The sequence below is a fragment of the Salmo salar genome, chromosome ssa09 (genome assembly GCF_905237065.1).
Source record: "Salmo salar chromosome ssa09, Ssal_v3.1, whole genome shotgun sequence".
NCBI lineage: Eukaryota > Metazoa > Chordata > Actinopteri > Salmoniformes > Salmonidae > Salmo > Salmo salar.
In genome coordinates this window covers 21,994,286-22,138,464 of record NC_059450.1, presented here as the reverse complement: position 1 = coordinate 22,138,464, position 144,179 = coordinate 21,994,286, and the positions used below count along the sequence as shown (strand labels likewise).

The 144,179-nt window shown below is 45.0% G+C and overlaps 5 protein-coding genes across 8 annotated transcripts; 2 read left to right on the top strand and 3 right to left on the bottom strand.

The window, feature by feature from the left end:
• Positions 1-64,720: 64,720 nt before the first annotated feature.
• Positions 64,721-82,045, bottom strand: exoc5 (exocyst complex component 5). The gene is given in 18 exon segments (NM_001165325.1): positions 64,721-66,770; positions 66,927-67,142; positions 67,309-67,417; positions 67,526-67,612; positions 70,453-70,573; positions 70,730-70,838; positions 72,616-72,763; positions 73,397-73,606; positions 74,108-74,190; positions 74,283-74,423; positions 74,561-74,605; positions 74,829-74,938; positions 75,038-75,066; positions 75,331-75,395; positions 76,774-76,968; positions 77,198-77,345; positions 79,190-79,284; positions 81,929-82,045. Coding segments are annotated over 18 exon segments (2,127 nt in total). The 5' UTR covers positions 81,956-82,045; the 3' UTR covers positions 64,721-66,581.
• A 365-nt stretch (positions 82,046-82,410) lies between these two features.
• On the top strand, positions 82,411-85,867 carry ap5m1 (adaptor related protein complex 5 subunit mu 1). 2 transcript variants are annotated; one of them, XM_045723481.1, is made up of 8 exons: positions 82,411-82,767; positions 82,905-83,593; positions 83,711-83,938; positions 84,042-84,181; positions 84,373-84,458; positions 84,585-84,697; positions 84,778-84,874; positions 84,987-85,867. In XM_045723481.1, exons 2-8 carry the CDS (start codon positions 82,967-82,969, stop codon positions 85,067-85,069), a joined length of 1,374 nt encoding a protein of 457 aa, XP_045579437.1. In that variant the 5' UTR covers positions 82,411-82,767; positions 82,905-82,966; the 3' UTR covers positions 85,070-85,867. The 2 variants fall into 2 exon arrangements, with proteins under 2 accessions (XP_045579437.1, XP_014066296.1); XM_014210821.2 differs by having other exon boundaries at positions 82,424-82,767; positions 82,933-83,593.
• Positions 85,868-87,654: 1,787 nt separating this feature from the next.
• Positions 87,655-93,329, top strand: naa30 (N-alpha-acetyltransferase 30, NatC catalytic subunit). Its single transcript, XM_014210825.2, has 4 exons — positions 87,655-88,253; positions 88,680-88,800; positions 89,249-89,304; positions 92,357-93,329. The coding sequence occupies exons 1-4, from the start codon at positions 87,900-87,902 to the stop codon at positions 92,492-92,494; spliced, it is 669 nt and encodes a 222-aa protein (XP_014066300.1). The 5' UTR covers positions 87,655-87,899; the 3' UTR covers positions 92,495-93,329.
• A 246-nt stretch (positions 93,330-93,575) lies between these two features.
• LOC106611023 (uncharacterized) lies at positions 93,576-98,580 on the bottom strand. 3 transcript variants are annotated; one of them, XM_014210824.2, is made up of 7 exons: positions 98,198-98,580; positions 97,798-98,084; positions 97,585-97,661; positions 97,280-97,342; positions 97,056-97,139; positions 94,774-94,891; positions 93,576-94,614 (listed from the first exon to the last, which is right to left on the bottom strand). In XM_014210824.2, the coding sequence occupies exons 2-7, from the start codon at positions 98,021-98,023 to the stop codon at positions 94,124-94,126; spliced, it is 1,059 nt and encodes a 352-aa protein (XP_014066299.1). In that variant the 5' UTR covers positions 98,024-98,084; positions 98,198-98,580; the 3' UTR covers positions 93,576-94,123. The 3 variants fall into 3 exon arrangements, with proteins under 3 accessions (XP_014066299.1, XP_014066298.1, XP_014066297.1); XM_014210823.2 differs by having other exon boundaries at positions 97,585-97,676; positions 97,798-98,070; positions 98,198-98,559; XM_014210822.2 differs by having other exon boundaries at positions 97,585-97,676; positions 98,198-98,520.
• Positions 98,581-99,760: 1,180 nt separating this feature from the next.
• Positions 99,761-131,849, bottom strand: slc35f4 (solute carrier family 35 member F4). The gene is given in 7 exon segments (NM_001173862.1): positions 99,761-100,522; positions 101,329-101,418; positions 101,519-101,711; positions 101,824-101,949; positions 102,082-102,301; positions 102,817-103,117; positions 131,078-131,849. Coding segments are annotated over 7 exon segments (1,389 nt in total). The 5' UTR covers positions 131,301-131,849; the 3' UTR covers positions 99,761-100,286.
• Positions 131,850-144,179: the final 12,330 nt, after the last annotated feature.

The following is a 144,179-nucleotide window of genomic DNA, read 5'->3' as shown; positions in this document are numbered from 1 at the left end:
ACCAGCCAGCGGGCTCAGTCTGTGGGACATGTTGACTCTGCGCATATTATCACCAATCCATGGAGCTGCATAGTCACACAGGATAATCGGTACACGGTGGCGGCACAGCAGCAGGAAATGTAAAAGTTACCGGCTTTCAAGGGTAAACAGGGCTCGTCTTTCTGGCAAGGTGGCAACAGCTGAGCAATTTATAAACATTAGCTGGTGAACAAGGGGTACATATAAATGACTGGATCTCTAGATCTCCTTTTCAGACTGGGACCAGGACACAGGACATGTGAATGCAAGATGTTTGACTTGTTATGTCTGTAGTAAAACAGATGCAGGCTCAGAATTGCATGGATACCTCAATGCTGTCTATGAACACCATAGAATTCAGCGATCATGAGAGGCGTGCTTGTTTGGTCAACCCAAGAGGTATCCCTGAAGAATATGTGGTATAATACACATCACCCTCCTACTGTAAACTCTGTAAAGTTCTTGGCTTAAGGCCAGTTGTGTTCTTTTTTTTTTTAAAGGCCGAATGTACAGGAAGTAAATGATCAATGGATCTAAAACTTAGTGAGGAGAGGAAAGCTGCATTCATTCCGCATGTGGCAGGGACTGTGGGGAACATATGCTGGGGTCTTTATTGTCATTCTGGAGGAGACAATCAATTAGCCATGAAGCTGTGTGTCCCAGAGGGCCACCGGTTAACCAGCCTATTTAGTGGCCACACATTCACCAACACAGTGATTGACTGGGATTGACTCCTTAGTCAACTGTACACGCATTTCTTAATAGTTCTTAACGGAATTGGTTGATTAGAGACTGTTAGTAACTAATTATTATTCATTCATTATGCATTTGCCATTACTCAAAGTGACAAGGTTTTAAAATGGGAGGGGGAGAGGGATACATGGAGCAGGGAACAAGAAGCAGTGTGGAGAAAGTGAAGTCTCAGAAAGGTGTACAATGTGTTGAACCATATGGCACATGGCAACATAGAGAAATACAAGGCAGCATAGAAAAACAGGGCATTTACATTTTATTTAGCCCTTATTTTACCAGGTAAATTGATTGAGAACGCATTCTCATTTACAGCAACGACCTGGGGAATAGTTACAGGGTAGAGGATGGGGGATGAATGAGCCAATTTGAAGCTTGGGATGATTAGGTGACTGTGATGGTATGAGTGCCAGATTGGGAATTTAGCCAGGACACCAGGGTTAACACCCCTACTCTTACAATACGTGCCATGGGATCTTTAGTGACCACAGAGAGTCAGGACACCCGTTTAATGTCCCATCCAAAAGACGGCATCCTACACAGGGCAATGTCCCCTTCACTGTCCTGGGGCATTGGGCTATTTGTTTTTTACCAGAGGAAAGAGTGCCTCCTACTGGCCCTCCAACACCACTTCCAGCAGTATCTGGTCTCCCATCTAGGGACCGATCAGGACCAACCCTGCTTAGATTGAGGCAAGTCAGCAGTGGGATACATGGTCGTATACTGCTGGCTAAAGGGAAACACAGGGCAACACAGGGAAACACGGAAACACAGGTTTCTGCGGTGCTCCCCCCGACCAGTGCAGAGTTGAGAGGAACATGCAGGGCCACTGCTGATTATTCAACATGTTTCTCTAATCCCGGGGCCTTTGGGTAGGAACCTGTAAAAGAGCCTGGTCTTTGTGTCGGGGGGGTTAATCGTGTTTTGGAAACGCCGATCAGGGCTAATCTTCTGGCCTGCCTCTAATGTGGAGCAACTGATATCCTCTGCTGCAATAAATTAAGCTACTTATTAATCTAATTACGGTACATTCATCCTCACAAACTTTCATGTGACTTGGAAAGCTCCCTTCACCACTGAAATCTCTCTCGCGGTTGACTCCCCTCTCCTCTCTCTCCAGACCAGACCACATGGCCCCATTCGTCCCAATTAGGAGCCCTGTGGATACTGCCTCTAACAAGCCTCTAGGCTCCAGCTAGACTTTCCAGCCAGACAGGGGTCAGCACAGACTCCCTCAACTCAGACTCCACCTCTTCTATTCTCTGTGTATTCCTTTCATGATTTAGGTTTCCTTAACTATGCCTCTCCACAGTTTTTCTACATTTTCTTTACTCTTGGGCTTCTCTTATTGTTCCTCAACTACTTCCTTTATTGTTCCTCCTCTGATCCATCTTCTGTTTCCTCTCTTCCTTTCTCTCACTGACTCTCCATCCCCCTACTCCACATTTTTCTCCACTCAGCAATTTTTTGGGCCTTCCCCTTCAAACCATGCATGTTGAAGTCAGTGTGACTTTTCCCAAAGTGCCTCTCTCCATGGTTCCCCTGATCTCAGTCAGGGTGAATGGGGCCTCTGCCTCTCTGCGGCCTCCCAGGGCCTGTGTGATGCCGTCACACTTTGCTGCCCATAGCATAGCGCTGCTCCCTCCCAGCCCTGGGCAGAGGTTGACTGGGCGGATGGGGGGGAAATGTGGGAAGGTTGGGGAGTGGGATAGGTTGGTGTGGCAAAATGAGAGTGAGATGACAGGTTCATTCCGTCCATGGACAGTGACCCTGAAGGGAGATGAAAGAGGTTCACGTCTGCACTTTAGCAGCTCAAACTGGGCTGCAATCATTCGTGAAGTCTCCCTTCTCCAGCCTCCCACCACCCCTCTCTCCTCCTCTCCCTGTCTTTCGCCATCCCTTTGATTCTAAGTGAGGTGGAGTGTGGCAGCCTCCTCTGGCCTTCTAGAACACTCCTTTCTCAAGCTCCTCCTACTTCTTATTTTCCTTGATGCCCTCTCTGTACAGGACAATACCAGTGGGTGATGGCAATAGTTCGCAATTCTCAGCTTCTAAAAGATACTTTTTAAAATCTAGCAAAACTATATTTTTAAGAACTCGACTCAATATGTATCGCTGTTCGGTGCTAGTACAGCGCGATTGAAATGTAAAAGTAATTTCCTATTGAGCCGACATACTGTATGCAATGTTTACCGTGAATGCAGTCTCTGCCCACTGGGCACAGACGTCAATTCAATGCCTATTCCACATTGGTTCAACGTAATTTCATTGAAATGACATGGAAGTAACGTCGATTTAACCAGTGTGTGCCCATTGGGTGCGAACGTGGGAGCATTGCCTTTTAAAATTCAAGTCAAAAGTTGAGTTGCTCAAGTATTTACTTAATCTGCTTTGGGAGTTGATGTAGTTAAATAGCCTATGAGGAAAGGCAGCCACAGCGGCATAGCCTCAGGCTCAGCAGTTTGATATACTGTCATGCTCCCCGTCTCATCAGAGACAGAGTAGATCAGTGAGACGACCTTTAGCACTCCATGCTCAACGCACCTCAGCCTCCTCCAGAGGTATCATCTGTGCCGCATTAACCCTGGCCTTCTCCCTCTCTCAAGTGCGGTGCGGATGTGCTCGTTGCTCAAAGCTAACCGGAAGAGTTAAACGAAAGCAAAAGGGTCTGTGCTGCTATCAAACTCCCATTAGATACAGAGAATTGAGTGTACGCTCCGCACAGCGCTCCAAACGGCGATTTGATAACGCCGCGCAAAGGCAGGACAGGATGCTAATTGCATGCTGAATATTTATAGACCAGACAATTAGCTGCTGCCTTTTATATGCAAAATAACAACAGCAGCAGCGGCAACAGAGAGAGGGTGAGAGAGGGAGGAAGTAATTAAGATGCTCAAAACAGGACAGGGACATGCTGTCTGTTGTACTGTGATTTGTTGCTAACAAACACATTAATTAGCCTGTTATTGTGGGATAATGAAGTTGGCTGTGTCCTTTTCTGTCTGCCAAGTGGCATCCAAGACAAGGCAAGGATGTGCTTCCACCACCGCTGCTGCTGACATGGCTGTGAGAACACATGGGTGTTCAGGGGGGTCATAGAGCACAATGTGTGGTGGCATGGCTCCTGAGATAGGTGACCTATCTGGCCAACACCATTACTGTGAATGCAGTCTCTGCCCACTGGGCACAGACGTCAATTCAATGCCTATTCCACATTGGTTCAATGTAATTTCATTGAAATGACATGGAAGTAACGTCGATTTAACCAGTGTGTGCCCATTGGGTGCGAACGTGGGAGCATTGATAGTGGGCGCATAAAGCACAACACACTGAGTAACATCTATATAACCATCACCTACAGAAGAGAAACAGCTCCCATCTATTTGTATATAGGTAGGCGTGTGTGTCTGTGGGCATACAAACACGTGACGGTATGTGTATGCCTGACCACATGTTAACTGAATCAACAGCATTGTCTGTCTGTCTAGCAGGATTAGGTGCAGTGAGAGCTGATTTGATATTTGTGGCTGATAGCGCTTGTAAGTGTGCTCCCCCCCCCCTCAATTGTAGCTGAGATTCAGGCAAACCCCTCTTCATCTTCCCTCTTCATCTTCCTGCCTCAGTGTAGTAATAAGACTGATAAAGCAACACTTTGATAGAATCATCTCTGGCCTGCTCTCCTCTCCTCTGTCTCTCTCTCTCTTGCCAGCCTTGTCAGCTGTCATCGCTGTATCAGCCGCCTCTATTCTCTCCATCTCCTCTTCTCTCTCTCGTCTTTCTCTTTTTGTTCTTTAATTCCCTATATTTCTCAGTAATACCTGCCAATCAGAAGAATCTAGACTAATGAGTCTGTTTATGGTTACCGTGTCAAGTGTTTGTCGCTAATGAAGGAACATATAGTACTGTAAATGAGATGGTATTATTAGTTGTTTGTTTGCAGATGCCTATTATGTTGCATTGGACTGATAACTTTCACTATTGGCTCCTGCAGTGATTTAGATGTGGTTAATCTGGGTGGGTTTTAGAGGTTGTAACAGTCACTTGAATTTGTCTTAACTATGCAAAAGGTGTGCATGTGTAATAGTCACACTTAAAGCAATCCAACCCATTGCTCCACCAAAAAAAGGCCTTCAATGGCACAAGGGACAGCACATCAGGCTGAGGAGTGAGTTTTACAGATCCCACCATCTGCTACACATGCCCAGTTTGACCATGTCAACACTGTCAAACAGGTGAAAGCCACATTTATGGCTGAAGAGAATTTGTGTCAGTCACTTAACGCTCTGTCTTGAAGAATAAGATGAGTCATGAGGGCAGAGCAGGTAAAGAGAGGAGGAGAAGTGCACATGGAGGGACACGTCCCCTCCAGTCTCAGAAAGAGAAGTCTCCAGGTGGGCTGGCTGGGGGTCGAAGGTCATAGCTGTACCTACTTATTATTATCATCGCAACATTGAGATATAAACAGGTTCTAACAGTCAGTTACAACACAATTAAAGAGTTCATGTTGTGCCGATGTTTATTGTAACTGTTTGGCAGCCAGAGACACACACACCTTGTTGCTCCCTGCTATGGGTTGTCACATGACATCAGACACCCAAAGTCATTTATTTTATTGTGTATTTCCCCTGTCCCTCTCCCGTCCTCCATCTATCTCCCTCTCTCTCACTAATCTCTGCAGGTATTTCTCCTCGGCTGCTGTTATTAGAATTCAGCGAATGCTCTCTATTGATGCATGTCAGAGCCTCATTCTTTCATCTCCAACATTTAATTTACCATCCTGTTGTGCCACTAATCCTGTGTCGTGCCATTTCCTCTGCTCCTCAGATTGCTCTCTCAAAACCCCCTCTCCGCCAGATAAAGAGGAAGGTAATCGCCATTGTCTGCTACAGATACACCAGAGCCGGCCCCCACCCCCCCTCAGCCCAAATTAAAGGGCTGTCCTGCCCTCACGCCTCCTTAATCACTGGCCTCGCATCTATGTGCCTCTCTATGCGAGTGGACTCCAGGGTTGCTGCACTTTCATCCACAAATAGGCTTTCACCGAGAATCACCCATGGCTAGCCTCCGACGAGGAGATCCCCATACACTCCTCTGCTCTGTCTTTCTCTGTCATCCTCACTTTCTTCAGAGTCCCCCCTGTGAGCAAGCATGAAGAGTGCACTACATTCACTTCTAACATGGAGCCCGATATTGAAACTCCCCCAGCCTTGGAGGTCTATTGTACAGAGCCTATTGAGATACTTGCATGTGCAGTAGAATTGATTTGTTTATTTGGATCCACATTAGCTTTTGCAGAGGAAGCAGCTACTCTTCCTGGTGTCCACAAAAAACACAAAACATGACAAGTAACAGAACACTGGTACACTGATAGACAAGGACAGTCACACACATTTAAAATACAACAATATAAAACCAATACAATTTTGTTATTTTTTTAATAATACGAACAATACAACAAAAAAGTGTGTGTTTTTTGAGTGTGTCTGTGTGTGCGTGTATTTGTGTGTGCGTGTACCCTCACAGTTCCTGCCATTCCATTAAATGTTTTGTCATTTTTTTACAGGTCCAAATCTGGTCGGGACGTCTTCTAACCTAATCACGCCCAGATTACGTCTTTTCGACGTCATTGAAAAATACGTCTTATTTTGGTTGATATTGTTTTTGTTGTTGAAATCTGACCAGTTATCTAAATGCTACTCAATTAACAGACACCAATCTATATAAACATGTCCAAAGGGTTTGTGGTTCATGCACCCATTGTACAGTTGAAGTCAGAAGTTTACATACACCTTAGCCAAATACATTTAAACTCAGTTTTTCACAATTCCTGACATTTAATCCTAGTAAAAATTCCCTGTTTTAGGTCAGTTAGGATTTAAGAATGTGAAACGTCAGAATAATAGCAGAGAGAATGATTTATTTCAGCTTTTATTTCTTTCATCACATTCCCAGTGGGTCAGAAGTTTACATACACTCAATTAGTATTTGGAAGCATTGCTTTTAAATTGTTTAACTTGAGTCAAACGTTTAGGGCAGCCTTCCACAAGTTTCCCACAATAAGTTGGGTGAATTTTGGCCCATTCCTCCTGACAGAGCTGGTGTAACTGAGTCAGGTTTGTAGGCCTCCTTGCTCGCACACGCTTTTTCAGTTCTTCCCACAAATTTTCTACAGGATTGAGGTCAGGGCTTTGTGATGGCCACTCCAATACCTTGACTTTGTTGTCCTTAAGCGATTTTGCCACAACTTTGGAAGTATGCTTGGGGTCATTGTCCATTTGGAAGACCCATTTGCGACCAAGCTTTAACTTCCTGACTGATGTCTTGAGATGTTGATTCAATATATCCACATAATTTTTCTTCCTCATGAAGCCATCTATTTTGTGAAGTGCACCAGTCCCTCCTGCAGCAAAGCACCCCCACAACATGATGCTGCCAACCCCATGCTTCACAGTTGGGATGGTGTTCTTCAGCTTGCAAGCATCCCCCTTTTTCCTCCAAAGATAACAATGGTCATTATGGCCAGACAGTTCTATTTTTGTTTCATCAGACCAGACGACAATTCTCCAAAAAGTATGATCTTTGTCCCCATGTGCAGTTGCAAACCGTAGTCTGGCTTTTTTATGCCGGTTTTGGAACAGTGGCTTCTTCCTTGCTGAGCGGCCTTTTAGGTTATGTCGAAATAGGACTCGTTTTACTGTGGATATAGATACTTTTGTACCTGTTTCCTCCAGCATCTTCACAAGGTCCTTTGCTCTTGTTCTGGGATTGATTTGCACTTTTCGCACCAAAGTACGTTCATCTCTAGGAGACAGAATGCGTCTCCTTCCTGAGCGGTATGACGGCTGCGTGGTCCCATGGTGTTTATACTTGCGTACTATTGTTTGTACAGATGAGTGTGGTACCTTCAGGCGTTTGGAAATTGCTCCCAAGAATGAATCAGACTTGTGGAGGTCTACAATTTTTTTTTTCTGAGGTCTTGGCTGATTTCTTTTGATTTTCCCATGATGTCAAGCAAAGAGGCACTGAGCTTGAAGGTAGGCCTTGAAATACATTCACAGGTACACCTCCAATTGACTCATATTATGTCAATTAGCCTATCAGAAGCTTCTAAAGCCATGACATTTTCTGGAATTTTCCAAGCTGTTTAAAGGCACAGTCAACTTAGTGTATGTAAACTTCTGACCCACTGGAATTGTGATACAGTGAATTATAAGTGAAATTATCTGTTTGTAAACATTTGTTGGAAAAATTACTTGTGTAATAAACATAGTAGATGTCCTAACCGACTTGCCAAAACTATAGTTTGTTAACAAGAAATTTGTGGAGTGGTTGAAAAATGAGTTTTAATGACTCCAACCTAAGTGTATGTAAACTTCTGACTTCAATTGTATATAACACACTAGAACCTTTACAATTATAAACATTTGAGTAATGTTGTTTTTCAGCAGGGTTTGCATGATTCAGTAGAGCATTCTTGGCAAACAACAGCTAGCAGAGTGCACCAAAGCGGTTTAGGGTCTCGTGGCATGCTGTACCCAGTCAACACGGGGGGCTTCATGCAGGCCAAGCTTTTCCTGAGTCCGGCAGAATCATATTACTCTGGACTCCGGCTGGTGGTACTCAGGCCGAGTACACGTAAGCTTATCCGGCCCGATTAACTTTTTCAGGAATAGGGCCATTTGAGGTTTTTATTCAGCAGGGGATGAATTACCAATTTACAAAAGTATGTGAACACCCCTTCAAATTAGTAGATTCACCAATTGTTTTTGATTATTTAATTTTAATTATTACATTTGACCCCTTTTTCTCCCCAGTTTCAGGATTTCCAATTGGTAGTTACATTGTTGTCCCATCGCTGCAACTCTTGTATGGGAGAGGCGAAGGTCGAGAGCCATGCGCCCCCCGAAACATGACCCTGCCAAGCCTCACTGCTTCTTCAAATCAAATCAAAGTTTATTTGTCACGTGCGCTGAATACAACAGTTACAGTGAAATGCTTACTTACAGGCTCTATCCAATAGTGCAAAAAAGGTGTTAGGTGAACAATAGGTAAGTAAAGAAATGAAACAACAGTAAAAAGACAGGCTGTATACAGTAGCGAGGCTATAAATGTAGCGAGGCTATAAAAGTAGCGAGGGTACATACAGACACCGGTTAGTCAGGCTGATTGAGGTAGTACGTACATGTAGATATGGTTAAAGTGACTTGACACAATGCTCGCTTAACCCAGAAGCCACACGCACTAACGTGTTGGAGGAAACACCGTACAACTGGCAACCGAAGTGAGCGTGCATGCGCCCGGCCCGCCACAAGGAGTCGCTAGAGCGCGATGGGACAAGGACATCCCGGCCGGCTAAACCCTCCCGTAACCCGGACGACGCTGGGCCAATTGTGCGCTGCCTAATGGGTCTCCCGGGTTGCGGCCAGCTGTGACACAGCCCAGGATCGATCCAGGGTCTGTAGTGACGCCTCAAGCACGGCGATGCAGTGCCTTAAACCGCTGCGCCACTCAGGAGGCCCCGGATTTGGCTATTTCAGCCACATAGTTTGTCGAGATCGGTGTGGAAGAACTTGACTGTCCTGCACAGAACCCTGACTTTAACCGCATTGAAGACCTTTGGGATGAATTGGAACGCCGACTGTGAGCCAGGTCTAGTCGCCCAACATTAGTCACTAATGCTGTTGTGGCTGAATGGAAGCAAGTCCCCGCAGCAATGTTCCAACATCTAGTGGAAAACCTTCCCAGAAGAGTGGAGGCTGTTATAGCAGCAAAAGGGGGAACCAACTCCATATTAATGGTGATGATTTTAGAATGAGATGTTCAACGAGCAGTCATGTAATACTTTTGGTCATGTAATGTATTTCACCTCCAAGTCATTGAATTTGCCATGTCATTAGAAGCAGAAATTTGTGACAGTCTCTGCGGTCCTATAGCTATCAGAGATGATTCCCAATGTAGAGAATCTCCAATGCTATAAATGCTTTTGCTTTTACTACAGGCTATGGCAGTGTTTTTCGTAGTTACGAAATAGGAGAAAAATTCACTGCTGTTAAAATGCAGTAAAACTGCAGTACAATTAAATAATTGTTGTGTGATTAATGATATCTGGTAGCTTGCTGTGTGTGTTGGCTTCTAATGGGAATCTTTTGTCTGTATTAGCTAATTATTTCCATCGGTAATTAGTCAAAAATTATTGCACCTGAAGATGACCCTGAAAATATAACTATTATATTTTCCATTAAAACTTTTAAGCAATTAACATATTGCGTGACGAGTCATGTAAAGTTTCTCCCATTTCTGTCTTGCTCATTCTCCCTGTCGCTCAGTCAAACTCACACATGCTCAGTTGCAGAGAAGAGGAAGAGATTTGTCAATTACACACATTTCTACCAATGTTTGTTGCAGGATTGATATGACAGATCTTTTAATGTCTCTTTATTGCTTCTCTACACATACTTACATTTTTGCATTTACCCTTTCTTTTTTAAGACTGCCAAGTTGTCCTCAATTGGGGGAACCTTTGTCTGGGAGAATGTCCTCATGATTATGGAGCGGTGTGTTTTCAAAAAGTTGCAACATGTATAACATGTATTTGGATTAAGCAAAACATCGCCATTTAGAGATGAGTTAAAAATGGTCATTATCCAACTACTGTCTAATCCTCTTTCTTAAAATGTTTCAGATTGATGAGCAATGAATTTATGTTCCACTTCAATGTGAAGGGACTGTAGTGGTCTGAGTGTAGCTGGTGCAGAGGAGTCAGGCGCAGGACAGCAGAGATGAGTAACACAAGTAACTTTACTCAAATATTCCAATAACATGTCGTAATACCGAGCCCACAATAACGGACCGAACATACATAAAACAATCACGCACAAAAATAATTTGGAAAACAAGAGGATAAATAATGAACATGTATTTGGGGAATTGAAACCAGGTGTGTAAAACAAAGACAAAACAAATGGAAAATGAAAAGTGGATCGGCGATGGCTAGAAGGCCGGTGACGTCGACCGCCGAACGCCGCCCGAACAAGGAGAGGGACCGACTTCGGCGGAAGTCGTGACAGGGACAGAGGAGCAAACATGCCTTTGCTACCACTCATGTGGGCTCCGTTGTAGTTGGTAAGTATATGTGAGCAGTTGAGACATTTGGCATAGACAATGAGACATCTTTAGTAGATCCTGACTGTTAAAGATATTTTACTGTGCTTTACTCTTCTGTCGTGTCATGCATTTCCACATTATGTCAATTGTTAATTCATTTTCTTTTTTTTAATGTAATAGTAAGTGTCATGAAAAGCCAGACAATTCAGGATGTTGATGTGATGCGGGCCCTCTGGAAAGTCCTAAAATATGCCCCTGACCGCCGTGGTGGAGTAGGACGCAAAGTATGTATATGAGGAAATTGCATATTTAAACTTTAATTGGTGACTATGGAAACAAATAGAAATGCAATGAAATATCATCTGCAACAATGATTACACTAGGTAATAAGCTGTAGTCAGGTGTTCATTACCAGGTTATGATGAGGTCTTAACTATGGCCAGTAGGCTACGTAATATAGCACATAATAATATCATTGCATTTCTATAGTGATCAGAATTATGACCAGCTGGTCAGACAGAGGTCACAATTATGATCAACTGGTCGTATGGTGGACAGAAAAAGACGTCATATTCTGGTCTGTAAAAAAAAACAATTTTTCAAACAGTTTGCGACCAGAATAAGACGTCATAAAAAGACATCCTACTGACATCTTTTCAACCAGGTTTTGCCCACTGGCGTGGCTCTGTATAATACTGTGTGTTGCTGTGAATTCATTTTGGATTTGGGGACTGTGAAGATACCACTGGTGGCTTGTTTTGTAGGGTATGTATGGGTGTCTGAGCTGAATGTTATTTGATTATGCAGACCATCTTGAATTTTCATTACAGTAATACCTTTCATAACAAATAGAAGATAAGCAGTTAATCTCTCATCAACCCCCAACCAGGAAAGACTGGCATGCATGTTGTTGACGTTAGAAACAATACAGCTCCAACTATCATCTTATTATCCATTTATTTTAACCAGTCATCTGTCATCTGAGTCAGTGCATTACAAGTTGAGTGCCCTTCTTTATATGCATGCTGAAAGTCAGTAGTTAACTTGTTTTCTGAAAAATAATGTTTTGTCAAACACAATTCTCTCTATCAGTTTAATAAACATGGCTGCTAGAATCTTGACTAGAACCAAAATATTTGATCATATTACTCCAGTGGTAGCCTCTCTACACTGGCTTCCCGTTAAGACAAGGGCTGATTTCAAGGTTTTACTGCTAACCTACAAAGCATTACATGGGCTTGCTCCTACCTATCTTTCCAATTTGGTCCTGCCGTATGTACCTACACGTACGCTACGGTCGCAAGACGCAGGCCTCCTAACTGTCCCTAGAATTTCTAAGCAAACAGCTGGAGGCAGGGCTTTCTCCTATAGTGCTCCATTTTTATGGAATGGTCTACCTATCCATGTGAGAGACGCAGACTCGGTCTCAACTTTTAAGTCTTTATTGAAGACTCATCTCTTCAGTAGGTCCTATGATTGAGTGTAGTCTGGCCCAGGAGTGTGAAGGTGAACGGAAAGGCACTGGAGCAACGAACTGCCCTTGCTGTCTCAGCCTGGCCGGTTCCCCTCTATCCACTGGGATTCTCTGCCTCTAACCCTATTACAGGGGCTGAGTCACTGGCTTACTGGTGCTCTTCCATGCCGTCCCTAGGAGGGGTGCGTCACTTGAGTGGGTTGAGTCACTGACGTGATCTTCCTGTCTGGGTTGGCGCCCCCCCTTGGGTTGTGCCGAGGTGGAGATCTTTGTGGGCTATACTCGGCCTTGTCTCAGGATGGTAAGTTGGTGGTTGAAGATATCCCTCTAGTGGTGTGGGGGCTGTGCTTTGGCAAAGTGGGTGGGGTTTTATCTTGCTTGTTTGGCCCTGTCCGGGGGTATCGTCGGACGGGGCCACAGTGTCTCCCGACCCCTCCTGTCTCAGCCTCCAGTATTTATGCTGGAGTAGTTTGTGTAGGGGGGCTAGGGTCAGTCTGTTATATCTATATTTCTCCTGTCTTATCCGGTGTCCTGTGTGAATTTAAGTATGCTCTCTCTAATTCTTTCTTTCTTTCTCTCTCTCTCTCTGAGGATCTGAGCCCTAGGACCATGCCTCAGGACTACCTGGCCTGATGACTCCTTGCTGTCCCCAGTCCACCTGGCCGTGCTGTTGCTCCAGTTTCAACTGTTCTGCCTGCGGCTATGGAACCCTGACCTGTTCACCGGACGTGCTACCTGTCCCAGACCTGCTGTTTTCAACTCTCTAGAGACAGCAGGAGCGGTAGAGATACTCTGAATGATCGGCTATGAAAAGCCAACTGACATTTACTCCTAAGGTGCTGACCTGTTGCACCCTAGACAACCACTGTGATTATTATTATTTGACCCTGCTGGTCATCTATGAACATTTGAACATCTGGCCATGTTCTGTTATAATCTCCACCCGGCACAGCCAAAAGAGGACTGGCCACCCCTCATAGCCTGGTTCCTCTTTAGGTTTCTTCCTAGGTTCTGGCCTTTCTAGGAGTTTTTCCTAGCCACCGTGCTTCTACACCTGCTTTGCTTGCTGTTTGGGGTTTTATGCTGGGTTTCTGTACAGCACTTTGAGATATCAGCTGATGTAAGAAGGGCTTTATAAATACATTTGATTTGATATGACTAAGAGCAGGCAGCAAACTGATTGGGTGGCTGTTACAGCCAGCAAAGGGTGCTTTACTATTTTTAGGCAGTGGAATTCCTTTAGCTTCCTTCCACACCTGTGGACACACACACTCCTTTTGGCTTTGGTTAAAGATATAGCAAGTAGCGATGGAAATACAGTCTGATACCATTCTCAATAGTTTCCCATCAAGGTTGTCTATACCTGGTGGCTTATCATAACTGATGGGTAACAATAGTCTTTCCACCTCTCCCACACTAACTTGACCAAATTCAAAACAGCAGTACATTTCTTTCATTATTACATCTTTTATACAAAAATATGATGGTTCACTGTTCAATGTTGTCATTTCACTTCTGAGTTTTTCCACGTTACTAGTGAAATAGTCATTGAAATTATTGGCAATATCTAAAGGTTTTGTTATAAATTACCCATCAACTTAAATAAACAAGATTAATTGGGTTTTCTGCTCATGAGACATGTATCATTTAAGCAGTAATGTAAAGTACTTAAGTAACAATACTTTAAAGTACTACTTAAGTCATTTTTGGAGGTATCTTTACTTTACTATTTATATTTTTTGACTACTTTTACTTTTACTTCACTACATTCCTAAAGAACAATATTGTACTTTTTAATCCATACATTTTCTCTGACAACCCGAAGTACTAATAACATTTTGAATGCTTAGCAGGACAGGGAAAAGGTGAAATTGATGCACTTATCAAGAGAACACATGGTCATCCCTACTGCCTATGGTCTGGCGGACTCACTAAACACAAATGCATCTTTTGTAAATAATGTCAGTGTTGGAGTGTGCCCCTGGCTATCCGTGAATTTTAAAAACAGGAAAATGGTGCCGTCTGCTTTGCTTAAAATAAGGAATTTGAAATGATTTATACTTTTACTTCTACTTTTGATACTTAAGTATATTTTAGCAATTACATTTACCTTTGACACTTAAGTATATTTAAAACCAAATACTTTTACTCAAGTACTATTTTACTGGGTGACTTTTACTTGAGTAACTTTCTGTTAGGGTATCTATAATTATACGCAAGTATGACAATTGGGTACTTTTTCCACCACTGAATTTAAGGTACTCCAAAGTCTTTTTCCATTGTGTTTTATGTCAATTATCTTGGTTTGGTTCTGAACAGGTACCACAACACCTCCCCCATAGGCATTCCTGTCTTTTCTGTAGATGTTATATCCTTGTATTGCTACTGCAGTATCATCAAAGGAATTATCTGTGAGTTTCAGAGATGGCCAGTATATGAATGTTATCTGATGTTAGAAAGTTATTGATTTCATGAACCTTTTTCTACGACTACATATATTAATATGGGCTATTCTCAGCCCTGTTCTGGGTAGCTTATCGGAGATAGACATAATATGGAGAAAAACATTAATAGGTAAAATGAAACATTGTTTAGCTTGGTGTGATAAGAGGGTGGGAGGGTCGTGGGCATCCTTAACACAGGGAATCATTTTTCATCCACTGCTGCAATTTCTATTGCTGGTGAAATCCACATTAGACATTATACTCCAACCATGTAATGTTATGAGGAGGCATTAATATTTCATTTTACATTGTCACATATTAACATAAGATTAAAGTTATTTTATTGTGTGTATAAGTTATTCGTAAACCTATTATTCCTATTCGGAGCTGTGAGGCCTGGCCGTGAGCTTCAGTGTGTTATTTTTCTTGCAGGGTTTATTTACCAGGCACAGGTCTGCAACCTGAGGAGAGATTACTACTACAGCCCTCTTATTGGATATTGACTAGCTAGCTATTCGGTTGTGCTGCCTACATCCTCAGTGTTCCAGCATTATGGCTTGCATGAATAGCTGATGAGTCTAGCTTGCGGTATCATAAATATTATTGATAAGTCCGTATCGATAAGGGGGTGTGAGTGTCGTTCGTTCCTCTCATACACCCACAGTTGCTCAATTGCATTGGGCTAATTTCTGTTAATTGCGGCAGTTCATTTCCCCCTGATGAATTGACATAACCCAGGAGGGCTCAGAGGAATCCTCATGGCCATTATGACATTAGCCAGGGCTTATCCTAGCTAAGTGGCTGAGCCAGCCCACACTAACACTAAGGAGTTTAGGATGCTGACATGACGACACAGAGCAATATCTAGCAATGGCGACTATCAGAGTGGTGATGGACAGACATGGCTATCAGTGGTGATGGCTTACAATATAAGTTCAATGTCCTTGAAAGGGTTAAAGGGAACTATGCAATTAAGAGGATGTCTCTTAGAAAACATACACAAACGTTGGATCAACAAGTGAGGCGAGCGACAATATGAACAAATACAGGAGAACTACACCCCCCCCCATACACTAACAAGCAGGCATTTAGCTTGAGCGACCGCCACGACCTAAAGAGGTAAGACTGCTCTTTGATACGCAGTCAGTCAGTTAGCCAGTTAGCCCCTCTCTCTGCCACTGACTTATTAAGGGTCCTGTGAGGAGGAGGATTCTCTTTGACTGGGGTGAAGAGGCTATTTAATATACAAAGCAAATTAGTTGGGAAAAATGCCATTGTGCTGGACTGTGGATTGACAGAGGGGGGTACTAACTGGGCCGACAAGGGGAGTATGTGGTGGCGGGTTGGTGGTAGTGGGGAGATGATTACTTGTGATGTATCCCAGGTTGTAGTCCTTGGACAAGAGATTGTGAGTTCATTTCTAGCCAACAGAGGGGCCCTGGCCAGGGAAGGTGCTGAGCTTAATTAGACTTGTCTGGGGAGAGACAAGCTTTAGGTGTAGCTAATTAAGATCATAGCTCTGGCTGAAATGGCTTAAACTGCACAGCAATAGGAGTCAGGTCCCAGGAGAGGCAGCATAATGCCAGTTAGACTTCATCTTTCTCCAGCCCATGAATTCACACATTAGGAGATAAGAGCAGTGGCAGGCATAAGGGGGAGGGTTAAGGGTGCAGGGCGTATGATTGCATATTACTTTTCTTTGCGTTTATGGAGGGGGGTGATCATGCATTAGGAATCAATGTATGCATATTATGTTATTTTGATTACATTTTGCCCACATGGTGGCCCAGAATAGTTATTACTTTAAAAATGTGGATTTATTTAAGGTTAGGGCATCAGTAAGAAAACGATTATGTAATAATCAATGTAATGATATAATAACAGAGAAATAAGGGATTTTAATGTTTCTACAAAAAAATATTGAAATATTGAAAATTGAATATTTAAAACATGCAGTTACATATTTTGAAAAGCCGCAGTAGGTAAATGTGAATATCTGTCTGAATCCCCCAGTGAAGGTCTCATAGTGACTGCGGATGCCACAGACACTTGACGAGGAGAGTGGAAATGAATCAGACTGGAGGCATCTTGTGTCTTTTGGCTGGTGGGCAACATGGTGTGTGTGGGGACAAACAGACGTTCCCATAATCCTCAGAATCAACAGCCACTACTCTGTTCTGTTTGGTTCTCTCTGTGATCTGTCTGCTCTGTGAAGGTTGTGGAGCCCTGTTGGTGCACAGAGGTACAACATCTAAAAACAGAGCCATTACAGATCTGGGCCAGATCTGAGTATTGTCCTCGGGCATTGATGATCCCTGCTCTTATGATGAATTAATTAGTGAATTGGCCCCTACTACAAGACGTGTGCAGTTTGGATTTAGTCCCCCGGCCCACACACCAGAAAGAACATGTTTTCAACAGTCCTCAGGTTTTGGTATTGCTATTTTAGGCTGTTTTAACCTTTTGAAATGATAGAAATTGCATGTTTGAACAAGATTTCTTTTGATGCTGTATCATATATGATCCTGATAGAGATCAGAATAAAAAATAATTATATTTATATATTTATTTTCTGTTTTTCATGACTTTATCCCTCTCCCCATGGGACTAGACCTTTCTAAGCTGGGTCTTTGTTACATTCGCCATCTCCTCCTTAGTTCCATTAACCAGAGGGTGGAGGGGGGAGAGTTTTTTTTCTAAATGTAGCCACATAGCTCTGATAACAAGGGCCCCTCTCTCCCTCCCCTCTGACCACCCGTCACCTTTAAATCTGCCTTTCCATATTCCTCTCAAAGCTCCTTGTCCATGGAACAGGCCACTCACAGAACTGGATCTCTGGACAAACAAGAGCCGAGTGAGAGAGAGAAAGAGATGCAGACACTACTGGACCCAAATTATTTAGCTATTCTTAAGGGGGAAACGTGCTCTTTTTTCCCCATCTCTCTTTCCCTCTATCACCTTATCCATAGATAGTTTGATCTAGTCAGTATTTTATTTAGGAAAAAGTGGGCAGGAAGGTCTGCACTGTTTTCTGCCGTTCTTTAGTATTTATGCCCTGACCTTACTCACAGTTAGGTCTTTGAATTACAGTCTCAGTGAGATAACATCAAATTCTTAGGTTAATAAGGTTTGTATTTGCATTACACACCTCAAAATTCTCTCAGTAGTAGACACATCAATAATGTGTTGGAAAGCTATAGCTACTTACACTGTAACAGCACTGAAAAGACCTGGCATTCGCTGCAACCTGGACTCAAGGATAGACGTAACATAGTAAAAGTAAATGTGTCTCCCTCATTTAGTATATGTTACATTTTGTATGGTATGTATGGTATTAATGAAAAAAGTATATGTTACGAATTGCAATTTGTACGATATGTCACGAATTGCAATTCGTACATGTTACGAATTTGCAATACGTATGATATGTTACAAATTCCACTTTATTGTGGCTAACGTTAGCTAGGTCTCTAAGTGGCTACTGTTAGCTAAGCTAGGGTTTGGGGTTAGGGGTTAGGAGTTAGGGTCAGGGTCAGGGGTTGGAACCGTTTCAGGGAACAGAACCAAAAACCAGAAAATATATATTGTTTTTTGATGAACAGAATCAGAACCGCAAATGAAAAAGATCTATACTGTTCCGGAACAAAACCGTTATTTTAAAAGCATGGGAACCAGTTAATCTTATTTTACGTTCCGGGCATTTAAAAAAGCACATCAAAGCCCCTATACAAAGCCCTCATTCTGTCACTCAGAAACTTATTCCAGGGTCTGCCTGCCAGCTGAACATCTTTGCCAGTGTGTGTGCGTGTGTAGCCCCTCCTCTCCGAAGCATAGTCTAGTAACCTACTGACGTTACAAGCGTGACTCAGAAATTAGGGAGATACATTTTTCATTTGAAAATGACCTATTCAATAACATTTTCAATGCTAGTTAAGGATACTATAGTTATCATGTTTCACATTGAATTTATTAACTACAAAAAAGTGAGAGTTTATTTTAATTCTGGTGCTGCTCTGCACACACAAGCTTGTTAGCTATCTAGCTAGCTGGTCCAACGTTAGGGTAACTTAACTTCAATGACCTCTAAGTTCCTTTATAGAAGCCGCTCCTCCGTAGGTATAATTATGTGGGCCTAATTCAGATAATGCATATCATAACAACAAGCTGCCCAGCACTTCAAGCCAAGCCTCTTCCTCCACCCTCTCTCGCTCTCTCCCCACCTACAAAATATCTGTTACATCGCATGCGCCCTTACACTTGTCTGTCCAATGCATGTAAATAGCTTGCCCGCTCCATAGCAAGCTGCTCTATCCGCAAAGATTGGTGAAGTAATTTAATGTCAAGCTAAATCATTTTTTTATGATTTCAGAGGTTTAAAAGGGAACAAAAAGGAACGATATAAACCATAACCTTTTTTTGTTTGAATCGGTTCTGAACTTTATTTTGCTGGTCGGAACAGTGGAATGGAACAAATAAAAATAATGGTTCCGTTCAGAATGAAACAATTGGAAAATTGGGAGACCCGTGACAAAGTCCAGGGAGATGTGAGACCAGGGACAGTGAGGGACGGGCAGAGGTTGGAGGAGGCCAGCCGGAGCTTGTCAAGGGGTCTTGTTCCGTGCACAGACCGTGCAGGCGGCGACAAAGGCAGCGACGTCCGGAACCATGGTAGGCCACCAAAAGCGTTGTCGCACGAAGGCAAGGTGTCACGGTTGTCGTCGGTGAATGAGGACCAAAACGCAGCAGGTACGTGAATGCTCATCTTGATTTTTAATTATCTTCAAAAATGAACATACAAAATAACAAAACCGAAAAACGAACAACTAACAAATAGTCTGGCAAAGCAAAGCTCAACACAGAACAATCACCCACAAATCACACACACAAACACACCCTAATATATGGGACTCTCAATCAAAGGCAGATAGACAACACCTGCCTTCAACTGAGAGTCCCAACCCCAATTAACCAAACATAGAAACACACACACTAGACTAACCATAGAATACAAACACATAGACCATCAACCAAAAACCCGGAAATACTAAATCAAACACCCTTTACACAAACACACCACCCCGAACCACATAAAACAAATACCCTCTGCCACGTCCTGACCAAACTACAAAAACAATTAACCTTATACTGGCCAGGACGTGACAGTACCCCCCCCCCCCTTAAAGGTGCTACCCCAGAAGCACCTTAACAAAAAATAACCCCAAGCAACAGGTGGCTCCGGCTCAGGCCGTTCCAGGCTGTCGGGGAAGTCTGGCAGCTCGGGACAGTCTGGGCAGTCTGGCAGCTCGGGACAGTCTGGCAACTCGGGACAGTCTGGGCAGTCTGGCAACTCGGGACAGTCTGGGCAGTCTGGCAACTCGGGACAGTCTGGGCAGTCTGGCAACTCGGGACAGTCTGGGCCGTCTGGCAACTCGGGACAGTCTGGGCCGTCTGGCAACTCGGGACAGTCTGGGCCGTCTGGCAACTCGGGACAGTCTGGACCGTCTGGCAACTCGGGACAGTCTGGACCGTCTGGCCACTCGGGACAGTCTGGACCGTCTGGCCACTCGGGACAGTCTGGACCGTCTGGCCACTCCGGCAGTTCAGGGCAGTCTGGCCACTCCGGCAGTTCAGGGCAGTCTGGCCACTCCGGCAGTTCAGGGCAGTCTGGCCACTCCGGCAATTCAGGGCAGTCTGGCCACTCCGGCAGTTCAGCGCAGTCTGGCCACTCCGGCAGTTCAGCGCAGTCTGGCCACTCCGGCAGTTCAGCGCAGTCTGGCCACTCCGGCAGTTCAGCGCAGTCTGGCCACTCCGGCAGTTCAGCGCAGTCTGGCCATTCCGGAAGTTCAGCGCAGTCTGGCCACTCCGGCAGTTCAGCGCAGTCTGGCCACTCCGGCGACTGTTGACTGGCGGGCAGCTCTGATGACGACTGTTGACTGGCGGGCAGCTCTGATGACGACTATTGACTGGCGGGCAGCTCTGATGACGACTGTTGACTGGCGGGCAGCTCTGATGACGACTGTTGACTGGCGGGCAGCTCTGATGACGACTGTTGACTGGCGGGCAGCTCTGATGACGACTGTTGACTGGCGGGCAGCTCTGATGACGACTGTTGACTGGCGGGCAGCTCTGATGACGACTGTTGACTGGCGGGCAGCTCTGATGACTGTTGACTGGTGAGGCTGGGTTTACGCACTTGTAGCCTGGTGCGTGGTGCTGGTAATGGGCTTACCAGATTATTAACACGCACCTCCAGGCTAGTGCGGGGAGCGGGAACAGGACGAGTCGGACTGGGTTGACGCACTTCCGGGTCCGCACGAGAGACAGGAGCTGGAAACCCAGGGCTATGGAGGCGCACAGTCGGTCTAGATCTTACCTCCTGCACAACCCGCCTTGGCTGGATGGAACTAGTAGCCCTGTACGAGCGGGGTGCTCGTACAGGGCAGACTGGGCTGTGCAGGGGCCTGATGGTAGCCGTGCGTAGAGCGGGAGTTGGGTAGCCTGGACCTCGGAGGCGTACCGGCGACCAGATGCGCTGCGCAGGCATCCTCCTACCAGGCTGGATGCCCGCTCTAGCACGGCACCTGCGAGGGGCTGGAATAACGCGCACCGGACTGTGCGTGCGTATGGGTGAGAGAGTGCGCTCCTCAGCGAAACATAGCGCTCTCCACCCCATACGCTCCTCCATATAACCACGGGTAGCTGGCTTCCGGCTCTTCTTACGCCTAGCCAAACTACCCGTGTGCCCCCCCAAAAAAAATTATTGGGGGTGCCTCTCGTGCTTCTCCCTCAGCGCGTCCATGGCCTCGTACCTACGCCTCTCTGCCTTGGCTGCCTCAATTTCCCACTGCGGGCGGCGATACTCCCCAGCCTGGTGCCAAGGTCCGGCCCCGTCCAGAACTTCCTCCCAGGTCCACTTCTCCCGCCAGTCCAACTCAAATTCCCTCTGCTCCTTCTTCTGCTGCTTGGTCCATAGTTGGTGGGTGATTCTGTCACGGTTGTCGTCGGTGAATGAGGACCAAAACGCAGCAGGTACGTGAATGCTCATCTTGATTTTTAATTATCTTCAAAAATGAACATACAAAATAACAAAACCGAAAAACGAACAACTAACAAACAGTCTGGCAAAGCAAAGCTCAACACAGAACAATCACCCACAAATCACACACACAAACACACCCTAATATATGGGACTCTCAATCAAAGGCAGATAGACAACACCTGCCTTCAACTGAGAGTCCCAACCCCAATTAACCAAACATAGAAACACACACACTAGACTAACCATAGAATACAAACACATAGACCATCAACCAAAAACCCGGAAATACTAAATCAAACACCCTTTACACAAACACACCACCCGAACCACATAAAACAAATACCCTCTGCCACGTCCTGACCAAACTACAAAAACAATTAACCTTATACTGGCCAGGACGTGACACAAGGGTCTGCCGGGAGCCCGGGTGGCAGGCAAACCTGGAGGAATGGGCCCACTCCAGGATCGCGGAGCGGACAGCGTCAGGCACAAATATCCGATTATCTGGGAAACCCCCAGGGTTCGGCTGCGACCGCTGCACCTCCCGGACCTGTTTCCTGATACCCCAGCTGAGTGCCGTCGCCAGGCATGAGGTGGGAAGGATGGTATCGGGCTCCGGGGTGGTATCCGTGGGGTTATAGCGGCGAGACAGGGCATGCGACTTGACGTTCTTGGCCCCCGGCCAGTAGGAGATGGAAAAGTTGAACCGGGTAAACAGCAGGGCCCATCTCACCTGCCTGGAGTTGAGGCGCTTGGCGGTGCGGCGATACTCCAGGTTTTTGTGGTCGGTCCACACAATGAATGGATGTTCCGCCCCTTCGTTCCTCCAATGCCATCTTCACCGCGAGAAGCTCCTGATTCCCCACATCGTAATTCCTCTCTGTGGCGGTGAGGCGGTGGGAGAAGGCGGCACAGGGATGCAGCTTAAGGTCCATGGTGGGGCAGAACAGCCCCCACTCCGACTTCCGAATCATCGGCCTCCACCACGAACTGACGGGAAGTGTCCGGATGAACCAGGATCAGAGCCGTGGTGAAGCGGTGTGTAAGGTCCCGGAACGCCCGGTCCGGGGGGGAGGCCAGGGTGCTGTAACCCCGGATTAAGGGGCGATAAAAGTTGGCGAACCCCAGGAAGCGTTGCAGCTGCACCCTGGACTTAGGCTGAAGCCAATCCACCACCGCCTTCACCTTCTCGGGATCTATCTTGATGCTCCCAGCAGAGATGATGTAGCCCAGAAAGGGAATGGTGGAGCGATGGAACTCACACTTTTCTGCCTTAACGAACAACTCGTTCTGCAGAAGGCGCTGGAGAACCTGCCAGACATGGAGCACATGTTCTTGGGGGGAGCGGGAGAAGACGAGGATGTCATCAATGTAGACGAAGACGAACCGGTTCAGCATGTCGTGGAGAACGTCATTCACCAGAGCCTGGAACACGGCAGGGGTGTTGGTGAGGCCAAAGGGCATGACCAGATATTCGTAGTGGCCGCTGGCCATGTTGAAAGGCGGTCTTCCACTCGTCCCCCTCTCGTATCCACACCAGGTGGTAGGCATTACGTAGATCCAGCTTGGAGAACACAGTGGACCCCTGGAGTGGCTCGAAGGCAGAGGAAATGTGTAGTAGCAGATAACGGTTCTTTACAGTGATATCATTGAGTCGCCGGTAGTCAATGCACGGGCGCAGGGTCATTCTTCTCCACGAAGAAGAACCCTGCGCAGGAGTGGGAGAGGAAGAGGGATGGATAAATCCAGTAGCTAGGGAGTCCCCAATGTAGTCCTCCATAGCCTAGGTTTCAGGTCCCGACAGCGAAGACGGGGCGGCGTGGTGCTAGGGACAAGGTCAATCCCGCAGTCATAGGGGCGGTGCGGCGGAAGGGAAGTGACCCGGGACTTGCTGAACACCCCGGAGATCTTGGTACTCCGCGGGAATGGCAGAGAGATCCGGAACCACCTCCGAGGACCCAGGAAGATGTCCCGGGGCAGGTTGCGCAGACTTCAGACAATGGACGTCACAGAACGGACTCCAGCCCATGATGGCACCTGTAGACCAGTTGATGAGTGGGTTGTGTCGCTGGAGCCAGGAGAGTCCCAAAACCATGGGGATCTGGGAGGACTTGATGAGCAGGAACTGAATTGTCTCTCTGTGATTCCCTGACACACGTAGGTTGATGGGAGTGGTGTTATAGGTAACCCGACCTATAGAGTGCCCGTCGAATGCTCTAACATCCATGGGAATGGAGAGGGGCTGGGTGGGAATGTTCAATTCGGAAGCCAGGGTAGCGTCCAAAAAGCTCTCATCGGCCCCAAAGTCAATGAGGACCCAGAGAGATTTGGACTGGATTCCCCACAGCAGAATGACATGAAAAGGTGTGCGAGTAAGGGAAGCAGAAAGTTCCCCATATGGCCCTCCAGAGTACTCGCTCCTACCAGTGAGCCTGGTCTTTTACCGGGCACGAGGACACAAAATTACCAAAATTCCCACAATACAGACACACTCCTTGTGCTGATACGGTGTTGCCATTCCGCTGGCAACATCCCAGCCCTGACTAGTTGCATGGGCTCGGAAAACAGTGCCTCGGCCCTCCTCGATGACTCTTCTAGGAAGGTCGGAAAAACTGGGGTGCTCTCGGCTACGGTACCATCAGGGACTTCCGGGATGACTCGGAGGTGAGGTGGAATCCCTGGACATGCAAGTGAAATCGAATTTCCTCTCCATCCGTTGTTCCCGCAATCACCCATCGATGCGGATGGTCAAAGCGATGAGGGAGTCAAAATCTGTAGGTAACTCCCTAGCCGCAAGCTCATCCTTAACCTACTCCGAGACGCCGTGCAGGAACATGTCGAACAGTGCTTCTGGGTTCCATGCACTCTCCGCTGCCAACGTACGGAAATCCACTGCATAGTCGGCCACAGCGCGGGAATCCTGCCGGAGCTGGATTAGCCTCCTGGTAGCTTCTCTCTCAGAGAACAGGGCATCAAAGACCTTCCTCACCTCTCCCACGAACCCCTCCAGGCTCGAACATATGGCCGGCTGCTGTTCCCATATGGTGGTAGCCCAAGTGAGAGCCCTTCCAGACATCAGCATGATGTAGGCTATTTTGGAGCAATCTGACGGAAAAGAGCTATATCAAATCAAATCAAAGTTTATTTGTCACGTGCGCCGAATACAACAGGTGTAGACCTTACAGTGAAATGCTTACTTACAGGCTCTAACCAATAGTGCAAATAAAAAGGTGTGTGTGTGTGTGTGTGTGTGTGTGTGTGTGTGTGTGTGTGTGTGTGTGTGTGTGTGTGTGTGTGTGTGTGTGTGTGTGTGTGTGTGTGTGTGTGTGTGTGTGTGTGTGTGTGTGTGTGTGTGTAGGTAGGTAAGTAAAGAAATAAAACAACAGTAAAAAGACATTTGAAAATAAGAGTAGCAAGGCTATATACAGACACCAGTTAGTCAGGCTTATTGAGGTAGTATGTACATGTGGGTATGGTTAAAGTGACTATGCATATATGATGAACAGAGAGTAGCAGTAGCGTAAAAAGAGGGGTTGGCGGGTGGTGGGACACAATGCAGATAGCCCGGTTAGCCAATGTGCGGGAGCACTGGTTGGTCGGGACAATTGAGGTAGTATGTACATGAATGTATAGTTAAAGTGACTATGCATATAAGATAAACAGAGAGTAGCGGGAAGGGTACACAATGCAAATTGTGCGGGTAACCATTTGCTTACCTGTTCAGGAGTCTTATGGCTTGGGGGTAAAAACTGTTGAGAAGCCTTTTTGTCCTAGACTTGGCACTCCGGTACCGCTTCCCATTCGGTAGTAGAGAGAACAGTCTATGACTGGGGTGGCTGGGGTCTTTGACAATTTTCAGGGCCTTCCTCTGACACCGCCTGGTGTAGAGGTCCTGGATGGCAGGCAGCTTTGCCCCAGTGATGTACTGATGAAGTGCCTTGCGGTCGGAGGCCGAGCAATTGCCGTACCCAGGCAGTGATGCAACCGGTCAGGATGCTCTCGATGTTGCAGCTGTAGAACCTTTTGAGGATCTCAGGACCCATGCCAAATCTTTTTGGTTTCCTGAGGGGGAATAGGCTTTGTTGTGCCCTCTTCACGACTGTCTTGGTGTGTTTGGACCATTCTAATTTGTTGTTGATGTGGACACCAAGGAATTTGAAGCACTCAACCTGCTCCACTACAGCCCTGTCGATGAGAATGGGGACGTGCTCAGTGCTCCTTTTCCTGTAGTCCACAATCATCTCCTTAGTCTTGGTTACGTTGAGGGATAGGTTGTTGTCCTGGCACCACCTGGCCAGGTCTCTGACCTCCTCCCTATAGGCTGTCTCGTCATTGTCGGTGATCAGGCCTCCCACTGTTGTGTCGTCAGCAAACGTAACGATGGTGTTGGAGTCGTGCCTGGCCATGCAATCGTGGGTGAACAGGGAGTACAGGAGGGGACTGAGCACGCACCCCTGGGGAGCTCCAGCGTTGAGGATCAGCGTGGCAGATGTGTTGTTACCTACCCTCACCATTTGGGGGCGGCCCGTCAGGAAGTCCAGGATCCAGTTGCAGAGGGAGGTGTTAAGTCCCAGGCTCCTTAGCTTAGTGATGAGCTTTGAGGGTACTATGGTGTTGAACGCTGAGCTGTAGTCAATGAATAGCATTCTCACATAGGTGTTCCTTTTGTCCAGGTGGGAAAGGGCAGTGTGGAGTGCAATAGAGATTACATCATCTGTGGATCTGTTTGGGCGCTATGCATGCCTCAGTGTTGCTTGCCTCGAAGCAAGCATAGAAGTGATTTAGCTCGTCTGGTAGGCTCGTGTCACTGGGCAGCTCGCGGCTGTGCTTCCCTTTGTAGTCTGTAATAGTTTGCAAGCCTTGCCACATCCGACGAGCGTCGGAGCCAGTGTAGTATGATTCAATCTTAGCCCTGTATTGAAGCTTTGCCTGTTTGATGGTTCTTCGCAGGGCATAGCGGGATTTCTTGTAAGCTTCCGGGTTAGAGTCCTGCACCTTGAAAGCGGCAGCTCTACCCTTTAGCTCAGTGCGAATGTTGCCTGTAATCCATGGCTACTGGCTGGGGTATGTACGTACAGTCACTGTGGGACGACGTCCTCAATGCACTTATTGGTAAAGCCAGTGACTGATGTTGTGTATTCCTTAATGTCATCGGAAGAATCCCGGAACATGTTCCAGTCTGTGATATCAAAACAGTCCTGTAGTTTAGCATCTGCTTCATCTGACCATTTTTTTATAGAACGAGTCACTGGTGCTTCCTGCTTTAATTTTTGCTTGTAAGCAGGAATCAGGAGGATAGAGTTGTGGTTGGATTTACCAAATGGAGGGCGAGGCGCGAGGCGGAGTACAGGTGATCTAGAATTTTTTTCCCTCTGGTTGCACATTTAACATGTTGACAGAGATTTGGTAGAACTGATTTAAGTTTCCCTGCATTAAAGTCTCCGGCCACTAGGAGCGCCGCCTCTGGGTGAGTGGTTTCCTGTTTGCTTATTTCCGACAGGTGCTCGGCTCTCCATTAAAGCGTTCCGGAGGAGGTAACTGGGACTCCCGGGAAGGTGGAGTGGCAGGTGGGGCGGCAGTGCTAACCGCCAAGTTGCTGAGGGGCAGTGGGGTTACCATCGTGGCAGGCTGCCCCTCAGACAACACGCTGAATTGCTCCAGCAGTATGTCCAACGCCCGGTCATGGCACTCAGCCAACGTTTGGACACCCTCCATCAGCCCACGAAGCAATTCCTCGTGCCTACCAATGGAGGCTCCTTGGGATGAGATGGCGTTGCACAGCTGGTCCAGGTCTGCTGGGTCAGTCATGGCCAGTTTGTACTATCAGGTATGATGGTAAGACCCAGATGCAGACCACGTCAAATAAACAATAGTTTAATATTCCAACAGGGGCAGGCAATAGACAGGTCAAGGCAGGCAAGGGTCAGTAAACCAGATGTGGGGCAACGGTACTGGGCGGCAGGCAGGGTCAGGGGCAGGCAGCGTGGTCAGGCAGGCGGGCTCAGAGTCAGGACAAGCAAGGGTCAAAACCAGGAGAGCGAGAAAAGACAGACTGGAAAAGCAGGAGCTGAGACACAAAATGCTGGTTGACTTGAAAAAAACAAGACGAACTGGCAACAGACAAACAGAAAACACAGATCTAAACACACAGGGCATAATGGGGAAGATGGGCGACACCTGGAGGGGGTAGACACAATCACAAAGACAGGTGAAATAGATCAGGGTGTGACACTCACCCACACAGTTGTGAAGAGGGCACGACAGTGCCTCTTCCCCCTCGGGAGGCTGAAAAGATTTGGCGTGGGCCCTTAGATCCTCAAATGGTTCTACACCTGCACAATTGAGTACATCTTGACCAGTTGCTTCACCGATTGGTACGCGGCAACTGCAAGGCACCCGACCGCAAGGGGCTACAGAGGGTGGTGAGTATGGCTCAGTACATCACTGGGGCCAAGTTCCCTGCTATCCAGGAACTCTATACCAGGCAGTGCCAGAGGAAGGCCCAACATTTTTTCTAAGACTCCAGCCATCCAACCCATAGACTGCTCTCTCTGTTACTGTAAGGCAAGCGGTAGCAGTGCACCAAGTCTGGACCCAACAGGACCCTGAACAGCTTCTACCCCAAGCCATAAGACTGCTAAACAAGACTGCGAAATAGCTAATCAAATGGCTACCCGCTACTGTTTATTATTTATCATGTTGCCTAGTCACTTTAACCCTACCTATGTTTACATAGCCAGCTCAATTACATCGTAGCCTTGCACATCGACTCGGTACTGGTACTCCCTGTATATAGCCATGTTATTTTTACTCATTGTTATTCAGTATTCACTGTATATTTATTTCTTGTGTCCCTATTTCAATTTTTTATGTAACTTTTTATCTTTAACATTGTTGAAAAAGGACTGGTAAGTAAGCAGTACACTGTTGTATGATGACCAAACTAGCTGTGTGTATGTCGTCGTGCGCATGTTGATTTTGTCTATCCCCAACAGACGCGTTCATGACACGCAGGTTAAAATACCAAAACCAACTGTGAATTCATTTGGGGACAGGTCGAAACTCATATGAAGATAAACATTGAGATTAACACCGAGGTTGGAGCTAAACTAAAGGACAGGGCTACCCCACAAAGAGCTATAGTAGACAACCTTGAAGCTACGGCCAAGGACAAGAGTAAGTACAAGAAGCCTTGCTATGACCTTCGCTGTCATCAAACGAGCAAAAGGACAATATAGGAAAAAGGTGGAATCATATTGCACAGGCGTTGACGGCCGCTGCACGTGACAGGGTTACAGTCCATTATGGATTACAAAGGAAGACCCAACCTGTGATCTGCCCAACGATGCCTCTCTACCAGACAAACTCGATGCATTTTATGCACGCTTTGAAAACAACAACATGATCTGGGTGTGAGGGCCATCACCGACCCAGAGGATTGGGTGATCTCGCTCTCTGAGGTCGTTGTGAGAAAGGTCTTTAATCAGGTCAGCAACGCAAGGCCGTGGGACACCAATGGTATTCCAGGGTGTGTTATCAGAGCCTGCGCAGAACAGCTGGAAGGCATATTCATGGTAATTTTCAACCTCTCCTTGTCCCAGTCTGTAATCCCCATGTTTTAAGATGACCACCATCATTCTTGTTGCCAAGAACTCTAAGGCTTTATGCTACAATGACTACCGCCCTGTAGCACTCACATCTGTAATCATGAAGTGCTTTAAGAGGCTAGTTATAGCACACATTAACTCCACCATCCCAGATACCCTAGACCCACTCCAATTTGAATACCGCCCCAACAGATCCATAGATGACACAATCTCAATTGCTCTCCACACTGCCCTCACCCACCTAGATAAGAGGAATACCTATGTGAGAATGCTGTTCACTGACTACAGCTCAGCGTTCAACACCATTGTCCCCTCCAAGCTCGTCAAGCTTAGGACTCTGGGTCTGAACACCTCCTTGTGTGTGCTTTGTGCCTCCTGTATTCCTTGTTCATCAACGACTGAGTGGCCACGCACGACTCCAACACCATCATCAAGTTTGCTGATGACACGACCGTGGCAGGCCTGATCACCGGCGACGATGATTCAGCCTACAGAGAGGAGGTCAGTGATCTGGCAGTGTGGTGCCAGAACAACAGCCTATCCCTCAACGTCAATAAGACCAAGGAGCTGACCGTGGATTACAGGAAAGAGGGGGGGCCGAGCATGCCCCTATCCACATCAACGGGGCTGCAGTCGAGCAGGTCGAGAGTTTCAAGTTCCTCGGTATCCAAATCACTAAAGACTTAAAATGGTCCAAACACTCGCACAGTTGTGCGTGACAGCGGTCTACAGACCGCCCGATTCACACTTGAAATTTGGGCTTAATGGCTGTTCTGTTGAGTTTGAGAGACAAATGTTTTACAACAGTGGGAGCAGAGAGAGTGTAACCTAGCTACCTGTATGATTGTCAAGTGATGGAGTCTATAGGCTAGGGGAGGTTGAGTTGACTGAAAGGCCTGTGATGAGTGAATACATCCAGGCTGCTGATTCACAGAGAGCTGTGGGCCCAGTCGAAGGCACCAGGAAATCAATGGATCCCGCCAATCCTGAACTACATCCGTGTCGTCCGCGTGAAAAATAAATATTCAAATGGTAATCGACGAGCCGTGAATCATAAGCCCAAGGTAAGCTATGTAATGCTGGTAAGATGGTGAGTAGTGTTTTATTGGTGAGGAGCAAATCCTTTCCACCATTCAGGAGATTAATTGCCCTAGTAATACCATTAACTTGCACTCCAGATCACCAAATGCCATTTAATTGCCAATAGCAGCCTATTGTTTGGAGGGGTAAACACAGGCTTCAGGCTGGGTGTGTGTGTGTGTGTTTCTGTCTGAGGGGGTGAGGGATGGAGGGGTTTATGTTCGAGGGAGGCACAGTGTAGATGTCCGGAGAATGATGGCCCCCTCGACACACACTCATACACACGCACTCATACAAGCTCACACACGCTCACACACACAAGCGGTCCATGCCTAACTAAAGCCCCGCAGTAACTAGCTTAACTAAAGTCTTTAGGGAAAGTATATTCGGACAAACTCCTCTCTCCTTAATACCTGATTTGTTCAACAACATGATTTGGGGCGCGTCTATTCAGGGCTCTTTTGGGGCGAGTCGAGGTCTTAAGGCTCAGGGCTTGTACCTCGCGGTTATTGTGGGCTGTTTGGGGCTTGTCTCAAATCTCCTTGTGCGGGTGTGTGTGTGGACGCTCCTAATGCTGGCTAATGGGCTTCAGTGGGGTAATGGTCTCCTAGCTCCTTTTGAGGACCCCATGGAAAACAGCATAAGCCCTGTGGAAGAAAGGCTCCAGCCAGACCTTTCAGCCAGACTTTTTTTTATTATGGGGAAGAGGCCACCCTCCATCACCCCTGTTTTCACCCCAAATCTTCTCTCCATTCTCCCCCAAATCTCAGTCCCCGCTGACCCTCCCACCTTACCAAACCAGCAGCACCCCCTTTCCGACCTGCTTGCCCAAACCTGTCAACAATAGCCCCCTCTTCCAGAACCTACCTCAGTCCAGGACATCGCCCTCCATCCCCCCAACCTGGCCCGGTCTTATCCAGCCAGTGATGACCCTGACAGCCATGTCCTGGGGAGGGCTAAATTGAATGTGAAATGCATGGTGGTTCCTCACAGAGTCCATTGTGCAAAGGGGGAGTCTGGGAGGTGAGCAGCGTCACCGGCACTCAGCGTTGATCGAGTTTGACAGCGCGTCGGGAGGAGGCAAGAGAAACGTTTTATTTCTTTCATTCAAAACCGAAAGAGGGCAATTTTCAGCCCCCTCCTTTACCCCACCCCTCCTCCTTCCTGCCTCTCTTCTTTTCACCCTGAAATTAAATAGGCCCATGCTTTCCCTGGACCAGCTCCCTTGAGACTAGACTGGGGCAAAGGACCTTTACTTTCCCTCCATCTTTCTTGTTCTCCTCTCCGTATCACTCTCGCGTTCTCCTGCTCTTTCACAACTGTACATCTCTCAACATTACTCTGTCAGTCTTTCTGTCATTCTCTCTCCTTATGTCTCAGCTCAACCTCCTAAAATAATATCCCCATTTTAGTTGGGTCTCAGATTGAGTCCATCCTTGAGCAGCCAGCAGGTTTAAATGCTCTTGATATCACTCTACTAAAGCACCAAACCTGAAGCATACTCATCGTCCACTTCAGTGTTTATGACCATCTCTTTCTCTCTCTCTTCCCAACCCTCTCCATCTCCAGAGCTCACATCATGTGATTGAGTCCTGGATGATCCTCTCCTTGACCTTGAGTGATTATTATGTCATAGAACATTGGTCTCTCTTCAAAGGATTTTCGACTTCTTTACTGTGTGTTTGTAATGCCCGCTGTTGCCAATTTTTTCACATTGATAGACTGTTCCCGACTTTGATTTGAACACGGCAACATCTTGTGAGGAAAGTCATCATACATTTCTCCTGTGTTTTATCAGTATGTGCTTGTATTGTGTGTGTGTGTGTGTGTGTGTGTGTGTGTGTGTGTGTGTGTGTGTGTGTGTGTGTGTGTGTGTGTGTGTGTGTGTGTGTGTGTGTGTGTGTGTGTGTGTGTGTGTGTGTGTGTGTGTGTGTGTGTGTGTGTGTGTTCATTCTCTCAGTACAATATAAAAAGTGATATTTGGTCTGTTCCACTTGATGGCTGTCAGGCAGGCGGTCTCCCTCCCCTGGAAGTGGCAAACTCCTCATTTAATGCAAATGACAGTCATCTAGAATCCAATGCATTTCTCATCGCTGCACATTGACTAATCAATGTGAAGTGCTGTGTAAAAAAACAACAACATTGCCTCCCTGTAATAGTTGTTTTTGACCGAGTCAAGTGCAGCTCCTAGAATTAATCCTAACCTGAGATTCAATTATGGGCGCCTGGCTAAGCAGAAGGGGGATAGCATCGTATGCTGTCGAGAGAGGAGTGTGTGTGTGCGCACGCTTGTGTGTGTGTGCGTGTGTGCGTGCGTACATGAATATGAGCATTGCTGGACATGAGATGGTCTCAGTCCAGCAGATTCATTATATGAAAGCTTATGGGATGGCCATAGGGCCCTGAACCCCATCGACAGGGAGAGGGGGCAAAGGATCTCCACACTCTGTCTCTCTGCATCCTCGTGTCAATTCAGGACCCACCCATGTCAGCCTCCCTGGTCGTGCCCTGAGTATCAAAGGGAGATGTGGAAGATTGGCTGGTAGAAATTTGGAGTTATAAAACCTCATTGTCACCTTTTTCTAATGAGGTCCCTGATCATCAGATCTGTTCTCAGTTCTGATTTTGCCCCATGAAGAGGTGTAGACTTTGGGGTTGAGTGGGGAGGTGGTGGGGGTTGCAATGTGGGTATCAATGTGGGCTGACTTCATCAATGTGCATGAAGAGCCACGCTCCCCGGAAATTTGTTTCTATTGTGCTGCTAGATAAGCATGTTTCAGTTCTGTGTTTGTGTGGTTGTGTTCTGAAAATATGTGGTGTTCATTATAAGGTGTCAGAATAGGTCTTTTAATTTTAATTTACATTTACATATTTGGTGTTTTTTGGATCCATCAACACCTCAATTGTAAATAATGATACATTTGGACATATTGGATTAGTCCAACAGCCAACAAATTCATTTTTATTTACAAACTTGATTTATTTTATATTCCATAGAGAATATGATTTTATTTAAACATTTTTGCAGGGAACGCATGCACGCACACACATGCGCACACACAAACACACACAATAAAGTTGATCTTCCCATCCAGCTCAAGGACATTGGTGCTGTCTCCCCCCCCCCCCGCTCTCCTCTTCCTGAAATACAACAGTGGGCTAATGACAACATATAAACACGGAAAAGGCAATTTAGCTCCCTCTTTTAGAACTACTTTGAAAATAAAGGAATTTTAATTATGGACACAATGAAAAAGAAAAAAGGACTAAAAAGAGAGAACACTCACACACAGTAAACACAGCTGAAACATTTATCTTCTGGTGACCAGTCTGTGTTTTTAGAACACTCATTTCATATTTTATTTACTGCAGAGAGAGGGAGAGAGGGAGAGCGGGAGCGAGGGAGAGCAAGAGAAAGAGAGGAAAAGAGGGAGTGAGTGAGGGGGAAGGAGGAAGAGTGATAGGAGGGAGGGGTTGAGCAAGGGTAGGGGGAAAGAGAGAAAGATAATATGCATATATTTAAAATATCCCCACCCTCCCAATCGAAAGATGCATTTTTATTAGGGAAATGATTTAGCCACAGACTTGGGAGGAGGATGATGAGGGGATAATTTGTTGTTGGAGATTGCTCAGCGCCAACCACCAAAGACAACACTGCATTTCTCATTTCATTTATCTCTGAAAGAGAACGGAATGACATTGTGAAGTTCCTCTGGTGGGATAAAACCAACAACAACTACACAACACAGAGTGATGAGTTAGAGACCCATTAATAGTGTCGAAAGACAACCTCTACTTCCTGAAGAGCAGTAGTATATGCTGGAGTAGTGGCAGGTTGCTGCAAGCTGGCTCCGGCCTTTCAAGAGATTCTATACTTGTATTTGTGATGACGTGGTGGGGTAAAGGTGTGAGGTTGAGAGATGGGTCATTACTGAAGTTGTTACACTTATAGTCAAGCCAAGTTTGTTTGTCATATGCACACAATACACGTGGTGTACACATTGCAATGAAATGCTGACTTGCAGGTTCCCTCTCAATAATGGGACAACAATAAGAAATAATAACACACATTTTTTTTTCAATTGAATGAGGTCGCTGGTCAATAATAAGGCTAGTTAGATGGATAGTTCACCTGCTCAGTTAGGGTACAAATAACAATAACTGCTGCACAAACATCATACAGCCTCATTTACAGGGTCAGGCCTGCATTAGCACCATACACTCTTATCCAGTGGTACACTATACTGCAATGGAAACCAGAGGGCTTCTCAGATGGCTTAAACATGGTTTAAACAATGTTCTTCAAGATTAGGAGGAACACATGCATATACAGTAGTTGGTGTCTGTAGGAATAAACAAACCATTGTGTTCAAAGTGTTCTATAATGAGGATTATGAAATGATTGAACATCTATGTCCCCTTCTAAGAGGCATTACAAAAACACTTATAGGCATAAATAGGAAAAATGGTATGTGTACTGAAATGATCACAACAATGCTATTAACAAATCACACAATCCATTTCTGATGAGAACACCCACTCAGAGTCCACTGTTGATTTAACAATTACTCCTCCTCCACTGTTAGGTGAAATTGTGGGGAAGTGATGAACGTGGTGGTGCTGATATGTTGGCTGCCTGGGCCTTAAAATTGGCAGAGTGGATGTCCAGCGGGAGGCCGGTGTAAATGAAATATAATGAATCTATCACATCAATTCCAAATGAGCTACTGACACATTGCCTTTGATGCAGGCAGCGGCAGCACTGCTGTGTAGATCAGTATCAGCTCTCTGAATGAACGCTGCCTTCCACGCAGCCCCTGGGTTCCTCAGATGTAAACACTAACACTGGCCACCACTGTCATCCTCGATTGACTGACATGTTTTGTGTGGATTGGCAAAGATAGCAAGGCAAAAGCTGCAAATCTCCGTTTGCAATGAGGAGAAAATTCCATAGGATTAATTTTGTGTAAGAAGGCTGCTCATGCCCCACCCCCCACCTTGTCCACATCTTCAGCTGTGAAGCCCGGTGTTAAAAGACCCAGAGGAATACTGTCTTTGTCATCCTGCCGTTTCTGGGTGAAGAATAAGAGAAGTTTAATCCCCATTGTCCAGGAGTCTAGGGGGGTCGGCGGCTGTAAAATGATCCAACCGGCCCCACTAATCCCCCCACACCCACTCGCCTCCACATCTAAAACACCCCACCTTCCCACAATGCAGCAGGCCCCAGACTTGGACCTCAATGTGCACATTCTAAAAAGGAAAATGGAGCAAAGAAAAAGTTGCAACAACAGAGTAGAATGGACATAAAGACAGTTGTACAGAAGATAGGGAGAGCTTTGTGGCGAGGGTGAGGTGGGGGAATGGCAGGTTCTCTGGCCCCTCAACACACCCTCTCTCTCCTGCCACTCACCCCCTCAGACCAAGCCCCTGTTGCTGTTGCTCTTTTGTGGGCCTCCCTGGTAACCAAAATATTCCCCAGATCTTCTGTATCAATTTTTCTGATTTAAACCCACAAAACAGGAAAAGGGGACTGGACGGTTTCCTCTGCCAACTCTACGTCGACTGGACTGGACACAAACGTTGCCATGCCATCCTCTCACATCCTCTCACACTGTGATTAACAGATGACTGTTACATGGCTGCTTTGGTTTTCCTTTCTCATTTCAGAGACTGGATCATCTACCAAAGCTCTATGTCTAATTGAGGATACATACTTTTGTTAATCATGTAATGCACGCAAATCGAAATGTGAGGTCCCATGTATCATTTTATTACGTACTTTGATAAATTAGAACTAATTTGGCAAAAATAAAGGAATTTGAACTTTGCATAGAATACATGATGACTATAACTATAATGACGATGATGATAATGATGATGATTCCAAGCCCAACAGAGAGTAAGGCTGACTATTGAATTAAGCAATAGAGCCCAATGCGAAGCGGAGGACCTGGATACAGCCCTTAGTAGTGCTCTATTTGGCCATATACCACAACCCGCTGAGGTGCCTTATTGCTATTAGAAACAGGTTACCAACATACAAATAACAGTAAGCAAGTGTTTTTGCGTCATACCCTTGGTATATTTTCAGCATCTAGGACCCAAACTACCCAGTTTATAATTATAGTATGAACAGTAGAGGTGTTCCGCTATGCATCTAAAGAGAGGATATGGGAGGAGAGGGAAAGAGAGATAGAGTTGACAGAATGGGGATTTGGGGACTAATGGAGGTGAGAGGAGAGTGAACAGAGAAAAAAGAGGAGGTTAAGCATTGGGGCAGAGCCTTAAGACCAGAGTAATGACTCTCCACGCTGTGGCGTCCGGGGGTACGCACGCCACCGTACACTGTTATGGATATGATGAAGTCAACCTGTAATAGTGTGAGAGGAGCTAGGGTGAGACAGGGCGGGGTTGGGTTGGGTAGGGTGTAGAGGAGACATGGAAAGGGGGTGGTGCATGTGTCTGTGTGAGGGAGAGCCAGGAGACAGCCGTTTAAAATTCTGTTTCCTGCAAGTGAAGAGGCTAATCCTACCCCCATAATTCCCTGCAGCCAAACGCACCCCTCCTTCCTCAACATCACCACTCCCCCTTCTCTCTCTCGTTCTCTCCTGCTCTCTGTGTCTCTGTCTCTGTCTCAGTGCACACTCAGTGAGTGACAGCACAATGCCCAGGCCCTCGCATGCTTATCTAACGCTAGCAGATGGTCGACTTGGATCAATGCACACACGCCATGATCAATGGCTGCGATAAAGAGCGGCGGGGATGGTACTCGCTCCCTCGCTCCCTCTCTCCCTCTATCTCCCTCCCCTTACGCCCAGCCTGATGCCCCCTGCCCAATTGTTTCTCTCCTCAGCTCTGCCCGTCTGCATCTGCACTGGCACCTACCCAGACTTGGGCCCCTGTTAGAGCGGGGTCCTGCTGATGGAGGGGGTGTCCAGTGTGGTGCCTGCTGTCTCTGCCTCCCTCTGTCTAATGCTCTCTGTGAGTGCTCTGAGCCCTCTCTCTCTCTATCAGGCTTATCATGAGATCACCGCTTCAGCTCCCTCCCTTCCTCCCTCGCTCCCTCCCTCCATCCTGCCTGCTCTATCTTTCTGTCTCTCATACAGTCAGTCAGCCTGGTCTTATCTACATTGTCAATCTCCCACAGCTGTAGTCATTCTCTTTAGCCATACAGGGGGTACCCCTGTGGTTCCCCTCTTTGCTCTCCCTGAGTGCCCCTAACCATTAACCTCTTACCATGTGATTTGACCCAGTATATAAATTGTACAGTGTTACCCATTGGTTTCTATATTAACATAACTGTTCCATCCTTCGTCCATTTTGTAGACAATTACATAACATCTTTCAGGGGATTTCAGAGTGGGACAGCCTTGTGAAGTAAATATAACTGGGTCAGATCTGGAGCTGTGAGGAAGAGAAACTGGAACAGAACACTGACTGGGAGGAAGAGGTCCCACTGGGGACCATGGGAGGAATGGGACAGAACACTGACTGGGAGGAAGAGATCCCACTGGGGACCATGGGAGGAATGGGACAGAACACTGACTGGGAGGAAGAGATCCCACTGGGGACCATGGAAGGAATGGGACAGAACACTGACTGGGAGGAAGAGATCCCACTGGGGACCATGGAAGGAATGGGACAGAACACTGACTGGGAGGAAGAGGTCCCACTGGGGACCATGGAAGGAATGGGACAGAACACTGACTGGGAGAAAGAGATCCCACTGGGGACCATGGAAGGAATGGGACAGAACACTGACTGGGAGGAAGAGATCCCACTGGGGACCATGGAAGGAATGGGACAGAACACTGACTGGGAGGAAGAGATCCCACTGGGGACCATGGAAGGAATGGGACAGAACACTGACTGGGAGAAAGAGGTCCCACTGGGGACCATGGAAGGAATGGGACAGAACACTGACTGGGAGAAAGAGGTCCCACTGGGGACCATGGAAGGAATGGGACAGAACACTGACTGGGAGAAAGAGATCCCACTGGGGACCATGGAAGGAATGGGACAGAACACTGACTGGGAGGAAGAGATCCCACTGGGGACCATGGAAGGAATGGGACAGAACACTGACTGGGAGGAAGAGATCCCACTGGGGACCATGGAAGGAATGGGACAGAACACTGACTGGGAGGAAGAGATCCCACTGGGGACCATGGAAGGAATGGGACAGAACACTGACTGGGAGGAAGAGGTCCCACTGGGGACCATGGAAGGAATGGGACAGAACACTGACTGGGAGAAAGAGAAGACAGGGTGCGTGCTGCTGTAGAAATATATTGTAGACACTGAAAGCAAAGACACTACTCAGAAATATACAGTGGCATCCTATTCACCAATAACACAATGTGATAGGAAGTAACAAACCTGACCTTCTGCCTCAGACCAGGGAATGAGTATGGCCTATAGAGCAGTGCAGTATTCTCACCCTCAGACGGAGGGGTAGGTGATTTGTCAGCTGTATAAACTTTGCCCAAGTGTAAGCTTCCCCTTTTCCTTCTCCCTTAAGGAATTTTTACTTGGCCGTTGATGATGTAATGCAGTTCATAATAAGCCCATTAAATCCTTTCTCTGTGCTGATGGAAAACGCAGTGGCAATATGGACACCTCCGCTATTTATACCTCTCAAATCCTCATGCATATTCACACAGTGCAGAGACGGGGAAAGAGCAGGCAGACACCCTGACAAATAAGTGCCTGGATTTAATTTCTTTGGGAGCCTAAGCTATTTCAGCTTGCTGGGGCCCTTTCCCTCCTCACACTAAGGATGGCCGTGGCCTCATCTATTCTCTGGGCCTCACTGCTTTCATTCGCCTTCAGTTAACGTGATCAAGGAAAGTTTGTGTGCGCGTGTGCGAGTGTGACAGAATTGAGAGAGAGAGAGTCCAATGATATTATCAATGATATTATCCTTTTTACACTTTTGTTATTATACTGTGAATCCTCAATAAGAAAGGAAGGATTACCATCTTATCTCAAATAACTGGTGGGTATCAAGAAAACAGGGAATCCCCCAATAGGAAAGGTATTGAAGACCATGTGAAACCCCTAGTGGAGTGAGAGGGGAGCCCAACGTGTTGACAGAGAGAGGGCTAGGCAGCCTTTCTCTCAGGCCTGGCTGCCCCTGGATCTGCTACTGAATCTGGACACACAGTCTAGCTGGCCACACTGAGCCCCACTCAGCTATTGTCACATGAGCTGGGGCCTGGAGAGGCCACTGCTCCCCCTCTGTCCCCCCCAAGCCTTAATCCTGCTTAATTTGAGTGCAAAGAAATTCACATGTGCCAATAAGAACATTTACAGAGTACACTGCCTCCATTTCCCCCCCCAAAATAAAACACAGCTTAATCACTAAGCATTATTGATCTCTCAACTAGATAGTATGAGAGACCGTGCCTCTAAAACAGTGCACACTTACAGATACAGGCCACGCTACAGTGATTTATTTATTGGGAATCCATTAGCGTGGCTGCAGAGTCTTGGCAGGGAGTCAGTCTCCACTCCTCAGCACTCTCTGTGTTTTGATGCTGTGTGTGTGTCTGTGCATGTGTGTGCCTGTGTGTATGGTAAGCCTCTCAGTGTTGTGTTTTCCCAAGAAGTGTTTAATTGCTCATGAAAAGGATAATCTGTAAAGGTAGCACAGCGCGTTATAATGCTGCTGCTGCCGCCACCGTTAGCAGGTGTAGTGCTGGAGTGAATCAGAGCAGAGCGTACAGTATGTGTGTGTGTGTGTGTGTGCCGTGGGGCAGAGAGATGTAGAATTGCAGATTCCTCCCTATGCTGATTTGAACACCTCTGTACCGTGGGTGGGCATGAGGCAGAGACAGAGCAGTAGGACGGTTGGCCACCCAGTAGCTGTTACTTTACACTCCAGTGAAAGGTAGTCATTAGTTCAGACACAGCTCCACTGACAGAGGTAAAGCCATAGGCTGCTGTAGAGAAAGCTTTGATGAGGAAATCATTTGCATTGGTGTGACAGTGTTTATTTCTGCTTTTGTGCCTAATCAGTGTGATTCATTATGGTGTTTTTGAGTTCACATGCAAGTAAAGAATGTTTCTCACACAAACCCACAGGTTAGTAGAAATGAGAAAATGTCTTCTCAGTCCCCAGTTTGTCACAATACATTTTACCCTATGTTATGTCTCTCAGATCATGTTGGCTTGTAGTTTTGCCTTGCTTAAAGTGGAACTGAGAGTGTTTATGCAATATGAAATCTTATTCAAATCTGTTCATATACACTCCCAGGAAGAATATGACACTTTTTTTCTGATAAGCGAGCTCTTAGATACGGTCATTTTCAGGTTAATAAATTCTTAGAATGTTTGGGAACAAGGTATACTAAGGCATTTGTGAAAATTCTATAGCAATATACAGTGGGAAAGCGGCCATGCATTTGGATAATTAATAGACACGGCAGTAAATAAAACCTAATAAAAACATCTGTCTTGTCCAAGACCGGAGTCTACGCAGACCGGTGCGCTATAGCCAATCAGAGCTACAGTAGGCCTTTATGCAAATAACCCATTTGCCAGTGGGAGGCTGAGTTTGGGAAAAAAAAGATGGCGGAAGCGGATAATTAAGTGGATTCTGAATCTAATGGCGGTAGAATCAAGGAGAATTGGAATATTGTCCAAAAGAAAGGAAAACGGAGCAAAGTAGAGTACAGTGATGAGAATGTCACTTCGTATCATGTAGGAGTACGGTTTGTAAATGAGGAGCAGCTGATCGAATTACCAATCTTGAGGAATCCATTTGAGATATCCAAACTGGTGGAGAGAGTGCTGGGTAGAGTGAAGGCTGTGAGGATCACGAGAGGCAGGCTGATTTAGATTTTTTTGTGCTTCTGCGGATCAGATGAAACGTGTGTTGCGTCTCACCCGATTTGATAAGTTTGAAGTGGCGTGTGTGTCTCTTAGGAACAGGGCACCCCTCAAGGGGGTTATATCTGGAATCTCATGGGAAGTAGATGTTGAAGAGATGAAAAATATTCCTGGAGTGATTGATGCACGTTGGATGAATTGTGTGGTGAATGAAGAAAAAGTGAAGAGTCTATCTGTTCTTTAGTTTTTTGATATGGAGTTTCTCCCTACTCAAGTGCAGTTAGGGTATATTAACTACAGAGTCCGAGCATTTATTTCGATACCAATGGAGTGTGATCATTGTAAAGCTTTTGGTCATGTTTCAAGTTTTTGCAGAAGGGAGAAGACAAGATGTCCAAGTTGTGGAAAAGATCATATTATGTGTTGTGAAAGTGATGAAAATATGACATGTTGCAATTGTGGTGGGTAGCATGAAGCCACGTCTTCCTAATGCCCCACAAGGGTGAAAGGCAATGAGCTCTCTCGTCAAACAGCATCCAAACAGCAGATGTTTGTGGTACTACTGCTGGTGCTTCTGCTCCATCTGATCTCTCTTCTTCCTGTTGCCCTGGTGCCTGAGCCAGCTGACTGCTGGGGCTGTCCCTCCCTGCTGCTGAGGTTATTCTTTGAAGAGCCTAATCAATTGCTCTGGCATCACTGAAGGCTAACTTCTTAAACCTGGGGTCAAGTGCAGCGGTTTCTGATAGCACGTGATTATATTCCATTCTGTGTAACTTTTGTCCATTGATAAACATAGGGTGTCCATCAACTCTGTCACATGTCCTGTGGTTACATTTGCTTCTCTCTGGCGGCTGGCTGTGATTCGCTGCAGACCCTTACACAGGAGTATCATTTTTAAGGCTGTCACATAGCTGAAGAGAGAGAACAGTAACTTATTAGTTCAGGTTCATGTTTTGTCTACTGATACTACATTTTCATCTACTGCTCATATATATAATACTGGATTAAATAATGATGTAGTAATAACTGCTTACTGTACCTCTCTCCACTGATCTCCACAGTGACCTGCTCAAAGGGTTCCAGGACTCTGCACACCTCCTCCACCATCTCCCATTCCTCTTGGGTCAGAGCATCAACAGGTGCATTGACAATGGCCAGGGTAGAGATGATGGCATCCTTTGACTCAAGAAACCTCTTCAACATATAAAAATGTTGAATTCCACCTTGTAGTGCAGTCTTGTTTAGGCCTCAGCTCAGGCATCCCCATCTGGCGTTGTGTAGACTTCCGTTTTTCAGCGCCTACTGTGCTCCTGTGGAAGTATTCCACAGCTGCTTTCACTTTGTCCACAGTGGGCTTCATCACCTTCAGAGCATCTCTTACATCAGGTTGATTGTGTGGGCAAGACATGAATGATGGGTCCATTTTAAAACTTTCATGGCTTTGGTTATGTTAGCTGCATTGTCGCTAACACAACATACCACTTTTCCATCTACTTGCCATTCTCTGGCCACTCTCAACAGTTCCTCTGACAAGTTCTCTGAGGTGTGTCGGTCGCTGAACTCAAAGCAGTCCAGAAGACAGCTAGACTGTAAGGGCTGTCGTCGGAAGAAGACCAAGGTGCAGCGGAGTTAGTGTTCATCTTGACATTTAATTCAAACAAAGAGAACACTATACAAAAAAACAGGAAAACCGACAGCCAAACAGTACTGACAGGAAACACACTGGAACAGAAACAATTACCCACAAAACCCAAAGGAAAAACATGCTCCTTATGTGTGACACCCAATCAGCAACATCGAGCTTCAGCTGTCCCTGATTGGGAGCCACACACGGCCCAAAACAAAAAAATACAAAAAGGAACATAGAACGCCGACCCAATGTAACACCCTGGCCTAACCAAAATAAAGAACAAAAAACCTCTGTCCTCCACGATCGAAAATTGCTGGAAATCATTTTAGCCAATGCAATATCAATTTGGCCTTGTTTTAATCTGGTCCATAGAAGACTGTGTTGCTGTGGGTTGCGGAGTAGGCCTACTTGACTGTGTGGATACATCTCCACGTGTGGAGGTGCTGGCTCCACCACTATCACTAGCAGGCCCGCTAGTTTCTCGAAGCTCCGCTATAGCTAGCTTCACAGTTGGGTGCACAGTTCACATATGCCGGTGTAGGTTGTGCGTAGAACCGGCTTTATATGAGATTTTGTTTTGGCAAATTCCACACTGTGCTCTAACATTGTCTCTATTAAAATGCATCCAAATGCTACTGTGCTTCCGACTCATTTTCCAGCTGTTGTTTTCATCTGTCCTTCCTCTCTCTCCTCGGCTGCTAAGTGTGTGACTGTGAGTGAGTTGGCTCGGCCCTCCCTCACGCATCTTTGGTTCATTGGTTGACACTGCATGTCTGATTGACAGGAACAACAGGTGAGGCTGTTAGTCTGAGCAGACAGTCAGAACGAATGTGTATGCGCTTGAGCATTTAGGCCTATATTATTTTATTTATTTTTTCGTTCTTTGAATTAGTTCATTCTATTCACTTAAATCTTTTGATTATTCATATCTTAATTTTAAAAATATTTTTATAAATAGATTCGGCTCTTCTGATATGTGAGCCAGCTCTCAACGTTCACCTACAAGAGCCAGCTCTTAGAGCCGACTCGTTCGTGAAGGACCCATCACTAGTAGATAGGCCTTGACCGCAGGCTGCAGGGGTTGCCTTTCAGCAGCAGGATCCTGACATTGTAAAGGTTAGGAAGGTGAATTTGTGGCTTTTATAGCTATAGTGGAGAGAAGGTCCAGGAAGATAGAAATAATTGTGGAAATGGCAGAGCAGTTCCTGGGGCTGAAAGATTTCTCTGCCAAGGAGTTACATGGAATATTGTCACAAGCCGCACCACCCTCTCAGGCCTAGAGCCTGAGAAGGGAGATATGGAGAATTGAAAGAAGGAAGAAGTTGGAGTTTTGTTTTGTTTTGTCAATGTACTATTTTTATTTGGGTGTATTAAGTTAGTTTCCCTATCACATGGATTTTCTTTTTACATTGTTTTGGTTTCAACCCGTCCAGTTGGTGGCAGCAATACACCTTTTTGGATTGTCATAAAACCCACAGAAGAAGAAGAAGAAGAAGAAGAAGAAGAAGAAGAAGAAGAAGAAGAAGAACCTATTTGCCACACAGCCTGTCATCATTCACATTGAACTGGACTGTGTGTTTACAGGCAGTAGACCCTGCCATCATTCACTTTGAACTGGACTGTGTGTTTACAGGCAGTAAGGCCTGTCATCATTCACTATGAACTGGACTGTGTGTTTACAGGCAGTAGCAACAGCGCGGCTTTAGATCGTTAGAACACATTCGTCAAAAGCCACAAAATACACCTGAATGGATTTCTGTAAATATATAAACCCCACTAGAGTCCTCTCACATTTTTTAACTTTACAGTCCTATTGATCAAACAACCATGAAAAGGTAGGCTATCTGTCCCTCAGTTATGCGCATCAACAACAACAACAAGATCACAACTAATGCCAGAGCGAGATTAGCTCAAATCTAACGAGGGAACATTAAATAAACCCTCAAACTTTTTCAGCTAGTTGGCCGTCAAAGTTGCACTGATAAACGATGGGGAATAGTAGCCAGCTCGTCCATCTGCAGCTTGCCTGCCAATGCATCCCAACCCGTTTTGACAATGAATGGGAACTTGCCTACCTGCCCACCCATTTGATCAATGCCAAATACATTTGATTGACAACTAGCTAAGGGTACATTCATAAATTGACTCCAGTGTGTCAGAGTGCACTCTGGGTCGTTAGTAAATTCAGAGCACACACTGCATGATTGACATTGGATGCTCTGGCCAAGGAGTAGGGTTGATCCAAGCATTCCTCACAGTGGCAGTCAAGCACCCAAGCTAACTGGCTAAAGTTGGCTAGCTTGCTAGCTAGATACATCCAGACACAAATGAGAGAACATTTCACTCTGACCATTTTACTCACCCTAGCAGAGCTGGTTAGCTGGGCTGTTTACATGTTATCTAGAACATTCATGACTTACTGTTACTTTTTTGGCCTATGTTTACTGACACCAGTCATATTCAGCGGGTGTTGCGCGTTCGTAACTTCATCAGTTATTGTTCGCTCTGGCACACTCAGACGAGTGCTCTGAATCAGAGTAGATAGCCAGGGTGAATTTCTGAACACAAGAAATATGCTAACTGGATAACAGTTGTTCAAGTTCAGTATAGCTAGCAAAGCGATTACATTTTTTTTGCTAGCTAACCAAATTACACCTGCATCTAGCTATAGCCACTGAAAAACAATATGAGGGGAAAAAGTCGATCACTCACACACTCCTCCAATGACATGACATCCTCCCAGCAGCTAGCTAGCTAACGTTAGGCTCTGTGTTTTTAGCTTGCTAAATAAAGAGCTACATGAATAGAAACGCTAGCATATTAGCCACGCTATGACTGACTTGTGATCATTGCCCATGCTATTTTGATTGCATTGACATTCCCAGCCTTAGCATTTAGTTGTCTGTTTTTGTTCAAAATATTGAGTCATTAAAATTGAAACAGTGCATCCCATATGGGTGGTGGCAGCAAACAATGTACCAGGCCAGCTGTGATTTACAACCTGATAGCAATATTTTTTGGACTACCAAGAGATACATTGGTGAATTAGCCAACAAATTAGCAATTAGCAAGCTAGCCAACGTTAGCCAGATAGCTTGGGTGCTTGACTGCCGTTGTTTGGTCAGAACGCTCGGATCAACCCTACTCTTTGTCTAGTGTGCGCTCTGAGAGTGAAATGTTCTGAATTTATGAATGGATAATCTGACAACCTCTGAATTTACCAATGCCCAGAGCACACTGTGAGCGCACTCTGGCACTCCAGACTGAATTTACGAACAGACCCAAAGTTAGTTTTGTAGCATAAACTTGGAATTTGATATTTTTGACTGAATATTATGATTGTCTGTTTGTTTCATATCTGCAAAGTAGTTAAAATGCTGTCAGTTCCACTTAAAGTACTTTCCTTAATTTTTGTATTTTCATTGTGAATAGTATTTTACTGGCTAGAGCTCACATCACAGCAATGCTTCCCCTCTGAAAACACCTACTCATTCCAGAACTGATTCATTCCTGTCTAATTCAAATTCCTGGGGGATTAGGGACATCTAATTTGGTGATATCACCGTCATGCACACTTTAATGTTGTATTCAACCAACATTCCCTTCCCCCCATCACAGTGCGCACAAACACATACAGCACTCCACTAGTGAACCTTAATACCGCCCCTGATCATATTTTACATGTTGGAAGAGCAGTTCTGGTCCTCAAGACTAACACATTCTATGTGATGAAGGCATGGGTAGGGACAAAAAGACCAGGGGGCCTAAAAGCCACAACAAAACCATCAAACAAAGCGATAGCAGATTGGGAATGAATGAGGGTGAGGGACACAGTGGAGCAGCATAACAGCGCACTGATGGATCCAGATTAGAGAGAAAGGGGAATAGCAGTCCTGATAGGTTTGGACCAGGACCATAAATAGGCATTAAGCAGTGGCCCCATTTCAGGCACTGCCTCTGACTCAACCTCCCTGTCCCCCTACCTCCACTCCAGCCCCCTCCTCCTATTACTACTGGCAACATTGTTTTCCCCTCCAACCCATCAGACAAATACAGACAAATACCACAAAGCTCCTTTTCTCATTTGTTTAGAGAAGCAGTGGTGCTTCATATAATTCTCATAACTCACTAGTGTTGGTGCGATTCGCCCCAGCTCCAGGCCCTGTCGGCTGGGACATGCAGGGTGGCCTGACAGTGATGGATGGCTGTGAGCCTGGTACCAATAAGGCCCTCTGAGAGGTCCATATAGAGGTCCATATGGGGCCCTGGGAGACGGGCCTGCCGGGGCACCCGCTTTAATTTAAATCCCCAGAATCTGGCAGACAGCTATGACGCTTTCCCCCCGCCCTGCGTCCATCCCAGAACACCGCCTGCAGCCAGCCTCACTTTTGTTCCAGGGACCCACAAGTTTTTCCCCTTAATTAATTCAACAGAAAGTAATTAAACCTTTGCTTTCCACCAACGTGCCTTTTCTGCCCCCACCCCCACGCACCACAAAGGAAAGGTACGATGGAGACGGGGGCGCGAGAAATTAAGAACACTGTGCCAAATGACTGTCGGAAGCAAAACAATAATAGCCCCCTGAGTCACCGGGCTCATAATAAAGGAATAACAAGACCAGGCAGAGAGCTGGGATGAATGCACTGTGGCGGCCACCGGGTCTCATTGTTCCGTGGCGAGGTGGAGGCTGTTAAGGTGGAAGGCCCCAGCCACAAGCCCAGCTCTTAATTTGCTGAGTGGTGTAAGGCGTCAGGGATGCATGTTGTTTTGGCCGGAGGGGCAATAATGTACTTGGCAGCGTCTCCTCTCCTCTCCTCCACTCTACTCAGCACTTTGAAGCTTTCGTAAAAACGTTGAAAAAAACGTCCTTCTCTTTTCACAATATACAGTACTCTTAATAAAAATCTTTTATGTTTTTTTGTTCAAGAGAAGCATGTCCAGAGCCATTCCCCAAGGAAATTATAAATCAGATTTGATGCTAAATTAGCCAGCCTTAAATAAATAATAATTAAGATGCTGGACACAGAATGGACCTCTAACAGTGAGCATGGGTCCTCCATGAGTCCTCTTTTCATTTGTCAGTCGATATTCTTCCATGTTTGGAGCATTTTTGCCCTTCACCCTGAAGAGGCCCTGGTTCCCATGTCTGACCCCAGTGTCAGTGGGCCATATAGCTAACAGGAGGTTCAGCATGTCAGCACCTCACAGCACCTCACATGATACACTTATAACAAGCCATCTCAGCACATGCCCATATAGGCCCTGACGTTCATTTGCTCACAATGTTGTACGAGACCGTTACCAACATCTCTTCTCCCCTAAGCTTTCAAGAAAGTCAACTCTGCCTGCTAATAAGGAGAGTGAGTTTGAAGATGTTAAGGGTGGTGTCTAGGGTTGCCTGTGATGTTTGTGAAGTTAGGAGAAGTGATGGTTAAGCCCATGTCTTTGAACTACGGTGTTGGGTCAGACAGCCAAGGCAGATATTTGCACAGCAAATATTTTAATCCCTAACTAATCACTTGGTGAGTCCAGTGTGGGTGGAGGTTTTGGGGGGGGATGGAGGGGTACGGGGGGGCAGCCATGGTGGCCTAGCACATTCCTCACGTCAATGACGCCTTTGTTCCAGGGGATTGTAGGAAAAGTCAAACAGGGTGACCTCCGGAGTGGGCCACTGGATGGCCAGAGCTGTCGACTCAATGCTCCCGCTCCGCTTCCAGCTAGGCCACGTGGATGCATGCACGCGGCACCCACACACCCACAGCCATGCTAGCCAAGGCTCAGTCCATGGCCCCAAGGCCAAGCGTAGTTAGTTATCCAAGGGTCCTAGTCCATAGGATGCCTAATGTTTTCTGGATGCCAAAGGTGTGTTTTGGAAGACATTTTTCAAAGTACCTCGCACTATTTCCACCTAGTGACATCTATTGCTCTGGGTTGGACAAACTAAGCAGATGATTAATGGTCTTGAAAAGGCACGCACATCTGTAAAGGATGTAACGCTGCTTGCTTAGCACCAATTCCTCCTGATTCGGCTCACACGATGCTCGAACCCAGGAACTCTGCCTTGCTAGCACACTTGACCACCCTCCTGAAGCATCGTACCATCAGCGCCACGCGAAAGGCTAGCTATTTGATTGCGCAAGTGGGGACACTTTTTTTTCTTCTTTTCCCCAGATTCCTACCGCAAACTCTGAACATTTTGAACTGGATCTTCGCAACTAGCTAACCGCAATCCCGGGTGACTACTCCTGGCTAGCGTTTCCATCCCGGAGCAAGCACCAATTAGCCTGAAGCTAGTTCAGCCAGGGCTCCTGTGCTACCACCGAAGCCCACTCCTGGGCTACAATATCCCGACCCCTTCTATTGCCGGTACGGGGCACGGAACCCCGCTGATCCTCTACGACTGGAATACCGACATAATCTGCCTGAGGATTCCAACAGGCCCCTCAGACGCGACGTCCGCTGAGTGCCCATTCTGCTAACCTGCCTGCTAGCTATCTAGAGCTACTTGGAACCCTACTAATTCCACGACTGGTCTATCGACGTCACCGCACGAAGAGGCAAAAACAGACTTACCCCCATCGCGACGTCCCCCAAAGGCTAACTTGCTAGCCCCAGTCTGCTAACTGCTAGCTTGCATGCCCCGGTCTGCTAACTGCTAGCCCCAGTCTGCCTACTGCTTGCTTGCTAACCTGGTCTGCTAACTGCTAGCTTTCCAGCCCCGGTCTGCTAATTGCTAGCTTGTTTAGCCCCGGCCTACTAACTGTTAGCTTGTTAGCATTGTCCTGCTAATTGTCTGAATCACCGTGTCCCTAGTCAGCCTAACCAATCACTGGACCCATGTGTTCACTTGGCTATGCATGCCTCTCTCTAATATCAATATGCCTCGTTCATTACTGTCCTGGTTAGTGATTACTGTCTTATTTCACTGTAGAGCCTCTAGCCCTGCTCAATATGCCTTAACCTTTCCATGTTGTTCCACCTCCTACATATGCGATGACATCACCTGGTTTAAACGTCTCTAGAGACTATATCTCTCTCATCATTACTCAATGCCTAGGTTTACCTCCAATGTACTCACATCCTACCTTACCTTTGTCTGTACACTATGCCTTGAATCTATGCTATCGTGCCCAGAAACCTGCTCCTTTTGCTCTCTGTTCCAAACGTGCTAGACGGCCAGTTCGTATTGCCTTTAGTCGTACCCTTATACTACTTTTCCTTTGTTCCTCTGGTGATGTGGAGGTTAATCCAGGTCCTGCAGTGCCTAGCTCCACTCCCACTCCCCAGGTGCTCTCATTTGTTGACTTCTGTAACGGTAAAAGCCTTGGTTTCATGCATGTTAACATTAGAAGCCTACTCCCTAAGTTTGTTTTACTCACTGCTTTAGCACACTCTGCCAACCCGGATGTCTTAGCCGTGTCTGAATCCTGGCTTAGGAAAACCACGAAAAACCCTGAAATCTCCATCGCTAACTATAACATTTTCCGCCAAGATAGAACTGCCAAAGGGGGCGGTGTTGCAATCTATTGCAAAGATAGCCTGCAGAGTTCTGTATTACTATCCAAGTCTGTGCCCAAACAATTCGAGCTTCTACTTCTAAAAATTCACCTTTCCAGAAACAAGTCTCTCACTGTTTCCGCTTGCTATAGACCTCCCTCTGCCCCAGCTGTACCCTCGATACCATATGTGAATTGATTGCCCCCCATCTATCTTCTGAGCTCGTGCTACTAGGTGACCTAAACTGGGACATGCTTAACACTCCGGCCATCCTACAATCTAAGCTTGATGCCCTCAATCTCACACAAATCATCAATGAACCTACCAGGTACAACCCCAAATCCGTAAACACGGGCACCCTCATAGATGTCATCCTAACTAACTCGCCCTCCAAATACACTTCTGCTGTTTTCAATCAAGATCTCAGCGATCACTGCCTCATTGCCTGCATCCGTAACGGGTCTGCGACCAAACGACCACCCCTCATCACTGTCAAACGCTCCCTAAAACACTTCTGCGAGCAGGCCTTTCTAATCGACCTGGCCGGGGTATCCTGGAATGACATTGACCTCATCCCGTCAGTAGATGATGCCTGGCTATTCTTTAAAAGTGCCTTCCTCACCATCTTAAATAAGCATGCCCCACTCAAAAAATGTGGAACTAGGAATAGATATAGTCCTTGGTTCACTCCAGACCTGTCTGTCCTTGACCAGCACAAAAACATCCTGTGGCGTTTGCATTAGCATCGAATAGCCCCCGTGATATGCAACTTTTCAGGGAAGTTAGGAACAAATATACACAGGCAGTTAGAAAAGCTAAGGCTAGCTTTTTCAAACAGAAATTTGCATCCTGTAGTACTAACTCAAAAAAGTTCTGGGACACTGTAAAGTCCATGGAGAATAAGAGCACCTCCTCCCAGCTGCCCACTGCTCTGAGGTTAGGAAACACTGTTACCACCAATAAATCCACTATAATTGAGAATTTCAATATGCATTTCTCTACGGCTGGCCATGCTTTTCACCTGGCTACCACTACCCCGGTCAACTGCCTGGCACCCTCCACAGCAACCCGCCGAAGCCCCCACCATTTCTCCTTCACCCAAATCCAGATAGCTGATGTTCTGAAAGAGCTGCAAAATCTGGACCCATACAAATCAGCTGGGCTAGACAATCTGGACCCTCTCTTTCTAACATTATCTGCCAAAATTGTTGCAACCCCTATTACTAGCCTGTTCAACCTCTCTTTCGTATTGTCTGAGATTCCCAAAGATTGGAAAGCTGCCGCGGTCATCCCCCTCTTCAAAGGGTGTGACACTCTAGACCCAAACTGTTACAGACCTATATCCATCCTACCCTGCCTTTCTAAGGTCTTCGAAAGCCAAGTTAACAAACAGATTACCAACCATTTCGAATCTCACCTGCTATGCAATCAGGTTTCAGAGCTGGTCATGGGTGCACCTCAGCCACGCTCAAGGTCCTAAACGACATCATAACCGCCATCGATAAGAGACATTACTGTGCAGCCGTATTCATCGACCTGGCCAAGGCTTTCGACTCTGTCAATCACCACATTCTTATTGGCAGACTCGACAGCCTTGGTTTCTCAAATGATTGCCTCGCCTGGTTTACCAACTACTTCTCTGATAGAGTTCAGTGTGTCAAATCGGAGGGCCTGTTTTCCGGACCTCTGGCAGTCTCTATGGGTGTGCCACAGGGTTCAATTCTCGGGCCGACTCTCTTCTCTGTATACATCAATGATGTTGCTCTTGTTAACTAACCTCCACACTGTGTTAACTAACCTCCAGACGAGCTTCAATGCCATACAACTCTCCTTCCGTGGCCTCCAACTGCTCTTAAACGCAGGTAAAACTAAATGCATGCTATTCAATCGATCACTGCTCGCCCGTCCAGCATCACTACTCTGGACGGCTCTGACTTAGAATACGTGGACAACTACAAATACCTGGGTGTCTGGTTAGACTGTAAACTCTCCTTCCAGACTCACATTAAGCATCTCCAATTCAAAATTAAATCTAGAATCGGCTTCCTATATCGCAACAAAGCATCCTTCACTCATGCTGCCAAACACACCCTTGTAAAACTGACCATCCTCGATCCTCGACTTCGGTGATGTCATCTATAAAATAGCCTCCAACACTCTACTCAACAAACTGGATGCAGTCTATCACAGTGCCATCCGTTTTGTCACCAAAGCCCCATACACTACCCACCATTGTGACCTGTACGCTCTCGGTGGTTGGCCCTCGCTTCATACTCGTCGCCAAACCCACTGGCTACAGGTTATCTACAAGTCTCTGCTAGGTAAAGCCCCGCCTTATCTCAGCTCACTGGTCACCATAGCAGCACCCACTCGTAGCACGCACTCCAGCAGGTATATCTCACTTGTCACTCCCAAAGCCAATTCATCCTTTGGCCGCCTTTCCTTCCAGTTCTCTGCTGCCAATGACTGGAACGAACTGCAAAAATCTCTGAAGTTGGAGACTCATATCTCCCTCACTAGCTTTAAGCACCAGCTGTCAGAGCAGCTCACAGATCACTGCACCTGTACATAGCCCATCTGTAAACAGCCCATCTATCTACCTACCTCATCCCCATACTGTATTTATTTATTTATCTAGCTCCTTTGCACCCCAGTATCTCTACTTGCACATTCATCTTCTGCACATCTACCATTCCAGTGTTTAATTGCTATATTGTAATTACTTCGCCACCATGGCCTATTTATTGCCTTAACTTACCTCATTTGCACTCACTGTATATAGACTTTTTGTTTTCTTTTGTTCTACTGTATTATTGACTGTATGTTTTGTTTATTCCATGTGTAACTGTGTTGTTGTATGTGTCGAATTGCTACGCTTTATCTTGGCCAGGTCGCAGTTGCAAATGAGAACTTGTTCTCAACTAGCCTACCTGGTTAAATAAAGGTGAAATATATAAAAAATAAATAAAAAACTTCAGGCTGAGGAGTAATTTCACACATCCCCATGTGCTACACACAAACACACTTAATACGACACATATCAGCATCCTTCTGTCAGACGTTTGGTGAGAGAGGAAACGAGAGAGACAGCAGAAAAAAAGAGAGGAAGAGAGAACCATCTCCATATTCACCATTCAACCGTGCCTCATATTGCCGAAGCACTCCGCCAGATCACAACCCACTAACTGATAGAGAAACAAATTAAGGAAAGGCTGTTCAAATAGATATGCTTCTAAAGGAGATTTAAGGAGTGGAACTGATTGTGCATGTTTGATTCTGGCGCTTCAGAGCCCTCACCCAGGGGGCTTGGCTTTCAAAGCTGGGTGACTCGCACACAGAAACAGTCCATTAACAAAGTTCAGGTCTCCTCAGTGCCCGCCTCCCTCCTCCTTACTTACACCAACCTCCTCTCCTCTCCCTCCACACCAGCCTTCTCATAAGAGGCAGGCCATCTCTTTCTAATGACGTCCCAGGGAGCTGTGCTTTGACAAACAGGCTGGGGACCTGTTCCCTGTAGAGCAGGATCTGAGTGTGGTGAATATAGGGCCAGAGTTACAGTCCTGACTACGATGACTACTGATTCAGTAAAGCATTTGCATTGGCTTAAATAAGGTGCTTTATTACAGGGGGGGAATGTTTTCAGGTGTTGCAATCAAAACAATAGTTCCAGGGGTTGATTATAGGTTGAAAGGAGGAGAGAGACCATTGCCCATACACAGAGGGTACTGAGCAGCACAGAGCAGTAGCTCGGCCACTGTGTCCCTGGATTAGAGAGTCATGGGACCAGGCAGGACCATTACCCCTGAGTAAAGAAGCTCAAACCGAATGACTCACTCTCTCTCAGATGGAGAGGAAAAGACTGCCTGATAGAATGAAGACTGCAGCAGTTGAACAGATGACAATTACTGTAAGTGGAGCAGAATGAGGAAGATGTATTTCTGCTGGTCTGAGAGACTCATGATCGGTTTTTGAAGGGTCATTGATGAACTCTTTATAAGATGATCTCTTTTGGATTTGATGGTGAGATAAATGAACTGGTGACCAGAGAAGTGCAAGTTTAAATCCAAAATATTGCTATAGTCCCCATACATTTAGCTGGTCTTGCATCATTCTAGCCCTGGGCTTCAGATGCACACCCATGTTGTTCTTTAAAGTTGGTATTTATCATTTGAATTGTTTTAACTTTATCTTTCTGGTCTGTCCTGCGTGTCTGTGGTCTTGTGGGCCTGGAATATTTCAAGATGATATGCTTAAATGTGAGAAAGGTGCATACTACAGATTTCACATACAGTGCTCTGCTCAAGACATGGAGACTAGAGATTAGTGTGAGAGTCAGACATTGAATGAGGTGCAGAAGTGACTGCCAAGGTTTTTATTTGATGGGAAAAGAGGAGTAGAGAAGGAGAGGAAATCTCTGAGGAGGAAAGAGAGTGAACAAGAGCCAGAGAGAGCGAGAGATAGCGAGAGAGAGAGCAAGATATGGATGGCAGGCAGCAATTACTGAGGCTCCATGCACACAGAGCCATGTGTGTGTGAGAGGGAGTGAGAGGGAGAAAGAGAGGAGGGAGGATTGAGATCTCTGCCTGGGCCCCTGCTGACACTCATACAGGCAGATCACAGGCTCATCATGTCAGCTCTGTTTGTCGAAATCCTCCCTCATCAAATGACACATTTGCTCCACGTTTACCTTTATCAGATCTGGGGAGAGAAGGAGATGAGAGAGGAAAAGGAGATGAGAGAGCAGAGGGGGGTGGGTGGGGTGGGGGGGGGGGGTGGAAGTGCCTCTCTGCCACCGCCATCGTCAAGGGGCCAATTACTTGCTCCTCCGACAGAAACTCTGCCGTCCCAGCATTTCATTTAGCCACCCGCCCTCCTCCTCCCCCTCATCCTCTCTACTGCCGTTGCAACATCTGCTTCTGAATATGTAATGAGTTTGTAAAGGAAGAGAAACCCCTACATCTTGCACAAAGCTAATATTTGCAAACCTCAAACCTGTCTATTGTGGCTCCTGTGTCACCGGTGCTGCTGGGAGTCTCTCTCCTCCTGCTGTAATATTACTGGCCCTGTTACTGACTCCTCGTCTCCCTGCCCTCCTCCTCCTCCTCCTCTCCTTCTCTCCTCCCCCTTGGCCATCCTCCCCTTATCACCCACACCGTTCCATCATCTCCTAATGGAGTCTTAATTAACTGGACCAGGGCTCATCAGTGTGGTATAGCAATGTTTGGCCACTGAAAAGGAAACAGTGAAGGCTCAGGGATAACTGTGTTGTTTATGTATAGCTTCTGCAGTTGCAGTATATGATGACCTGATAGGAGGAATGATCTGGGTAGGAGGATCACAGGAGTGTGAACAGTGTCTGTAAATGAGCGAAGATCCCCTTGAATCTCCATCTTCTGACTACTACTATCATACACATCACAATGAGGGAATGAAGAGACAGAGATATCTCTGTCGCGCGAGAGAGACAGAACCCCTCTGGTTTGCTCTTGGAAATCTTTGTAACGCAATCAGCACTTAATGAGCGAGAGAGAAAGAGAGGGAAGTGTACTGACAGGAGACTCTGACAGCTTGTCTTTTCCCCAGACTGCTCTCTGCCTCTGCAGACTGATGAAGATTATAAAGTGAGAGAGATGGGAGAGACGAGGACAGGACAGGGGGGCAGAGGAAGAGATTATAGAGAGAGGGAGAAGAGATTGACTGAGAGAGGGTGTGGGAGAGAAGAGAGAGAGAGGGAGAAATGGAAAGAGAGAGAGATAGCGGGGAAAGGGAGAGAGCATTAGCATAATGTCCTCCGCCACAGCAGGTCCCTGAGGCTCCCCGTGCTGGATAACAGAGGGCCAATACTCTTAATTCAATCTCTTTATTTTTTTTATACTTCAGAAATGAATAATTCTACCCCACCCCAACCACCCCCTCTCGTCCACAAACCACCGTGAGCACTGAGCTGCCTAACTTTGTAACTTTAACCCAACCAATTGATGTGAGCAGGCCTTGAGGCAGACCTGCTAATGAAAGGATAGAGAGAGAAAGAGAAGTTAAAAGATGGTATTTTATAATGTAATTTAAGAAAATCCTGTTAGCTGGATCAAGTACAAGGGTATAATTTCTCAAAATGGGGTAAAAGAGGAGCTTTCACTCACTCACTCACTCACTCACTCACTCACTCACTCACTCACTCACTCACTCACTCACTCACTCACTCACTCACTCACTCACTCACTTAATAACAACATTAACGAGGTACAGAGATAAAGCAAAGGAATCAATTAAGCCAGTAAACAGTGTTGATTGCAGAGGGGTTGGGATGGTAGGATGGCACAAGGAGGCGGGATGGGGCACTGTGTTAAAGTACACACAGCCGTGCTGCAGGCGTGCTAATCACACTGCACCTCCCACATTGACAGGCTAGGTCAGGCTAAGGTTGAGGATGAGGTGGGGCTGGGGTTTGGGGTGAGGCTGGGGCCGGGTAGCCAGCAGGCACCAATGGTGGATACAGTAAGTAGCACTGACCAGGTCTGTCAGGTATGTTTGCTGCTGTTCACTGCAATGAGCCAGTCTATGGAAGGGAAGTTGAAAATTTAATATGGAATATTTTTAATTACTGTATGTTACTGCATTTATTTTAGTTATTTTTACAAATAAAAATAGGATAATTTTAAGCCACTTATAATACCAAGTCTGAAAAGATAAACAATATGTTCCTGTATTTGTGTGAACTGTCGTGTCCAGGTTATCTGCTGTAGTCAGTGTGTCTCACTATGTCCTGTCTTCTCCAGGCTAGTCCGAACACTGACGCTACAGTATGGAAACATGTCGACAGACAGCCTGTTAACCAGACAGACATTATACTACTGGAGATAAGAGACGATTATCACACAGTTACCATCTCAAAGGGAAGTAGTCTGTCACAAAGGCTTGGCCAGGCTCAGTCAGTCAAGAGTGTCAGGAAGTTCATTGCAAAATGTGGTGGTCTCGCAAAGGTAGATTCATTGGGGGAAGAGATACCTGAACATCTATTCACTCCTATTGAGACTTGATAACCTAGATAACTTGGTCTCTCAGGGATTGAGTCAAAGATTAATAAACCATTATGAAAGTGTGAGAATGATATGTTCAAGGTCACTTTACAGGTTTCTTTCCAAAATAAATGTATACGGTAATACAGAGGAGGCTGGTGGGAGGAGTTATAGGAGGACGGGCTTATTGTAATGCCTGCAACGGCATTCGTGGAACAGAGTCAAACATGGGTTTCCATGGGTTTGATGTGTTTTGACTTCATTTATTCAATTCCAGCCATTACAATGAGCCCATCATAATATCACTCCTACCACCAGCCTCCTCTGCTGTAATATGAGTGGCATGTGTTGAAAGATGTTTGAACTGCAGTGGAAAATGTCCCATAAGAAAAAGCTTGCCTCGTATGCACTACAAAACATCTACTAATACAATATGATAATAACATGAGTAATTATTTTAGAATATAGATATTTCTGCTGTAATTTCTCCATGTCTAAGTGTGTTATGTGTAAGTAGTTGCATGTGTAGCACTAACATCGCAAACAAATATTGCTTCCACATAGGCATATTTTATGTTAATTTATCTCCAATTACAATAATGACTATAATGGTAGAATATTGAACGCGCTCCAATGCTGTAATTACACAATTATAGATTAGGAAATAAAACAAAACAGTAGGAACACCTGCTCTTTCCATGACATAGACTGACCTGGTGAATCCAGGTGAATGCTATCATCCCTTATTGATGTCAGTTGTTTAATCCACTTCAATCAGTATATATCAAAAGCATCCTTATCCATACATCGTGAACATGTAACAACAGTCAGTGTTCCATATGAGACAGTGAGATATTCTCATTTTAATATATTTTTTTATTCCTAATCGCATCCTATACATTCACAGGATATTTAGATAAACAAACCAATTGTTGTGCAAATACTTTTGATATACATGTAGTACAGTAAGCCTAGCCATTGACCCTCAACCCCTCGATCAGGTAATCCCCCTCTGTACAACACCCTCATTGATACAGTGTGGATGACTACTCTCTGAAGGTATGCCAAACAGCGTGTGTTATTTGATGTCGAGTCCCTCTGGTATTATAACTGGAAAATAATTGTAAGTATTTGTATTTGTTTCTTTTTTGCTGTGGTGTGTTCTGGGTAATTCTTAATACCTTCCAGAGATTATACGGTAACTCCCAAACTCCCATGATTATAATTAAGCCTGACTTGGATATAAAATGAGCAAATACCAATTTAGTTTTGCAACGTGTGAGGGAGCATCACTGTGTGTTCCTCTGGGTCCCCTTGTGTCTCTATATGTCTCTATGCTCTGGTGTCTGTTTGTTTCTGTTATGTTTGTGGTGTGTCTCTCCGCGTTGTGCGTGTTTCTGTTTGCCTGTCAGAGGAACGTGTTGCTGGAGAGGAAGACGGGCAAAGGGAAGGTATTGTTAGGCATGAAGACTGCCATCATCTCCCCTTCTGGCAAAAATCACAAACATTCCCCTATCCATGCTCTCTTCTTCATTTTCTCTCTCTCTCTCTCTCTCTCTCTCTGTATCACTTACAAAGGCAACGGATTCCTCCTCCAAAATGAGGCCACGCACAGAAGGTATGCAAATGAAATCATTGCTCGTGGATTAGAATGGGACACCATATACCCTAAATCATGATTGTCAATCATGGCTGAGGATTAAGGGATATGGGCTTACAGACCTAAAAAAGCAACATTTCCCTCCTCAGGCAGATCCCCATTGTGAGTAGCTCTGAGGAAGAGAGGGTTTGTCAGGGGAGGAGAGTAATACTGGTGCACTACTGCCCCCTGCTTGTCTTTTAGAGGTACTGAACCATTCTACTACAGCAGCACGGATACTCATTCCACATAGAAAAATACAGGGAGAGCACAGAACACATTCATTTACATTTGATCTACCCTGGAGGCAAATGTTTAATGAAACAAAAGCATGTGTTGACGTAGTGTTTCATCCTCAGTCGAGGAGATGGAGCTCAATTGTTTCTCTCTGCCAAGTGTGCTGGCACGGCACAGGCCACACAGATTTAGTTTATTTATTTATTTAACCTTTATTTAACTAAGCAAGTCAGTTAAGACCAAATTCTTATTTACAATGACAGCCTACCCCGGCCAAACCCAGACGACGCGGGCCGATTGTGCGCCGCCCTATGGGATTCCCAATCACGGCCAGATGTGATACAGGCTAGATTTGAACCAGGGACTGTATTGACACCACTTGCACTGAGATGCAGTGCCTTAGACTACTGCGCCACATTAGGAGCATGCTGCAGATGTTTCTATTTGAAAACAACCCAATCCCATGATCTGGACACCTAACTGCTCACATCCCTGGGTAGGATGAGCGCTATTAAACCTAGCCATCGCTTTGTGTGTGTGTGTGTGTGTGTGTGTGTGTGTGTGTGTGTGTGTGTGTGTGTGTGTGTGTGTGTGTGTGTGTGTGTGTGTGTGTGTGTGTGTGTGTGTGTGTGTGTGTGTGCATGCGCGTGTGTCTCTAAGGGACGCAGATTAGCTACAAAAACATATCTATTGACAAGCGCAAGCCCTTCGCAATGAGACAATTTATATTGGGATTTCTTGTAAGAAGACAACCCTGTTTATCACAGACAGAGACAGAGCCATGCTTAGCTGATTGTGTGTGCAGGCCTCGGAGACAGAGCCATGCTTAGCTGATTGTGTATGCAGGCCTCGGAGACAGAGCCATGCTTAGCTGATTGTGTATGCAGGCCTCGGAGACAGAGCCATGCTTAGCTGATTGTGTATGCAGGCCTCGGAGACAGAGCCATGCTTAGCTGATTGTGTATGCAGGCCTCGGAGACAGAGCCATGCTTAGCTGATTGTGTGTGCAGGCCTCGGAGACAGAGCCATGCTTAGCTGATTGTGTGTGCAGGCCTCGGAGACAGAGCCATGCTTAGCTGATTGTGTGTGCAGGCCTCGGAGACAGAGCCATGCTTAGCTGATTGTGTGTGCAGGCCTCGGAGACAGAGCCATGCTTAGCTGATTGTGTGTGCAGGCCTCGGAGACAGAGCCATGCTTAGCTGATTGTGTGTGCAGGCCTCGGAGACAGAGCCCTCAGTCTGAGCGCCAGTCTGTTCCTGTGGAGCAGTCAAACAGACGAGTCCAGCCAAGAGCGTGCACAGCCCAGGCACCAAGCCAGGCAGCAGCTCCAGAAAACGCTCCACAATAGCAGAGTATTAATAGAGTTTTTATGGAATAAAGGGAAGGAGCGGGGAGAACGAAGCACACTATGGCACGTTGGTTTAATATTATCAAAAGGATGGTATGATAAATGATTTAAGGGAGGGCTCAATTGGGCCACAGTGGACTCAGCCTTTGGTATAACAAGACAGAGGGAAGGAGGAGACCATTGGCACCATGCCTAGTGCTGCTCCAGGCTGCCCAAGACTGAACGTGGCATGAAACTTGTGCCATGTTGGGCCTGGCTGGTTAACTCTGGGCAGCAGGTCAAGGCTGGGGCAACATCTGCAGCACATCAAGAGAGCCTGGCGGGTAAGTGGGGGTATGGCATGATGCCCACCTCCTGACTCCTGTTCTAAGCCCCTCACATAGTGACATCCTAGAGAATAGCTTTTGGAAGGGTCAGCACATGAACAACAACCCATTCTTTCAATTGGAAAGCACCCTGTTTACAACCCCTATCAGAGCTGTGTCCAACCTCCCTTTTGATTACTACACACTAGGACTCCTTTTGTATATCTTGACTCCCTCTTTCTAAGCCATAGATGCCAAGTGACAAATGTCTGATATGAAATGTAGTTGGTGACAACAGGCAGTTGAATAGCACCAGTTATTGCTGGCTCTGGCATCATTACTCCGATTCCCACGTAAAATATGCTGATGAGGGGTGTTGTATGAACACAAAGTGTTAATTACTTGGTGACTAATTTGAAGGGGAATCCTTAACCCCCTCCAAGGCTGGTTGCCACAACTCCCACACCTGAGTCATCTCTCTGATGATGGCAGGAAAATCAAATACATAAGTGAAATTGATACAAGCCGCCGGCAGACGAAAGAGCAAGTGCTAATCACTATGGATCATTAGCTGAAGATTTAGCTTAAATTGTGTTTAGCAGGAATTAAGCGAAGCTGTTGTTGACATGGATTGACTGCTGTAATGCTTTATTGTCAGTGCTCCAGGAGGCAGAGGGAGGACCGGCGTGTTATGGAGACCCCGAAAGCAGGGATTTGTGGGATGCTGGAGGACTAGTTGGGCTCGTAGCGTAGACAGAGTGGACAAACTGAAAGTGCTATGACATCTGAGGGTGCAGAAGGGGGTGGGTTGGAAGACTGGTGCTTAAGTGTGGATGAGGGGGGAATATGACTTGAGGAGAGAAGGATGATATTGACGGACAGAGCAGAGGACTGGAGGAATCAAACCTCTTAACAGAACAGACAATAAAAGGAGTTTTAAGAGTTGTTGCAGTTGAACATAGAAAGTGGAGCACTCGAGAGTCTAGAGTCTGAAACAGAATTTGAATACAATAACGCACTCCGCAAACAAATTGATTGACAAGGAGACATCCCCCTACCTGAGGGTGTGACAGATAATTATCCTGGTGACACTGCAGATTGGAAGGTTTGGTGGCTTAATAGTGGGGCCACTCCGTATCAGGGCACTAATACAGGTGTACTAGCTGGCTGAGCTCTACCTGAGCCTGCTGGGTGAGCATCTAGCTCAGGGGGGAGGAGAGGAGAGGGAGAGAGGTGGAAAGCGTGTGGAGGGAAAGTGAATGGGTTTGGATAAATATTTTGGATTTCCTTGTAGGAAGGTAAGATGATTGATAGAAAGAAACATGGACAGTGTTAGGTCTTCAGAAGTTAAATAAGGTTCTCTACATCCAGATCCTCACATTTATTTGCTGGACTGCCTTGTAATAGGCACAAGAAAAAGCAGCAGGAAATATATTTTCCTCAACCAGAGGTTTGACAACGTAGACCAAGAACAACCCTGTTTTGTCTCCCTCTCCAGACAGATACCCCTGTGTGTGTAAACATGTCCGGATGTGTGTGTCTATGCAGGAACTGCTCAAACTGTGGCAGCTGATGAGTAAGAGGGAACAGTCTTATCCAGCTCTCCAGTATTGACAGTGTTACTAATCCCCTCCACCTGCTCAAACACTCCCCCAAAACAACATCCCTCCCTCCCATCTGCCCAGGCGGGGCATCCCTGGGGGCAGCCCGTTCCTCTCCCTTCAACTCCTCTCCAGTTATCGTCCCTGGCTGGGGCCCATTACCCCAACCCTTCCCCAGGCAGCATGTATTAATCGCCACAAAAACAAATAGTTTTCAAATGTTTGGAAAAGGCCCAGTGTTTGCGCCGTGGCCTAACAAAATCATTTTTACAAGCTACGTAGTTGTGATTAGGGCTGGGAGAATTGAATTTCAGTGACATTGATAATATTAATATTAGCCTAATTAATTGTGTTGTTTGACTTTACTCAGCACCCTGTGTACCTTCTACACAACACTAGCCAGCCGAAGCTGTGGCTGAGCTCTCAACCATCTCTATCTCGCCCCGTCTCTCCAGTCCATGACAACTGCACACATTTCATGAACCGCTAGATGTCTAATCCCTCGAACAAATTCTGTTCCTGGAGACTAGAGAACTGTACTCTTTCAGGAAGAAAGTCTGGCATGTTAAGAATACCCAATGAGTCATAGAAGTACAGTACCAGTCAAACATTTGGACACACCTACTCATTCCAGGGTTTTTACTATGTTCTACATTGTAGAATAATAGTGAAGACAAACTATGAAATAACACATGGAATCATGTAGTAACCAAAGACTTTTAAACAAATCAAAATATATTTTATATTTGAGATTCTTGAAAGTCACCACCCTTTTCCTTGACAGCTTGGACACTCTTGGCATTCTCTCAACCAGCTTCATGAGGTAGCCACCCAGAATGCATTTCAAATAACAGGTGCGCCTGTTATTTCTTTCCTTAATGCGTTTGAGCCAATCGGTTGTGTTGTGTCAAGGTAGGGGTGGTATAGAGACGAGAGCCCTATTTGCCATATCATGGCAAGAACAGCTCAAATAAGCAAAGACAAACGAAAGTCCATTACTACGTTAAGACATGAAGGTTAGTCAATCGGGAAAATTTCAAGAGTTTCTTCAAGTGCAGCCGTAAAAACTATCAAGCGCTATGATGAAACTGGCTCTCATGAGGACCGTCACAGGAAAGGAAGACCCAGAGTTACCTCTGCCACAGAGGATAAGTTCATTAGAGTTAACTGCACCTCAAATTGCAGCCCGAATAAATGCTTCACAGAGTTCAAGTAACAGCCACATCTCACCATCAACTGTTCAGGGGAGACTGTGTGAATCAGGCCTTCATGGTGGAATTGCTGCAAAGAAACCACTACTAAAGGACACCAATAATAAGAAGAGACTTGCTTGGGCCAAAAAACACAAGCAATGGACATTAGACCAGTGGAAATCTGTCCTTTGGTCTGATGAGTCAAAATGTTAGATTTTTGGTTCCAACCACTGTGTCTTTGTGAGACTCAGAGTAGGTGAACGAATGATCTCCGCATGTGTGGTTCCCACCATGAAGCATGGAGCCCATCTGGTTTGAGCTTAGTGGGACTATCTTTTGTTTTTCAACAGGACAATGACCCAACCCACCTCCAGGCTGTGTAAGGTCTATGTGACCAAGAAGGAGAGTGATGGAGTGCTGCATCAGATGACCTGGCCTCCACAATCACCCTACCTCAACCCAATTGAGATGGTTTGAGATGAGTTGGACTGTAGAATGAAGGAAAAGCAGCCAACAAGTGATCAGCATATGTAGGAACTCTTTCAAGACTGTTGGAAAAGCATTCCAGGTGAAGCTGGTTGAGAGAATGCCAAGAGTGTGCAAAGCTGTCAATGCAAAGGGTGGCTACTTTGAATATAAAATATATTTTGATTTGTTTAACACTTTTTTGGTTCCATGTGTTATTTCATAGTTCTGATGTCTTCACTATTATTCTACAATGTAGAAAATAGTACAAATAAATGAAAACCCTTGAATGAGTAGGTATGTCCAAACTTTTGACTGGCACTGTATATATATCTATCACTTCCAGCACCAAGCCTACTCTCTCACTGAGTACTAACATTTCAAACTCAACTGATTGTTTATGAAAATTAACCAGTAAGATTGTGATAAAAGTAAAGACATTAATTAAACAAAACGTTTATTATGAATCATTGATTAAGGTCAAGAGCAGTACACTGGGAACAGCCTATCATAAGACAATAGAACTTCAGGTTTGATCTTAACTGACACTGACAATCAATTACCACCATGTGAGAGCCGAGGCACAATGATCTTGACCCTCCCTGGCCTTGTATACCCTGTGAAGTCCACTTAACTTTCACTCATTATCTCCTTAAGCACTGAAGAGCAACATTTCACTGTGTCCTGACCCTGATTCAGGCCACAAAGCATGGATCGTAAGCCCCTGTAGATGAACAGGTGTCGATCTAGGCAATTACCCGTCATCCCAGCCACAGACAGACCACCCAGGACCTCCGAGTGGTTCTCAGACATACTTACAGCTGGGATCACAGCGCAGTGTGATGACCCCTCACCTCTGCCCTGAGGTCAGGGGTCGGAGAGAGGTGGTCATGTGACTATCTGCCAGGCACAGCAGAGCTCTATATCAGGCTTGGTTAGATATAGATATAGAGAAAGATACAGTAAATGACCAAAAGTATGTGGACACCTGCTTATCAAACATCTCATTACAAAATCAAGGGCATTAAAATGGAGTTGGTCCCCACTTTGCTGCTATAACAGCCTCCACTCTTCTGGGAAGGCTTTCCACTAGATGTTGGAACATTGCTGCGGGGACTTGCATCCATTCAGCTAAAATAGCAATAGTGAGGTCAGGCACTGATGTTGGGCGATTAGGCCTGGCTGGCAGTCGGCATTCCAATTCATCCCAAGGTTTTCCCTAGGGTTGAGGTCAGGGCTCTGTGCAAGTCAGTCAAGTTCTTCCACACCGATATCAAGAAACCATTTTTGTATGGAGTTCGCTTTGTGCATGGGGGCATTGTCATACTGAAACAGGAAAGGGCCTTCCCCAAACTGTTGCCACAAAGATGGAAGCACAGAATAGTCTAGAGGCCTACCACTTCACGGCTGAGCCGTTATTGCTCCTAGACGTTTCCACTTCCCACTAAAAGCACTTACAGTTGACTGGGTCAGCTCTAACAGGGCAGAAATTTTACAAACTGACTTGTTGGAAAGGTGGCATCCTATGACGGTGCCACGTTGAATGTCAATGAGCTTTTCAATAAGGCAATTCTACTGCCAATGTTTGTCTATGGAGATTGCATGGCTGTGTGCTCAGCTTTATACACCTGTCAGCAACGGGTGTGGCTGAAATGGCCGAATTCACCAATTTGAAGGAGTGTACACATACTTTGGTACATATAGTGTATGAGAGAGCAAGAGAGAGATAAGGGAGAGCGATATGAGAGAGATGGTGGTGGTGGTGAGAGTAAAGTAGATTCCTCTGGGAGTTCTCTGAGGGGTGGGTGTTTCCAGTCAGTCATTGCATGACATGCCTGAGCTATGCAGAGTTCAACCTTCCCTTTACTGCAGCTTTAGAATTTGTTCCTGTGGACAAGTGCAGCCACAGAACATATATTTGGCACAATCAAAACGTCTCTTTATTTTAAAGTAGAAATCTTGGAAATCAAGGTCCATATTACCGGCAATATGCAAAATCTTCTACGTTGGTTTGGTGGATTAGTATTTAAAAACAAGACAGCTCAGTCAATACATCTCAGGATTGCAGAAATCAGGTAGCCCAACTGAATGGCAGTGGTCTTTCTTGGCCTCTAAGACGGACAAACAAGCAAAAGGTGCTACTGCAGATGAGAATGAAAGACTAACTCAGAACAGAGAAGACTCCATCCAGGTTGGCTGAATTCTGTTTCTATGGTGAATCTTGTGAAATCATAGGGCCTGGTGATTGGATGGATGGATGGACGGACAGAGGGCTGGACAGTGACCCATGGACTGGGGCTATTAGCTGAAGTGGCGTCCCAGTCTGGCCTGGCGGTAGTCCACTCTCAACTGGACGAAGGCATGCAGAAGGTTCCGGTCCAGGTTGGTGAGCTGCTCGCCGGAGCAAACCTGTTTGAGGTTGTCGGGGGCGACCACCAGGAGGTTACACAAGGCGTGGAGCGTGTCAAAGAGCTGCAGCACCAAAGGAACCTGCGGGACAGACAGTCAACCATACACAGAACTTTTACAACATCCAACTCAAGCCAGTATGCTAGCTAGCATTAACTCAGTAGCATTACTAGCGCTTAATATTATGATGTAAACTGTTGCTACAGCTGTAATGCTAACTCTGGTGTGACCTCTCACCCGGAAGTCCTTGGCACTTTTGCGGTACTCGGCCACGTCGCAGATGGCCAGCATGCCTCCCATGGAGCTGTAGCTGTACTGCTGCAGGTGTTCGTGGATGAGGCGGTGGAAACGCACGCCCAGCTCCGTCAGCACTGTGTCCACGTTCTTACCGTCCATGGACTTCCGCACACGCTCCACCTGCCGACTTACGTACACACACACCTTGGAGCAGGCCTGGGGAGCACAGGCAGGAAGGGGTATCAGACCGTGTAGGTTAGGAGTCACAGGTCGAGTGAAATGGCACTGATTTTTTTTACTTTTTAAAACTCATCCGACTACAGTTTCTCTTTGCTTTGCATATGAGACCAGGGGTGGAGGCTGAGTGCAGTTCACTACTTACTGCGGTGCACTGGATCATGACGTTGTTCTCGTCTTCAGGCCTGAAGTCTGTCTTCTTCTGTTCCGTAGCCAGGATGTGCTTCATCTGTCCCACCATGCAGTTCAGCGTTCTGCAGAGAGGACAACGCCATGACAACCACCCCTCACACACCAATATAATACATTCACTAATTTCCCATGATGTTGTTGGTAACATTAAAACACTGTGGTTTACTGACCTGTCTATGCCGGTGTCCAGTTTCACCTCCATCTGTTCAATCACCTCCTTCTTCTTGTGCAGGCACTCTGTCAGTTTGGGAGAAGAGCTGGTGGAGAGAGAAGGTCCATAAAAGGTCAAAGGTAATACAAAGTAACACAGAACTGTATGTGGAAAACATGAAACTTGCTACAGAGTTGCTACCTGTTAGTGAAGAATAATAATGATAATAATAACAATAATAATAATAATAATAACAACAACAACAACAACTGGAGGCTATCAAACCGTAAGAGGCAGTAATCGTGTACAGTACAAATCAAATCTTATTTGTCACATGAGCCGAATACAACAGGTGTTACAGTGAAATGCTGAATACAACAGGTGTAGACCTTACAGTGAAATGCTTACTTACGAGCCCCTAACCAACAATGCAGTTAAAAAAATATGGATAAGAATAAGAAATAAAAGTAACAAGTAATTAAATAGCAACAGTAAAATAACAATAGCCAGACTATATACAGGGGGGTACCAGTACAGAGTCAATGTGCGGGGGCACCGGTTAGTTGAGGTAGTATGTACATGTAGGTAGAGTTATTAAAGTGACTATGCATAGATGATAACAACAGAGAGTAGCAGTGGTGTAAAAGGGGGGGAGGGGGGCAATGCAAATAGTCTGGGTAGCCATTTGATTAGATGTTCAGGAGTCTTATGGCTTGGGGGTAGAAGCTGTTTAGAAGCCTCTTGGACCTAGACCTGGCGCTCCGGAACCGCTTGCCGTGTGGTAGCAGAGAGAACAGTCTATGACTGGGGTGGCTGGAGTCTGACCATTTTTAGGGCCTTCCTTTCACACCACTTGATATAGAGATCCTGGATGGTAGGAAGCTTGGCCCCAGTGACGTACTGGGCCGTTCGCACTACCCTCTGTAGTGCCTTGCGGTCGGAGGCCGAGCAGTTGCCATACCAGGCAGTGATGCAACCAGTCAGGATGCTCTCGATGGTGCAGCTGTAGAACCTTTTGAGGATCTGAGGACCCATGCCAAATATTTTCAGTCTCCTGAGGGGGAATAGGTTGTCGTGCCCTCTTCACAACTGTCTTGGTGTGCCTGGACAGCCCCGTCGATGAGAATGGGGGCGTGCTCGGTCCTCTTTTCCTGCAGTCCACAATCATCTCCTTTGTCTTGATCACGTTGCGGGAGAGGTTGTTGTCCTGGCACCACACTGCCAGGTTTCTGACCTCCTCCCTATAGGCTGTCTCGTCGTTGATCAGGCCTCCCACTGTTGTCGGCAAACTTAATGATTGTGTTGGAGTCGTGCCTGGCCGTGCAGTCATGAGTGAACAGGGAGTACAGTAGGGGACTGAGCACGCACGCCTGAGGGGCCCGTGTGTTGAGGATCAGTGTGGCGAATGTGTTGTTACCTACCCTTACCACCTGGGGGCGGCCTGTCAGGAAGTCCAGGATCCAGTTGCAGAGGGAGGTGTTTAGTCTCAGGGTCCTTAGCTTAGTGATGAGCTTTGAGGGCACTATGGTGTTGAACGCTAAGTCAATGAATAGCATTCTGACATAGATGTTCCTTTTGTCCAGGTGGGAAAGGGCAGTGTGGAGTGCAATAGAGATTGCCTCATCAGTGGATCAGTTGGGGTGGTATGCAAATTGGAGTGGGTCTAGGGTTTCTGGGATAATGGTGTTGATGTGAGCCATGACCAGCCTTTCAAAGCACTTCATGGCTACAGACGTAAGTGCTACGGGTCTGTAGTCATTTAGGCAGGTTACCTTAGTGTTCTTGGGCACAGGGACTATGGTGGTCTGCTTAAAACATGTAGGTATTAGACTCAGTCAGGGAGAGGTTTAAAATGTCAGTGAAGACACTTGCCAGTTGGTCGGCGCATGTTCGCAGTACACGTGCTGGTAATCCGTCTGGCCCTGCAGCCTTGTGAATGTTGACCTGTTTAAAGATTTTACATACATTGGCTTGTTTAGCTCGTCTAGTAGGCTCGTGTCACTGGGCAGCTCTCGGCTGTGCTTCCCTTTGTAGTCTGTGGTTTGCAAGCCCTGCAACATCCGACGAGCGTCAGAGCCGGTGTAGTACGATTCAATCTTAGTCCTGTATTTACGCGTTGCCTATTTGATGGTTCGTCGGAGGGCATAGCGGGATTTCTTATAAGCTTCCAGGTTAGAGTCCCGCTACTTGAAAGCGGCAGCTCTAACCTTTAGCTCAGTGCGGTGTGACAGCAAAATTGCAAGATTGTTATAATACTTTTATTGTATCAAATGGTTGTTTTATGCAACAAAATAGAGGGTTCTTATAACTCTATTGTGTCTGTGTGAACTGAAAGTGGGCCTCTGGGAGAGAACACTGACAGTAGATATATGATGTCCTTGGGGATACCGCATTCCAGAACATGAGTTAATGTTTCTTTTCTATAAGGTACCAGAGAGAGACGACTCCAGAGCTAGACCCTGGTCTCTACATAATGAGATACTGTCTGCTGTGAATTATAAGTATCTTTCATACAAATCTTAACCTTGTGACCCATTCCATACGTCTGTTTATTGTCATGAACATCCAGGAGGATGGACTTCACTATAAAATGCTGTGGCTCAAATCCGCTCATTGAGTTCTCAGGGGTGATTACCGACCAGCTCCATAACTGCAGTAATTAAATAATAAAGTTTGATTGTTTTGAAGAAATCAAAAAGTATCCTTTTGTTTACAATAATTCCACCACAGCGGATGTTGCCTGTACTCCATGGCTTCTGGTTGGGGTATGTACGGTCCCTGAAGGGACGATGTCATCGATGCACTTATTGATGAAGCCAATGACTGTGGTGTACTCCTCAATGCCATCGGAGGAATCCCGGAACATATTCCAGTCTGTGCTAGCAACAGACTACAGTATGGAACGAGGGGGATAGGTGTGATTGACAGGACACGCCCTATGCAAACCTGATAAGAGGCATGAGGTGGTCGTTGAACTGCTTATCAAACAGGTGGAAGATGGTGTTGGCCTGCTGAACTACATCCAGGAAGTAAAGGTTGGCATTCTTGGCATCAGCTGATGGAATGGCTGTAGAGAGAGGCGAGAGAAACAAACACTTTCCATTTAAAAAGGCACAAGAGAAGATTCATTTTACACCCACACATAAAAAGGATTTAATCAATGTTTCTAAAATGTTTTGCGACCTTTACTGTGTTAGTGACAGTTAGTGAGAGTTGTGTGTACCGGAAAGGCCGATCTCCAGTGCGTAGTCAATGTGGTCAACACACAGGTGCTCCACCAGCAGCAGGAAGATGGAGAAGGCGTTCTTGGGCAGGTCCGAGGGATCGGAGAGCTGGTTCACAACACACAGAGACAGGACCTGATTTACTCTCAGCACTCTACAGGGATCTACTGCAAAGGCCTCATTTACATACACCTTGGCCAAATACATTTAAACTTAGTTTTTCACAATTCCTGACATTTAATCCAAGTAAAAATTCCCTGTTTTAGGTCAGTTAGGGTCACCACTTTATTTTAAGAATGTGAAATGTCAGAATAATAGTAGAGAGAGAATGATTTATTTCAGCTTTTATTTCTTTCATCACATTCCCAGTGGGTCAGAAGTTTACATACACTCAATTAGTATTTGGTAGCATTGCCTTTAAATTGTTTGACTTGGGTCAAATGTGTCGGGTAGCCTTCCACAAGCTTCCCACAATAAGTTGGGTGAATTTTGGCCCATTCCTCCTGACAGAGCTGGTGTAACTGAGTCAGGTTTGTAGGCCTCCTTGCTCGCACACGCTTTTTCAGTTCTGCCATCAAAGTTTCTATAGGATTGAGGTCAGGGCTTTGTTATGGCCACTCCTATAGCTTGAATTTGTTGTCCTTAAGCCATTTTGCCACAACTTTGGAAGTATGCTTGGGGTCATTGTCCATTTGGAAGACCCATTTGCGACTTCCTGACTGATGTCTTGAGACGTTGTCTCAATATATCCACATAATTTTCCTGCCTCATGATGCCATCTATGTTGCGAAGTGCAACAGTCCCTCCTGCAGCAAAGCACCCCCACAACATGATGCTACCACCCCTGTGCTTCACGGTTGGGATGGTGTTCTTCGGCTTGCAAGCAGCCCCCTTTTTCCTCCAAACATAATGATGGTCATTATGCCCAAACAGTTCTATTTTTGTTTCATCAGCCCAGAGGATTTTTCTCCAAAAAGTACGATCTTTGTCCCCATGTGCAGTTGCAAACCGTAGTCTGGCTTTTTTATGGCGGTTTGGAGCAGTGGCTTCTTCCTTGCTGAGCGGCCTTTCAGGTTATGTCAATACAGGACTCGTTTAACTGTGGATATAGATACTTTTGTACCCGTTTCCTCCAGCATCTTCACAAAGTCCTTTGCTGTTGTTCTGGGATTGATTTGCACTTTTCGCACCAAAGTACGTTCATCTCTAGGAGACAGAATGTGTCTCCTTCCTGAGCGGTATGACGGCTGCGTGGTTCCATGGTGTTTGTACAGATGAACGTGGTACCTTCAGGCGTTTGGAAATTGCTCCCAAGGAAGAACCAGACTTGTGGAGGTCTACACATTTTTTTTCTGAGATCTTGGCAGATTTCTTTAGATTTTCCCATAATGTCAAGGAAAGAGGCACTGAGTTTGAAGGTAGGCCTTGAAATACATCCACAGCTACACTTCCAATTGACTCAAATGATGTCAATTAGCCAAACAGAAGCTTCTAAAGCCATGACAAAATTTTCTGGAATTTTCCAAGCTGTTAAAAGGCACAGTCAACTTAGTGTATGTAAACTTCTGACCCACTGGAATTGTGATACAGTGAATTATAAGTGAAATAATCTGTCTGTAAACAATTGTTGGAAAAATGACTTGTGTCATGCACAAAGTAGATGTCCTAACCTATTTGCCAAAACTATAGTTTGTTAACAAGAAATGTATGGAGTGGTTGAAAAACGAGTTTTAATGACTCCAACCTAAGTGTATGTAAACTTCCGATTTCAACTGTATGATCACTGTGACCAAAAGGATCCTGTTATGATAATTCAGTACAGACTGTGACATCACTGCAGTCAGTGTTATTGTCTCTCCTGTAGGGGGCAGCGTAGCAGCCTCACCCTGTTGCACCTCTCGAAGGCGTGGCGTGTCTCCTGCAGCAGGTTGACCACCACCTCCTGGGACAGGAAGGTCTCCCCGTGGGTGTCGATGCTGGGCCCCAATGGCAGGTTGGTGCGCTGTCTGATCCGCTCCTTCAGCTCCTGGATACTGGGGGGGGGGTTTACATTGAGGGAGTTTGATTAAGTACACCGGGCTATGGCCCGTGACGTGAACGGAGGAGTGCCCTTATCAAATCGAAGCGAAATCTGCACCTCTGTCATGTCGTCAACAAGGCAGCATAGTGCATCATTCAGAAATACACCACTTTCTTTTTTCTCCATAAAATGTTTAAATTTTCAAAAAAGTTAATTGGGAAGGCGGGTAAAGCCTTTTCATCAAAAGTAACCACGTTTGCATGTGAAAACACAGAATCGTACTAATTTCTCCAAGTGCCTAAACTACGCCACTTTTGTTTTGAGCAGACTATGTCGTCGGCCAAAACAGGGCACCTGGCTGACGCCCGGGAGGCAGCCCGGCTTCACCTGGGGCATACCCGGGACATTAACCCAACTCCCTCACCATTACAACATTAAGGGAAAGGGAGGAGTCTGAACTCAAAGACAGGACCTTGATATGAGGAGTGGAGAGATGAGGGATGTACTATTTAAATCCATTTAACTATTTAATACAACACAGGTCTGACACCAAGGCGGACAAGGAAGTTTAGGGTAAAGGGAGAAGACGGAGGAGAGAGGAGAGAGTCAGGGGGCACTAGGGTAGAGGTGGTCAGTCACTTCCTACCTGCCCCCACCCAGTGGGCGTTTCTGGTGGTTCTTGGAGTCGTAGTAGCGTTGCAGGATCACGGCGCTGCGTGTGCGGAGGTAATCTTTCTCCATTTCAATGTAGCTCTCCAGATAGGTGGAGAAGATGTTCTTGATGAGCTTGGACAGGAACGTGTGTTTGTCTGAGCCCAGGTTGAACTCTGTTAGCTTGGACGCCAAGGCTGTCGTCCTGGAGACACAGGGTTGCCAAGTTTAGCAATGGTCAGACCGGAGGGTATGAGGTATTAAAGGCCCAGTGCAGTCAAAAACTTGATCTCCTGTGTTTTATATATATTTCCACACTATGAGGTTGCAAAAATACTTTGAAAATGATGATAATTCCCTTTTAGTAAGAGCTGAAAAGATTGCCTGAAATGTCAACCTGTTGTGGTGGGATGGAGTTTTGGCCTGCCTGTTCACATCACCAGGTGGTAAATAAGTTAATAGACCAATTAGAGAGTTCCAAACCTCTCTGCCAATATCAGCTAGTTTTCAGTTTTCCCCTCCCCACTCAGTCCACTCCCAGACAGACCAAGCAAAGTTATTGATTGAGAAATTGCTTTAATTTAAAGCAGTCACCGTAAGGTACGTATTGTTAGCCAGAAATGATTTGGTATCGAGATAGAAAACTTTTAAAAAGACTGCATTGGACCTTTAAGAGTGAGAGTTCAAAGGTGAACAGACATATTACCTGGTGTAGAGGTCATAGAGGTTTTTGAGGTATTGTTCTATGTCAGAGCGGCGGGTCTCGTCCAGCTTCTCTTTCACGTGAGCCTGGAAACACAAAGCTGCTCAGTCAGTCCAACAGAACTGGGTCAGAGAAGATATTATCTGGCAAATCTAGTGGCAGATATTGTTCACTATACCTGTAGTTTGTTCTCAAAGATGTTCTGGATGAGTTTGGCCATGACGGTCTCGGGGCTCTGGAAGACCTCTCCCACCTGCTTGTTGACTCGCTGGCAGAGGAGGGCCGTGTCTTCAAACACGTCACTACGCATGTACGCTCCCTGAACACACACACACACAGAGTTAATTACAGACCTCAGGACTACAACTTGTGGTGAGACTACAACAGAAGCGCACAGGTAGTCTATACTAAACTGTTATAAAAGGGTTCATGTTCAACTGAACACTGCACACTCACCTCCTGACACTGCTTGATGTAAACATCTACACAGTGTGCATAGCCCTGCAGGAAACAAAGACATGTCACAATCACACCTGCATCACTACCACAATCCAACATCTCCAAAGAACAAACGATGCATGGTTGCATAGACGCTAAATGAGATACAAGTGCATATTTGTAAGTTACAATATGCACTACTACTACACATACACAGCTCAAACAATAACACTAATCTTTCCTTAATATGGAGACATATCAAAACAGTCCAGTGTTTGTGGGTCACCTTGAAATGTAAGAGGACTGCGGCGACCTCCCGCATGCGTCCAATCTCGCCTCTACGCTGGGCCGCCGTGAACTCCTGGATCAGCTGGCGCTCCAGGTCGTGGTATTTACCTAGACGCACATTCAGATTTAGTTGCCTTTCTGAGCATGGCTGTGTTATCACTCGTTGATCAATCAGCAACAAAGGTCATTTTGAATGCAACCACTCACTTGCAATCTTGGCCTTGACATCTGCAAACCTGTTAGAGGACAAGAATAAAGGCATTCACCAAAGAGGATAACGGAGATTAAAAAGACTCAAACCCAAAATGATGTCAATGTAATCTTGCATGATGTGTTGTATTTGTAGTCCCTCTGACTTGAAGTGAAATGTATTCTCTCCCTCAGAAACACTAGTTAATGCAACATAACATTTACAAAACTAGTCTGGTTGGGCTGGAGGCACCGATACTGTTTACATTGTACCACAGAGCTCGTGTAAAGCTGCCTCCAGGACTACTCACCTGTCAAACGGCAGCTCCTGTGCTATGAGATGCAACTTCTGAATGATATCAGCAGCTTCCTTAATCTGGGAGAGGGAGAAATAGGGGGGAAGGAGTCGGGGAGGGAGAGAGAGAAACATAAGAAATGAACACCCAAACAGAGAGCAGACCAACAGTAGCAGCATCTCCATTTAGGAGATCATGTTAAACCAGCCCTCCTCCTCCTCCTCGTACACCATGGAGCTGATAACAAGCAGCCGCCGCTCACCTGGCTAACAGCATCCGTGGCAGCAGCCCTGGGTTAGCAGCATATCTAACTCTTTATTGGCATGCCTCCTCTGAATGGGCTCTAATCCCACAGGAGCCTAAATCGCCTTCAATAATCTGTCCGGCCAGGGATATCTCTCAAAAAAAATGGGCCCTGTCGAGAACCCCCCCACTCCCCTCCCCGACATACACGCTGGCTGAAAACCCCAGACCTAGTAAAGGCCCGCCGTCCGCAACTCTTCTGTTCCCGCAGATGCCTGCCTCAGCTAACATCATTACTCCACTCCCATGAGGAGGATCCAGCCTTTCTGCGCGGCAAAGGTTTTCTAAGTATCTGTCCCCCAGCTAAGATTAGCTAAATCCCATGTAAGTAATGTAGCCGTCTCTCTGCAGTCAGGGTTTAGCAGCACTTGTCTCCACGCTGGCGGCCCAGCCCTCCCTTTCAGAAGGATTAGCAGAGCCTTCCCCCTTCAGCTATTCACTCGCAGCTTTCCTCTTTCCCCCTCATCTGGAGGTATGCTCAGGAAAAGAGATCTGTCCGATATTCCCACCATGCCTCTCTGGAAGCATTCCCATCCCATCTCCAGGTCCCGTCTCTGAGATTGACCTCCAGACTCTCCGCTTGCTTTGATTACAGTATCCCCACTTGCTCTTAAACTGTTTTGACAATCCCCAATCAAACTTTTGAGGGTTGATAGTGAGGTCGCTCAAATGGCTTTGAACTCTTATAGGAAATCTAGATTAATTAGGCCCAGTTTTTTCCCATAAGAAATATATTTTGATATGCTTTCCCATGCCACATTTAGCTGTAGTAGGGCAAAATAGTGATGACCAAGCCCGTCAATAGCAAAAAATTAAAAAAATAAGGGGTCTCTCTCACACCTTGCAATTAATTAATGCGATTAAGACAGACATGAGCATGTTGACATCCATGGTAGTCAATCCTCTAGCTATTGTCAAGAAGCAAAGGCCAGTTGATTAATCCAAATTAGCTAAGGGATCCAACTAAAGGGATCAATTCCACAAATTAAAATGTGTGGTTACCTCAATCCTGTTCATTGACTTATTTCAGTTCTTAACATCTTTCACTGCTGTAGAGGTTATTATCAAGGGTCAATCTTTTTCTTTTTTGAAAAACAAAAAAGGTCAATCTCTGTAAGAATACATGAGGGCGAATGGTAATGTATGTATCATGACCTTCTCTGGGTTGTTGAAGACATCACTGCGCAGGTCCCCATCCAGGAACTCATTGAAGTAGGTCATGAGACGCTGTGCCTCCACCGCCCTCTGCCTGGGCGTGTTCACGCCCTCCAGCTGGTCGCCAAGGTGACACACCTTGGTGGCCACATAGCTGATGTGCTCGTCCAACTCCTGGAAGTGCTGGAAGGCTACCTGTATGGAGACAGAGAGTTGTGCAAAAAGAAGTCGCACATTGTGTGACATGATTAATGAATGGGGATAAAAATAATCTTGCATGATGGCAGGGCTTCCAAAAGTAGCAAGGGTCATAATGCTTTTATATTACACTGGACTCTGACATTCTCTTCAAAACGTGCCTGTCTACAGAGTAAAAGGCTGGGGATCTGAGGTTGTGGTGGGTCCAGTGTGTCGTGAAACTGACCTGGTTGCTCCTCTGTAAGTCCTGCACTTTGTGGGCAAACTCCTTGGCCTCTCTGTGACACTGGTGCTCCAGCTTCTCCACCCGCCGCTGGATCTTCTCATCTAGCTGCTTCAGCTCCTCTATGTGGTTCTCAAACTCCTCCAGCAGCCTAGGAGGGAAGCAGGACAAGGGCTTTAAAAGACTGCAGGCCTACCTCACATTGGTCTAGACACTCCATAGCCATGAGTTCACTTACAAGCTGGCCTTCAACTTGATCTACAGCCATAAGTTCACAGCAAACAAAGGGTAGACAAAATGCTTTAGTATACTAGCATGGGTGAGTCATTTTGGGTTGGATTTGTCCTACTAACTCAGTCGTCACCAGCCTTTGAGTCAAGATCACGTTTGGGGTCAAAATGCAAGCCAAGATCAACAACTCAGATTTTAAAAAAACATTTAAAAAAACATGACTGTAAGCCTATGCAATAAAAAAACAGTTCTGTAGGAATGAGGTTTGTGCAGTAGGCCTAATACATTATCGCAGCATATTGGCTATGCTTGGCCTAACAATATTGTTCTTCTCAGACCATATTATATTTCAAAACTTGAGATTTGATAACAAAATAGATCAGTTCTATCACTTGCGAGGTACAGCTGAGTATACATTTAAATAATTGGCTTTTTTATTTTACTGGAGTGATGGTACCTGCATCCGATGGTCAGTCTCAGTGGAGGGAGAGAGCAGCAGAAGGGTCTGCCTCTCACAGTCCCTGCTCTCTCCTTTCCTCCGGTGAGACTGACCAGAGAGAGGGCATCATATTTCTGCCTCAGGAACATCATGAATTTGTGCATATGACCAGAAAAAGTGAAATATTCCTTGATATTAAAATAGACACAATGAGCAATTAATAAAAGACGCAGGTCTATCGATACTCATTCCTTGGAGCTGCAGCGTGAGTGGAAGCAGATTTATGTTTTGAAAAAGAGTTGAATAAAAACAGAAACTCACTCATAAAAACACCAGCTCTTTGCTATATTCTTTGACAGTCTCTCTGGTCAAGGTTTTAAAAGCTATGAAATCTCACCTAGGCTAATATCAAACTTTGCTGTGGAAGCTGTATGCACAGTGATTTTAGCTAACAGACTGGACAGCGCAGTAGGCACACTTGATTTAACTTTCCTGGTCTGCCGGGTAGGCAGAGTTTGTCCCTCCAGACAAACGAAATGTGGTTCAAAATGGGAACACTTTGCCTACCAGGCACGCAGAACTTCTGAATCAAATGTACCTACTGCCAACAGAGCAAGATGCCTTTTTATAAAACATGTATATAGGAGCGCAAGGCTTTATCGTTGACTTTTCTTCAGAAATGTTTGGTGATCGACTAGGAATGCCTTGCAGATTGCGATCGACCAGTTGGTGACCACTGTACTAACCTTACACTCATTCAGTTAACATTTAGACATAGTATTGAGGGCTTAATTCTTGGGTCCCCAGATTTATGAAGCTCTACAAACTGGGAGCTTCGTCAGCTGCATTTAAAGTGAGGACTGTGGAGCAAATGTTGTAAGTCAGCACCATATTTAACAGACTAAGAAACGTCCCAAAATGATGAGTATTTAATCTCTTAGCTAATTCCCGCAGCAGTGGCTTCAGCTTAGGGACATCTCCCATCCCAATGCACATTCATTTCCTTGCTGTCAGTTACTGTATGACTCAGAGCTTGGTAGCCTCCCATTACGCACTGCCTCCGAGTTATCTTCAATAGAGGTTTAAATAGAACTTGTTGTATGGTTGGGCCTAGAGCTTTAAGAAAGGGGGATAAGGCTGAAACAAAGGTAAGGGTCTTAAAAGGGGAAGCACAAGGACCTGCAATAAGACAGGGGATTGGCTGCTGGTTGATCAAGATTAGGCAGGTGGTTGGGGTTAGGGTTAGTTAGTCTTTCGAAAAGAGGTCAAGAAGAGTCATGATTACGGTAACTTTCAATAAAGCCATGTCTTTAGTACAAGACTACCTTTTGGGGTCGAATGCTTCAGCTCCGCCTTTGGACCCTCCTCCAGGGGTTCTCCAGGCCAACCTCTCTATGTACTCATCTGCATCAAAGGGCTCCTGTGGATCAAGCACACACAGACAGTGTCAATCTCTGTCCTGTCAAGACTTTCTTAGATAACTGGTGAGCATGGGATGTGACATGAGCAATACTGCAACCTGGCTAGCCGACTAAACTCAACTCCACGACTGTATAACTGTGGGCTAATATTTGGGTGCTGTCGGAGTTCCAATCCGCCCACATTAGTCGCTGCTCAACTCCATCGTAAATCGTTGAGTTGGCTAGACCATGGCATACATTAACCCTTATTGTGTCAAATGGTCAACGATTGATTACAGGTGCACTCAAGTAGCTAGCTGGCTACATGGTTTCAATGCTTATAACAAGCAGTTTTGGGGAAGCTACTCTGAAAATATAGTTGCTGTTTTTTTATTTAACCTTTAACTAGGCAAGTCAGTTAAGAACAAATTCTTATTTACAATGATGGCCTACCCCGGCCAAACCTGGACGACGCTGGGCCAATGGTGGGCCGCCCTATGGGACTGCACTGAAATGCAGTGCCTTAGCCCGCTGCACAGTTTACCAAGCTACCAATTACTTCACACTGAAGTTAAGCTACCCTTAAGAGAAATATAGTTTACTTAGCTAAAGTTATTTAGAAAAAAATAGTTAACTTCTTCCAAACTACTTCGTGATAAAAATAACATATCTAAATCTGAAATGTCATATACTACAAATTGCAAGAACAGATCCATATAGTCAGATGTTAACAGAATGTATGATTTAGCCTATTTAACACAAAGTTAGAATTAGGCACACAAAGTGTTTCAAGTGAGAATTAGGTAGGTTTGATGACAAAAAATAAAGGAAATTCTTTCCTTCTTCACCCATCTTTTCTTTTTGCAAAAAATTAGCGTGCAGTTACAGTAGTTAGCTACACCAAAACATGGCAAAAAAGTAATTAACTACCAAGATTTGAATTTAGTTCAACCACCACCAAGCTATTGCAAAATGTCATTAAATGACTAGGTGAACAAGGTAGCTAGTTCACTACTCCCCAACACTGATAACTAGGGGCGTGACAAGCTACCTAGCCAATGCTACTGTAAACCAGTAACTTAGGCAATAACACACGACATAGAGCAGCTAGAGCAGGGGTGGGCAAACTTTTTGGCTCGAGGACCACATCAGGGTTTTGAAATTCAACGGAGGGACGCAATCAATTTGCGGAGGCCTCCCGAGTGGTGCAGCGGTTTAAGGCACTGCATCGCAGTGCTTGAGGTGTCACTACAGACCCGGGTTCAATCCCAGGCTGTGTCACAGCAGGCCCGTGACTGGGAGACCCATGAGGCGGTGCACAATTGGCCCAGCATCATCCGGGTTAGGAGAGGGTTTGACAGGCCGAGATTTCCTTGTCCTATCACGCTCTAGCGACTCCTGTGGCGGGCTGGGCGTATGCACGCTGACACTGTAGCCAGGTGTACAGTGTTCCCTCCGACACATTGGTGCGACTGGCTTCCGGGCTAAGCAGGCATTGTGTCAGGAAGCAGTGTGGCTTGGCTGGGTCGTGTTTCGGAGGACGCATGGCTCTCGACCTTCGCCTCTCCCAAGTCCCTACGGGAGTTGCAGCAATGGGATAAGCCTGTAACTACCAATTGGATACGACGAAATTGGGGATAAAAAAATGTTTAAAAAAATAAATAATATATAATAAATGTAATATGTCTTGCGGGCCAGATTGAAGTGACCAGCGGGCCGGATATGGCCTAAGGGCCGTACTTTGCCCCAGAGCTAGAGGTAACTTTGGTAACAATCACTAATCATTAAGGTACAGCTGAGGGGTATACTACAAATCAAGTTCAATGAGTTAACCAGCTAACTTGTCTAAATGCTCTAAAATAACTTGAAATGGGCTCAACATCCAAAAACACATGAGTTTAGCTTTCTTAATTAACCAAAAAGAATTATTTCTGGTTGTTTATCAAAGTTAGCTGGCTAACTCACTGAACCTACTTTGTAGTATAACCCTCTAGTCAACATACATCATGATTGACAAATGATCACATCGTCAACATCTGCCTGGGTAAACACTACAGTAGCTAGCTTTGTTAGCTAGCTGTCAGTGCAAAATAGCTAGCAAACGGTAACGTAGTTAGCTGATGGACAGCAGGGCAACTTCCTAACCAGCAGATCTGACCCGCTTGTTTACAGCTGCGCTAGGCCTGGGGTCGGATTCCTGTGTTGGCTAAGACACCGCGGAGCTGGAAAACGTACCTCAATCCTGGGAAATGCGTTATACTCCGAATTTTATCGGTGTAACAGTTGGGATGTTGGGACAATTCGGAGTACACCGCATTTCTCATCCCTGTTTTGAAGTACGTTTTCCGAGCCTTACCTCGCGCTGGCTCCGTGGTGTGTTAACCTACAGAGGAAGCCTATCCGACCTTAGTGCAGCTGTAAGCAAGCGGGTCGGATCTGCTGGCAAGGCAACTTCCTAGCTGAGGCACAATTTCCAATCCTTATAGCTATATCTGGCTAGCTAGTTAGCCTAAAATAATAAATTTTACATTTCAACTAACGCTACTCATCTAACGTTTAAACAGGCGGTTGGCTAGCTCATACTTCTCCTCCTAGCTAGCTATCACTAAAGTTAGCAGTCAGCTAGCCCAAGCAAAGGCCAAGGGAACATACAGTTTATTTTACCTCGAATAGTTGAGGAGTCGTTGCCATGTTCTACTTAGATCTGCAATGTACAAATTGCAGTTTAGGCAAACCAACAGTCAGGTATGACAACCGACTAATTGATCAGCTGGATTTCTGTTTTGCCCTTTGTTGATAAATTTAACAGCTCTACTTCCGGGTCGTCACTAGTTTCCACAACCATGGCCATAGGCCGTATTCGAGAGCGTCAAACCCGTGGTGTATCATGGGTTAATTGTGACTGACTGACTAATCGATCAATAATATTGAGCAGTATTTAGGACGCAAGGGAATGTGTAAATCAGTCAGTCTCGACTCGCCTTTAAAGTTGGCTGCAATGTCGAGCGTGTCCATTAGTATGACTAAACCCCGCTTACAATTTCTCTTATCAAAATCTGATTTTAAACCTAACCACACTGCTAAACTTATGCCTAACCTTAAATGAATAGCAAAATGTAACAAAAACAATTCATTTTTGACTTTGTGGCTGTGGTAACGAGTGACACCCCGGAAAGTACACTGCGTAAACACACATGCGCAAAAGTATCCTGATTGGTTCAGGCTGTCACATGATTGTACAAATAGGAAGTTAATTTTGCAACGAAAACAGAATAGAATATCGATGAAAACTCAGTCGTGCAAGTTTAAAATGAGGCTAAATGTCCCCCTTTGTTGGACTACTTTAATATTTCCCTCGTAGATCTATCACCGAAGAAACGTGGTTATCATATGTATGCATAACCTATCAATCACAGGCATTTTTTTCTGGACAAAATGAGTGTGAGGGCATTGTGGATTATATCTTACGAGAGGGGAGAATCTGTAGTAGTGCGCTTTTCCAGGTTTGTAATGTTTTTCCTGTGTGCGTAAAATATAATGTCATCATGTTATATATATGTGTTATATTTATATATGTGTTATATTTATATATATGTTATTTCACACCTGTCCCGTATTGCTGTTTTGGCTATGTACATAGTAGGTAAAAGTGATGGCTTCTCACACAGGCGATACCCAACAGTGGAGCAGCGTGTTAAGTGTATGGCCGGCTCATTGTATGTGTCTGTCCCAGAAGATGGCACTGTGCTCCAGCTCCTACTCACTGAGCTGGGCCTCTCTGACTCTGACAAACCTTATGTGGCTCTACGAGATGACTGTCTCCACCAGCAGCGCTCACCAGCCTTGGAGCTCCATGTAGAAGGCCCCAGTGGAGGGGTCCTTTGGCCTGTGTTGGTCATCTCCCAGGGGCCTCTGATCCTGGCCTGTCTGGCCATGGTGGATGCCCCCGCTGATCCCCGGCCTCCTCTGGCCAGCTTGTTCTCTGTCTCCCAGGGCCTCTCACTGTTGGCAGGCCTGCAGGCTTTCCTCTGTGGGTCTGGGAGTAAGCCTGACAGAGAGGGGCTGGCCTCTCGCCTGGCCATGATGCCCTCTATCCTCCTGCAGATCTGCCCCCTCGGGACCCCACTGGACATCCCTCAGCCAGGGGCCTCATCGGCATCAGCAATGCCCACTCCTGCAGGGACCCAGAAACAGCCAGCCTGGAAAACAGGGGTGCACCGTGGTCGGGCTGTGGTGAATGTGGCTCTAACGGAGATGGTGCGCTCCATGCAGTATGGAAACCGAAACAGGCAGGACCTCTGGGATGTCTATGGCACAGTGACTTGCAAGGTGAGCACAGTGATACTGTCTATGTCTATGGTAATGTAATGCTGAAGTTTCTTGTTACCTTCTGCTGTCTACTCATTCTCTCTAACCCATTTGTGCTTTTTCCCTTTGTGTCATCAGTGTGAAGTGGAAGGGGTCCTTCCCAATGTGACGGTCACTCTCACCCTGCCACCCAATGGCTCACCACTGATGGATGTCCTGGTCCACCCTTGTGTGTCTTCACTGGATGCCAGTGTTCTGACTGCCATGAGTGTTGAGGACTGTGACAGCTCTGCCTTCTCTGGCCCATACAAGTTCCCCTTCTCCCCTCCTCTTGAGCCTTTCAGGCTCTGCAGCTACACATCTCAGGTACACAAGTCCAGAGCTTGTAAAAATAGCTAAATACATGCATTCACTCCTTCATACATTGCTGTCTTCATCTCTTGTCAGATTGAATGATGTATTTTCTCAGGTCCCCGTGCCTCCCATCCTAGGCACCTATCAGCTGAAGAATGATGACAACCAGTTGCGTATTACTGTGAGTCTCAAACTTCACGAGAGTGTGAGGAACAGCTTTGAGTACTGTGAGGCACATCTGCCGTTTTTTAACAGGTAACCTATGCATATATAAACAATGCATAACATCTCACATTGATGATGCACTTCCTGATGTCAATATAGTAGCTTATTACACATAATCATCCCTTCTAGTGTTGCTTGAAATGCAGTGTTTCTGGAATCTTGTAAAGAAACACATCTTGACTTGAGGTTACGTTTAACCTCTGACCTCTGTGTCGTTGCAGGGACCAGATGGGTAGTGTGGATGTGAAAGTGAGCTCAGGACAGCTGGAGGTGTCCAAGGAGAAGAACCTGCTGGTCTGGGTCCTCGGTACGTCTCATTGGTCTGGGGACAACATTTACACTGTGCAATGACCCAGTGTACCACATATTTAAGTTTCAAATACCCTTTGTTTATGGAAAAACAACGTGCATATTCTGCCCTGCCACTCTTTAGGCCAGAAGTTCCCCAAGTCCCGCGAGGTGTCACTAGAGGGCAGTGTGAGTTTTTCAGGGGAGTTCCCAGGACCTACAGATCCTCTCTGCACAGACCTTACAGCCTACATCAAAGTAAGTCAGATTCTTTCTAGACATTGGAGATGCTTCTAAAACTAAACATACCAGAAAAACTTTTCCTTCATGTTTTTCAGTTGTACTTCCGAGTGCCAGACTTGACTCTGTCTGGATGCTGTGTGGACCAGCATTCAGTGCAGGTCTATTCCTCTGCAAAACCTCGTATAGTCACATGTGAGTGAGAGATTTGGGTTCTAATGCCGGTTTAATTATTTTCTATGAAAATATATATATGAAAAATATGTATTTGTGAAGCCTGAATGTGCGTTCTCTCTTCTCTCTGCAGCCCGGGAGTTGTTATCCTCAGAATACTTTATCTGGAACTCAACTGGAACTGCACCAGTGTCCTCTGGACACATGATGCTGTAGGATGGAACTGTACAGTATAGACCAGCATTGAGGAAATGACTACTTCGTCCATTTCTGGGATGGGCCAAACACATGATGGATCTCCAGAGCATAAGATCATTGCAGGACAACAGACACTGCTTTGGATTCTGGTGACAAGGTTTGAATCTGTGTAACAAACAGCATACAACATTATGAACACAATGGTCAAAGTGCTGTAACTGAATGGCTTGTATCTGCTGTTGTTCTGACAGCCTTGGTCTCATCTAAGATGCAAAATGCAGTTTCTCATCCGTACTGAACAGACCAATCAATTTTCAGTGAAAGAATATGCCTTAAAGCTAGAATCCTTAATTGAAACAATAACAAAGTGTTCACCCCACCTCTGTTTTGGTAAAAAGCTGAGGGATGGGCCTGGAGAAATGTAACCACTCCCAAAATCATAGACATTGCTATGGTTGCAAGGACTGACTATCCATGATATCAAAATAATATTTTTTACTATGTTTTGAGGCTATACAGTGTTTTCTTTTTACATTGCTTTACTCCGATGTTTGTAAACAATCTTATATTTTTGGTTCTAATGGGGTATGACTGTTGAATTAAGTTCATGAGTCATTTATAAGTTATATTCTTCAAGAATCAATGGGTATAAATGTATATATCATTAATGTATGTTCAGAAATGGATGTAGCTACTAAGGATTCTAGCTTTAAATACAGATAATGGTTATTCAACTGAATCTTACTAAAGAGTATTTGTACTGGAAAGAGAATCTAGAATATTGCTAATAAATATTGACGTTAATACAATAATGTCTGCATTTGTGTACATTTGTATTTATTGATGCTGCCAGTTCCTATATTTTGGAAATGTTTGGACATCCCACTCCACTGGCCACATCTCTTTAAAGAGAGGGGCCACCCCTAGCTCTGACAGTCCCACTTCAGTGCCTTTCCATCAGCCAGATAATTAGCAGCTGGGGCCTTGTCGTCGGCTGGAGCTGAGGTACTGTGGGAGATGGGGCTTGGGATGTGAAAGGGTAGGCTGATCTGGGCAGCGTCTTTGCCACAAAGAGCCTCTCAGGAGAACTGGCAGGTCTCCCTGGTCCCCCCCTCTGACTGCACTGCCTGTCAGCCAGTGGCCTCTTCAAATACCCAGCCTCTCCAGCCTGAGATGGAGCACCGAACAACCCTCTAAAAAGTTGAGGCCTCCACCACCCCCAGCTGGCCAGATGACTGGCTACGTGGAGAAACACTTGTAAAGAGAAACAGGGTGTGGTGGCCACCTTAAATATTGCATGACAAATAATTGCAATTTGGTTAGAGTACAGCTCATCCACACATGACCATGATAAGAAAGTCCTGTCAATGAAAAGAAAATGCATAGGTATACATGTAAGTGTCTACAAAACACATTTTAAGAGCCCTAGACTATTTCCCTGCACAGACATCTGGATGATATTTCTAAGTGTCCTCAAGTTAACCAAGCTGTGTTTCCCAAGACATACAACAGCCTGTCTTTAGTAAGGAAGGAATACAGTATATTGATAATATATACACTGCTAAGTATGTGAACATCTGGTAGTTGAAGTGTTAAAGCAGGTGGAGATTGTGATCCACTTTGAGTGTGTTCCACTGCAGCCAGATTCTTCTGAGTGTTCTATTGTCCAGTACTGGCCTCTCTTGCCCTCCTTGCTGGTACAATCGCCACATTCTCATGTGGATTTCCACCCAGAAGACTGACCATGACCAATCCTCTGTCAATTGGAACCAATTGCTCACACGGCATCCTTCACCTTTTTATGTAGCAGTATGCTGTGGCAGACACCCACCCTCCACATTGATTTGGCTTTAAGACCCAGTGTGTGTGTACTGAACTGGAAAAGTTTTTTTTTAAGGGGCAGACTGCTCCAAAGCTCTTGAGCATCCAGGTCTGTTGTCAGCCTGGCTCTTGGAGTCAGTGCAGTCACTGGGTTGTACTGGCAAACATAGCATTGTTGGTTAAATAAGGCTTGCTAAATGAATGGGCACTTTTAATGAGCCTCTGCTAGAATGCCTTGAACCTACATATCATACAACTAAATTGAGATGCTGAATTTCGGGAGATGTTTTGAAGCAATTGATTTGATACATTGACTTGTTTATCAAATAGTAAGGCTACTAGGTTTATGAACACCCATGGTTTTTGTCTTTTGATAATCTTTGTGCTCACCTGTGGAACCCACATAATATTAAACAGAACACAAGAAAAGGAGCACCACTTTTTTTTGTGAGCAAATCACTCTAAATTTGTGATCAATGACCAATATATAATGGTATAATATATATGTACACATGAATAATTATTGGCCCAGGGACCAAGACTGATCGACATGATATGTCCATTCCCCTCACACTGTCAAGCATACTACGACATCCAGTGGTAGGGCTAGAGAACATGTTATTGAGTTCTGTCGGTGTGTCGCACGATAAAAACAACATAAATTGGGTTTATAGATGTCTTATTCTTCATTAAATTATTTCATAAAATGTTTTGACATCTTGTTCTTGACATTACAACAACACTGTTCCTAAGATTTTATGCGACTGAGTGTCGTAAAGTTGTTTTTCGCACAGTAAATGCTTTACGGCAGCAATAATTTTGACAGGCAGAAGCTAGCCTAGCAACAAACTTTAGAAGTTATTAGCTAGCTACAGTACATGCGTTGGGTTAGCTACAGAAAATAAATTATATACTTTAAAAACAGATTCGCAACTTTAACCGTGCAAGCGACTTTCTTTCGTTCTAGCGAACGTTAGCTGGCTAAACGCACTGTCTGCATGCGAACAATAACGAAATCAACAACAACATGCCAACTATGGGAATGGCTGAAATAGATTCCAGCAGTTTCGACGGGGTGCTAACATGCAGCAAAGAAGTGGTGGTGATGGAGGGAGACATGGAAGACCACGGGACGCTGTGCGCTGAAGAAGATCTGGTGGCATCCGCGCTTGCTGCCACTATCACCTCTCAAGTTATTGTGGAAGAACTGAGAAGGCTTGGGTTATGTTCAAACATAGAGGGAGACGTGGAATACGTACCATACGAGTCTGAACTGCAAATGTCAGACATCAAAAGGCTTATTACCAAGGACTTGTCAGAGCCTTATTCGATTTATACATATAGGTATTTCATTCATAACTGGCCTCAACTCTGCTTCCTGGTACGTAGAGCTATGAAGTTGTTAACTAGCTGACTAAACTCAACGATTTACGGTGGAGTTGAGTGTCGACTAGTGTGGGCGGACTGGAGCTCCAACATCACATAACAATGTCGTGTGTAATTGACGGCAATTATTTACTTTGGATGCTGAAATCTAGACTAAAAAAAAAACACAAAAAATGACGTTTTTATGTGACGTCGGATCTCCAGTACGCCCACACTAGTCGCAAACTCAACTCCATCGTAAATCGCGGAGTTGCGTTTAATCGGATATAAAGTTGTATGGATTTTAGGGACTGATCATGTATTGTAGTTTGCCACTACCAGGCTATGCTCAGGGATGAATATGGTGTGTTAGGGCTGGAGAAAAAGCCTTCACACCTGCCAGCCAATAGATAATAAAATGTTTTACCTCTCTGTGCCACAGGCGATGGTGGATAAGGATTGTGTTGGTGCCATTGTGTGCAAACTGGATATGCACAAGAAGATTCACCGTGGCTACATTGCCATGCTGGCTGTGGACTCCAGATACAGGAGGAAAGGAATTGGTAAGTGGGCATTAGGAGGATCTCCAAGATGGGTGGGTAAAATGTGTGGAACATTTCAAAAGGTATCTGTTCCAAAAACTTTGTAAATAACAAGGTTGCCAACTAACAACGCATACAAAGTTGTATAGCGGCAGAATAAGGTACCAGGTAGGGAGTAGGCTATTTTTCACTCACCATCTTTATTCCGAAAAATGTCTGTCCTCACTCTGGTAGCCTATCGACAAACATTAAGAATAGGTTACATGGTGAGTTGATGCCTATTCAGCAGCTAGTTAGCTAGGTGTATTGATCATGTTACTTTGTATGCGATGTTTGTTGGCAACCTTGTACTTTACGAAGCTTTTGGAACAGAGTCCTGTTGGAACATTACACAAATTATACCCACCCCTGCAAGACTGTGTTATGTTTCATGTTTACCTCTAACATGTCATCACTCCTGTCATTTCAGGTACATATCTAGTCAAAAAGGCTATCTATGCTATGATGGATGATGACTGTGATGAGGTATGTTTCTTTTACATAATCATATCTACCCTGGAAGATATTAGGCAAGAGTGGCCAGACGTCCCCAATTTCCAGGAACAGGCCCCAATTTTGGTGGCCTGTCCCTGAAAATGTCCCTGATTAGCCCTTAGAAAGAAAAAAGCAACCTTGAAGTTAAATTGGGGCTGATAGTTAAATAATCAAATGCTGTATCCAATCAGATTTGCATGTATCAATCCCTTTACCAAACTCGTTTTCTCCCGAGGCTTTGCCGTGGACCTTTTATGAGAACGTTTGACCAGTGATTCAGAGACTGGACTCTTTTTATCATGCATCCTTGCACTTTATTACAAATGCCAAGTCACTCACCCACCATTGCACCTTATACCAACCAAATGGTGGGTTGGACCTCACTTTATATGTGCAGGAAGCTACGTATATTTTTATGTGTTCATCTACAAGGCCCTTTTGGGTAAACTCCCTCTTTACCTCTGTAGTCTGGTCTCCTTCACCACCAGCAGTTACCATACCCGGTCTGCTAGGTGGTTTCTACTTAAAGTCCCCAGGACATTTACAGTATTAGGCAAGACTGCCTTCTCGTCTTGTGCACCAGAGGCATGGAATAGTTTACAATCCACGCTTCATCTAGATATGTTGGTGCTAGAGGTCGACCGATTGTGATTTTTCAACGCCGATACCGATTATTGGAGGACCAAAAAACCCGATACCGATTAATCAGTCGTTTTTTTTTTATTTTTTTTAATGTATTTGTAATAATGACAATTACAACAATACTGAATGAACACTTATTTTAACTTAATATAATACATACATAAAATCAATTTAGCCTCAAATAAATAATGAAACACGTTCAATTTGGTTTAAATAATGCAAAAACAGTGTTGGAGAAGAAAGTAAAAGTGCAATATGTGCCATATAAAAAAGCTAACGTTTAAGTGCCTTGCTCAGAACATGGGAACATATGAAAGCTGGTGGTTCCTTTTAACATGAGTCTTCAATATTCCCAGGTAAGACGTTTTAGGTTGTAGTTATTATAGGAATTATAGGACTATTTCTCTCTATACGATTTGTATTTCATATACCTTTGACTATTGGATGTTCTTATAGGCACTTCAGTATTGCCAGTGTAACAGTATAGCTTCCGTCCCTCTCCTCGCTCCTACCTGGGCTCGAACCAGGAACACATCGACAACAGCCACCCTCGAAGCAGCGTTACCCATGTAGAGCAAGGGGAACAACTACTCCAAGTCTCAGAGCGAGTGACGTTTGAAACGCTATTAGCGCGCACCCGCTAACTAGCTAGCCATTTCACATCGGTTACACCAGCCAAATCTTGGGAGTTGACAGGCTTGAAGTCATAAACAGCGCAATGCATTGCGAAGAGCTGCTGGCAAAACGCACGAAAGTGCTGTTTGAATGAATGCTTACGAGCCTACTGGTGCCTACCACCGCTCAGACTGCTCTATCAAATCATAGACTTAATTATAATATAATAAACACACAGAAATACGAGTCTTAGGTCATTAATATGGTCGAATCCAGAAACTATCATCTCGAAAACAAAATGCTTTTTCTTTCAGTGAAATACGGAACCGTTCTGTATTTTATCTAACGGGTGGCATCCCTAAGTCTAAATATTCCTGTTACATTGCACAACCTTCAATGGTATGTCATAATTACGTAAAATTCTGGCAAATTAGTTCGCAACGAGCCAGGCAATGAACGCAAGAGCGTGACACAATTTCATGTTAGCAGGCAATATTAACTAAATATGCAGGTTTAAAAATATATACTTGTGTATTGATTTTAAAGAAAGACATTGATGTTTATGGTTAGGTACATTGGTGCAACGACAGTGCTTTTTTCGCAAATGCGCTTGTTAAATCATTACCCGTTTGTCGAAGTAGGCTGTGATTCAATGAGAAATTAACAGGCACCGCATCGATTATATGCAACGCAGGACACGTTAGATAAACTAGTAATATCATCAACCATGTGTAGTTAACTAGTGATTATGTTGAGATTGATCTTTTTTTTATAAGATACGTTTAATGCTAGCTAGCAACTTACCTTGGCTTCTTGCTGCCCTCGCGTAACAGGTAGTCAGTCTGCCACGCAGACTCCTCGTGGAGTGCAATGTAAGGCAGGTGGTTAGAGCATTGGACTAGTAACCAGAAGGTTGCAAAAACTAATCCCCGAATCCCCCCTGAACAAGGCAGTTAACCCCCGTTCCTAGGCCGTCATTGAAAATAAGAATGTGTTCTTAATCTGACTTGCCTAGTTAAATAAAGGTGTAAAAAATAATAATAAAAACATTTTAAAAATCGGCAAATCGGTGGCCAAAAATACCGATTACCGATTGTTACGAAAACTTGAAATCGGCCCTAATTAATCGGCCATTCCGATTAATCGGTCGACCTCTAGTTAGTGCCACTGAATTAATTTTAAATGTTGGTGGGAGACTGTTACAGAGGAGTGTAAATGCTTTTTTTTAGGCTGGATCATGTTGTTGAATTGTATGTTTTAATGCTGTAATATATTGATTGTTGCTGTCTTCTTGGCCAGGTCTCCCTTGAAAAAGAGACTCTGGGTTTCAATGGGCTTTTCCTGGTTAAATAAAAAAAATATGAACACACCATGACCAGAATGTACATGCAACAGCAATAGGCTACCAAACCTGGGTGATTCAAAAATTACTAGCTAGGCTTTTAAGAACTGTGGAGGGTTATTCCATTTCTGTGTTTGAAGTATTTTAAAGGACAATAGGGAAAATTGATAGTTAAATATAGTTCCATGGCATTTTATTTTCAAACAGTATCCCCCCTCCCCACACAAAAACAAAACCATTTCTGGTCACCTTACATTAGGCCACATTTTAGCTAGAAGATAACAGGCCACACTCTTTACCGTAAATAGTGACAAGTTTTAAGCTTGATTCTAATCTCATTACACCAATGCACATTTGAAACTGAAAATGCCATTGAATACCATTTTGTATGGAGATGGAGGTAACAATCTCTTACAAATTACTTGGTTTTGTTGACTTTAACAGGTGGTGCTGGAGACTGAGATCACCAACCAATCAGCCCAGAAACTGTATGAGAACCTGGGCTTTGTAAGGGACAAGAGGCTCTTCCAATACTATTTAAATGGAGTGGATGCTCTGCGGCTCAAACTGTGGCTCCGGTAGCAATACAGTCAGTGTCTCTGGCTCTGAGACCTCTTTCTCCCAGTCTCAGGAACAAACGTCCTCCCTACGAGGGAAACATCAACGCCACATAAAATCCAGAAAGATCAGGAAGAAAAATTGGAGACCGGTACCACAGTTTTCTTTGTTGAATTGGGAGTACTTGTGGCATTTTAGTGGCCAGTGGAAATGAACTGAAAATAACCACACCCTAGCCTTTGACCTCGACCAAACTAAATCAATTACAAACAAAACAACAGCTTGCCTCTGTCCTTTTATTTTTTTAAATTAGAGGACTAAAAACATGGCGAAAATAAGTTGGGAAGAACAGTAAGACTATGCAATATGAATGTTTTCATAAAGCCATTTATAAGGGCTATACAGCCTAATTGCTTCAGAAGTCATAAGAAAAGAGAATACCTCTCATTTGATTCAAGAACAAAATGCAGTTGTCCCTTGTCTTGTGTGTCCGCTGTGGCCCCAGGTGTGTGGTAGCTGGCCAGTGTTATTGTCTCTCTAATCCTGCTAAGAGCTTCCATCAGGATTTTCATAAAGGTGGAGAGGATTGCTGCAATAAGCAATTTCCTGTTAGGGTAAAAGGAGCTCTGAAGTGCAATAGATCTTTTCAATGTTGAAGGGAATTGGGGAGCACAAGAGGTCTTCAGTGTGCTTCTCATTAAACAAAAACTCAGCCCCAAAGATAATTTAGAAAATACATTCTCTTTGAAGCTAAATTAAACGGTCATTGAAGGAAATTATTTTGTACCATTTGTACGTACTCATTTTTGTCTCTACCATTGTGTCTAGAGGTCTTGAAGATAAACAAAATATGGTCAGATATCTTTTATGGGTCTTCTTTCAAAAGTGTATCGCAAGACACCTTTCAATTTAAGATGGACAAAGTAATGTATTTGGTCATTCATTGCTGGGATTTTGTACTATTTGGTGGTAGTATTTTGTCTGTCCGTTTTCCATCGTTTTAGAGATTAAGATTGAGTAACAAAATTAAAGTCACTTTTGGTCCTTGAAAAGCGCTATATAACTACCATGTATTGTTAATGATGATGGAAATAAGATCAAAAAGCCAAATGTATTATTTTTTAATGTGCTTTCTCACCTTCTGAACATTATGCTGGTGTTAGTCAAGCTAATTTTAGACCTTTCCACACCTGTAGTATCACTATCATCCCTAGAGGGCGCCACACACTGACTTCAAACAGGCTGGAATAATAATAACACAGTCACTTTCATAAACACATTTTATTTGTTATGGAAAACAGATTTGTTCCCATAATGAGACTTACTTTAACCACATCTGCTATTCTAATGAAGCAATCCTAGACTTACTTTAACCACAGCTGCTATTTTAATAAAGCAATCCTATGAATACATTCAGGCCATAGTGTAACACTGGTGGTGGACACATTCTCTGAAAAACTTTGGTTATGACAAACCAATATTTTAGTTTGCCATGTGATCATACAGTAAAAATGCTAACAGTTTAAAAGATAAATGAGCTACAATTTCTGCTTTTCAAAATGAAGTGACCATCTATCTATACACCATTAGCATTTCGCAAACTGAGATTGGAGATCCGGTCTAATCCAGATTAGTAAACCTCTCAAACAGCTCTTACTCCAGGTCAGGTTCCCAAATCCCCCTCTCCCCATGACATAGACCTCTAATGCCCTCTCTCTGCCAGCCTCCCAGAGGCCTCCTACTAGCCCTCTCACTATCCCCGAAAGAGCTCAAGTGTTTGGGAATTGTATCTCTTTGTTTCTCTGTCTTCCAGTCCAGCATCGAAGGTAAGGTTTTCCTCATGGTCAGTCCACCATCTGTCTCCCCTGCCACTCTGTCTGTGAGAGTATTGGTTTTCCGGTGAGGACTCCTGAGGCCTTCCCAAGCCAAGTCTCTGTTGATCAGCTCCTCATCCCTACACAGGCACGGTGGTGGTCCAGGCTGGGACTGCTGTCTCTTTCCCTGCTCCAGGGGAAGGGGGCTTGGTTGCAGGATCTCCTTGAGGTCAAGACTCTCTCCTGTCATCTCATCCCAAAATATGTCCCTTTGGGTTGGCCTGTTCAGCAGATGCAGTCTCTGTATCCCTTTGCTGCTAGGTGCTTCAACTAGAGGCCAAGGGAGCAAGACAAAGTACACAGTCTATTTAAGTACTAGAGCCCTATGGATTGTACGCATCACTTAGAACATGTTCAAGTTGGTGGTACATTTTTTTAGCCAGGCTGAGTTTGGTGTCAGCCAGATTAACAAAATGTCTCCAGTCTCACCATTATCTATGTAGATTGTCCTCTCGTGGACCCGCTGCTCTCGGACTCGTCTCTGGTGGGCTCTCCTTCTCCGCTGGGCCTGTTGACTGAGGACCATCTGTGCCTCCAGGAGTCCTCCCTACACAACCCAACCCACACAGCCAGAGAGACCATGCATGAGTCACCACCAAATGGTAGTTTTAAATATAATATAGTCACGTCATGGTATACACATAATGCATCAATGATATGCTACAGAAAAAATGTTGATCCCTAGATCATGCCCTATGCAATGAAAATGTACAAATTGTTACAATATATATATATATATGTCGGTTTGTGAGGGAGTGCGTGCGCGCACGTGTGTGTTTGCCTGGTAGTGGGGTTTTTCCTGTTCCCTGTACCCTGAAAGCGCATCCCATTGAGGGCCAGTCAGAGCTGTAGCCCACCCCACTTTCCACTCCACCAGCGCTTTAATCAGGCCCACTGGGACAGAAGGGGCCCAGGCTCGCAGCTCACCAGCTGCTCTCGCTCTCTCTGGTAAATTACCTCTCATAACAACATTCCTGACTAAATCAAATCACATGTAATTGTTTTGAAGACTGAGGATCATAAGCATGTCCAGTGCATTCAGAAAGTATTCATACCCCTTGACATTTTCCACATTGTGTTGTATTACAGCCTGAATTTAAAATTGATCATTTCGATTTTGTGTTTTTTTATTTATTTAAACTTTATTTAACTAGGCAAGTCAGTTAAGAACAAATTCTTAATTTTACAATGACGGCCTACCCCGGCCAAACCCTCCCTTAACCTGGACGACGCTGGGCCAATTGTGCGCCGCCTTATATGTCACTGATTTACATACAATACCCCATAATGTCAAAGTGGAATTACGTAAAACAAATGAATGAAAAATGAAAAGCTGAAATGTCTTGTCTCAAGACCTTGAGTCAGTAAGTATTCAACCCCTTTGTTATGCCAAGCCTAAATAACTACAGGAGTAAACATTTGCTTAACAAGTCACATAAGTTGCATGGACTCACTCTGTGTGCAATAATAGTGTTGAACATGATTTGTGAATAATTACCCAATCTCTGTACCTCACAAATACAATTATCTGTAATGTCCCTCAGTCCAGCAGTGAATTTCAAGCACAGATTTAAAGACAAAGACCAGGGAGGTTTTCCAATGCCTCACAAAGAAGGGCACATACTGGTAGATGGGTTTAAACAATTTAAAATAAAAAAGCAGACATTGAATATCCCTTTGAGCATGGTGATGTTATTAATTACACTTTGGATGGTGTATCAATACACCCAGTCACTACAGAGACCCCTCTTCATATTTTCAAGCATGGTGGTGGCTGCATTATGTTATGGGTATGCTGGTCATTGGCAAAGACTAGGGAGATTTTATGGATAAAAAGAAAAGGAATAAAGCTAAGCACAGGCAAAATCCTAGAGGAAACCTGGTGTAGTCTGCTTTCCAACAGACACTGGGAGACAACAAATCCACCTTTCAGCCAGTGGCAGTTCTAGGCCATTTCAACTGGGGGGGCCAAGCTGGGGCCAGTTGTACTGTTAGAGGGGCCAGTTACATTAGATGTTATTGTTGTCATATCGTTTTCTTCACTGCATTAGGCGGCAAAAGACCATGTTCATAATCATTAGTGTTCCGCGTTGCCACTGTCTAATAACGGATGTAAAAAAAGAACAATAGCAATAATTAGTTATGTCAAAATGATTTCATACTCCACATTTAGGGGGGCCACAAGGGGATCCAAAATTGTTGTCACAGGGGCACTGCCCCCCCCCCCCAAGAACCGCCCCTGCTTTCAGCAGGATAATAACCTAGACGACATTGAATGTCCCTGAGTGGCCTAGTTAGTTTTGACTTAAATCGGCATGAAAATCTATGGCAAGACTTGAAAATGGCTGCCTAGCAAACCAACTTGACAGTGCTTGAAGAATTTTTTTAAGAATAATGGGAAAATATTGTACAATCCAGGTTTGCAAAGCTCTTAGAGACTTACCCAGAAAGACACAAATATCATCGCTGCCAAAGGTGATTCTATGTATTTACTCAGGGGGTTGAATACTTATCTGATCAAGATATATTCATGTTTTATTTTCCATTTAGTATATTTTTTGTTGTTGAATTTTTCTTACACTTTGACATTGCATAAATTACAATTAAATCCATTTTAATCCCACTTTGTAACACAACAAAATGTGGAAAAAGTCGAGCGGTGTGAATACTTTCTGAAGGCACTGTAAATCCATGACATTATCTATCTACACCTGCGGATGGTGGCCGGTGCCATCGTGTGCCCGCTGGCTGGGGGTAGAAAAGTGGAGGACACCCCCATCTCTCCAGTCTCTGTCCTGTGACAAGAGAAAGAGAACAAACCAAACACAAGCATAAGGTCATAAACAGCTTCAAAATTGACAAAGGCTTTGTATACATGTCAACACACAGCATAAACAGACAAAATGGCACTGATGTTTTTCAGTTTTTTTTTTACCATGGCCATGTGATTGGCAGTAACCTTGAGGCCTGCACTAAGAGGGGCCAGCGGTTGCAACACCTGAGGAGAGAGAATGATGGGAGGTCTGCATGGGTACACATACAGTACCCATAGACACATCACAACAACAGTCAATGCAATAACACAGCCACTCTTCCCCCAATGTAGAGTCAGAGGCACTAAATTGAAATACAATATATTTCACAGAAATAGGAAGATAAAGTAGGAATTTAGGAACACTTGAACAAGAATGCTTGTGACAGTTTGTAGTAAAATGGTAGTGAAAGCGATACTGTTCTGACCTGTAGTCTTCGTGGTGGATGAGAATGAATGATGCTTGGTCCCCAAATGTTGCTTTGACTCTGTGGGAGGCTGCTTGCTACATATGATGATTCTTACACACATGCATAGACACACATATACACACATTGACACATGCATATAGACACACAAGACAGTTAAGCCTTCATGATGATGACAACCACATTTGGAGACAAAATAATCTGTCTACTGACCTGTAGATAGCGGTGGGAAGCTTGCAGAGTTTTCCAGTTTCAGTGGGGGCAGCTGGATAGTCCTACTGTGTCCCAGGAGCCCATGTTGTGGCTCCAGTGGGGTTGGCACAGCAGGGATGGTCCATTGTGAGGTGGGATGACTGGCCTGCTGGTCCTGGTTTCCCTCTGGCTGACTGTGACACGAGGCCACCTGACTCAGCCTGGACCTGGATCCTGTAGAGCCCATAGTCCACCACTAGCCCTCTGCTATGGCCGTCAGACTGCTATGCTATGCTTTTAGCGAAAGTCTGTTGATCAGTCAAGTAATCACACTCTAATTTGGGTTTGTTAATATTATGAAATCCGGACAGTATAAATTACTTACAGTAATTTAGACTGAAATTAGAAGAACTTGTCTCACCTCACTTGTTTTAGTCCTCCGCTCATGTTCTCTCATTCGTTTGGTTGTATGTGGTGTGCCATGCTCCGCCACGGCTGCTACGGTTGTTGATGTACTGTAGTTTACTTTTCTTTCTTGATAAATTAGCATAGCCCTTTGGTATGACACCATTAGTTACATAATAACTTCCCTAGTTAGTTGTGGTGGCATACATCTCAGGAATCCATTCTGTATGTTGCAGCTGTACAAGTGGAGTAACAGTTTTAGTTGTGGTTAAAATGGAAGGTCTGTGCCCCCATCCCTGTCTTTATACTTCTTATTTTTCATTATAATGGGCTGTGTTTCTATGACAACTCTCCCTACAGGTTACTTTGTAACTCCAAGTTAATGCTTGAAAGACCCTGCTTTTTTTCTAGCCCCATACCTCTTCCCCTTCACGCTCCAAACTGTTCAGGCATAATAATAAATAGATCATTTACAGAATCTGCCTCGACAACATACACTATGCTTTCACAGTTTCCAACAAGGAAATAATTTACAGCAGGACATAGAAATAAAGGTAAAAGTTTGAGAATTAATTTTCAAATGATGAAAAGAGTTCGGACAACCTGCATAACATGGAGATGCTGTACTTTGTTCTGTCTCAGTGTGTGGATATGCAAATCATCAGTAATGAGGATTTAAACCCCTCCCTACATTCGTCCACCTCCTCCTCTTTTCTCGCTCATTTGGTTTAATGGGGCAGCCTCCACAACAGTCAGTCTCTGAATCTGTCAGTTCAGCAAATGCTTCATTAGAGGTCATGTTTCACTGACAGCACACCAGCCATCACAGCACTGACTGGGGACTGAGCTCTGTGTCTCACAGCCTCAGAGGAGAACAGCTCCAACAAACACACTGCACTTCGTCTCCAGGAATAAAGTCATTCAAGTGCCCTGAAATGAATTTAGTTATTCCATCTTTCAAATTGGTTTCATTCTATTTCTATCCCACTGAAAGGCTGTTTTGCCTGGTAGCTGTCGCGGACTGGCTGAGGAGGAGCTGTGTGTTTCTACCTGCAGATGAATCAGTGCTAGGCTGCTGCTGGGCCATAAAAGCCTTCATCACCTAATTACTGGAGATCTCTGTGGAAGTGAGCAGGGGAGTAGAGAGAGGAATGGATGACAGAGGAGAGTCTGTCATCCCTGCAGAATTAATTAAATACATTATTACTAAGACTGGATGAATCACACTCCATACTGCTGGATATGTTTGGAACTAAGACGAATCAGGTCAGAAGACATGGTAGTGACGTGTGAGCAGTTCTACTGAGCAGTTAGTTATACATATCAACATGAACCTGCTGTCTGTGTGCCGCGTACGTGGCCCATACAGAGGTGATGTAATAGGATGATATGAAGGCCCTGGCTTTATGGAGATAGTCCTCAGAAGCTCTGCCTTGTCGAATGTGGACCTGATCCACTTCCGCGGCTATTGATAACTGAAATATCCATTTACAGCCATCTCAATAATTTTCCTGTCTTGAACGTAGCGTGTTTTTAAAGGTTGTGAATGTGTTTATAAGACGATCTGATCAAGAAGCTATTGGTCTTTATTTGACATTTATTAAAAAAGAAAAAGAGCCTGTATGTTAAGTATATGTTTCCCAACCCATTCCTGTATATAATACTATATAAGAAGCAAATGTAAATACTCTATTGATACACCTCTAAGTAAATTCAACAAATGCAGATAAGATTGAGCCAAACTGGCCCTGTCAATATTTATATTCACAGAATACAGTTCGTGGAGCAGGTTCAAGGTTGGGCTTATGTGGTCTAGGGGCAAGACTGGGTGTGGCAAGGAGTTCAAGACTTTCCAACTTTACGCTCAGCAAAATCAGCAGTAAAGGTTCTCTTTTGACTCCCCATTAATTCCTGGGGAAAGTGACAGAGGAGATTCAACTCCACACCACAACAGTTTCTCTCAGTCATAGATACACTTCCTGTTCTCCTGATTTTGGACTTCCTGGTCTGTAGTTAGCATTGGAGTCATCCCGCCACGCTTCCCAGACGGAACATGTAGAACCGTGCGAGGATGGGGGTTGGTGATGGGACGGGGCATTGGAGGATCATGCCATAGGGATTGAGACGGCGCCATTGGCTTGGCTGCGGCTGCGTGTGTGGATGCTGGAATCAGTCAGCTCCTCTCCATGCTCCTCAGGCTTCTTGAATGCGGCGAGGAAGCGCAGCGTGACGGAGTCCCACTCCTCAGGAAGCAGCAGCAGCAGGAAGCCAAGGCAGATGATGCAGGTGGCAGCCAGACGCACCACACTGAAGATCACCTCATGTTTCAACACATCAACCACTACGGAGGGAGGGAGGGACGGAGGGAGGGGGAGGGAGGGAGAGGGAGGGAGGTACGGCACGAGAGAGATGTTTTGATTAATTATGCAGAAGTGAGGTAATAGAAGAGAGAGAGGGAGAAAGACAGAGAGAGATGTTCTGATTAATTACATAAAGTTTGAAAATAAGGGAGAGCCGCACACCCTAGGAGCTCAGATGCAAAAATGTAATGTCCAACGTTTCGACAGCCAAGCTGTCTTCATCAGGGTATCATATCATATCTGAGCTCCTAGGGTGTGCGGCTCTCCCTTATTTTCAAGTTTTCTGCCCCGCTAGCCAGCACCTTGCCTTAAAAGGTGTGCGTTTCTTTTTCTTCTAGATAATTACATAAAGTAACAGAAACCGCAGGACAAAAGTGGGGGGGATGAACTGAACTGCAGAGGGGATATACATTATGTAGCTTAATGCAGCTTACAATCAGCACAAGTGGGCCACTATTTCCTCTCTGCTCTAAAGGTCTACACCCCTGCACCGCGCCAAGCTGTATTAACCCGCTGACCTTCATACACGGCCACCGTGGTTAAGGAAAATAACTGTGGGCATTTAGTGTCGCCTTAGCAACCTGATCCTCCCTTTGTGACGGATAGTTGCTGCGTCTGAAGGCACAATGATGATTGGGTTTCCGAGGTGAGAGAGTGAGACCTGCTGTGTAATCTTTTTGTTGCCGGGGCCTCAAGTACTGACGTCTGAATACAATACCTCTGCATGCTTTAGAATAAAGAGGCCTTTACACATATTTCAGAGATACACACGCACACCGACACTTACCTGCATTGCCGGGCACACTGAGCAATGTCCCTATAGAGATGAGGATGGGGTAGGTAAGCACCACACCAACATTAACCAGGATATTGAACACTGGAAGACAAATGACAATGTTAACACAAATATTGTTTCTAGTAAGATCAAATAGTGTGTGTGTGTGTGTGTGTGTGTGTGTGTGTGTGTTTCCACTCACCCAGCCAGAGCCCAGCCAGGCCACACAGGTATCCCCAGGGCAGCGAGGACAGAGAGCCCCAGTGCTCCACTTTGGTGAAGTAGAGGATGAGGGGAATGAAGGAGATGAAGATGAGATTGAAGACGCCCATGGTGGAGAGGAAGTGAGCCACCTCACCCAGGTTGGCACTGCCCAGGAACATCTTAAACAGCACCTGCAGCAGAGGAAACAATGTCCAGATATGTTATACTGATGGAACTCTATGTAAAACTAATTAAGAATACTAATTATTTCAGTATAAACAGGCACCTGCTTAGTAAACTAACCTTGTAGAGAGCCGATGTGGACGCGGAGCCTACAGCCAAGGCCACGCCTATGATGGAGTCCCCATGGAAACCATCTGCGTAAGCCATCATGACGATGCCTGTGATGGCCATTATGGCCGCCACAATCTGCAGGTAGGAATGAGGGAGGTAAACCAATCAACCTTAATACTTGTGCCTACTGTCCCACTCCCCTGTATGATTCATTGGATAGCTGTGTGATCAAGCCCAATTAAGTAATAGTAGTGGTAGAGTACTGACCCGTACACCCATGAAGCGGTCCTTCAGGACGATCCAGGACAGCAGGAAGACGAAGGCCTTGTGGCAGCAGTAGAGGGCTGAGACGTCAGTGGCGGTCAGCTTCCTCAGGGCCAGCAGGTACAGGTAGTTAGTCAGGGTCCACAGGATGGAGAAAGGGGCTGTCCTCTTCAGGAACAGCTTGAGGGTCATCCCATCCTCCCCGAAAAGCCTGCTGCACTCTCTGACAAATGGAATTATAGAGAGGAAATAGTGGATAGAGAAAAGGAAGAGGTTATTTACTTCTCAAATTTGTTGTTGGTAAGAGCACTTATCAATGGGATTAGTCCTATACCCATGAGGAAATGTGAGAGTGGGAATTCCAAAACTTTGGATGGAAGTCAAAACCGTTCTTCCGGCTGAGAGGCAATGCTTCATTGAAATTATTACACTGGCCATTTCTCCTGGTTGCGGTCAATATCCCCTTTCACAGGCCTGTGCCAATGGTAATTAGAGGAAGGGTGTGTCATATAAACAACATCTCACAGCACTGGAGGAGATCAAACCCCCCCGAATACTGAACAGAAAGCAATTTACAAATTTTACAAACTACTGCAGCTCCCATAAACCCTTCTGGGTGTCAAAACTGATTCAATACCCTGGAATTATAGCCTATGGAGTCTATGGTTTCTCAAGGAGCTACGGTACCTAGCCTGTGCAACCTTGTATAAGCCCTTCCCCACTGTCATGATCAATCACCTGAATTTCTGTATAGGCGTCTGCTTGTCCCGGGTGGTGACCACGTGGCCTCCGTAGTAGAGAGGGAAGAGGAGGATGGTCCAGTTGGTGCTGAACCAGGAGATGAAGAAGGGGCAGGAGAAGGACTTGAAGGTGAGCTGGACCAGCTGAGTGGTGCCCACCCAAGAGGAGGAGACACATAGGACCAATAGGAGGCCCCCCAGCACCTTCAGCACTGTGTTAGCACACGTCTGGTACGATGTCCCCTCTTCACTGGTCTCACTGCCTGGTGTGTCTGCATGAGACTCAGAACCCTCCTCTCCTGTGGGGGTAAACACATCCGTAGTTAAAGTATGGAGGGATATGTACTGTAGGCTTGTTGCATCACAAGAGGCATTGGTGTAGGTGAATAGAAGACGCTTCAGCACCATGGACAGTGCCATTAGCTTCGGCACCATGGACAGTGGCACCCCATTCAGCACAGTGGACAGCGACACTCTGGACAAAGAGCCATAAGCATGTGTTTTCAGTATTTGTTTTTCCAGTGTGTGGTTGATAGCAACAAGTCAATTTGAATGTTCCATTTCCACAATAAAACACATAGCACTTGAAAATAAAGCTGATGTGGAACAGCTTTCACAAAGACAATTAGAGTGGATTGTTCCATAAAGACCAATGGGTTCCAAGCTCTATTCTATGACGCTATCCTGGTATCTGCCTTTTTTTTTGCTTGCGACTGTAAAGAGAATAGATTACCAAAGCTCTGAGTGTGCACTTCTGCATTCAGTGGCTTCAGCGCAGACTGGGTGGTTTTTGGACTGCTGCACTGTTCACAGGGAGACTGGGAGCAAGGAGAACCGTAAAGCTAACTGTGAGCACACACATCAAACCCACTACTACACAGAACCAGGAATCAAGAACAGAAATGTAAGGACTTATATTGAATGTTATTCCTTGCAGCAGTCATTTTGCAGTCAAAGCAGAATAATGTTGGTTGGTGCATTGCCTTAATGGATTGTGGGTGTGAATGGTGTGTGCACGCGTGTGTGTTTTGTGTGTGTGTCACTGAGATGATGTGAGGCCGTTTCCGGAGATCCAGGATCCGTTATCTAGGCCTCCTCAGCGTGATCAACCTACACCAGGGCAGGAATAAAATAGACATGTGCTGGGTGTTTGCTGCTCACTCTCAGCCTGCTGGTTCAGCACTATGGGTTCAGCCCAGCAATTTCCACCATGGCTATAGACATTACATTACAGTACAGCGGGAAGCAGCAGGCTCTCTCGCTCCTCTCTACTTGGAGCTTTGAGGAGGGCCATTAGCAATGCTCGAAACAACATGAATCCAATCAGTGCCTCTAAGTAATCCAATAAAACCCCTATGTGCACCACTAGGTATCGACCCTCTGCTCCCAGAGAGAAAACTCTTGGTTCAGAGCAGTCTTCCGTCCCCCCCAAAAATCCAATCAAGACTATAAAAGTGCCACTACGATTCATACCTTGACTCTTCCCTTTAGGTTCTCTAAAACAGAAATCAGAGTGGAATGAAATGGAAAATGCAGGAGATGAAACTCTTTCAAGGGTAACATTAATTGCTGGCTTAACATGTCATAGATGCTTAAGAGTGTGTGTGTGCTGGGTTCTGTTAGACTTTAAAGCCTTAGAAGTAGGAAGAAAGATGTCGGCAGCACATCCAGAACGATAATGTCCTTGAAACCCAAGACACTTTATGCTGTCTGATCCTAAGTTACAATAATGCTGCTAGTCAGTATCCACTCCTACAGAAACTTCATGATGACAAAAACAAACAGTAACACCATTATTCAACAGCAATCATACACCTACAGTTGCTACATAATATTAGTTGAGCATTGCATCTATCCAAAGAGTGCCTTTCCAGAGACACGAAAAGCTGGACAAACAGACAATGCTGGACAATGCTGATTATGAAGACAGACAGTACATTAGAATCAGTTCCAGTCAGTGCTGTTTGACTTCTTTCTTTAAAGGATCACTTTGATAGGGAAACTATATCTCTGCCCCACTTTGCTTCATGGTTACTGTGGCAACTGAGGTTACTGTGACAATTCAAAATGTCAAATAGGTGGTGCTTATATTTGTCCTGTTTTACACATGTACAAATGTGTAACCTTAACAAGTGTGTGGTGAAATGGAAAGGTGTTTTTTGCATATCCCACTCCCCCTGAGAGTGGGGTCACAGCATTGGATCAGCCATGATTGACGACAATCCGGGAGCAATTCGAATTAAGTGCATTGTTCAAGGGCAGATTTACAGATTTTTTTACCTAGTCAGCTCGGGATTCAAACTAGAAACCTTTTGATTACTGGCTCAATGCTCTAACTGCTAGGCTACCTGCCACCCAATTAGATACAGTAGCTTTCACTGGCAATTGGAACTATGTCAATTTGGCTTGGGATCTTGACGTACAGTGCAGAGTTTAATATTGCAGAGTTTTACTATTGGATGAAAATATCCCCTCCAATATATCCAGGAAATGTAAGACTTGGCACTTGGACTTACATCATTTATAAAGTTTTATGCCTTAAAACTAAAGATTTTATCTCACTTTGTCCCAGATGGGGACAGACAGCTAGACCTTAAGGGGAGTATGGGAGACGATCAAGAACTGCATGATTTAAAAAAAGAAGTAACATCATTTTTATGAGGGAATCTGGATGTAGATGTTGTATTCTGAGCTACATTTCTTTGTCCTCCTCTCTCTGAGGTTCATTGACCACTCAAAGATCTTGCCCATACTGAGAGGACATAATTCACTGTACAGTACTGTAATGGGTGCTAGGTGCGGAGAGCGACACATTGTAGGCTTGCTAGCATCCTGTTTCCCCAGGCAAAAACACCACACTTTGATCCTTTGCCAGGATGCGGATATTAAAACAAAACTATAATTCCGCATTCCACCTCATTAATGCTGAAGTATTGGCTACATTTGAGCTTCTGTAACAGACAATATGGTATGGCACAGCAAAGAATAGCTTAGCAAAAACTATAAAGGAAACCGACGGTATCTCACAAGCTGTAGTCTGGACACTTGACAGCATCATTTGGCTAAGGTATTGCAAAGAACAGGAATATCTCTAAGCAATGCTGTTTAGTAGGCGTTTACCTAGCTACCTATACATCCTGATATATACTGTATTAAGCCCAAAGCTATGTTTTGAGTTGACTCATAAGCAAAGGTGAGAAATGCAAACAACACTGATGGCATGCAGTGGTATACAGGAGTCAGGCAGTGCATTTATTCCATCCCAGGAGAGACGAAAAGACATGGATTAATTGAGGATTAAGCGTATCTTTTCTTCATCTCTGCAAAATAGACACAAAGGCAATGGATGGTATGGAACTCAAATCCTTAGAAACAGTGTATGGCTTTGGAGAGGCCTGTACCATTTAAAGGATGTGGTACCCGTGTCCTGATCTAAATGGGTTTTGCATAAAACTAATCACATACAAGACAGGTAAGCAAGAAGGAACAGATGTGAGAACAGCCAAGCCGTCAGCATGTTCGGGTTGGTCAATATCAATTGTGTGGCACAAATGACAACTAAACACACGCTGTGATATCACAGTCCCTGTCGATAAGTTCTGTATCCCCTCCCAAAGAATGGGGAAGAGCAAAGGCATGGAAGTTTCTCATAGTTCTGTCATCCTAACAGTGGATTGGTAATATAATCATTAATCATTCATCTGATTGTGTATGATTTTGAATAATCACAAGATAATAGTCTACTTGATAACTTTATATTGTTTACATAATTTATATTGTTTATATTATGTTCATGCCATTGTGACATTTAATAGACTTAACAAGAAGCCCTGTATGCACTATTCTGTGGAGGGCACATCATGTGCTCTTTACTTAATCAAAGAAAGCCCAGAGCACACAGTTATACTAGGACTGGACACATGCTAATTTGTTTAAGCTACCTTAACTCTCCCTCCCTCCCTCCTTTCCTTCCTTCCTCCCCCTCTCTCTCTTTCTTTCTCTTTCTCTCTCATACTCTGCCCTTTGGGTTGATTTAATGAGCCATGTAATGACCACTTAACACCAAGCCCTATTACACACGTATTAATATGTAAAAACAGCAAAACTGCCAGTCGTTTAGCTATAGGTATTAGTAATGCACAAATATATGGTAATCACCACGCATATCTCTGCTCTTATAGAAGGGTTTGATGAGTTTCCAATGCTGCCCATCTTAGACACACATGCATACGCAAACACACAAATGTACACACACATGTCCGAGACATGGCACCTAGGGTGAGACTCCATCCCTTTTTCCCTGTCCCCTACCCCCAGTCTGGAGTTTTTACCTTCGGAGATGGAGCAGGTGAGGACCTGGGAGCTGTAGGAGCTGAGAGGAGCCACTCTGGCTGAATGCTTCTTCATCCTCCACTAGGGGCAGAGCCAACAGTCCCTCTCTGAGATGTGTGTATGTTGTCTGTCCGCCTGGCTAGGCTGCTGCTGCTGCTGCTGCTACGCTCCTCCTGCAATCCCTCTGCATCCCCGGGCTCCTGGCTCATCCACAGGCAGCTTGCTTTAGCTCTCTATCCGCTTCTTCTTTCTAAATGTCTATTAATGTTCATCTTCTTCTTTAGTTCTGTCTCTCCCTCCTTCACAATCAGTTAAGCTGACTCCCTCACTGTTGCTCCATCCTTTTCAATCAGTTGAGCTGACTCCCTCACTGTTTCTTACTTAGATGTTGACTCTCTCTCTGGACAGTGGTGGAGCTCAGTAGAAGTGCTGTGGAGTGGAGACTACTGTTGAGCTGTCATGCCGTGATCTAACGCTACACCGTCTTCAAGGTAGACTCAAGTGTGTGGCGCCGTGCAATCACTCCCTCCATCTCTTTCCTTTCATTGCTCCTCCGTTGCTTTCCCCTCCTCTTCATTTGCTGTGCAAATCAGATGCTTTGTTTGGAAGGTAACCAAGCATCCCCCCTCTCTTTCTCTCCCTCTTTCTCTCTCTCTCGCTCCTCTGCTGGCACTTCTCTCCTACTTCACTACTCCTTCAGTCTTAGATTATTTATAGAGGTCCTGTCCTGTTGTTTGTGCCACTGTAACACAAATGAATTTAACTGAGAATAAGTCCCCCCACCACCCCTAATTCCTCACTCAACCTGGACTCACTCAACCTGGGGTAGACGTAAGATAGTAAAACTCCAATTAGTATGCTACGTTACGTTTCATATGTTATGTATTATTTTGTGGACGCCCATCATCCAGTTCATATGATATGTTACGTTTCATATGTTATGTATTATTTTGTGGACGCCCATCATCCATTTCATATGATATGTTACGTTTCATATGTTATGTATTATTTTGTGGACGCCCATCATCCATTTCATATGATATGTTACGTTTCATATGTTATGTATTATTTTGTGGACGCCCATCATCCATTTCATATGATATGTTACGTTTCATATGTTATGTATTATTTGGTGGACGCCCATCATCCATTTCATATGATATGTTATGTTTCGTATGTTATGTACACTGCTCAAAAAAATAAAGGGAACACTAAAATAACACATCCTAGATCTGAATGAATGAAATAATCTTATTAAATACTTTTTTCTTTACATAGTTGAATGTGCTGACAACAAAATCACACAAAAATAATCAATGGAAATCCAATTTATCAACCCATGGAGGTCTGGATTTGGAGTCACACTCAAAATTAAAGTGGAAAACCACACTACAGGCTGATCCAACTTTGACGTAATGTCCTTAAAACAAGTCAAAATGAGGCTCAGTAGTGTGTGTGGCCTCCACGTGCCTGTATGACCTCCCTACAACGCCTGGTCATGCTCCTGATGAGGTGGCGGATGGTCTCCTGAGGGATCTCCTCCCAGACCTGGACTAAAGCATCCGCCAACTCCTGGACAGTCTGTGGTGCAATGTGGCGTTGGTGGATGGAGCGAGACATGATGTCCCAGATGTGCTCAATTGGATTCAGGTCTGGGGAACGGGCGGGCCAGTCCATAGCATCAATGCCTTCCTCTTGCAGGAACTGCTGACACACTCCAGCCACATGAGGTCTAGCATTGTCTTGCATTAGGAGGAACCCAGGGCCAACCGCACCAGCATATGGTCTCACAAGGGGTCTGAGGATCTCATCTCGGTACCTAATGGCAGTCAGGCTACCTCTGGCGAGCACATGGAGGGCTGTGCGGCCCCCCAAAGAAATGCCACCCCACACCGTGACTGACCCACCGCCAAACCGGTCATGCTGGAGGATGTTGCAGGCAGCAGAACGTTCTCCACGGCGTCTCCAGACTCTGTCACGTCTGTCACATGTGCTCAGTGTGAACCTTCTTTCATCTGTGAAGAGCACAGGGCGCCAGTGGCGAATTTGCCAATCTTGGTGTTCTCTGGCAAATGCCAAACGTCCTGCACGGTGTTGGGCTGTAAGCACAACCCCCACCTGTGGACTTCGGGCCCTCATACCACCCTCATGGAGTCTGTTTCTGACCGTTTGAGCAGACACATGCACATTTATGGCCTGCTGGAGGGCATTTTGCAGGGCTCTGGCAGTGCTCCTCCTGCTCCTCCTTGCACAAAGGCGGAGGTAGCGGTCCTGCTGCTGGGTTGTTGCCCTCCTACGGTCTCCTCCACGTCTCCTGATGTACTGGTCTGTCTCCTGGTAGCGCCTCCATGCTCTGGACACTACGCTGACAGACACAGCAAACCTTCTTGCCACAGCTCACATTGATGTGCCATCCTGGATGAGCTGCACTACCTGAGCCACTTGTGTGGGTTGTAGACTCCGTCTCATGCTACAACTAGAGTGAAAAATCCGCCAGCATTCTAAAGTGACTAAAACATCAGCCAGGAAGCATAGGAACTGAGAAGTGGTCTGTGGTCACCACCTGCAGAACCACTCCTTTATTGGGGGTGTCTTGCTAATTGCCTATAATTTCCACCTGTTGTCTATTCCATTTGCACAACAGCATGTGAAATTTATTGTCAATCAGTGTTGCTTCCTAAGTGGACAGTTTGATTTCACAGAAGTGTGATTGACTTGGAGTTACATTGTGTTGTTTAAGTGTTCCCTTTATTTTTTTGAGCAGTGTATTATTTTGTGGACACCCATCATCCATTTCATATGATATGTTACGAATAGAGTACGACAGTGGGAGTCATAATACCCATAAAACCTAGCGGTTAAACAGGGAAATGGTTCCAATTGTTTTTCCACCATTCATTTTTCCCATAGGATTTTTTTTAGAAACACTTAAAATAAAGGCTGTGTTCCGTGTAGGCTTACACTGGCAGGACATTTTGATAACCGTATTAATCTCTCTCTAGGCCAAGGTGACTTTTATCAATATATTTGCCTGTATTTAACCCCCAAAAATGAAATGCTAATTGGCTGCTAATGTGTCTATCATAAACTACAAAATGCATGATGATCTGGACAAGACTGCCAAATCGAGGCAAAGGTAAGAATCTCTGTATTAACTATCTAATGTTAGTTAAATGTAATAATGAATAAATTGGCTAAATTTTGAAAGTTTTAAATTGACACAATACCTGTTAGCAAAAGGTGTCAATTGAATATATTGATAAAATTCACCTTGTCTTAGAGAGATTTACATGGTTATCAAAACGTCACGCCAGGGTAAGCCTACACGAAACACAGCCCTTATTTTAAGTGTTTCTAAAATCCCCAATGGGAAAAAATATCTGGTGGAAAAACGATTGGAATCATTTCCCTGTTTGACCGCTAGGTTTTATGGGTATTATGACACCTCCATTATGTAACAATAATGCTAGTATGAACTCGAACCCAGGTGCAGAGAAACACAGCGAGCAGAGGTAAGGGTCCTGGAATGCCTTCTCAGCAGCAGGGGTCCAGCTTACATACCCAGCCGAGCCCTTGGTGAGCGCTGTCAGTGGCGCAGCCACCGAACTAGTCTCTCACAAATCTCCAGTAGAAATTAGCAAAACCCCAAAAACGCTGGACTTGTTTGACTGTGCTGGGCCGCGGCCAGTTGACCACCGCTTCTACCTTTTGGGAGTCCATATGTACACAGCCCTAAGACACAATGTACCCCAGGAAGGAGATCTGAGGAATGTGAAACTCACACTTCTCGGCCTTCATGAACAAGTGGTGAGAGAGGAGTCTTTGAAGAACCTGGCGAACATGTTGGATGTGTTCAACCATGGACCTGGAGAAGATGAGGATGTCATCCAGGTACACAAATACGAACTGGTGAAGGAAGTCGTGCAGCACATCATTAACCAGGGCCTGGAAAATGGCCGGAGCATTTGTAAGTCCAAATGGCATGACACGGTACTGATAATGTCCATTTAGGGTGTTGAACGCTGTCTTCCACTCGTCTCCCTGTCTGATGCGCACCAGATTGTACGCGTTCCGTAAATCAAATTTTGAGAAATCCCTGGAGTCTCTCAAAGGCTGATGACATAAGAGGAAGGGGGTAATGGTTCTTGATAGTAATGTTATTTAAACCCTGGTAATCGATACAGGGACGTAATCCCCCATCCCTCATTCAAACAAAGAAAAACCCGCTCCTGCAGATGAAGTGGACGGCCGAATAAAACCAGCCGCCAGCGCCTGGCTGCAGTCTCTAAACCTGAGAGAGAATACAGCCCTCCTCTTGGAGGAGTGGTGCCAGGCAAGAGGTCAATGGCACAATCATAGGACCTGTGAGGAGGCAGTTTGCTGGCCCTTCATTTGCTGAAGACCTGACCCAGCTCCCGGTAATCCCGAGGTATGTGGGAAAGATCAGGCTTGTCATCCCCAGCCGGGGAAACAGGAGAATTGGAAGCCTCCAGACGAGCAGGGCCGGAAAGATGTGGTGAGAGTTGCTGGCAGGTGGACTGGCATGAAGGTTTCCATCCCAGAACTCTTCCTGAGGGCCAGTCAATTTGAGGATTATGGATAGAAAGCCACGAATGTCCAAGAACCAGGGGAAGCGCAGGAGTGTCCACCAAATGCAACTGGATAAACTCCACATGATAATCCAGAACTCATAGCTGAATAGGCATGGTGAGTTGTGTCACCTTCCCAGACCCTAGGGGTTGAGCATCCAGCGCAGTGACCGACAACGGAATGTCCAGCTTAGTAAGAGTCAGCCCCTGTTGGCGAGCTAATGTGCGATCCAGAAAACAGTCGGTAGCACCAGAGTCATTGAAAGCAGGAATGTCCAACTGCCCATTGTCCCACCGCAGGTTGGCTGGAAGCAAGGTGTGTACCGTGGCGGCAGCTGGAGACTGTATCTGACTCCCCAGTATTCTCCTGTCTACTGACGAGTCATCCCCTTTCCCGTCAGCTTGGGACAGGAGGCACGGAAATGTCCAAACTGTCCACAGTAAAGACAACGTTGCTTGTTAATCCTGTACCTTCTCTCCAGAGCGGAAAGTCTGGTGCGTCCCAGTTACATCGCCTCCTCTGAAGGATATGAAGGAGAACCAGAGCCGAATTGAGAACTCTGGCGGGATACAGGACAAGCAGATGCAGCATAAGGCAGTGGAACAAACGAAGAATCGACTCCCTCAGTGGAGCCCGAAATACTGGAAACAACTCCGAACCCCTCCGTCCTCTCACGACGACATTCCCGAAGTCGGTTGTCAATCCGGATGGCCAGAACGATAAGCTCATCCAGAGTGTCAGGGTTGTCCCAGGAAGCCAGTTCATCCTTGAGAACCTCGCTGAGTCCGTTCAGAAAGGCTGAGTGAAGTGCCTCTATATTCCAACCGCTCCCAGCGGCGAGCGTCCGAAAGTCAATGGTGTAATCTGCTATGCTCCGGCTGCCCTGCCGAAGCACAATGAGTCTTTGAGCAGTGTTCCTGCCACTGATGGGGTGATAAAAAAAACATCTCCTGGGTGAAGCTTTGCCAATTAAAACAAATGTCTGATTGCTACTCCCATATTGCCGTGGCCCAGGCCAGAGCCCGTCCTGAGAGCAAGGAGATTACGTATGCCACTCTGGAACGCTCAGTGGGAAACGTTGATGCCTGCAGCTCGAAGCCCAGCGAGCATTGGAGCAGGAACCCACGACACCTCCCAGGATGCCCCTCATATCGCTCCGGTGCTGGGAGATGAGGCTTCCCGAAGGGAGGAAGACGCTGAGCTGGTAGGGAGTTGAGTATTAGGAACAGGCACAGGTGCAGCAGCCGTTGCTCCCATCTGTCCTGACTGCAGAGCGGACACAAGAGTTCTTAAATCCTCTGACAATGCCTGCAGCCGCGCCTCATGGCGACCAATCACAGTTCCATGGTGGGTGAGAGCTGACCATAAATGGTGGAGTTCGGAATGTTCCTAGGACGACTGAAAAAACTCTGCTGGGTCCATAGCAGTCTTAGGTCTACCTTAATAATAATGCTAGTTCGAACTCAAACCCAGGCACAGAGAAACACAGCAAGGAGAGGTAAGGGTAAATCCAGAACTTTTACTTGGAGTCTTAACAGAAACAAGGCAACTGCACAAGAGCATACTAATAAAACATGAGACCTAAGCAAAGATGCAGGCCAACTGAGGAACGTAAATAACAAGGCAACCAGGTGAACAGAGAAGGTAATTAAACACAGGTGAATCCAATAAGTAATTATCAGGGTAACCTGGAAACTAGAAAACTGTGTAAGGGTGCCCTCCAGTGGTAAGCTAAGGAAACAACAATCAAATAACACAGAAACTCTGACACACTGTGGGGCTCTATTGTAATTCATACAATATGTTACGAATCTGCAAAACGTATGATATGTTACAAATTCCTACTTTTGTTTTTGCCTTAAATAACCTTCTGTCTTGTCATAATACCAAGCATAACATCATACTCATTTGAGTGTCCTGGATTTACCTACCATGTTACGTCTAGTCTATGAGACCAGGCTGCCTCAATACACCTCATGACAGGGAGATCTACTGCAGTACAAGCTCCCAGAGTCTAGATGAGAAGGAGAAGCGAGTCTGGCTGCACATCCTCTCTCCAACACCCCCACATTCAGCCCACTTCATGGTGCTCTGTCATGCCCACAGAAAGGGGGGCTGGAGAGAGCAGGGACCAGATACAAAAACTGTAGCTGCAAAGTATTATCATAGAGAAAAACAGGGTATCAGAAATTAAAATGTTTTACTCCCGGTTCATGGTATTGTTTTTGATTGAGGAGAGTGCCCACTGCTTAACTGTTTCATTAAGCTCATCCTTCACAGGAGAGGAGAAACACCACCTGTAGGTATCCCAGTATGCCCCAGCAGAGGCGTGAGCACAGGGCATACTCATGGCCAATGTGAGTGTGGTCAGGAGTTTCCATCTCAGTGCCCTCTCTCCCGGTCATCCTGCCTCTCTCAGCGGTTTTCACAATCAAACGTTCTAATGGGCCTCACTGTCACTTCGGCCTATACATCAATAGCATACTACAGCATTAAGGAGGTGAGTCACAGAGCAGAGGTTCAGCACCCTGTAATATATATCCCCCACCCTGCATACTCCCAAGCCAGTAAAATCAAAGCCGGCTGGGGATGAGAGTTATGTATTGCTCAAGTGAGCAGTATTTCACCAGAGATATGAACAACAATACAGTGAACCAGTGCTGCAGCACCTTCCCATTGGGTAGCCCTGATTACAGTTACCAGGAAATGTGTACTCCAGCCTCTCTCTTTCACTATATCAGTGTCACTCTGACCTCCCTTCCCGCTCTCCTGTCTCTCCTCTACAATTCTTATCAGTCATAATCCTGGCAAGGCTACAGAGAGCATGGCAGATCAAAGTGCTTCACCGTTCCTTAAAGTGGAGTCTGGAGAGAACCATATGTTTCTTAGAGTTTGGTGAGAGTGTGGTTGGCCTATGGTTATTTTGCATACAATCTTCCCACAGAGCGACCTGACCAAATTCACAAAAAATGTGAGTAAAGAGCAAAGTCAAATCTCATTGAAAGCAAGTCTAAGAAGCTGTCCTATGTGCACTATTTCTATGCTTCCCGTTCTTAAGTTCAGTTTCTGTGTCTTTTACTTTCGGTTTTGTACACCAGCTTCAAACAGCTGAAAATACCATATTTTTGGTTATGAAAAATATATTTCACAGCGGTTAAGATGGTCCAATGATTCTCTACACCATACTTGCTTCTTTTGTCACATAAACTGAAATAAGGCAAACTATTCCCCCAAAAATTGAAAGGTGCATAGTGCACTTTTAAAGAACTTGACAAAAATAAATAATTTTCTTGGTATTTCATTACTTTAACAGAACGTTTCCTAGAAGTTCAAACATGGTTACGTTTAATTTAAAATTTTGTAATGTTCTATGAATGTTCTCCAACTGGTTTGACATTGGGAATGTTCTCAAATAGTTCAGAGAACGTTAAGAAACAGCGGTCTTCTGTGGGAATTTCAGTACTTTCAGCATAATGCTTCCTGCAGGTTTCCTCGTGGTTCTATTTAAAGTCATGTTCTCAAATTTGTCAGAAAACGTTAAGAAAACTTTCCATCAAAACCACAAGAAAACTTTAGTAACGTTCAGAGAACGTTCTAAAAATGTTATTTAAAAAACATACATTCCTTTCAGCATCAACAAAACTCTCTCTATCCTCTGTCTTGTTAAGTGTGTTCAGGTGTGTTGCAGCTCCCAATAATTGACCACACCTGATCTTAATGAGTGTTTGTTTCCTTTGAAATGGGGTCTGTTTGAATAGACTTAAATTAACAGCTTTGAATGAATAAAAAAAAACATGGCATGCTAGCTCCATCCTGGTGGCACAGTGGACTAATTCCATAGATAGAGAACAGAAGAGCATAGGTTTAAATCCCACTGACGCTGTGCCACAATAAAAAATACATGTGTTTGCATGATTAATGCGTGAGCAAATGAATTTCCATGGGTCCTATCTGTGCTAAGAGTTCAAAACAGTTAAACTAACTAGCATTGTTATTAAACGTCTTATTGAAACATGTTCATTCATCTGTGGGATGTTTGCTTTCAGCCACATGTTAGGTTGGTAGAGTAGAGCAACAACAGCAGCTGGTGAGATGGAACATCTGGTGTGACTCTCAGTCTTAGTGCTGGGATGGGATGACCATAAGGACTGGGACAAGCCCTCTCACTCTGTGTCGCAATGACACACATCTCCACCTCAGACCTACCACACACTTCCCCCTCTCATCACAACCCTAGAGACCCCCGACCAGGGTTTATCCATGGCCAACACTGTGCTGCTGTTGCATCTTGGACCAGGGCACAGGTCCCCCCAAAAAACTCAGCACTCCTCCATAGCAACGGCGTTGCTCTGGTGTGCTCTGGCCCAGTACACTGACGCAGTAGCCCCATTCAGGGCCTTTGTCATTCAGATTAGCCCATGTCCCTCTGCCACCATACAGCCCTTTGTCTTTATGCATCTCTCTGTTAATTAGTACGCCTCAGAGATGAGTAGGAAAAGGACGAGAGGACAGAGAGGACAGAGAGGAGAGAGAGGAGAGCGAGGACAGAGAGGACAGAGAGCTCCTTGAAATAACGTATTAGAGTAGGCAGTGGTGTAATAGTATTCTGACTACCCATATTATTATAACAAAGCATATCATTTTCATCTACATTGTTCTTAAATGTATTAAATAATTACAGGACTATACAAAATAGTGTGAGGTTGTGAATTTAAGATTGATGATTAAAACCAATGCCCATCATCTGTTGATGAAGAAATCACACGTTTTAAGAGGGGGACATCTAGTGGGCATATGGGAGAGTAGCAGATTAGGAGCATTAGTTAGAAGCATTACCCATTATTTTCTGTATGATGTAACTGTAACTGTATACCAATATGACTTTGGTCATCTTAAGTATTTGTTAACTAATGCAAATAAGGAGCACCATATGCCATTGATATGCCCATGTTATGTGTATTCAGTGGTTCTTCTAGGGAGATAATGGATGTCTGAGTGGGTGTGATTTAAAGAGCTCTCCATGTTGATTTATACATGCAGGTAGTAATAGGCTAAGTAGACCTCCAGTCACAGCTCCCCTTTTACGAGCTGTAATTTCATTGGAGGATCCATTAATGGAGTAGAGATCTGGACTTTCAAGGTAAATCCAGGGTGGTATTGCAGGTATATGCATTTCCTCCACCTGTTTTATACTGTTGTTAAAGCCTCACAAACACTGAGATTATGTGGTCAAGCACACTTCTAAGAGGATGCAGTGTATGCTGAGTTAGCCTTAATTACATTTACATTTTAGTCATTTAGCAGACGCTCTTATCCAGAGCAACTTACAGTAGTGAATACATACATTTCATTTTCAATACTTTTTTTTTTGTACTGGCCTCCCGTGGGAATCGAACCCACAACCCTGGCGTTGCACACACCATGCTCTACCAACTGAGCCACAGGGAAGGCTAATCACCTATCCTAAGCACCTGGATTCCTAATTTGCCTCCCATGTTTGTATGTTTGCTACATTGGCAAACACACAGGATTCCTTATTAAACAATTTTAAAGAAATATTACACCAATTACTTTGTAGGGCTTTTACCAATGATGTATGTAAATTCTGTATTGCTGATGCTATGTATTGACCAGTGAGAGGCTTTGAAGCCACCGTTCGGTCATATTGGCCCTCCTCAATAGGAATTAGTGGAATTCTACAGTATTTCTGATGTATTTGTGTTGTTGTAGTGGGGACAGTAACATTAGAACTTTCAAAATATGTTATTTTAAGAAGTCATTTTTTATTTTTATGTTTAGCTCACAGGTGAAATGAGGGCAGTGGGAAGGTAGGCCCCTAAATGGTGGGTAATCCAAGAAAGAAGACAAGTAGGCAGCCAGTATGTTGCAATTAACTTTGGTGAACTATTTACAAAATAATACATATAGGAGCAGTTAGCATAGTACATCTGGACACACAACCGCAACGTGGTTCGACTAGCAGAGACTTCCTAAGGCAGCGTTAAGTTTAGCTCATAAAATATCATTTTAAAGTATGTAATAGAAGAAACATGGCATTAATAAATGCATAACTTCCAAAATATGTTTTACAATGGTGGGGTAATGCCAACAACCCCCCCTCATCAGTCATCAATGTGCAGCGGTTCCCAAACCTTTTCACTAAGGCACGTGGAGGCCACACACACTACTGAGCCTCATTTTGACTTGCTTTAAGGACATTGGGGAACCTCCAGCGCGCACAAGTACTGTTCATGACACAAACTGTTCACACTCCTCTTGTGGTGGAGAGAACATTTTGCAAGTTTAAAGTTTATTTCCTACAATTTCCTATTTCCTACAATTCTACACATTTTGTCATGGGGTGCAGAGAACATTTTGCAGTTTTAAAGCAAATTTTCTTGCAATTCTATACATTTTGCCATGTCTAATGTGTATTCCTGTGATATTTGAGTGACTGAAACATTACAACAAAATCTATGGGCCAAGAAACCTAGCTACAAAACGTTAGCTGACATGGGCAAGTTGATCTGGACATTTCTGACAAGTTATAAATAGCTCTCGAAGAAATGCAATGACTGACATGACAAGAGGAAAACTGATTAATATACACTGCTCAAAAAAATAACGGGAACACTTAAACAACACAATGTAACTCCAAGTCAATCACACTTCTGTGAAATCAAACTGTCCACTTAGGAAGCAACACTGATTGACAATACATTTCACATGCTGTTGTGCAAATGGAATAGACAACAGGTGGAAATTATAGGCAATTAGCAAGACACCCCCAATAAAGGAGTGGTTCTGCAGGTGGTGACCACAGACCACTTCTCAGTTCCTATGCTTCCTGGCTGATGTTTTGGTCACTTTTGAATGCTGGCGGTGCTTTCACTCTAGTGGTAGCATGAGACAGAGTCTACAACCCACACAAGTGGCTCAGGTAGTGCAGCTCATCCAGGATGGCACATCAATGCGGGCTGTGGCAAGAAGGTTTGCTGTGTCTGTCAGTGTAGTGTCCAGAGCATGGAGGCGCTACCAGGAGACAAGCCAGTACATCAGGAGACGTGGAGGAGGCCGTAGGAGGGCAACAACCCAGCAGCAGGACCGCTACCTCCGCCTTTGTGCAAGGAGGAGCAGGAGAAGCACTGCCAGAGCCCTGCAAAATGACCTCCAGCAGGCCACAAATGTGCATGTGTCTGCTCAAACGGTCAGAAACAGACTCCATGAGGGTGGTATGAGGGCCCGACGTCCACAGGTGGGGGTTGTGCTTACAGCCCAACACCATGCAGGACGATTGGCATTTGCCAGAGAACACCAAGATTGGCAAATTCGCCACTGGCGCCCTGTGCTCTTCACAGATGAAAGAAGGTTCACACTGAGGACGTGACAGACGTGACAGGGTCTGGAGACGCCGTGGAGAATGTTCTGCTTTCTGCAACATCCTCCAGCATGACCGGTTTGGCGGTGGGTCAGTCATGGTGTGGGGTGGCATTTCTTTGGGGGGCCGCACAGCCCTCCATGTGTTCGCCAGAGGTAGCCTGACTGCCATTAGATACCGAGATGACATCCTCAGACACCTTGTGAGACCATATGCTGGTGCGGTTGGCCCTGGGTTCCTCCTAATGCAAGACAATGCTAGTCCTCATGTGGCTGGAGTGTGTCAGCAGTTCCTGCAAGAGGAAGGCATTGATGCTATGGACTGGCCCGCCCGTTCCCCAGACCTGAATCCAATTGAGCACATCTGGGACATCATGTCTCGCTCCATCCACCAACGCCACGTTGCACCACAGACTGTCCAGGAGTTGGCGGATGGCATCAATGCCTTCCTCTTGCAGGAACTGCTGACACACTCTGTGCGGCCCCCAAAGAAATGCCACCCCACACCATGACTGACCCACCACCAAACCGGTCATGCTGGAGGATGTTGCAGGCAGCAGAACGTTCTCCACGGCGTCTCCAGACTCTGTCACGTCTGTCACATGTGCTCAGTGTGAACCTTCTTTCATCTGTGAAGAGCACAGGGCGCCAGTGGCGAATTTGCCAATCTTGGTGTTCTCTGGCAAATGCCAAACGTCCTGCACGGTGTTGGGCTGTAAGCACAACCCCCACCTGTGGACGTCGGGCCCTCATACCACCCTCATGGAGTCTGTTTCTGACCGTTTGAGCAGACACATGCACATTTATGGCCTGCTGGAGGGCATTTTGCAGGGCTCTGGCAGTGCTCCTCCTGCTCCTCCTTGCACAAAGGCGGAGGTAGCGGTCCTGCTGCTTGGTTGTTGCCCTCCTACGGTCTCCTCCACGTCTCCTGATGTACTGGCCTGTCTCCTGGTAGCGCCTCCATGCTCTGGACACTACGCTGACAGACACAGCAAACCTTCTTGCCACAGCTCGCATTGATGTGCCATCCTGGATGAGCTGCACTACCTGAGCCACTTGTGTGGGTTGTAGACTCCGTCTCATGCTACCACTAGAGTGAAAGCACCGCCAGCATTCAAAAGTGACCAAAATATCAGCCAGGAAGCATAGGAACTGAGAAGTGGTCTGTGGTCACCACCTGCAGAACCACTCCTTTATTTGGGGTGTCTTGCTAATTGCCTATAATTTCCACCTGTTGTCTATTCCATTTGCACAACAGCATGTGAAATTTATTGTCAATCAGTGTTGCTTCCTAAGTGGACAGTTTGATTTCACAGAAGTGTGATTGACTTGGAGTTACATTGTGTTGTTTGTGTTCCCTTTATTTTTTGAGCAGTGTATATATATATATATATATATACACTACTGTTCAAAAGTTTGGGGTCACTTAGAAATGTCGTTTTTGAAAGAAAAGCACATCTTTTGTCCATTTAAATAACATCAAATTGATCAGAAATACAGTGTAGACATTGTTAATGTTGTAAATGACTATTGTAGCTGGAAACGGCAGATTTTTTATGGAATATCTACATATGCGTACAAATCAAATCAACTTTTATTGGTCACATACACATGGCTAGCAGATGTTAATGCGAGTGTAGCGAAATGCTTGTGCTTCTAGTTCAAACCGTGCATTAATATCTAACAAGTAAATCTAACAATTTCACAACAATTACCTTATACACACAAGTGTAAAGGAATGAATAAGAATATGTATATATAAATATATGGATGAGCGATGGCCGAACGGCATAGGAAAGATGTAGTAGATGGTATAGAGTACAGTATATACATATGAGATGAGTAATGTAGGGTATGTAAACATGATATAAAGTGGCATTGTTTAAAGCGACTAGTGATACATTTATTACATCCAATTTTTTATTATTAAAGTGGCTGGAGATTGAGTCAGTATGTTGGCAGCAGCCACTCAATGATGGCTGTTTAACAGTGATGGCATTGAGATAGAAGCTGTTTTTCAGTCTCTCGGTCCCAGCTTTGATGCACCTGTACTGACCTCGCCTTCTGGATGATAGCGGGGTGAACAGGCAGTGGCTCGGGTGGTTGTTGTCCTTTATGATCTTTTAGGCCTTCCTGTGACATCGGGTGGTGTGGGTGTCCTGGAGGGCAGGTAGTTTGCCCCCGGTGATGCGTTGTGCAGACCGCACCAACCTCTGGAGAGCCTCACTGTTGAGGGCGGAGAAGTTGCCGTACCAGGCGGTGATACAGCCTGACAGGATGCTCTCGATTGTGCATCTGTAAAAGTTTGTGAGTGTTTTTGGTGACAAGCCAAATTTCTTCAGCCTCCTGAGGTTGAAGAGGCACTGTTGCGCCTTCTTCACCACACTGTCTGTGTGGGTGGACCATTTCAGTTTGTCCGTGATGTGTACGCTGAGGATCTTTCCACCTTCTCCACTACTGAGGAACTTTCCACCTTCTCCACTACTGTCCCGTCAATGTGGATAGGGGGGTGCTCCCTCTGCTGAAGTCCACGATCATCTCCTTTGTTTTGTTTACGTTGAGTGTGAGGTTATTTTCTTGAAACCACACTCCGAGGGCCCTCACCTCCTCCCTGTAGGCCGTCTCGTTGTTGTTGGTAAGCAAGCCTACCACTGTAGTGTCGTCTGCAAACTTGATGATTGAGTTGGAGGCGTGCATGGCCACGCAGTCATGGGTGAACAGGGAGTACAGGAGAGGGCTGAGAACGCACACTTGTGGGACCCCAGTTTTGAGGATCAGCGGGGGGGGAGATGTTGTTTCCTACCCTCACCACCTGGGGCGGCCGTCAGAAAGTCCAGGACCCAGTTGCACAGGGTGGGGTCGAGACCCAGTATCTCGAGCTTAATGACGAGTTTGGAGGGTACTATGGTGTTAAATGCTGATCTGTAATCGATGAACAGCATTCTTACATAGGCATTCCTCTTGTCCAGATGGGTTAGGGCAGTGTGCAGCGTGATTGCGTCGTCTGTGGACCTATTGGGGCGGTAAGCAAATTGGAGTGGGTCTAGGGTGTCAGGTAGGGTGGAGGTGATTTGATCCTTGACTAGTCTCTCAAAGCACTTAATGATGATGGAAGTGAGTGCTACGGGGCGATAGTCGTTTAGCTCAGTTACCTTAGCTTTCTTGGGAACAGGAACAATGGTGGCCCTCTTGAAGCATGTGGGAACAGCAGACTGGGATAGGGATTGATTTGAATATGTCTGTACACACCAGCCAGCTGGTCTGCGCATGCTCTGAGGACATGGTTAGGGATGCCGTCTGGGCTGGCAGTCTTGCGAGGGTTAACACGTTTAAATGTTTTACTCACGTTGGCTGCGGTGAAGGAGAGCCCCCAGGTTTTGGTAGCGGGCCGTGTCAGTGGCACTGTACTGTCCTCAAAGCGAGCAAAGAAGTTGTTTTTTATGTCTGGGAGCAAGACATCAGTGTCCGCGACAGGGCTGGTTTTCTTTTTGAAATCCGTGATTGACTGTAGACCCTGCCACATACGTCTCGTGTCTGAGCCGTTGAATTGCGACTCTACTTTGTCTCTAAACTAACGCTTAGCTTGTTTGAATGCCTTGCGGAGGGAATAGCTACACTGTTTGTATTCGGTCACGTTTGCGGTCGCCTTGCCATGATTAAAAGCAGTGGTTCGCACTTTCAGTTTTGCGAGAATGCTGCCATCAACCCACAGTTTCTGGTTGGGAAAGGTTTAATAGTCACCGTGGGTACAACATCACCGATGCACTTGCTAATAAACTTGCTCACCGAATCAGCGTTGTTGTTGTCTGAAGCTATCCGGAACATATCCCAGTCCCCGTGATCGAAGCAATCTTGAAGCATGGAATTAGATTGGTCAGACCAGTGTTGAACAGACCTGAGCATGGTTGTTTCCTGTTTTAGTTTTTGTCTATAGGCTGGGAGCAACAAAATGGAGTTGTGGTCAGATTTGCCAAAAGGAGGGCGAGGGAGGCTTTGTATGTGTCGCGGAAGTTAGAGTAGCAATGATCCAGAATTTTGCCAGCCCGGGTTGCGCATTCCATATGCTGATAAAATTTAGGGAGCCTTGTTTTCAGATTAGCCTTGTTAAAATCCCCAGCTACAATAAATGCAGCCTTGGGATATGTGGTTTCCAGTTTACATAGAGTCCAATGAAGTTCTTTCAGGGCCGTCGAGGTATCGCTTGGGGGGGATATACACGGCTTTGATTATAATTGAAGAGAATTCTCTTGGAAGATGCACGATGCCGGAATAAACCGGGTGGCTGTACCGACTCTGATATCGTGTCCCGAGTGAGCCATGTTTCCGTAAAACGGGGAATGCCTTCTCTGGAAGGCAACCCTTGCTCGTATTTCATCTACCTTGTTGTCAAGAGATTGGACATTGGCGAGTAGAATACTCAGGAGCGGTGAGCGAGCCTGACCAGAAGACCGCTCCATCTGCCCCTTCTGCGGCACCGTTGTTTTGGGTCGCCTACTGGGATCCGATCCATTGTCCTGGGTGGTGGTCCAAACAGAGGATCCGCTTCGGGAAAGTCGTATTACTGGTCGTAATGTTGGTAAGTTCACGTTGCTCTTATATCCAATAGTTCTTCCCGGATGTATGTCAAAAGACTTAAGATTTCCTGGGGTAACAATGTAAGAAATAATACATAAAAAACAAACTACTGCATAGTTTCCTAAGAAAGTGAAGCGAGGCAACCAGCCTATAGGGAGGAGATCAGAGACCTGGAAGTGTGGTGCCAGGACAGCAATCTCTCCCTCGACGTGATCAAGACAAAGGAGATCATTGTGGACTACAGGAAAACGAGGGCCGAGCATGCCCTCATTTTCATCAACAGGGCTGTAGTGGAGCAGGTTAAGAGCTTCAAGTTCCTTGGTGTCCACATCACCAACAAACTATCATGGTCCAAACATACAACGACAATTATGAAGAGGGCACGACAATGCCTATACCCCCTTAGGAGACTGAAAAGATTTGGTATTGGTCCTCAGATCCTCAAAAAGTTCTACAGCTTCACCATTGAGAGCATCCTGACTAGTTGCATCATCGCCTGGTATGGCAACTGCTCGGCCTCCGACTGCAAGGCGCTACAGAGGGTAGTGCGAACGGTCCAGTACATCACTGGGGCCAAGCTTCCTGCCATCCAGGACCTTTATACAAGGTGGTGTCAGAAGAAGGCCCTAAAAATTGACAAAGACTCCAGCCACCCTAGTCATTGACTGTTCTCTCTGCTACCGCACGGGAAGCGGTATGGGGTATTGTGTATTGATGAGGAAAAAAAATGTATGTACCAGGGTACTTAGTGGCCTGTAGTTTGTACATCCAAAAACATTCCCTTAGGTTTAACTGTTTAAGACGGTCCACTTTTCTAATTGAGGCCGGAACATGATCAATACCCATAGCTTGTAGGGGGGCAGGGTTGCCATGGTGTAAGGACTTGTAGTGCCTTGCCATGGGGTAGTCTTCATTGCCTACCCGTATGGCATACCTGTGTTCCGCTGAGCGGTCTTGAAGGCGTCCCTTTGTCCATCCAATATAGAACACCTTGCACTGTGGACATTCCAATCTATAGATGACATGAGTGGTTTTGCAGTTAATGAAATGCTTGACGTAATACTCCATTTTTTGGATTTACAAACTACAGGCCACTAAGTACCCTGGTTTAAATGAAGTTATGGATTTCTCACCCTTCCTGTAGGGTCGTGATAGGTCCATTTACTGTCATCTAGTGGACATTTTGCTCAATTGCCCTCAGCTATGTTTAGACTGTTGTTGTTCATGTTTGCTGTGTTCTAGTGTACAGTATTATGGAATATATTGCTTTCTTATTCTTGACACTTCTCCCAGTCATATTTAAGGTTAGAACTAACTATCTAGGTGTTCTGATACTTCTAGCTTGGAGTTGAATTTTTTGATAACATAGCTACAGTATTTCACTTTTTAATGTGTATAGTATTGCTTACTAGGTGTGTCCAATCAATTTTATAACCACTCTCTCTTCAAATTAGGGCTAATTGGAAAAGCTGTTCAAAAGAGGACATTGTATTATTTCTTTGTACTCCCTGTCGAAGGCCATGCAGCCGAAACGAGTCGGTTTTTCAAAACTTTGTTTCTATTGAAAATGCCATACAAATAAATGCATTTCAGTTAATTATATGAAGAGTGCTTTGGTCCTCCTTTCTTTTTGATAAAATATATTTTGATTTGCTTAAAACTTGTTTGGGTTACTACATGATTCCATATGTGTTATTTCATAGTTTTGACGTCTTCACTATTATTCTACAATGTAGAAAATAGTAAAAATAAAGAAAAACCCTTGAATGAGTAGGTGTGTCAAACTTTTGACTGGTACTGTATAAATCATTGGTTTTTATCCATTCTCAAGAGAGCTGAGGGCTAGTGGTTCAAGAGAAAGCTCACAACCCATTAGACGCTAGTTAAAAATAGCAGGCTGAGAGAGGGACAAGGGGAAAGTGAGTGCAGACATAGGCCTACATGAAGAATGTCTGAGTGAAAATGTAATTCAATTCACCTGCTGCTTGTAGGTTGACTACCAGCCAATACAAATATGTGCAACATAGCAGGTTGTTCTATCATACATTTGAAGTCGGAAGTTTACATACACCTTAGCCAAATACATTTAAATTCAGTTTTTCACAATTCCTGACATTTAATCTTAGTAAAAACTCCGTCTAAGGTCAGTTCGGATCACCGATATGAAATGTCAGAATAATAGTAGAGAGAATGATTCATTTCAGCTTTTGTTTCTTTCATCACATTCCCAGTGGGTCAGAAGTTCACATACACTCAATTAGTATTTGGTAGCATTGCCTTTAAAATGTTTAACTTGGGTCAAATGTTTCGGGTAGCCTTCCACAAGCTTCCCACAATAAGTTGGGTGAATTTTGTCTCATCCTCCCTGACAGAGCTGGTTTAACTGAGTCAGGTTTGTAGGCCTCCTTGCTCGCACATGCTTTTTCAGTGGGATTGAGGTCAGGGCTTTGTGATGGCCACTCCAATACCCTGACTTTGTTGTCCTTAAGCCATTTTGCCACAACTTTGGAAATATGCTTGGGGTCAATGTCCATTTGGAAGACCCATTTGCGACCAAGCTTTAAATACCTGACTAAGGTCTTGAGATGTTGATTCAATACATCCACATAATTCCTCATGAAGCCATCTATTTTGTGAAGTGCACCAGTCCCTCCTGCAGCAAAGCACCCCCACAACATGATGCTGCCGCTCCGTGCTTCACGGTTGGGATGGTGTTCTTCGGCTTGCAAGCCGCCCCCTTTTTCCTCCAAACATAACGATGGTCATTATGGCCAAACAGTTCTATTTTTGTATCATCAGACCAGAGGACATTTCTCCAAAAAGTATGATCTTTGTCCCCATGTGCAGTTGCAAACCGTAGTCTGGCTTTTTTATGGTGGTTTTGGAGCAGTGGCTTCTTCCTTGCTGAGCGGCCTTTCAGGTTATGTCGAGATAGGACTCGTTTTACTGTGGATATAAATACTTTTGTACCTGTTTCCTCCAGCATCTTCACAAGGTCCTTTGCTGTTGTTCTGGGATTGATTTATTTCACGCACCAAAGTATGTTCATCTCTACGAGACAGAACGCATCTCCTTCCTGAGCGGCATGATGGCTGCTATTGTTTGTACTATTGTTTGTACAGACGAACGTGGTACCTTCAGGCGTTTGAAAATTGCTCCAAAGGATGAACTAGACTGTGAAGGTCTACCAATTTTTCTGAGGTCTTGTCTGATTTCTTCTAATTTTCCCATGATGTCAAGCAAAGATGCACTGAGTTTGAAGGTAGGCCTTGAAATACATCCACGGTACACCTCCAATTGACTCAAATGATGTCAATTAGCCTATCAGAAGCTTCTAAAGCCATGACAAAATTTTCTGGAATTTTCCAAGCTGTTTAAAGGCACAGTCAACTTAGTGTATGTAAACTTCTGACCCACTGGAATTGTGATACAGTGAATTATAAGTGAAATAATCTGTCTGTAAACAATTGCTGGAAAAATGACTTGTGTCATTATCACGATCGTCAAAATGAGTAGACCAAGGCGCAGCGTGCGTAGAGTTCCACATGTTTTAATAAATGAAACTCACCAAAACAAATACAGAAGCAAACAAAACGTTAAGTAACGGTGTGCTCACAGGCACAACACAAAAACAAGATCCCTGTAACGCCCTGGCCATATAGAGGGGTTTTTGTTCTTTATTTTGGTTAGGCCAGGGTGTTACATTGGGTGGGCGTTCAATGTTCTTTTTTCTAGGTTGGTTTGTTTCGTTGATTTTGGCCGTGTGGCTTCCAATCAGGCACAGCTGCAGTTTGTTGTTGCTGATTGAGAGTCACACATAAGTAGCCTGTTTTTCCTTTGGGTTTTTGTGGGTGATTGTTTCTGTCTAGTGTTTTCTGTTTTGTTCATGTAGGACCAGACAGGACTGTTTGCTGTCGTTTCTGTCGAGTATTTTGTTTGTAGTGGTTCATTTGATTAAATCTTTAAAATTAATACACATCCTCCGCTGCATCTTGGTTTTCTTACGACGACAGCCCTTACAATCCCACAACTCAAGGAGGGAAAAATGGCTGCCTAAGTATGGTTCCCAATCAGAGACAACGATGGACAGCTGCCTCTGATTGGAAACCACACTCAGCCAAAACAAAGAAATAGAAAAACTAGATTGCCCACCCCACCTCACACCCTGACCTAACCAAACTAGAGGAAAATAAACGTCTCTAAGGTCAGGGCGTGACAGTCATGCACAAAGTAGATGTCCTAACCGACTTGCCAAAACTATAGTTTGTTAACAAGAAATTTGTGGAGTGGTTAAGAATCGAGTTTTAATGACTCCAACCTAAGTGTATGTAAACTTCTGACTTCAACTGTATTTTGATGTCAACAAGCACTGATATGGAACATTGTTTAGGGATAGGAAGATCTTAAATGCTTCAATAGAAACGTGAATGTGTTGTCTGTGTGTCTGGGGAGACTTTTAGTGCTATAAGTATCATAGTGTGCCTTGTCATATTTGTTCTGAGAACACTCCAGTCTGGAGTTTCAAAACAGAGTTCTTATTCCAATGTCAATGTTAATGTGAGCTGCCAACCTAGCCCGGTGCTGAGTGACGTTGCCAAGGCCTTTCATTTCACTTCCTCTCTCCTCTGCCAGTCTGCCCAGTGGGATGCCAGTGCCAGCCAGCTCCTTTGGATCACTGAACAAGCCATCTCAGCACTTCACAGACATGATACTATACACCACGAATTATAAAAAATTATAAAAAACACTTGTTCAAGGGACACTGATGGGCAATTTGGCTGAGCAGTGCCAATGAGGAGTCCCCAGAATCGATCTGAGAACTGGTGCTGGGGTAAGAGCAAGCTATATCATTTTTACAATTTCAAATCAACACTCCAACTTCAGTAAGTTATCTTATCACTTAATGTCAGCAAAACATTTACATTTGTGGTCATATCACGGTCATCACAACCACCATGTGAACTTTAGCCAACAACCTTTCTGAAAATGTAGTCCATGATCCTCCTTGGAGGCATAATATTAATTCACTGCCGATGGCAACAAAAGCAAAATGTCAACAGAAGAAGGCCAAAAATATAATTACCCAATGGCGTTAGCAAGATGAAATGAATTTTCTATATCTGTGCTATTTTTGCTTAATCCTAACAGCAACCTTTTTGTAAATGATATGCAACATTTTAAGAGACATCTAATTCTGAATTCAAAATTGAAGCAAATACCTACGAACAAGTGGCAGGCAGCCCTCAGACATCAACATCATAGAGACTAGATGTCAAATAAAGCTTCTCTGTGAGACCCACATCTGGTTTGTCATAAGAAGTGCAATAAGAAAGTGACTGTGGGTGCTATTCCCCTCCACACTGAAAACACCTGCTCCTTGCACCTGTAATTTCATCACAGATGGTATCCTATACATTCATTATCCTTGGCTATATTACCAAAGAGTTTGTTATGCCACTGTTGGTTTAGAGAGGGCTCTCTTTCATGTTATTAGATGGGACAGGTGGGAATGTCCATTTAAGCATGGTTTATTTCTTTCCTAGTTAGACTATCGTAAGTGATGCCAAGAAGCAAAGATAATAAAGCCATATAATAAGAGAGACATATAAATGTTCCTCCCCAGATGCAGCTACTGCTACACCAGAGGAACCCAGAGAGTCAGTGAGGTATCCAACACTATAAGTTATGGTGCACTCATGGAATGTCATTCCTTGAGCAGATATACCACATAAATCATGGTCTGCTCATCTTCCAGTGGCTTTAACAGTGTGAAAGCAAATATCTTATCAATTCAGACATTCCCTAGCTATGCTGAAAGTTATTTCCCTGTCTACCTGGAAAGCTGATTACCTCGTATAACTGAATAAGATCTCAAATCCTCTTGTATGATGCACTAAAGCCTGGTAAAGACTTGTTATTCACCCCAGGTGATACTGTGTGTCACTGACTTATATTGCTCTTTAGGTCTGAGTAACTTCACAACTAATTAATGTAGATTAACTTTTATATAACATCTAGGAAATGCAAAGGAGATTGTGTGACACGTAAAATTAAATTCAGTAGGGTATTTTTCAGAGTTTGAAACACAACAGGCTCAGGGACACTGAATCATTGATATTTTTCTTCAACAAGAGTATCAGATCTCACTTACATTTACACCCACATATACTACAATGAATGGACCAATTACAGTATATAGGATTTCTGACCACTGTAACATTTTATGTGAAGAATACTAGCCTTAATCTCATATAGATTCTCTATATGCTATAAGTCGCTCTGGATAAGAGCGTCTGCTAAATGACGTAAAACGTAATAGCTATTGCTGGCAGTAATTGCATTGTGGAGTGCCAAAGGGGTTTCTTTCTTCCTGCTGTCATCGGTAAAGGGGATGTATATGGTGATTTTGCCACTTTGCAGAGCTCCTAGACAGAGATCCCATGAAGAACCCATATAATTCAATCTAGGTTTATCTCAAACCATGAGTTCACCACAGCAAACATAGATTTATAGCAAATCAAGATCAATCCAATTAAGGGTGGCCCAGGCATACTCCTTGCAGCTTCTCCTAGCACTCTGAGGTGGCAAAAAAACGAAGTATATTATATCCAATGTATCCTGCAATGCATGCACAATGGTGGGGGTGTACGTGAAAAATATGTATTATTTTAATAGAGTGCCAACTATTAACATGACCAGCAACAAACAATTCAATAGGCATCCAACATCTAATACACTCCTCAACATCTGTTGACTCCTCCTCATCTAGATTGTTAAATGATTAAGTAAACACTACAGTCATGGTAACAGGCACAATGGTTTGCATAGACATCAAGTCACTATACAATGTGTAATAAATATGTCTGTGGCTATGCATCACATTACGATGTTGCATTGTGACTGACTGTCTGTCTGTCTGCTGTTGATTGTTTGTGTCTCAGACCAAAAGTCAATAGGGATGTGAGGAGAAACATGACTTCTTCTTAGTCGACATAGCTAAAGCTGTCAGCGACTGTCAGCTTAGAATGAAAAAACAAATGCCCACTTCTGACATTAAACAAAACTCAGTGATTGACAGAACAGTAGAAACCAGTAGAATTAACATCAATCACTGTATTTCATTTTGTGAGTGAAGATAATGTTTAGGCCTATTCCTGCAACCCCACATAAATGGTTAACATGAATGTAATATGGGGAAGCGAAGCTCTTTTTTCCCCTCTATAATATGCTGGTCATACATAGTCTACTACTATCTGTGCCATTGTCTGGAAAAAGCCCTTTAGTTTTACGAGTTCGTTTAGTTGACTTTTAGGCTGGCTACTGTAGGCTACTTTCTTTTCTGACTGTTTAAAAACATATGTATATATATCGTTTTCATGACTTACTTCTGTGACTGGAGTAGCCCGGGAAATAGCCGTAATAACCAGTGATACGTAGAATTCTATCCTCAATGTCTTGCACACCGTTGGCCGTCACTGTGGAGGGGGTGTCCAAGTCCCCGAAGAGAAAGTGGCTGTCACCCGCTTTGCCGGGTAGGTGCGTTTTCAACGGTTCCAGCCGAAAGCAGGGCTGGTCCCCTTCACTTTCAGGACCTTCGGTACTGATCATCGTAAGTCAAAACGGCCAGTTTTGACGGGAAGGAAAGAATTCGGGTGTTCCGCGCTCACCATGCGAACGATAGTATCAATGGCATCAATCAACAGCTATGAAAGGACATTCACATTTCACATTCCACCACACTGTGCGCAAGGTTATTGGAACTTGGTGAGCGTGACCGACATCGTCTCATATTTTCTTTTAACTATCCCTGGCCTATGTTCATGTAAAATACCTTCTCATAATGTAGGCCTTAATACCCTCAACTACCTTTGTCCTGCCACAAATCAACAACAACAATACCCCCTTTTCCCTCAATAAACTGTATTTTCAGAATCCATTTAGTGCTCGCTGTAGGCTCAATAGTTTTCCACACTGCACATATGCTGTATTTAAAGGTCCAATGCAGCCGTAGTTTTTTTTAATCTCAATATAAAATAATTTCTGGGTAAGAATTAAGTACCATACTGTGATTCTTTTCAATTAAAACAGTCAAAAAGAAACAAAAATAGCTTATAGCAAAGAGCAATTTCTCAATGAAGAATTTAGCTGGGACTGTCTGGGAGTGGTTTGAGTGTGGAGGGGAAAACAGAACATTTGCTGTTATTGGTCTATGTACTACTTTACTAAATGCCTTCCCACCAAAACAGGTTTACATTTCAGGCACGCTATTCAACAGCTCGTTCACTAAAAGGGCATTATCATAATTTTCACAATTTCATAGTGTTGAAATATATATAAAACACAGAAAAATCACGTTTTCATTGCACTGGTCCTTTAATACTTAATGGGTGATGTTTATTTTTTGTGTTTTCATTATGCATGAGGCTTGGCAGGCAGGTCAGCCATGATACAAGTCAGTATTCAATGTCCATCAGTGTCTGAGGACGTCTGGAGATGACGTAAAAGCCGTCCATTAGGGGCAGTAGTGAGAGATGTTACCTTCAAGTAAGTTTTGGTTTTGCTAGAGCGTTGTGGACTGGGATGGAGGATGGGCGTAAGCATCTGCCTCTGGTTCAAAAACAACTTTCTATCGCTGGATTCGAACACGCAACCTGTCTACCTGATAGGACCAATAAGAAAGAAGGCCAAACCTCTCTGCCAATAGCAGCTAATTTTCAGTTTTTCCCTCCCCACTCAAACCACTCCCAGACAGTCCTAGCAAAATTCTTCATGAGAAATTGCTCTTTGCTAAGAAGCTATTTTTGTTTCTTTTTTACTTTTTTAATTCAAAACAATCACAGTATGGTACTTAATTGTTACCCAGAAATGATTTGATATTTAGATAAAAACGGCTGCATTGGACCTTTAAAGTACAGCAAATGTGCAGTGTGGAGAGCTAGAGAGCCTACAGGGACCACTGAATGGATTCTGCAAATACAGTTTATTGAAGGGAAAGGGGGTATTGTTGTTGTTGATTTGTGGCAGGACAGAGGTAGTTGTCAGGGTATTAGGCCTACATCAGGAGAAGGTATTTTACATAAATATAGGTCAGGGGTAGTTAAAGCATGCACTTTACAATAGAGTAGCTTACAGAGTTAGTAGTCATACTCTCTAGTATAACTATAAGCAACCATTACGTTTTTAATTAAAATATGAGGAGAACTTTAAATGTGAGGTAAAGCCCCTAACAATTTATTTTCTCCTGCTGGCTGAGGGAGCGCCAGAGGTTCCACGGCTGACGTTGGAAAGAAGGGGAGCTCCTCTTGACAGGATCCCCTAGTTTGTAGATGCTGCCCAAAAAGTGCTTACTATTCAGCTCCAAATTCAAGAACACAAGCTGCAGTATTTCAATGTCTTTCTGATTCGCCTCTGTCCAAGTCCTCAGCACTTTGTGTGAAATTGATTTCTAGAGTGTGGAGAATTTGCACCCCTGTTGGCATTTTTGTGCAGACACTCGCTGAGTTGTGGTGATGCCCCTGGGTGCCAGCAGTGTTTCATCTCCCTCTCTTACTTACTAAACCAATCTCCACCTCATGTTCTATTGTCTCTGGTTGTTTTTCTTCAGAACAGTTCTCTCTCCACTACCTGGCAGGGACATGAAAGCTTCATGGCTGCAACAACATAGAGATGCCAGTGCCCAGAAGTGTTTTCCCTCAAAGGCTTTATGAGCTTTGTTTCTGTGATTTTTTTATTGGCCACCGGAGTCCAGTCTTTACAAACTAAACCCCCCCTTACATAGCAAGTGTGCCGACTCCGGTATTGGCACATGCGCTCTAGCCAAACGCTCGCAGATCGAGTAATTTACATGATGAGATTATTATGGACTCCCCCCCCAAAAAATATTATTTTTATTTGTCAAACAGCAGCCAAGAAGCATCAATGTTCATGTCACCAGAATAAGACCCACAGAATTGATTGGAAAAGAGCATCAAGCTCATCAACTTGCACTTTCACCACCCTGTTAAGTTCATCATAACTTATTTCCACTGTAGCCTAATAAACTGCATGCTTTCCCGACGAGTCGTAGTAGGAGGACCACACGTCATGTGTGACTCCAAGTTTACTTTGATATGATGGTTATCATATTTGCGCATAAAAGCGTTTCCACCGACATTTCTTGCATAATACATTTTACCAACATAAAAAGATCCCATGTTTTCTAGCGTATTTTGTTTTGTCGACATTTGGAAAGTTTACCGAAAAGTGTCATTTTTCCATCATGTCACGAAGTCGGTCCCTCTCCTTGTTCGGGCAGTGTTCAGCGGTCGACGTCACCGACCTTCTAGCCATCACTGATCCATTTTTCATTTTCCATTGGTTTTGTCTTGTCTTCCTTCACAACTGGTTCCAATCCCATCAATTACATGTTGTGTATTTAACCCTCTGTTTCCCCTCATGTCCTTGTTGGAGATTGTTTTGTTTGTATGTGATGTGCGATTCAGTGTTGGTGTGCGACGGGTTCTGTACCCACTTTGTTATTTTGTTATTTTGGTGGTTTTGGAGTTTTATCAGCATTTATTAAACAACTCTGTTTATACCAAGTTTGTTCTCCTGCGCCTGACTTCCCTGCCACCAACACGCACCCCTTACACATCAGGCCTGTCATATTTTAAAAAAAAATGACATGTAGGCCTACTTTACGCACATAACAAGGTTGGATGGGGACTGGTTTATTCATAATATTATTTATTCATAATAAATACATTTCCGTATCTGTTATGTGACATACCCTCAGTAATAAGGAGAACATGAGGACGTAGGGATGAAGATGCTGTCGTGTCTTTGGTATCATTAAAACTGAAGACATATTTATCAAATAACTCTCTGTAATTATTATTACGCGATTAACCTGATTAATCATGTAACTGTATTTAACTAGAAAGTTGGGGCACCAAGGAAAATATTCAGATTACAAAGTTCTAATTTTCCTAATATAACTTTCAGATATTTTAATATCTGATCAATTAGTCTTCAAATGAATTACTTATTTACCTCACGTCAGTCTCATTCCAAACGTCGTAAATTGTTGGTTATCTGCACGAACCCAGTCTTCACTATGAGTCATCCATACATCAATTGTCTTAAAATCCTTTATTTACTAACGAGGTAATTCACAGAAATGCATAACAAACAGTAGATATGGTTACAAGGAAATCATAGGGGAATGTGCCCTAGTGGGCTAAACCGGCATGGCGGCTTCTTAGACAAAAGGGGAGTGGGGGGGGGGTCAACTGAGAAGGCACTACAGAGTTGATAATTATAACAATTGAAATGCTAATCCTTTGCACATGAACGCTCACTCATTCGGGAACAATTGCAATCAATATATATATTTACGCTCAGTATGTCGTCGGGATCTCTGTTGAAAAGTTTGTTTCTGTTGGAGAGTCTGTCCGCCCTCTCTCTCTCTCTGTCGTGGTTAGAAAGGATAGTTCAGAATAACATTCATTCATGTCGTTATAGAATAGCTGTTTCGGCGGTTGTCGGTCTTCACATTCAATGATACCGAATTCCTAGCTGCAGACTAGTAATTAATATCAAAGACTTGTTCTTATTCTGTCAGTATTGATAGTCTAAGAGTTTAACCACGTGGTATGGTTAAAAGGTCATCAAGAGAAATGCATGGTCTCCAACCTTTAGCCATCTCATAATTGAGGTAAGCTCGGTCTTGTGATAGAAAACCTCGGTGGGGGTTTTATTCGGAAGAGCAGAAAAGGGCCTGTCCGATGACGCCAGACCATAACTGTGCTCATGGGCGGTCCTCTGATTTAGTTAAGACTCCAAAGGGAATTGGAGTTTCCTTCATTAAACAGTCCAAAATCACATTACACAATTTCACACACAGTTCCATCCTTATTCATTCATTTTATACAACCATTTAGATGTAAGTCTCATAGCTGAGGCTATTGTATAAACATGATTATAGTAATGTGGTTGTATTGTCTCTTATGAGTTTCACAAAATTGTACCAAACAGACCAGTTCATAGCTGGATTCTTCACCGATCTTTTATACCTTCTCCAGAACCTGAATATTGTTCGGTTGTCAAGTTCTGTGAGGTAGAAGAAATTCCTTGGTGTGGTCTATGAAAACTCACTGTCTCTATACTGTGGCCATGAGGAGAGAATCTCCTCATAGGAATTTACGACCTCTTCTTACAAAGCCTGGTGTCAGGAGTATAGAGGTCGGGGGGATGGTGCATAGAAAAGGGCTGGTGCAGAGGGAGGGGGGTCACTTGTGCTCGCTGTACCCAAAGAGGGCAACGTCATAACAATGCATTCTGACACTTCTACAGCCTCCTGCTCAGTATTCTTAGCATTCTCAGCCTGACATCTTGTCTCTGTGAAGATGACGGTGGTTAATGTTTCTCAGGCACAGCTAACCCATGGGGGTCTGGTCTTATTAGTCTTGTCAATGAAGCTGAACTCTGTGTCATAGGGCCTACTCTTCTAGCCCTCCGATCAATTGAATCTATTAATATTCTGACCCTGTGTCCCGCACCCTCTCTAATGAGGTGTCACGTCATCATCAGAGGGGGTTACATGACAGCAGTGTTAGTTGATGCTTATTATCAGTAACATGTTTTTCAGGCAGTTGGACAGCTAATGCCTATAAATAGACCAATTACACTGTTAAGCTTCTATTTATAGCTTCTGGTTTTAGATGTGGAATTAAAAGAGAGGCTGGATTTGATAGGGCAGTCAGACCGGCTGTATAATCAAGGTTTAGATTGACATAGCCTGAGTGTACAAAACATTAGGAACGTCTTCCTATTATTGAGTTGCACCCCTTTTGCCCTCGTCGGGGCATGGACTCTACAAGATGTCGATAGTGTTCCACAGGGATGCTGGCCTATGTTGACTCCAATGCTTCCCACAGTTGTGTCAAGTTGGCTGGATGTCCTTTGGTGTTGGACCATTCTTGATACACACCGGAAATTGTTGAGCATAAAAAACCAAGCGGCCTTTTGGATGTTGACACACTCAAACCGCTGCGCCTGGCACCTACCTCCATACCCTGTTCAAAGGCACTTAAATCTTTTGTCCTGACCGTTCACCTTCTGAATGGCACACATACACAATCCATGTCTCAATTGTCTCAACACTTAATAATACTTCTTTAACCTATCTCCTCCCCTTCATCTACACTGATTAAAGTGGATTTAACAAGTGACATCAATAAGGGATCATAGCTTTTACCTGGGTTCACCTGATCAGTCTAGGTCATGGAAAGAGCAGAGCTGTGATCGAATACTCACACCAACATACTGTATACTACATACTTAATGAGTGTATACTACATACTATATACCATTAGTTCATTTTAGTATACTGTAAACAAATGGTATCGTTTCAGTTGAGCATACTAGAGTTTCGCCTGTCTACCGGAAGTTGATGCTGTTGCTATGCAACCTCTTGCTAGCTTGTTAGCATAACAAATGACTTGCTAAACATTTGACAATTTCGGGTGTGTTCGTAAATTCAATCTGGATTGCCAGAGTGCGCTCTGGGTGTTCGTAAATCCAGAGCAATGTCAGATTGTCCGTTCGTAAATTCAGAGTAGATAGCCAGAATGAACAAATGCACAGCGACTATACCACTTAGCTAGGAATGATGTGAATAATCAAGTCAATAAACGTTGGGTAGTTAGTTAGATAGCAGATAGTTAATAATACTGCCTGGCTAGTTCGATGTATTAGTAGCCAACTAACGTTAGGTAACTAGCTAACATACCCGTACATACTGCTGTAAATCTATGCGGTTCGTAAGGATAGCGCAGCTACCAAATTGTCAGCCAACATAACATGTAACGTAACTTGTTTGAAAAGTCATTACTTTATTACATTGCTGAACATTTTCTTAACATTTGTCATAAAATTAAAGCAATGAATTTGTATCCTCTCTCGTCGGACTTCGGCTGCATATTTTCTGCCATTTTCTTCAAATCTGAAAACGTTGTGAAGCCACGCCCATTTTCGGGAAGAAATGCATTATGGTCCCTAAAAGCTCGGAAATTGTGTCCACTGCATGTATACTTCGTATTTTGTCTAATTTAGTACGACATCCGGGAACTTTTGGCATACTAACTATATCCATACTATGACCAATAAGCATACTATATAATCAATTCACGTCACAAATAGCATATAGAGTATCACGTCACAAATAGAGTATTCGAACATAGCTCAGGTGTTCCTAATGTTTTGTACACTCAGTGTATACAGTATAGACAGAAATACCATATATCTCACTCTCTCAATATATGTGCAGGGTATATTTAATTTAACAAATCACATTTATTTTCAACCTCCCATGAAAATACATCCAGTGCAATTCCCTCCTAAATGTATCGAGGTACAGGAGAGATAACATCCCTCCGCCTGTAGACAGCCACACTATCACAGATAACATGTTCTGGTGCCCACAGCATGATTGCTTTCCTAATGCTGGGTCTGGATGACAGAGTGTGAGTCACTGTGTGATGGGGCCTACCACTCTGCCTCACATCACCATTACAACACAGAGGACGGTTTCACCTGGGGATCATAGCTTTCACCTGGATTCACTTGGTCAGTCTTAGGTGTTCTCCTAATGTTTTGTACACTCAGTGTATATGTTTACTCATCCCTGCAAAGACTCTCTCTATAATGTACAGTGAAGACTCCAGACAAAGCCCTTACTAATAGCTACAGGTGGCAAAGAATTAAACATAATCCTTCCTCTAAAAGGAATAAAAGGACCCTTAGAGGAGACATCATGTACCATGTGACTTGGTTGGCACCGCACCAGCCCCCCTCCACCAGCAGCATCATCCCCTCCACCAACACCGCCAGTGTTATGTATGGTACGACTTGCTGTTCGTCATACTGTACGTTGTTATGGGTTACGTCAGTTTGCTGCTTTACGGATGAATGGGGTGTCAGGATGAGTGGCACGTCGTTAAACAAGAGAGTGATGTGCATTGTGAAACTGTGCGTTCTTTGACAGCGAAGCTAGATATAACATTGGTGACGAAGATGGCTGAATTCCGCTTACCACCACCAGCATCATTCCTCGCCGTGCCTGGCAAACCTCCAGTCCCGTGGAATAACTGGCTTGAAAGTTTTAACACTTATCTCAAAGCTACGTATTTTCTTCAATCTCCGACAAGCCGAGGACAGCACTGCTCCATCACTGCCTCGGTACAGAGGATTTTCAGAGCGCTTGGATCTGCTCCTACATTCACCGCTGCAGTCAGCCTCCTACGGAACCACTTTGCCGGGAAAGAGCGAGTGCTCCTCCGACGCTACCGGTTATGGAAAAGACACCAACGCCCGGGTGAGTCCATTCAAAGCTATGTGGCTAATCTGAGGAATTTGGCTAGCTCTTGTAACTACGGGACACTTCAGGACTAGATCATCAGGGATCAGCTGTTAGAGGGGATGTTATGTGAAAAGACAAGGGAGAAACTGCTTTTGGAACTGGATAATTTACAACTTGATGGAGCTATTAAAATAGCACTCCAGGTTGAAGCGGCTTTGGAATGCTCTACTATGCTAACAGACAGCTCTGCAGCATACACTTGGCCCCCAGCCATTCTCACACAGCAGCTTCAGCCCGAGCAGGCGCACTACAACGATCACACGCTGCACACGCCGTCCCACGTCGATAGCTGCATGGACACAGACATGCCCGTGCAGCAGGCACACAGACAAACAAACAGAAGTAGCTGTAGCAACTGTGGGGCTAGCTCTCACAATTCAAGGGCTTCAAACTGCCCAGCCCGTGGGAAAATATGCAAGAACTGTTCAAAGTACAATCACTTTGCTAAAGTGTGTCATTCTGCCCCAGCTGCTAGCTCCACCCAGAACAGGCCCTTATTTTCATCTCGCTCTCAACATGAACACACTGAAATCTGAATCGTCTCCGCTAACCATGTGTCATTCATGACATGCACCGTGCAACTGGGCGAGGTGGGTTTGCTTTTGTTACTGGATACTGGCGCTGTGGTGTCGTTGCTCAACCTCGCAACTTACTACACGTTTTTCAGTCACCTAACACTCCAACAGCCCTCCACTGCCCTGTGTGGGTATGGGAGATCCAAGATAGACATTGCAGGCACCCTCCAGGTCCCAGTGCACTACGGCGCCAAGCACCTGCCATCATTCACATTTCACATTGCAAAGCGGGGTGCCAACCTCCTGGGCCTCGACCTCTTCACAGGCTTGGGGTTCACACTGAGAGATGACAGTGGGTCAGCTATCCACCAAGTTACCGGCACATGGCAACAGAACTGGCCAATTCTGTTTGATGGACTGGGCTGCCTCACAGCTTTTACTCACAGGCCCCTAGTGAACCCGGACGAGACCGCAGTCATACAGCCCCTGCGGCGCATCCACTTTGCACTGCGTGATGATGTCACAAAAGATCTCCAGTCACAGTTGGAGGCAGGCATCATTGAGCCAGTCAACGCTGCCCCCTAGATTTCAAACTTGGTCATCGCAACCAAAAAGTCAGGTGGAATCCGGACCTGCGTGGATCTCCGTGCTGTGAACAAGGCTGTTGTCCTGGATAAGTACCCCTTGCCTACAGCTGAGGAGCTGACCGCACAATTTCATGGCTCCATGGTCTTCACGAAGCTCGACCTGCGTCAGGGTTATCTTCAGGTGCCCCTCCACCCAGCCAGCAGAGACCTCACAGCCTTTGTCACACATGCTGGTGTGTTCAGATATACACGCATACCTTTTTGACTTAGCCCTGCCCCCAGCTGCTTCCAGAAGGTGATGAGCACCATCCTCGCTGGAATACCCGGGGTGGCAGTCTTTCTGGACGACATCATGGTCCACGGCCCTGACCTCCACATCCATGACCATCAACTACACAGAGTATTCAGTGCTCTACTGCGGAACAACCTGACCCTGAACGGTGGAAAGTGCACCTTTGCAGCTTCAGCTGTTGAGTTTGTGGGTTTCCGTCTATTGGCCAAAGGCATTGCCCCACTCATGTCGAACATTGAAGCCGTCCTCCGCATCCCGGAACCGACCTCAGCCTCTCAGGTGGCCTAGTACCTGGGCATGACAGCCAACTACCTCCAGTTTCTGCCCCACTACTCTCAGACCGCAGCAGCCCTGCGCCAGCTCCTCAAGAAGGATGAGCCATGGGCCTGGATGGCAGCCTGCTCAGACGCGGTCCGCTCACTGAAGAGCCAGCCCACCACAGCCCCAGTTTTGGCTCACTTTGACCCTGTCTGCCCCACCATTGTCACCTGTGATGCCTCAGCTGGAGCAATAGGAGCTGTCCTCTCACAGCTGCAGAATGGCATTGAGAGGCCCATCGCCTTCGCCTCAAGGGCCCTGAGCCCCACTGAACAACTGTACTCTGTGGGCGAACGAGAAGCACTGGCCTGTGTCTGGGCATGTGAAAGGTGGCACATCCATCAATACGGCTGGCTGTTCATGCTCTGAACTGACCACCAGTCCCTCACAATGCTACTGTCAGCATCAGGAACTGGCCACAAGCCACTTCGACTGCACTGATGGACCGACCGCCTCAGACAGTATGACTATCAGCTGAAGTTCACTCCGGGGAGGGATAACGTGGTGGCAGACCTCCTCTCACGCTCCTTTGACACTTCTGCTCCGACCGTCTTGCCAGACGACAATGAAACAGAGCTCATACAAATGCTCTACGCTCTCCTTCAGCCAGCCATCTCACTGGAGGAGGTGAAGCAAGCATCGGAACAGGATCCCACACTGTCTACCCTGCGGACCTACATACGCACTGGATGGCCAGCACGTGAGCCGGAAGGTGAAGCACAAACTTTCTTGCTGGGAAGAAGTCCGTGTCTCTCTTTGCACTGTGGTCCCGAGTGGTCTGCGTGAGCGTGTTCTATCAATGGAGCACGAGGGTCACTTGGGCATAGTGAAGGTTAAGCAGCGATGTCGAGACCTTGTGTGGTGGCCAAGCATTGACCATGACATTGAAGCCCTGGTCAGGGATTGTGCTGCATGCCTCCTCAGTGGGAAAACAGGAAAGTCCACCCCCCCTGCAGCCTCTCGCATGGCCTTCCCGCCCCTGGGAGTACACCCAGCTGGACATCTGTGGCGAGATCCATGGGCACGCAGTCCCTTACCATCAGCGCTTCCTGGTGGTGGCGTATGACCTCAACTCTAAGTGGCCAGAAGTGGTTCCTGTCGGAACTGTCACAACACAGGCCATCGTGGACATCCTAGACAGCCTGTTCACAAGGTGGGGCCTATCCCTCACCCTCACCATGGACAATGGGCCCCAGCTAACCTCTGTCGAGTTCTCCTCATATCTCAGCAACAAGGGAATCAAACACATCCGCACGGCCCACTACAACCCACAAGCTAACGGAGGGGTGGAACGCTTCAACCAACCGCTGAAGAATGGCATCAGAGCGCACCTGGTCCAGGGGTGCACGTTCCAAACTGCTTTGAACCAAGCTCTAATGCACTACAGAGCAAGCAAACACACAACAACACAGGTCTCCCCGGCATCTCTCATGCTAGGTTGTGAGATGGAGCCCGACGACCTCAGCGGTGCAACAAAATGGCCTCATTCTGGTCGGACCCCTTGCAGGTCAGTCGACAACTGGGGCCCGCCACCTTCATGTTGAGCAATGGATCACGCTGGCACGCCAGCCGCCTCGGAAAAGTCCCTTCCCCTCAAGGAACACAAATGCCCACAAAACTGACTTACAGACCAGAGACGCCACCTGATGGACCTCCTCCACTACTACCACCCAAGACCCAGCCTCTGTTGGCTCCCCAAGGGCCAGAGCCATATGCGGAGGTGGCTGAAGAACGGCCTATGAGGGCACGAACTTGCCCTGCTCATCTGGGGGACTACTTAACCTCCTTTCATTCTTAGGCTCCGTTAGGCGTCTTAGTCAGCCTCCAGGTTAATGGACTGAACTGGCTAGTTCGGAGAGTCGCTATTTACCTCTTCCATTTAAAGGTTCATGTTTCTTTCTTACAGATATCACTCTAGGTTTTTGCCCTATGGACATTTTTATGTATGGTACCAGTCCCTGGTTTTGGAAAGGGGCGGGAAATGTTATGTATGGTACGACATGCTGTTTGTCATACTGTACGTTGTTATGGTTTACAACAGTGTGCTGCTTTAAGGATGAATGGGTTGTCAGGATGACTGGCACCCTCCACCAGCACTGCCAGCCCCCTCCACCAGCATCCCCCGCAAAGCCACCACAGGTAGGGTTGCAAAGCTACCGGTAATTTACCAATGTTACTGGAATCTTTAGTAATTTTGGTAAATAACAGAAATGTATGGCAATCTATCGTAACTTTGGTAATTTATACTTGAGTGACTTTTTAAAATATTAATATTTATTCTTAAAAAAAGCATCTTATCAACATTAGCATTATTTTCAATGAACTCTGCAACTCTTCTGACTATTTACTTTTTTTCACAACTTGAGACCAAAACATTGACAAAAAATACATATTGACAAAGTAAAATAAATAAAACTTTGAAAATAGTATTTCATGCTGAAATCCTCATATTTACATTTTAGCAGAGGCTCTTATCCAGAGCATTTGGGGTTAAGTGCGTTGCTCATGGGCACATTAACAGATTGTTCACCTAGTCAGCTCAGGGATTTGAACCAGCAACCTTTTGGTTACTGGCCCAAAACTCTTAACATCTAGGCTATCTGCTGTCTTGTATTCAACACCAATGGTATTCACTAAGTTTATGGTTTATATTTAGGATAATGTTTTAAAGCTTTCTCATTCTATTTTTTATTTTAAAATCATCTTGTTTAATTATTTCATATATTCTAGATGTGATACGGCCACACAGAGGGGCAGAGATAATTACAGACACCTGTGATAATCTGAAGTATCCAAAAGTACCCAAGTCACCTTAGAGATCAGTGGCGGTGCTCCCAGCCTCTTGCCCATATAATTATTCAATGTGCACTAAAGCTAACCTGCATGGCTCGTGCCGTGGTGGTAAAGAAAGAGGTCTGTTGTAGAAAATGTTTTCTCATTAGAATATAGCAAGGCCAGCTGTGGCTGCATGCCGTGTTGACCTGCTTAAAGGTTTAAAAGGCTGCTAAATATTTGATGTCTTTGATCAGTGGGTTGCTGTAGTTTTAATGAAAGGGGGTGGAGGTGGGGCAAGACTGAGAACCCTATCGGGAAAGTATAAAGTCAGTACCTACTGGGATGGATGGAAGCAATCTATAGCAGCCTCAGCCCAATCAGAGAGGAGATAATATGTGTGATCAAACACCTTTGATGTTGGCCATGCAGTTGCCAGATAGTATTTCAGGAGTTATGTATAATCAAAAGCCAATACAGAACGAACTGTGTGTAACAGTTGTTAAAGTACTATGTGAATTTCACCAGGTTCATATATGTCATGTTGATTTGTTGTTATGCATGCCTGCATCCTGGGAGTAGGGGAGTGTGTACTTACGTTTT

Coding starts and splice junctions, on each gene's coding strand:
- LOC106611023 (XM_014210823.2), bottom strand. CDS start 98,023: ATGGGCTCTACAGGATCCAGGTCCAGGCTGAGTCAGGTGGCCTCGTGT. Junction 97,677..97,797: donor CTTCCCACCGCTATCTACAG/GTCAGTAGACAG, acceptor CATGTGTGTAAG/AATCATCATATGTAGCAAGC. Junction 94,892..97,055: donor GCACCGGCCACCATCCGCAG/GTGTAGATAGAT, acceptor TGGGTTGTGTAG/GGAGGACTCCTGGAGGCACA.
- naa30 (XM_014210825.2), top strand. CDS start 87,900: ATGCCAACTATGGGAATGGCTGAAATAGATTCCAGCAGTTTCGACGGG. Junction 88,254..88,679: donor GGCCTCAACTCTGCTTCCTG/GTACGTAGAGCT, acceptor TCTGTGCCACAG/GCGATGGTGGATAAGGATTG. Junction 89,305..92,356: donor TGGATGATGACTGTGATGAG/GTATGTTTCTTT, acceptor TGACTTTAACAG/GTGGTGCTGGAGACTGAGAT.
- ap5m1 (XM_014210821.2), top strand. CDS start 82,700: ATGAGTGTGAGGGCATTGTGGATTATATCTTACGAGAGGGGAGAATCT. Junction 82,768..82,932: donor GTAGTAGTGCGCTTTTCCAG/GTTTGTAATGTT, acceptor CTTCTCACACAG/GCGATACCCAACAGTGGAGC. Junction 84,875..84,986: donor AAAACCTCGTATAGTCACAT/GTGAGTGAGAGA, acceptor TTCTCTCTGCAG/CCCGGGAGTTGTTATCCTCA.